At 45.0% G+C, this 144,179-nt stretch overlaps 1 protein-coding gene across 3 annotated transcripts; it reads left to right on the forward strand.

The window, feature by feature from the left end:
* Positions 1-21,616: 21,616 nt before the first annotated feature.
* On the forward strand, positions 21,617-96,568 carry PIGG (phosphatidylinositol glycan anchor biosynthesis class G). 3 transcript variants are annotated; one of them, XM_060237058.1, is made up of 13 exons: positions 21,617-21,864; positions 24,297-24,502; positions 35,597-35,806; positions 36,822-37,010; positions 40,403-40,547; positions 42,081-42,293; positions 44,268-44,485; positions 48,432-48,713; positions 63,053-63,510; positions 66,493-66,684; positions 76,131-76,440; positions 84,018-84,181; positions 94,983-96,568. In XM_060237058.1, the coding sequence occupies exons 1-13, from the start codon at positions 21,711-21,713 to the stop codon at positions 95,206-95,208; spliced, it is 2,967 nt and encodes a 988-aa protein (XP_060093041.1). In that variant the 5' UTR covers positions 21,617-21,710; the 3' UTR covers positions 95,209-96,568. The 3 variants fall into 3 exon arrangements, with proteins under 3 accessions (XP_060093041.1, XP_060093042.1, XP_060093043.1); XM_060237059.1 differs by having other exon boundaries at positions 40,406-40,547; XM_060237060.1 differs by lacking the exons at positions 21,617-21,864; positions 24,297-24,502; positions 35,597-35,806; positions 36,822-37,010; positions 40,403-40,547 and having other exon boundaries at positions 42,089-42,297.
* Positions 96,569-144,179: the final 47,611 nt, after the last annotated feature.

Consider the following 144,179-nt stretch of genomic DNA (forward strand, 5'->3'; position numbering starts at 1 on the left):
TATGTTGCCAAAGGTGCTTTGTTTTGTCTTTTCTGAACATACATTTGACCCCAGTTTCAGAGAAGAGGTGTGTTCACAAGTCCTGTGCTTTCCAGCTGCCCTGGGGCCCACGGTGGATCAGGACCAAAGGCCTTGACCCAGGCCATTTTCCTGACCTGATACTGCTCTGGGGGTGACACTATTTGCCTGTCGAAACACATTACTACATGTACAGCAAGTGGAGCTCCCCTGACAGTTTCAGGTCAGGAAGCTGGCATGAAGAAGAAGAAGGGATTGGATTTATACCCCACTCTTCACTCAGAGTGGCTTACAGTCTCCTTTCCCTTCTGCTCCCCACAATAGACACTCTGTGAGGTAGGTGGAGCTGAGAGAGCTCTTTCCAGAACTGCTCTTGAGAGAAACAGTTCTGAAAGAACTTGTGACTGATTCAAGATCACACCAGCAGGTGCATGTGAAGCAATGGGGAATCAAACCTGGTTCTCCCATATTAGAGTCTGCGCTCCTAATCACTACACCAAACTGGTTCCAAGCCCCTTCTGTCTATATATCATTGTCCTGATGCAAATCAGGCTTGCACGAACCTGGGAAGCACAGAAGTTCAGAATGTGACTCTCCAACTGACAGGATGTCCTTGGGGGCAGGGGCCATAACCTGTAGTTGCAACATAAAAGGGTGGGAGGAAATCCCACACCATTTCATAACTTGACAAACATCTACCATGTATGCCCCCCCCAATTAAATCTAGATATAGATTAAAATGCCCTCAAAGCTTCAGCATCTCCTCTCTGTAAATGTGCACCATCTAACCCCTTGATATTTTTTGTTCGGCCGTTTGCCTAGAGCTGAAAAAGAGGCCAGCCAACAATGACTCGCTCATGTACTATTACCCACGGCATGCTTTCTGGAATGTGTCAGTTCCAGGCTAATATTAAATAGTGTTTTGAACACAATGGAAAAACATGTTCTCTGTAATATTGACTGTATTTACACTATATTCAAGTGTCAAGGGAGGGAACTCCCTATTCCCAGCCCCTGGAATTCCAGCTAGACAATTCTAATTTTTCCAGTGACAGCTGCTTTCTGTTGGATGCCTGCTCTCCAAGGTATTTTTCGTACTTAACAATAGCTGGTCAGGGCTAACCCTGCCATTAGGCAAACTAGGCAATTGCCAAGGGCGCCAGCCTTCTGTGGGTGCAAAATTGGGCACCCCCCCCATGTAACTTGGTGACTTTATCAGTGCAGGGGTGTGTGTGCGCAAGACAGTCTAGGGCCAGCCCTAAACGGGACTATTTATCAAAAGATGGTTTTCTGGAATTAGTTTCCCTTGATGAACTGTCTGACCATGTAGCCATCAGCCTGACCAAAAAGATGGTCAGAATGTATACCACTGAGGAACTTAGCTCCCCTACAGAAGTAGTCATATTTACTAGTGAATAGAAAGCTTTCTCTACAAAGAAAGATTAAAGCACTTGGGGCTCTTTAGCTTGGAGAAATGTCATATGAGGGGGTGACATGATAGAGGTTTACAAGATCATGCATGGGATAGAGAAGGTAGAGAAAGAAGTACTTTTCTCCTTTTCTCACAATACAAGAACTCGTGGACACTCAATAAAATTATTGAGCAGACAGGTTAGAATAGATAAAAGGAAGTGCTTCTTCATCCAAAGGGTGATTAACACATGGAATTCACTGCCACAGGAGGTGGTGGCAGCTACATACATAGATGGCTTCAAGAGCATAGATGGAACTCTCTGACCAATTTCGCATTATGCTTGTTCCAGGGTGGAGAGCCTTTTTGCTACTGAGGCTTTGCTCCATTTTCTTGGCTTCATGGCTTCTCTTATGTTCTTAAAGCTGTTTTTTAACCTCACCTGACTCAGGGTGTCCCCATGCATTGCATTGTCCTTGCATCCCCTCTGGGTCTTCCATGAGGACTTTTGATCCAATGTAGTTTATGGGTTCCATGCTGGTAACTTTGTTACCAGCCCAGGCTCGTTTCAGATTGCGAGTATGGGGTTTGGAGGGCAATGGGGTGGGGTGGGGAGCTTCAGCCATCTATCCTCTGTGGTATTTTCCTGCTTCAGATGCCCCCAGGACCCACTATTGCCCCCACTGAAGAGACTTTTGTATAATTTTGTAGTTTTGTTTTGAAGAAGATGATGATATTGGATTTCTATCCCGCCCTCCACTCCGAAGAGTCTCAGAGCGGCTCACAATCTCCTTTACCTTCCTCCCCCACAACAGACACCCTGTGAGGTGGGTGGGGCTGGAGAGGGCTCTCACAGCAGCTGCCCTTTCAAGGACAACCTCTGCCAGAGCTATGGCTGACCCAAGGCCATTTCAGCAGGTGCAAGTGGAGGAGTGGGGAATCAAACCCGGTTCTCCCAGATAAGAGTCCGCACACTTAACCACTACACCAAACTGGCTCTCCAGTTTGTTCAATTGCATTGTATGTATTTTTGCATTCTCTAATTTCGCAATCCTATTTCAACGACTGTTGGACTGTCTTTATAACTTTCTGTTTTAATTGAGTAATTCACCTTGAGCCTAGACAAGAAAGACAGACTATAAATTAAAGCGAGTTTCCTCAGATTGACCAATACTTGCTCCTAAGGGACAATGACGCAGTTAACTAGATTGAATCCCTTCTTCTCTTCACGCATCACTGTCACAATCTGAATTCAGTCTGCATGCACCAGGACATTGAATTCCCAGCATGGAATCCACAAAGCACACTGGGTTAAAAGTTCTTGTGTCAGACCCAGGGAGGATGCAAGGGGAATGTTGTGTAGCAGAAGGTTTTCATCTGTCGCTGCTGCATATACCTTGATTGCAAGAAGAAAGAAGCCTGCAGGCTCTCTGTGTTCGATGCTAGATGTCATTTTTCATTTTTCTCAATGCTATTCTTGCACAGCCTGCAGGTTCTGTACATTGAGAGCACAGGCAGATTAAATGCTCAAGATTGCTCATTGAATCTCTAGATGCCGTCAAAAGAATTAAAGCAATTGGAGGAGTAGAGTGGATCAGTGCCATGTGTCTGCCGGGCTTTTTTACATCTCCTTGTCTTTTCATCTCCTCCTGGGTAGAGCCAGTCATGGACACACCACTGTCTAGTAAGTTGCTCCCTGAGCTGTTGTTTATCCTCTCTTAAGTGGACCTTAGTGCTAAATCTGCATGTCCAAAGTACAAATAGCTTTTCTTGAAGAGTTTTCATAAGGTTACCTTTAGGGTTTATTAGGTGTCCCATTTGGAGATTAGCAAACTAAAGCAAACACCAACTTTCAGATTGGTTTGCTTTTGTTTGCTGCAGTAGGAATTCATGGTGCTTGAAGAATTAAGGGCAGTCTTTAGTTTGCAAATGTATGTTGAGTTTTCTATAGCTTTAATTGGCTTTCTGCAAAAGAATCATGGCAGTTGTGATTGGATTAGGATGATGAGGATTGCTGTGGATGGATGCCAATGCTCCTAACAGCACTACAGTTCCCAGGGTGCTTTGCAAGGGAATCCCATAATAGCATTTCAGGTGTGGCTATTAAACCTCTTTGGCCTTAATCCTTCACATGGTACCCACCACTCCTACATGAACTAGTTCAGACTGCACTCAGGTATTCACATGGCCGAATGCTCTTCTGTATAGACAAACAAAAACCTTTGCACACAGATCTGGCCTCTCAAGGAGACCTTTTTCTACAACCTTTTTCTCTGGCTTCTTTCCCCGCCTCTGTGTAGGTTTAAAATTTAGGGTTGCCAACTCTGGATTAATGCCTGTTGATTTGGAGGCAGAGCCAAGGAAGGGAGTTCAGCAGGGCTGCAGTTCTGTAGATTCCCCCCTCTGAAACCTCCAGGGGAACTGATCTCTGCAGTCTGGAGATCAGTTGCATTCCTGGGAGAACTTCAGGCTTCCCCTGGAGGTTGGCTACCCTAATTTTAATCTATCATACAAACCAACACTTTCTAGTCTGAAGCAGCCTTGCAGCTAGAGGCCACAGGTGTTACTGCTGATGAAGTTTGGGGACTCTGTAATATATGAAGAGGGGAGAAGTTGGTGTGTAAGCTGGTGGTAGAACATGGTAACCTGACCTGGATGTTCTATCATTATTTCTGCGCAAGGTGAAAGCTTGTTGTGTGCTAATTTCAGAAAAATTGAGTAAAAATTCCTAAATAAATGCCTATAGCAGTAAGGACATAACACATCTTGCCGCTTTCATTCCTATACGTTAAGAGAACTGCAATCAATCTCTAATATTAACGTACCCCAACAACACGAGTGGTCTTGGTAGGGATACCACCCAATTTAAAAGGCACTTTAGTAGAATGGTCATGTGACTTTTGAGTTGATTACTCAGTTACATCAGTAGAAATTCATGTGGTACTTATTTTATTAAAGCACATCCCACCTTTCCTTGTGGTTCAAGGCAGTTTACAATAATAACCATGGCGCTGAAGAAAAAATGTAGCTTGTTTTGAGATTACAACTGTGGAGGTTGTTAGAGGCATTCTTGTGTGTAAGGGGTGGGAATGCTATCAAGACTGGTTTGGACGGAAGAGTAGTGTGGTGAGCTACCATCTCAACCTACAATCCCTCATCTTCCTATCAGGAAGTTTTACTGCCACAAATACCACTTCCTGTACACCCTTTTGCTTTGGGTATGTGACTGGTGGAAAAGAAGGCAGCGAGTATTCCTTTGGGGCCTGGATTTGCCCCCCACAACAACATGCGGTTATACAATCCTCCAGGAAATACAGAGGCAGTCAATTAAGGAAAAAATATTCCTGAAAATATTCCTCTTGGCACTCATCCCTGTTGAGTTGTGTTTATGGAATGTGAAAGGAGGGAACGTCGGTTAACCTGATTTCTTAATGTCCAACCTCATCTTTGCATTTGAGGGCTGAAGCTGATCTGAGCATCATTAAAATCTTGTGTACAGTAAACACAATTAGCTATGCTTTAGAAACTAATTCGGTTGGTGTCAAGTGTAATGTAAGTGCTCTGGTGGATAGATGATGAATGTAAGTGCCTTAATTTCAGCGTGATGTAAACGCTATCTCTGGGAGTTCTCAAGGGCACACAACTTCCCAGCAGGTTGAAGAGTGTATTGCGATCATCCATAATGGCCTTTGGTTGTGCTGCAAGAACAATACAGCGTTGAAAGAAAATGCCTTCACTGGAGCACTTTATATAACGACTGTCTTAAGCTGTGATCAGGCCTTGAATTCAGCAGGAGCTCACAGGAGCACAGCTCCTGAACTTTTCTGACACCCTCCTCCTCCCCGCCTATCTACCTTGTCCATTGAATAGTAGGTGCAGCTGCATAACAATCCCTGGATGAGCTCCACCACCTATTTTTCTACAAAACAACCCCTGGCTGTGATCATACATGCTAAACAATGCACTTTCAATCCACTTCCAGTGTACTTTCCAACTGGATTTTGCCAGTTCACACACAGTATAATCCAGTTGAAAAGTGCATTGAAAGTGCTTTATTTAGTGTGTGTGACCACAGCCTTGCATTGGTGTTGTGTATGTGAACTAATATTGATATCAGTGGTATTCCTGCCTGGCTCATTGGAGCCTGTAGGACTGAGCTTGGGGACTTGGGAACAATGGGCAGTAGGATCCAAATCCCTGCTGCCCTGCTCCAATCACGAGGCCCCTGCTGGTTTGAATGGTCCAATAACGTGCTTTTGTGGGAACCCAGAGTTGTTTATGGTTGGCCCCATGGGCCCAGTTCTTCAGTCTTTGTAGAGCAGCCACCTACCATGCTGTATCTAATAAAGAGCTGATGATCACTTCAGTGCACTGAACTCACTATATTATAACTGGGAAGGCAGAATCTGTTGGAAGTGAAGGAGCTGTCCCCTGTCTCAGCCTCCAGACGCGGCAACGAAGAGTAGGCAGCTAGATAGTCACTCTGACCTTTCCTTTCTGTGTTTACTCTTCTGCCACTACCCCCTTTGAAATTTAGACTGTGTTCTCAGGGAACAACTTCCTTCTGCTCAGCTTGTCACACCATGAAGCTCCCCCTTCTGCCTGCACACACCAAGAGGGATGACACGCTGTCCTCTCTTGGCACCATGAGGCAGATGGTCCTCTTGCCATCTGCTTCCATCCTTAACTAATAAGTTAGTACTCTACCCTGTCTCTACTCTTTCCTATCGAAAGTGTACTTCTCAAATAAAAAGAGAAGTATTTCTCTTTAAAACTTGCAACGTGGCTCAGTGTAACTCTGTAAGCTGGCAAAGTGATGCTCCTGCATTTTGTAGCTTTATTTAAGCACTCTGCTAACTAAGCAAGAACTGGACTAACTATACCGGTTAAGCCCAACAGAACCAACTAAGGAAGGTGGTGGTGGGCAAACAGAAGGATTGACGGCTTGGAAGTTCTTTCTTGCTGTAAAACAAAAGGTTCCAAACTGGAGCCAGTTGACACAACTGCTGGCTCAACGAATGAGTTTAAATCAGGATGGCGAACCCATGGGCACTATTAGGAGCGAACAAGGAGTGGACGGTACAAGAAAATGTCTGCCATGGATGCTGGTTCCAGCCACAGTTGCAGTCCACGTATCCTTCTCTGATGGAGACAGCTGTTTCTGAGGTGATGCCTCCTGGATTCTTCTGAAGCACTTGCACTCCAAGTTAAGTGACTCTTTCACGCATATTGTGTGGCTCTTGAAGCCCCCACCACCCCATCGACTAGCTTCAAGAATTCATTTAAATTAGTTGCTTTCTTCCAGCCTCTCCCTCCCTCCTCCCTACCCCATCTTCCTTCCTCCCTCCCTCCCTCTCAATCATCTGATTTTTATTCTATGCAGCTCTTACATTAAGCAAGTTTGGCCACCCCTGTTCTGGGCTATATATAGGGAAGACAGGATTTTAAAAAAAAAAAAATTGCTGTGTTTTGTTAGTTCAAATTCATTTAAATTGGATTGATATTTTTCTGTAAAGCACTTTGGGTTGACACTGGGGAGAAACGGTGAATAAGAAATATACTAAATAAAGTGACTGTCCAGCAATCACAGCCTTATTATAATTCTGAAAGGGCAGCAATGTTAATCGATTGCAGTGAAAACAGGAGTTGTGCAGCACCTTAAACACTTCCAAAATTTCATTCTAGCATAAACATTCGTAGAGTTCTGCTTCATCACATGCATGTATATGAGCTATGACGGAGGGAAAATAAACAGCAGGGTCAAAGGGCGGTGGAATGCAGAAAATAAAGGATGAGATATAATTATGTAAAACTGAAATGTAATCAAGAATAGCACAGAGACCATTCACTTTCGCAGTCCCTGGCAATTTCGCTAATTTGGCTAAAGTAGTTAACACTTGTAATGACTAAGAAGTCCCAAGCTCTTTGGTTGGGTGGAAGGTTAAAGATCAAGTGCCAGTCAAACTCCTTCACCAACATCTGCAATATGAATAGTATAATAGGGGCGGCAGGGGCTTTTTTTGTAGCAAGAACTCCTTTGCATATTAAGCTACACCCCCTTGATGTAGCCAATCCTCCTGGAGCTTACAGGAGGCCCTGTACTAAGAGCCCTGTAAGCTGTTGGAGGATTGGCTACATCGGGTGTGTGTGTGGCCTAATATGCAAAGGAGTTCCTGCTACAAAAAAAGCCCTGGGGGGTGGGATGGAGACAAATCAGAACATTGCCTTCACATGTGCATGTGTAGCACAGCCAAGATTCAACTCCTTTGTCGCTCCCTTCCTCCTGCCAGTAGGGGGACTGTGTGAAACCTTCTGGTTGGATTTAGCACAGGTGCAAGGGCTTCTACGTAGAGTGCAGCTTTCTCAGCTCCCTGCTCCAGCAGCAGACAGTCCTTAGCACTATGCTGGATCCAACCCTGAACTTAAAAATCAAATTTAATAATACATTTTATTTATATCCCGCCCTCCCCGCCGAAGCAGGCTCAGGGCGGCTTGCAACATGGATTCAATATACAATAAAATCATATAATTCAATGAATACTACATTATAAAACCAATAATAACACATTTTGTTTACATGGTTGTCTTCACTGAAAATTAGTTTGTTCCCCTCGAAGACGTGTATGCTGTTGGTTTTCAAACTAGAGGGAGCTTTGATGTCAAGACCAGACAAGATGAATGTGTGATTCCCTGTAATTCACCCAGCCCAGTTCTTTCCATCGACAGATTCCATGAGCTCTAAGCCACTCAGCATCATTTTGGTGATAGTTGTCAAGATATGCAGGGGCGATGCTCAGCTTTGCCACTCCCTTCTGTTGCTCAAAGGTGCCATTTGTTTCAGAAATTGGTAATCGTAGCATATCAGTGTTGCCATCTGTGGATGAATTGGTGAGGTGGGGCTTGTTCTACATGACATCAGATAATGCTGAAATCTGCAGTCAAATTGTTCCCACAATAATGGATTTCAACTGTGTCTGAATTCTCAATAGAAACTGGGAACAACAAAACGATATGGATTAGTGTGTGTGTGTTTTAAATGAATCTTGATTGAAACAGATGGGATTTTTTGCTTGTTTGTTTTCAAGGACAGAAAGAATCACCTGTTCAGAAGAAATGGTTGTGTTTTTTAATTACCCAAAGAATAAATCTACATATAGAGATTAACTAGTTTAATAGACATTATGGCCCCCTGAGAATGGTAGTTCTGTGAAGAAAGATGTGGCTCTCTAATAGAGAATTCTTTCCAAACTACAGTTTCCCAGAATTATTTGAGGGAAGCCATGTCACGTTGCATAAAATGAGCAGCACACCAAGAGTTACCTAGTTTCCTGCACATGAAATTGCCTTCTAAAGAAATAATCAGTGTTTTCAGTTTTAACATTTTAGAGGATCATTCTGGCTCCCCAGTTGCTTAACTAATGGATTTAAATAGTGACCATTTTCACACACAAATTACCACGCGGTCACGTTCCTGTTCTCTCTGCAGCATCTGTTGGATTTCCCACTATCTGCGCCAGAGTTACTGGAAGTGCTGCGGCTTTTGCGTACCAAATGTAAACCACTAAAACCCAGTTTACATTTGCTACGCAAAAGCCACGGCACTTCCTGAAACTCCGGCGCAGATAGTGGGAAATCCGACGGACGCTGCGGAGAGAACAGGAATGTGACCGCGTGGTAAGCTGTGTGCGAAAATGGTAAGTATTGTCTGCTCTGGCCTCGGAAATGCATGGAGTTTCAAGGGTTGCTGGGACTTTTTGCAACCTCCAACGCTTTTTGCAGATAAGGCATGGTGAATGTTTCACCATCTCTATGTCACTTGTGGTGAATACCCACAGCTGATGTCATCACATTGAAAGACACTCTAGGAGTCCCCCCAGTCTCTTTGGAAATACCACAGAGATGGTGGCATTGCTAGAGCATCATTTGGCATGGTGACATTGTTTGTACCTCCCCTCCCCCAGTTCCACTAAAGAAGTATGAGGGACATGAATTGTGGATGAGTATGTGCTACCAAAATCATGAAACTGTGATGGACCAATGGTCTGATCCAGTATAAGGCAGCTTTATGTATGTCTATTTGGGGAAACATTGAAGGAAGTCTAATATAATTTACACTGGTCAGAATGCAAGCACATCTTGAATGTTTTCTGGCTTGGTTTCAGTAGCTCAAAAATAGACCAAGAGTATCCATACTTTCCATACAGGCTTATTGATTATTACGTATTAACTGTTATCCTCATTTAGTTTTATTTAAGGCACAATTATGTGTCTGATCCAGCTTTAAGGACTCCTGTCTCTAGTTACCCGCCCCCCCCCCCCCGCCAAAGCTGTGGAAAACAAAGGCTTTTGATATACAGCAGTCTATTTGGTGCATTAAAAAAGTTGAGATTGTCCTTCAGGTTTCCATTAAGTTTTTAGTGATGCCAGCATTCCTCTTTGATCTTCCTGGTATCTGGTTTCTGCAATTTCATGCCCACAGATTAAGCTTCACCTGCCTTATATATACTACGCTAAAAAGTAAGGATTCACATCAGTTGGCTAATAGTGTGACAACAACCCAGTGGTAAAGAATCCTACTTTACTGATTTGAACCAGCGATTGAAGGCCCTCAAACACAATTTAAAGGAAAAAGTCTATGCTATTATCACAGTTCTGTGTTCTCAGCCTGTGCTCCAGGAGATCTTGTACTCCCAGGGTAATTGCTGCATTTCCATTCCAGAAGGAGAATTATTGCTCTCTCAGCGAGTGAGTGCTCCAGGTGTCACAAAATGGTGTTTATGTGAAAATGGTAAAATGACAGTACCCCGTGGCTTGTGAGGCTGGCAGGCAGAAGTTCTGACTCACTTGGTTGTCCTGAACTTCAAAAGCACCACCTGGAGTAATTTATTGACAGGAGAAAAGTCAAAGAATTAGGTAGATGTTTGTTTCTTTCTTGCAACTAGATGATTCCTTCCAGGCCTCATTTTGGGCAGGAGCTCACAGGAGCGGAGCTCTGGAACTTCAATGTTAATGTGCTTTTTCTTTCTTACCCTTCCCCCGCCACACCAATATTTGCTTCTGGGCTCCATTGTTCAAACCTCCTGTAAGAATTTTGCTAAATTCTAAGATCTGGCAAACGTTCTAACATTTTTCCCCACAAGAAATTGGGAAAATAATCAAAGCATATAAAGCAGATAGATGGAAATCATTATCATGCCACTGTGGCCACACAGGAGAAAGTAATTTAAAAAGTATGATGGAAGTAAGGTTTTGTGATGACAATTATAATTCAAGAAGCATTTTAAGTTAGATGCGGAGCTGATATAATTTAGTATACCTTCTGGTGATGTCAGGGGTGTGTGGCATATGCAAATGAGTTGTGCTAATGAGTTCCTGAACCTCTTTTTCTATTAAAGGACCTCTGATTCCTTCACTCTTTTTCCTTCACAGGGCTGCCTCACTCAATCTGTATGTTCTCCTCATTCTGAGGATGTGTGTTGTTCCCATTTCCAGTTTTCACACAAGAGGCAAATTTCAGCACAGGCCAGGAAAGAAGCATCTAAAGATCCAGGGTAAAGCTCTTGGATACATGCAAGGCTAACTTGTGATGAAACAGCTTATTTCAAAAGCATCTGGGGTGTTTATTTTCAAGGCCTCAATTAGGTTGCCAGCTCTGAGTAGGGAAATATCTGAATATTTGGGAAACGGAGAATTAGGGGTGGAGAGGGACCTCAGCAGGTATACCACCATAGAATTGATCCCCCAAAGCAGCCATCTAGGGTTGCCAGATAAAACTCAGGGAATAACTGGGAACTTTGGGAGTGGAGCCAGGAGACTTCGGGGTGGAGCTCAGAGCGAGGTTGTGACAAGGCATGATTGAACCCCGAAGGGAGTTCTGGCTATCACATTTAAAGGAACCGTGCTTAGGTTTGCCAGGTCCAGCTCAGGAAATATCTGGGGACTTTGGGGGTGGAGCTAGGAGCAAGGTTGTGAAAAGTATAATTGCACCCTAAAGGGAGTTCTGGTCATCACATTTAAAGGAAGTGCGCTCCGTTTAAACATCTTCTCTCAACTGGAAATACTGGGGATGGGACACTTTCTTTTGGGACACCAAGCCAGCTGGAACTGTGTTCCTGTGCATTCCTGGTTTAAAAAAAAGCTCTGGTCCCCCCCTAGGCTTGCCAATCTCCAAGTCCCAGTGGGGGTTCTTCCGCTTTCCCAGGCTGCTTCCCGCCCCCAGTCAGCTGGCCAGCGGGGGGAAGCCCAGCCCCCACAGGACCATGTGCTTTTCCACCTCCTGAGGCTTCAGCCTCCGACTGAAAGGCTTCCTCTTGGAATGGTGTGTCTGTGTTACTTTGAAGAAGTTGGCAGCAACTCTTGAGTAGAGAGGCCAATCCCTCACTTCAGAGTCGCCAGAAATGGGGGCGGGCGGGGGGAAGGGAAACGTCTGCTGAGCACTTCATTATGGAGATCAATTCTCATAGGGTATAATGGGGAATTGATCTGGAGGTTTCGGGGGCTCCGGGGGGCTGTTTTTTGAGGTAGAGGCACCAAATTTAAAGTATAGTATCTAGTGCCTCTCCCCAAAATACCTCCCAAGTTTCAAAACGATTGGACCAGGGGGTCCAATTCTATGAGCCCCAAAAGAAGATGCCCCTATCCTTCATTATTTCCTATGGAAGGAAGGCATTTAAAAAGGTGTGCTGTCCCTTTAAATGTGATGGCCAGAACTCCCTTGGAGTTCGATTATGCTTGTCACACCCTTGCTCTTGGCTCCGCCCCCAAAGTCTCCAGGCTCCACCGCCAAAGTCCCCAGATATTTCTTAAATTGGACTTGGCAACCCTATCCCCCCCCCCCCCCCCAAAAATCTCCTGCTGTTGCTGGGAGGGATCTGGCACTGGCACCCCTATGCCCGCAGGCTCAAAAAGGCTGGAGATCCTTGATTTAGTCTTTTGGCAATCACCCCTAGTCCATGGTTCTAATTCATTGTTTAAAGCAATATAGAACCAATGAGGCCTGGTCTATAAATGCAGTGGAAGGAGTGAGTGCTGAAATGGTAGAATGGTACCAGCCTGTAGAAGAGGGGCTACATTGTTCTGAGCTCCCCAATAGTTAGGGTTGCCAGATCCTAGCTGACAGGGGATCCTTGGTCCTCTCTGGGATCTTCTGCTGTGCATGCGAAGTGCACATGCTACGATGACATCATCCAGAAATGATGGCATAATGCTGCCAATGTTGTGTATGGTTGTTGGACAAAACTCTATGCTTCATAGCCAATTTTACCATAGACTTTTGCTCTGAAACGAGAGTGTGGCTGCACTTCTAGGTGACGTTATCATGTTGCCTTTTGGACCAGTTGGGGTCTGGAAACCTTGCCAAGGGTAATAAATTCCAAAAACAGGCAAGTAGCATTGATTGTGAAGGGCCTAGTGCAGGGGTAGGGAACAGTGGCTCTCCAGAAGTTTTTTTGCCTACAACTCCCATCAGCCCCAGCCAGCATGACCAATGGCTGGGGCTGATGGGAGTTGTAGGCAAAAAAACATCTGGAGAGCCACTGTTCCCTACCCCTGGCCCTAGTGTAAAGGTATTTTTTCCGTGCTAATTTTTAACCTGGAGGAGGAGGATTCTATTTTACACTCCGGTGTATTACAAATTTCTGCCATATATGTAGATCTGGACCCAAGACATGGTTTACTTGCTGGAGTTTACCATGTTTCTGGCTCATATCTGGCAAGAGCATTTTTTGTGCATACTGATTATTTAAGATGATGGAAATCATTGATTGGTGTGAGAGATTAAAAAGGTGGAGGGGTGAGCAGATGACTTGAGAAACTGGAGTCTACATTGAATCAGAGCTGCAGCGAAAGAGAAGAAAGAGACAGTCTTCCACCTAAGCCAGTTTCCTGATGTGAAGTCACCCTGCTGAGTTGCTACAGGTTCCCTAGGAGCAACATACAGGTACTGATACAGGCCTCACTTTTTAAAGTTTCCTTACGGAACCTTAAATACGAGCACATTTTTATTCTAGCCTAAACTTTTGTGGGCTTGCTTTAAAGTACCACTTTATTCTCCAAGGCAGGGCCCCCAGTCTTTCTGAGGCTGCAAGCACCATTTCTGATATAGTGTGGTGGGGGCAGTCACAAAATGACTGTTACAGGAGGGGGTGTGTTTGCTATTACAACTGATTTCCAGGTGACGGAGATCAGTTTACCTAGAGAAAAAGTCTACTTTGGAATCTGGACTGTGTGGCATTATACATCAGTGAAGTCCCTCCCCAAACCCTGCCCTTTTCAGGCTCTACTCCCAAAATCTCCAGGTATTTCCCAACCTGGAGCTGGCAACCCTGAAGGGGAGCCAGCCACACAATGGCTGCCGCAACTTAACTTGATTCACACAGTGAAGATCTATGAACTGTTGGGGCAGCTGCTGAACCAGAGTTTTTAGAAACCTTCACAGTCAATCAAATGTTGAATGGCCAGTCAAAAGTCCTGCTGGGCAAAGGCCCCCTTGGTGCCACCCACTTTCTAAAAATATGCGGTAGGTATGCCAGTGTTGGTGGGCATCATGTTGGAGGTCCTCGCTCCATAGGAAGGTGCAAAATCTCCTGAGCATCAAACCTAAATTGTCCAAAAGGCCAAAAAGCTATCTTTTAAGGAGGAGTGATGGTGCTTGGTGGTGTTTCCTAATGGTCAGAGGGTAAATCTTTTATGATATAACTTAATGAGAAAGGTATGAAAAAGAGAGAAATTAAGGAAAAGACAACAAAAGTTTTATTTATTTATTTTGCTACCACACAGTAATAGGACTGACTCTTTGCAAATTCTGGCTGTGTAGACAACAGCATGGAGCTGAGTGGAACGAAAGGAAGAGAGAAACCATGGACTGCTAGAGATAATGACCTTGTTAGGAAGCTGCATCCTGTAGCTTGTCATGGCTTATTTTGCCTTGCTCCAGTGTGGCTTGGCTTGGCTGATGGGTTTAGTAGGATCTTAGAAGCAAGAATTTCCCTCAAGTTGGTAGTAAATTTTGCAGGAAAGCCAGCAGAGTCAGAGATACTGCTTTTTACTGTTTTGTCTTCCCTGCACCCCTAGTGGCAGTAGACAGAACCAGATTTGGAAAGAAAATCCAGTGCAGTCCATAAATACATACAGCAGGACACTAGCTTCAGGGCCCCTTCAACTGACTTGGGCCCCCAGAATTTTATCCCCCCAAGTAGCCCTGCCTAGTGGGCCTTCTCCTCACCTCAAAGCCTCAACAAAAGCTTCACCTTCTTTAATGTCAGCACTGGCTATGTCTAATTGGGCTGTCTTTTGAGTATTGACTGCAATTTCATTATGGAGTCTTGTGCATATGACTTAAAAGCCACACTATATGTTGAAAACTAGTTTAATTTCTTTTTTGTACAAAGATTTTCTTCAGCCCCCCAGAGAATGACTGGAGTTGAAAGCTTTCCCCCCACTTTTTTTTGGCAGCAGCCATAAACTTTCCTACAAAGCTTCACAGTTTGGTGCATGTCCCAAGCTCAGACTTCAGAGAGAACAAATTTCCTCATATTCACCTTTTGAGTCAGCAGCTGAATTCTTAAAAAGAGACTGTGGGGAACCCAATAACTTCTCAGCACGCAGCCGAGAGCTTTAGTTGTGGCTTTTGTGTAAGATAACTGAATATAATCTGAAGTGAGATTTTCGTAGAAATTAAAGTGAACTTTGAAGTTTAGAAAAGCTCAAAAGCATTGTCAACCTTGTCACTTTGTAAATTAGCTGAAGAAAAGTGTGGCGGTGCGAATCAAATTTTGAAGGGGCCTTTGGCGGTGAGGAAAGGGAGGGCTATTGTAATGTTACTTACCTTTTAACTTGGAGAAAGAATACAAACAATCTTTCAGGTCAGAAGCTGGAGTCAAAGTCGTTGAAGGTGAAAGAACGTAGCTGATAAAAACATGGGGAAAAGACACCACTGATGTGGATTTCCCCAGTGACATTTAGTTGAAGACGCCTGTGACCTGAGGTCTTTATACTACTGTTTCCCTATCCCTTTGTTGGTGGCTGTTGGCAGAAACTGTTGTGGAAGTCACACAAGGAGGTCACACAGTTTATTTTCACCTCTGTAAGGCCTGTTCAAGGTAGTTTGTTAACCACAAGCAAGGGACACCGGTCACTGCTTGGGCTTGTGCTGCTACTAGCTGGGTGCAATATAACAGCTGCTTTCCATATATCAGTGTTGGCTAGTAGTCAGCTTAAGGGTGGGCCATAGCTCAGCGGCAGAGCATCTACTATGGACGTGGAAGATCCCAGGTTCAGTCTCGGGCTACTCCAGTTAAAAAGATCAAGGAGCAGATGATTAACAGTTGGATTTATACCCCAGCCTTCACTCAAAGTCTCAAAAGCAGATTACAATCTCCTTCCCTTCTTCTCCCCACAAAAGGCATCTTATGAGGTAGATGTGGCTGAGAGAGCTCTAAGAGAACTGTGACTGGCCCAAGATCAGCCAGCCAGCTGCCTATGGAGGAGTGGGGATTTGGGGAATCAGACCCAGTTCTCCCAGATCAGAGTCCACTGCTCTTAACCAAACTGACTCTCTATAAAGACTTCAGTCTGAGACCCCAAACAGCCACTGTCTGTCAGAACAGACAGTATTGACCTTGATAGACCAGTGGTCTGGCTCAGTAAAAGACAGCTTCATGTATACCAGGGGTGGTGAAACTGTAGCTCGGGAGCCGCAAGTGGCTCTTTCCCACGTATTGTGTGGCTTTTGAAGCCCCCACCACCCTGTCAGCTGGCCTGGAGAAGGCATTTGTCTCTTTAAATCACTTCTCCAAGCCAAACCAGCCAGCGGTTTGGAGAATGCATTTAAAGTTGCTTTCTTTCCACCTTTCTCCTCATCTATTTGTCTTCCTTCCTTCCTTTCTTGTGGCTGTCAAACACCTTACATTTATTCTATGTGGCTGTTACGTTTGGCCACGGCTGATGTATACAGTGCGTTGATGCTCTTTTTTTTTTTTATAATGCTACCCCGTGGAGTCTCTAAAACAGGGTTCTCCAATGTGGTTCCTGTCAACACCTTTCCTCCTGGTGGGGCTTTTGCCCAGCAGAGCTTCTGTTTTGGCACTGCAGATCTGATTAGCTATGTCGATTTTTTAAAAGTCACTTCTGGAGCAGGCACCCCCACAGAACAAAGATCTTTCCTTTAAACAAATAGCTTTAAACGAGTTCATTTTAAAAGGCATCTCGTTAAACAGAGCTTCTGCCTGAAATGCTGAAGAATTACAATTAGAGTTATGCATAACCTTATTGACAGTTTGAGGTTGGCTCCGCCTCCTGTGACAGCCATTTTGTTGGGGGACCCCCTGCTCTAGGCTAGAAAACCAGACTCTGGAAAATATGTATCCTGGGACAGTTGTAGGTATGCTCAAGATGGCATCTTTGGCACATTTGTGACATGTGGTTTCCAATCCAGCTACAAAGTACATGTATTTCCAGGATGCCTGTCATCCCTGCTGAATACTTAAGGGTGCTGAAAAACTGTCCTACTATGACTCCTTGCTGATGGCTTAAAAGCTCAATATTCTTAGCTGGAAAAGAACTTGGAAAAATGATGATAGATTCATAATGCAGCAGAGCATTATGGTATTGTTATGTATGTGGACTCAAGGGAAGACTTTGGATGTTTCCGCCTGGCTCATTGGAGCCATACAGACTGAGCTTGGGGACTTGGGAAAAAAGGGCTGCAGGATTCAAATCCCTGCAGCCCAGGACCAATCACAAGCCCCCACCGGTTTGAGGGACCCAATAACGTGCTTGCGTGGGAACCCAGAGATGTATATAAGTTTGGCCCGTGGGCCCCAACGCCAGTCTTGTAATGTGACCTTATACTATGTCACTCCTATTAAAAGAGCTTGTTATCACTGAGACTCTGCCATGCATAGAACCCACTATATTATAGGTATGGAGAAACTCATATTCCAAACCAAATAGCACTACTTCTGTCACTGCTTGCATGAAACAAATAATGCTAAGATAATGGGCAGGGGGAGGGGGGAAGAGATCTTTGTGAATGGGCTATTCTGGGGCCCAGACGTGGGCTACCACTTCATGTTTCTTTGACATTCCCCCAAGTGGCACTTCATAAAACTATAATGTTTGTGTTCTGTAATTCCCTCAAATAACTTAGAAAAACTTATGTGGTGGTTTTTTTCCAGTTTAACCTTACAATGTATCTACAGGAGAAGTCTAAATGTGAGTTGCTGACTTAGGGTCTCTCAGAGCCGGTTTGGTGTAGTGGTTAAGTGTGCGGACTCTTATCTGGGAGAACCAGGTTTGATTCCCCACTCCTCCACTTGCACCTGCTGGAATGGCCTTGGGTCAGCCATAGCTCTGGCAGAGGTTGTCCTTGAAAGGGCAGCTGCTGTGAGAGCCCTCTCCAGCCCCACCCACCTCACAGGGTGACTGTTGTGGGGGAGGAAGGTAAAGGAGATTGTGAGCCGCTCTGAGACTCTTCGGAGTGAAGGGCGGGATATAAATCCAATATCTTCATCTTCTTCTTCTTCTTCAGGAGTTTCATGACTGAGAAGAGCTCTTTCCCTCCTATCTACGTTAGATAGTACCATCATCCTGTTCTTTCAGCCAGGACATACAAGAAGTAGAGTGTTGCTGCTATTTTCCTTTGGAACAGTCTATCAAAGGATAAGTGGAAAAAGCTCCTTTTCTCATGGCATTCAGGAGGGCCTGCTAGGTAAGTCTCTTCAGAAGGGTCTTTCCTGAACATTGCTGCAACAATCAATAAAAATAGGCACAATAATTTTGAAAGTAAACTGGAGTTCCTTTCATCAGGGATAAGGCAAGCCTGAAAAACATATAGACATGATTTTATAGTATTGAAAACCAGTGTAGGATAGTAGATAATCTGGGGAACTTTCTCCTAGGAGATTCGGGTTCATACTTTAAAGATTTATAGATCATCTTTCCAAATTTCTGCTCAAGGCAGCTTACAAAACATGAATTACTAAAACCTAGTCAATTTTTTTAAAAGCTAATCTAATAAATATATACAGGAATAGCAGTATAGTATTGTACAGTCTCTGATGTTATGTGTTTGTTTAAATCTTGCTCTAAACCAGCAGTTACGGTGAATAAAAACAGAATTCTGTGTGTTATATGAACATTTTCACAAATATGGCAGGTAACTGTATGGATTTTCTGCCATTCTGTAGTTTGCTGGGAGGGAAGCCAAGTATACAAACAAAAGCACAAACTCAAAATAATATGTCACTCACTAAAATGAAAATTCTCTCAATATTATCTGAGTTGGGTTGCACAATTTCCCTTACTTTGTTAGGGCAGTGGGACTGTGGTTTATGGAAAGCCACATTTTGCAAACACTGTCAGCCAAAAAAGCCACATTTACATCCATCCCTGCCATAAGGCCTGCACCTTATGGAGGCTCCCAGCTGACCTGTTCTTTTGCCAATGGCTGTTTCACAGTGGGAACCACATGTCAACTGCAAGCCCCAGAGGGCAAGTGCTTGCCCACTTTCCTGAAATATGGGCAGGTGCTATTTTGGGGGACAGTGCTCAGAAGCAGTGCAGATGACATGTCAAAGAACAAACCAATGGCTCCTGGGCCACTGAGCGATTATCTCTGTGCTAGGGTTATTTCTATTGCAAGGATAGAATGATGATTACTGCAAAGTCATTTATTTTTAGTAACAGAATTCCAGCAACAAGATTATTCTTTGCTATTTTGTTTAAGGATCAGAATTAGAAGTGGAACATGGTTGATGTATTAATGTGAATATTCAACAGGGCTATTGCCTACTGGTTTTTAACTTATAAGGAATTTTCTCCAGTCTTCCAGCAGTAATAAAACCTTCACATGTATTTGATATTCCTTTAATGAAATTAAACTAATTCATACAAACAGTGTTCTCAGTATAATATATGTGTATATCTGTGTCAGGTTACACGTTTTCCAAGAAAGAAGCCAGGTTATTATTTTTGCAAAACAAAAAAAGATTTTTTTCTCATAACTTACAGAATAATTACCTCTTTAATATCCCACCTCTTTGAGATGTTATTAATTGAGCTATACTTCTTAACATAAGCCTGGCTGGATCAGACCAGTGGTCCATCTAGTCCAGTGGTCAACCAATCTCTCTGGAGGACCAACAAAAGGGCATATAGCCTTCTCCAGATGTTGCCTCCTGGCACTCGAATTCAGAGGCTGACTGCCTCTGAATGTGGAGGTTCCCTTTAGTCACCATGGCTAGTAGCCACTGATAGACCGACCCTCCAACATCAATCTGCGTAACCATCACTTCATCCTCCGGCAGCGATTCCCACATTTCAATCACTCTCTATATAAGGAATCAAATAGGCAGCCATGTTGGTCTGAAGTAGTAGAACAAAATAGGAGTCAATTGCACCTTTAAGACCAACTTAGTTTTATTCAGAACGTAAGCTTTCCTGTGCATGCACACTTCTTCAGATGAGGAATGAGGTACAGTAAGCAGAGACACATATAGCTGGTGGGGTTTGGAATGCCAAGTGGTACAAAGTTAAAAACCAATAGCAGAATAGTAAAATTAACAAATTCAGAAAACCTTTGATCTGGGTTGAATTAGCGTGGGAAACCATAAAACAGTAATATGTCAGAATGTGAGAATGCCTGTTAATTATTCTATTGCTAATAAGCCTGGGTCAAAAAGGAGGCATTTCTTTTCCAGAAGTTTTTCCTGTCCAACTAATTTACCTTTTAACATGTAACATAAATATATACATCATTCTAGAAATTGCTGAATTACAAATTATTATGAAACTAGGAGTAAATACCTCCCCATGACTGAACAGGGATATTGGTTTTTTATCTTGTTACAGATGCTAAACCCATTCTTAGAACTTCAAGAGCAGAATGGAAAGCGGAATTGCTGAATTACAAACTATTATGAAAATTGGAACAAACACCTTCCCAGGAGTGAACAGAGATGTTTTGTTTTTTATCTTATTACATATGCTAAACCCACTTTCATCAAGTAGGGTGATGTATCCACAGTATTCCAATGTATTTCGCTTTTAGGATAGTGCATCAGAATAATGCTTTTGTATTGACATACTCAAACTAGGGATATTGGCTGTTTATCTCACATATACGAAAGCCATCTTCTATTATATTTTAATGTATTTTTTCCTAATGGCAAACTAGAATGATGTATATATTTATGTTACACATTAAAGGGTAAATTAGTTGGACAGGAAAAACTTCTGGGAAAGAAATGCCTTCTTTTTGACCCAGGTTTATTAGCAATAGAATAATTAACAGGCATTCTCACATTCTGACATGTTAACTGTTTTATGGTTTCCCACGCTAATTCAACCGAGAACAAAGGTTTTCTGAATTTGTTAATTTTACTATTCTGCTATTGATTTTTAACTTTGTACCACTTGACATTCCAAACCCCACCAGCTATGTATGTGTCTCTGCTTACTGTACCTCATTCCTCGTCTGAAGAAGTGTGCATGCACAGGAAAGCTTACGTTCTGAATAAAACCAAGTTGGTCTTAAAGGTGCAATTGACTCCTATTTTGCTCTATATAAGGAAGTATTTCTTCTTGTTCATCCTGAAACTATTGTCCAACTGCTTCATTGGATGCCCTCAAGTTCTAATATTTTGCAAGGGTAAGAAAAAGTTCTCTGGCAAAGCTCTCCAACTTCCTGATCTCAACCTGCACTAGCTTTTATCCCACCCATCCAGCATCTCTGCTTAAAATGCTCCTGGTCCCTTAGCCTTTCATTGCCTTTTGGTTCCGCAGCTCTCAGATTTATTCTCCGTGTGCGTGTGAGGTGTGATCATGGTTTAAAATCTGCTCCCGAGCAGTTTTCCCTTGTTTCTGATTAACTTGAGTTTTTAGCGCCGGAAAGTTTTCACAGTAATAATTCCATTACCAATGTCCCCCCGCCGAAAGTCGGACTTCCGCACATAGAAAAAGTCCTGCCGCAAGGCTTTCTGGGATATGTAGTTGTTACCAAGATTCCCCCACCCCAGTTTTTCGCTCTCCCCTCGGATTGGTCCTTACTTCATCGAGGCTCTTGCTGCAGTTTGTTCCCTAGGCTCTTTACCTGCTATTGGTTGGTCGTCTAGCCAATTGGGTACAAGCTAGGCGCCTTGGCCTCCATTAATTGGCTGGCTTTCGCTAAGCTCCTCCCTTCTTGCGTTGGGCCGTCCGAGGCAACCAGGTGGGGCGGCGCAGGTGCGCCCGGTGTCTACCTGTCTGTTTTGCGGGCTTCACCTGTCCGCGCTGGAGGCGGAGAATGCGGCTACGCTCGGGGGTCTTCGCTTCCTGCTGCCTGCTAGTGCAGGCGTTGGGTGTCGGGCTTTTCCTGCGGGGCTTCTTCCCGTTGCCGGTGAGGTCCTTACCTCGGAATGAAGCAGTCTCCGGGCCGCCCCCCGAGCCGCCCCCGACAGGTAAACGGGCCCTTCTTCCCCTTGACTTTTCCTGGTGTGGATCCCAAGGAGTCTGGCCTGCTTTGAGAGGGGTCTTTCTTTCGTTCATGCCTTGTGATACTTGGGAAAAGAAATGGGGGTGTACTGTAGGGTTGCCAATCCGCCAGGTGGGGGCAGGGGATCCCCCGGTTTGGAGGCACTCCTCCGCTTCAGAGTCATCAGAAAACAGGGGAAGGGGAGGGAACTCTTCGCTGGGGACTCCATTATTCCCTAGGGAGACTGATTCCCATAGGGTATAATGGAGAATTGAACCACAGATATCTGAGGCTCTTGGGGGGGCTGTTTTTTTGAGGTAGGGGCACCAAATTTGTAGCATAGCATCTGATTCCTCCCCTCAAAACATCTTCCAAGTTTCAAAAGGATTGGACCAGGGGGTCCAATTCTATGAGCCCCAAAAGAAGGTGCTCCTATCCTTCATTATTTCCAATGCAGGGAAGGCATTTGAAAGGAGTGCGGTCCCTTTAAATGTGATGGCCAGAACTCCCTTTGGAGTTCAATGATGCTTGTTGCAACCTTGCTCCACTCTCAAAGTCTCCAGATATTTCTTGCATTGGACTTGGCAATCCTAGACTGCACCCGGTGTAGCCTACTCCTGTGGCTGTTTACCCGGGAAATCATTCATATTGGTTCACAGGTTCAAATGAGTGTCAGTGAAACTCTGCTCAGACTCAGTCCAATCCAAACCGACTGGATTTAGACTGAAGTAACTCTGGAATGGATTGCAGTGCAAATGTGGCTGTAACTTCAGTCTAAATTTATGTGTGCAGTATAGGTCCTCTGCATGTGTGGTGGTCTCCCATGCAGGAAGGTTACAAGGATGCATGCTCCTTCTCGTGCTGCAGAGGTCGTTTGCAGCTGGAAATGAAATGTCTTTCTTGTGTGGACAAGACAATCCTGTTGCAAATGAGGGCTGAGTTAATGTGAGCTAGCTCACAGCTTTTTAGCCTTCAGTTCACACATTTTTGTCTTAGCTCAGAGCAAAATGGCCCCAGAGCAAACTAATTTTATGCAGTAGCTCACAGCTTTAATGCCCTAGCTCATGAAGTAGAATATTTGTTCAAATGACTCCACAGTTTAGAGGGAGTATTGGCTGTAACCCAGTGATGGTGCAGCCAATCTGGTATAGTGGTTAGTGTGCTGGTCTAAGGTCTGAGAGATTCAGATTTGAAACCACACTCAGCCATAGAAATTCAGTGGGTGGTCTTGGAGCCGTTACTCTCTGCCTTAACACATTTAATAGAATTGTGGTTTTGTGGATAAAATGGCAGAGGGGAGAATGCTGTTTTAAGCTACTTTGGGTCTTCATTTGGGGTTAAATCTAAAAATAGAATATTCCAGTGAAGGGTGGATGGTGCCTAAAATGAATAAAAACAGCATCTCCTTGCTGTGAGGGACCAGCAGCAGAAATTTAATTTGTTGTTCAAGAGCTACATTGTAATTTGTCTGTTAAACAAACTAGTAGTCAGATTCCTCCACTCATCAGAAGGAAGCCCCACTGACACCAGTTGTGTAGGATGAGACTCCAAAATCTACTTCATTCTTGTCTCACTACCCCAGCGGTGTAGTTCATAGGCACATATCTCTGTGTTTCTGCAGAATATTTTTAGGAAAGCATGGTTCATCGTGATCTTGCACCACAACAGTATATCTAGTCCCATTTTCTCTCTTCCCATCCCCAACGTGCAGTCATATCCAGAAGTGTTGGCAGTGTGTGCTTTGGCAGCAATTTTCACCCAGTTTCTGAAAATTGCTGCCAAGTCTTATGCGGCTGCTTACTGTGTGCATTGGCCAGTTCAAATGTTCAGGGGTGGTGTGTGTAGGCCCCACTGCCCCACCATGCAAAGAGGAATTTTGGCTATTGGGTGCATCAACAGGTTTTTTTTAAGGCACCTTTCCTTTTGAATGTTGATTTTATTAGTTTGCTAACAATCATTATTCATAAACTCCTCTTTTTTGCTTAAGGGTATGCCGAAGGTTGGCTATGGAACACAGTGGCAGTCACTTATGTTAATCTGAGGAAATAACTGCAGTGTGGCTCCCCTCCCACAGAGTGCAGGAGAGATAATGTGGTTCCTACTTAGGCCCAAGTCCCAGAACCTCTCAATTTAGAGCTGAATTAGTGTCCCCTCTTTCCTTTCAACATTTTCTCTGTAAAATCCAGACCCGGTGGCAGCATGATTTATTTGCCCACTAGAGAAGACAGCAACAGTCTCTGTCCCAGTGAAACTCTGCTGTTTCTGGTCCCTGGAGATGGCATCCTAGTTCCACTTGCTTGGTTGCTCTTTAAGATTATGCTTGACTGCATTGGCTTCACAAGAGTCTGGGAAGTGCCAAAGAACTAAGGAACTGAAAGCCAATGGGATTTTTCCTCTTATGTTTCCTCTGCTTTTCAGGGCTGTCTTCCAACTGGACCAAGATTCCAAATCCTCTCTTCAAGAAAGCTGTCATCATGTTAATAGATGCCCTGAGGCACGACTTTGTGTTTGGTTTGAAAGGTAAACAGTTCATGCCCTACACAACACAGCTGATAGAAAGAGGGACGTCCCATAGTTTTATAGCTGAAGCAAAACCGCCTACTGTCACCATGCCTCGAATTAAAGTAAGTTTGGACATCTTGAATGTTTCAAGTGCTGAAGCTGGTGTTTGCCTAGTTTCTCCACCCAGTCATATGTAGCCTGTTTTAGCATGGGTGTGCTGTTTTAGTATGGGAGAGCCACTTTGGTGGAGTGGTTAAGTGTGTGGACTCTTATCTGGGAGAACTGGGTTTGATTCCCCACTCCTCCACTTGCAGCCACTGGAATGGCCTTTGGGTCAGCCATAGCTCTCACAGAGCTGTTCTGGTATTAAAGTTGTGAGCTACTGGCATTAAAGTTGTGGGCTACTGCATAAATTAGTGTGCTCTGGGGCAATCCTTCCTGAGCTAAGACAAAAATGTGTGAGCTGAAACCTGTGAGTTAGCTCATGCTAACTCAGCTTAGAGGGAACATTGCTCACAAGATGTCTGCTGTGGGAGAGGAAGGTAAAGGAGATTGTAAGCCACTCTGAGATTCAGAGTAAAGGGTGGAATATAAATCCAATATATTCTTCTTCTGTCCTACAGTGCATTGAACTGTACTGCAGTTGTAGGTTAGAACGTCTCAGGAAAAGTAGCTCTGTGTGCTAGATGGGAAATTTCCAGAAATGTTTAAAGCTGTAAGGGAAACGGTTTCCTGGAAACTCCCTAGGAAGGGAGGGAGTTTGGGTGGAGGCAGAACTATATGGAAAGAACAAAATATATCACATACTTTCAAACTGGAGCTAATGTTACTGCTTTAACTTCTAAAAGGTGTCATTTATCACTTACTGCAATTGTATATGCTGTTTGCCTAGTTTTGAAATGCAGATGTCTTAGGCTGTAGTCCTAAATAGAGTTGCCATGAACTTGGTAGCCCAGTCTCATCAGATCTCAGATGCTAAGCAGGGTCAGTTTGGATGGGAGATTTCCAAGGAATACCAAGGTTGTGATGTGCAGGCAGGCAATGACAAACCACCTCTGAACGTGTCTGGCCTTGAAAACCCTATAGGGTTGCCATAAATCATCTGTGGCTTGACAGCACTTTCCACCAGCAGACAGATTTACGCCATTCTGAATAGTTGAAGTCAGTGTCCTTAGAGGGGTGTAACTTTGCTCAGCATGGTGCTGTTAAGCAAAATCATAAATATACCTACAACTTAACAGAAATGTCAGCTGCTGTACCATATGCTACCTCACCACATATATCTTGTTGTCATTTGAGAAGTATGAAAGAAGTTGCAAATAAAAATTGTGTAGTAAATAAGAAGTATATTGTTTGGACAGAAACAAGTTTCATTCAGTTGCACTAGGACAGCATATCTGGATACAGATTTTAAAAATATGCTAAACTCTTTGACAGTTTATTCTCATATACATTATAGTATTAATTGCGGACAAAATTCATTGCCTTTTGAAACAATGAACGTATCCTTGGAAGTATGTTGTCTTTCTTCAATATACTCAGGAATTAGAGTTATCTAATATTGTTGTCTATCAGAAGTAAGTGTATAACACTTTGTCTTAAAAAGCATTTCATATTTCTTGGGGGGATGTCCCCTGGAGCCCCCTGCCCATTTCCATTTTTTTAATTGGAATGCTTTTAAGAATTATTGGGTGGGACAGGGTCAACGATGTTCCCATATTTTTCTAGCCCCCTCTGCCCCCTCTCCACATCTAATCTCTAGTTTGTGCGGGACCTGGCTTTGTTAGCTGTTTTCAACTGCTAAAGGAGGCAAGCTGTTTTTTATAGAATGGAGGTAGGACTGTTTGGCAGTAAAACTGGTGCAATGAAATCCACTGGTAATCACATCCCTTTTTTTGAATCCTGGCCATAAATTTCTAGTACCTGCTGACTGTATTGTAGGGGGTTGCCAAATCCAATTCAAGAAGTATCTGGGGACTTTGGGGGTGGATCCAGGAACAAGGGTGTGACAAGCATAATTGAACTACAAAGGGAGTTCTGGCCATCCCATTTAAAGGGACCGCACACCTTTTAAAATGCCTTCCTTCCATAGGAAATAATGAAGGATAGGGGCACCTTCTTTTGGGGCTCATAGAATTGAACCCCCTGGTCCAATCTTTTTAAAACAAGGGGGTATTTTGGGGAGAGGCACTGGATGCTGCACTGAAAATTTGGTGCATCTACCTCAAAATACAGCCCCCCCCCGAGCCCCAGATACCCACAGATCAATTCTTCATTATTTCCTATGGGAATGAGTCTCCATAGGGAATAATAGAATTCCTTGCAGACCTCCCCTCCCCCGGCTTTCTGATGACCCTGAAGTGGGGGAAGGGCCTCCAAACCAGGGGATCCCCTGCCCCCACCTGGGGATTGGCAACCCTATTGTAAGGAAGGCATTTGTGAGCTGCATGGTAGACCTCAGTGAAATTGGATTTCTAAAGGGAGATTTATCGTTATCAGAGCTGCTGATTATTTAAAGTGCAGGGCGTGGCCTGAAGCCAGATTTCATCTGCATTTTCATAAGGGAAAACTACACACAGCCTCACTGGCTTACTCCTAAGTATGTGTGCACAAGAATGCAGTTCAAATGTATTTAAACTATACATGTTACTTCTTTGGCAAAAAAGAGCTTTGTAGATAGAAGAAAAATCAAGTATGCAATGATATGACACTCCAGAACTCCTTGTCAAGTTTATGTGAATGCAATTTATATGAAATCTACACATTAAGCATACTTACTTTTTAAAAATTGCTTAATTTATTCTGGTTTCAGTAGCATTATTAAGAAAAAGAAGCAAAAGCCCAGACCTTTGATCCCTGGAGATTTGATTCAGAATCCTTCTGCTAATTCCCATCTCCTTAGATTCATATCTTTGCAGCCATGTGAGCTAGAAACTTACTTTTTCTTAAAAAAAAGAAGAAAGTTGAGGAATTTGGTACTTAGTGTCCCATTCTGCAGCTTTTTGGAACCCTCTTTGTCACTGGTAATGTGTATATGCTGGTCACTCTCATGAAGAGATGTGGGAATTTCAGAAGAACTGCAGGGAGGTGGATTCTCACTCCCTTCCCCTTTTCTCGACACTGCTGCTATTTTCTTCTCTCCTACTTACTAATGTGCGGCACCAACCTGGAATAAAAGGCTTCTTAAATTCACATTTCACTTAGTACATAGCATCAGGGAATTTTCCAGAAATTTTAGGGAGTGCTGAAAAAACAAGAAACAATTGAAAAAAAAAACCCTCCTGTGATTTTTTTAAAAAATGCAACATGCTATGATAGCATAGGGTGCAGAGGTTTACAATTCTTTCTTGCTTGACTATAGAATGTATTTGCATCTTGTAGAATGCAAAGGCAGTTGTCTTTTTCTAGATTCTGTTAATATGCCATCTTCCATCTGCATGATGGGAGAAGCAGATTGGGGAGAGCCAAGAAAGAGCTAGGTGGAGCTTGTGGAGGAGAGCTGAAGTACGCTTCGTATTTATTGGTCTGGTTTTTTTCCCCTTCCTTCTTCCTCCAAGAAACTTAGGTAGCCCAGGCAAATGCAGTCTTGTCAGATATTGGAAACTAATCAGGGCCAATTCTGGCAAGTACTTGGATGGGAGACCTTCTTGAAATACCAGCAGTCAGGAGGGCAGAGGCAGGCTTTATTTAGCCACCTCTCTGAATATCCTCCAGGCCCCTAATAGGGGTCAGTCATCAGAAGTTACCATGACTTCCAGGTGCAAACACACACACAAAGAAAAGAAAAGAAAAGAAATGAAAAAAAACAGACTCAGGATGCTTTACAGCATTCTTTCCTTCTCCATTGTATCATTACAGTGAGAGAGATTACATTGAGTGTGTTTGATCATCAAGCAAGCACTGTGATAGAGTGTGGCATTGGGACCTGGGTTGCATAGTTCCTAGTTCAACATTCTAACCACTATACCATATTGCTTGTTTTCAGTTTCTCTGTTTGGCTATTGTAACTGCATTTTTTGTGCTGCATTTTGGATAGCTGTAGCAGCCCAAAATATAACCCAAATTCCCACATTTTTAAAATAATATCTGTGCATGTGCCAGTTTCACTACTAACTTTTCAGGTGATTTTACTTGGCAATTTTATTGTATTTGTTTTCCAATCATACTCTTCAGTAGGCCTGTGAATTCCTCCAGGTTTAATGAACCCTACATTTTAGTCAGATTTTATTATCAGGGGCAGCCCTTAGTTATTAATAATAGCTATTTAATAAATTGCCTATGTAATAATTACTTCAGATGTGTGCTTATAGTTCGTAACATGAATGAGTTGCAGGAAAAATGATAGTGAATTTTGTTTTCACTCCGGAACTGATTGTACGTGAATAGAGTCATGACTCCATATAGTTGCCTATGCTTTATAACAAAGATGATCTGTATTCAGAATGTATTCCGAATGGTGATAGGTTTCAAAGTAGCTTAAGTGTTGAAATTTTGTTTTTGTGATGATCCCATTTGCTAAGGGTGCGCTTGCTGAGGGCTAATCGTGGCCACTGGGAGTAAGCCGAAGGGACTGAATCTGCAGTTCATGAGCAGATATCCACACAGAGCTAATTTTACTGTTTTGAGGCTTAAGGGATAGCGGCATCTAGAAGAAGCCATCAGTTGTATGCATTGAAGTAGTGACATCCAGTGCAGAAAAAAACAAAACATGGAAATCTGGCATCACATTATAAATGTACACCCCACCCTGCGGACAGTTTGGTGGTGTGATAAGTTGCTTTCAACATGCATAAGGAGATAACATTTTGTGCGTATATGTTTGATGCTGTGTTTGTTTGGAAAGTTGAGACACAAAATAAATGACAGTAATAAATTGCTTGAGCTATTTTGAAAATATGCTGACGCCAAACTGCTTTTGTGCAGCGCTGGGATCGCTGTGGGTGGGAGAACAACCAGGAGTGCCTCTTCTCTCGCACTCCCCATGAGATTGCACATAATCTCTTCAGTAATGTACACAATTTAAGAGCCTTGTGTGTCCTCAGATGAAGCTCGCTCTTCTTCCTCTTTTCCTGCCACCTCACTTGCATCAGAAGTGCACAGCTGTAGGTCTGGGATTGTTGAACCAGGCACATATGCAGAGAGTTTTGATCAGCTGTATAGGTGGGACATTTTCCTGAGTGTATACCAAAGATTGTTTTTATTATTTGATTATAAAAAAATTGTAGCCTGCCTTTCTGCCCTTACAAGGGCCACTAAGGTGGCTAATGTATTAAAACATACGTAATAAAACAATTTAACCCACACCCAAACCCATATGCACATCATAAAAACAAACTTGAAACAGAGCTAAAATATGTACAAAGACAAAAAACAACAATTAAAACATTGGTTGGGAAGGAAAGGTCACTTAAGGAATGTAGAGCCTCCCCCCCGCCCCGAAAAGAGTCTTCACCTGTTGTTGAAAGATGGCAACAGAAGGTGAGAGATCAATCTCTCTCTGAGTCTGCTTGCGGAGAGGGCGGGATATAAGTTGAATGTAATAAATAAATAAATCTCCCTCGAGAGAGAGTTCTAGATCCATGACCAAAAGGCTCTCTCCTGGGTTGCCACTCAAGTAATCTCAGAAGGCAGGGGTGGCCAAAGCAAGGTCTCCAAAGATGGCTGCAGTAGTTGGGCAGGTTCATAAGGGATTAGGTAGTCCTTCAGATGTGTTGGTCCCAAAGCATATAGGGCTTTGAAGGTCAAGACCAGCACCTTGAATTATGCCTGGAAACAAATTGGGAACCAGTGTAGTTGGACCAGGAGTTGAGTGGTATGGTCCTTATGACCAACTCCAGTCTACATTCTGGCTGCAGCATTCTGTATCAATTGCTGAACAATTTGGAAGGGCAGCCCCATGTAGAGCACAGTACAGTAATCTAATCTAGCTGTAACCAGGGCATGCAGCACTGTGGCTAGATCTTTTCTGTTAACCAGTTGAAAATGGTACAAGGCACATCTGGCCACAGCTGCCACCTTCTTATCCAGCAATAGGTTGAGATCCAAGAGCACCCCCAGGCTACGGACCTGTTTCTTCAACTTTATGCAGCTCCATCCAAAATGGTTAACACCTTAAATTCCAGGTCAGACCTTCCATTCACCAGTGGCACTTCCATCTTGTCAGTATTAAGCTTCTATATATTAGCCCACCTCCACTCCAAAACTGCTTCCAGATATCCGTTCAGCCTTTCTGCAGCTTCCTTGGGATCAGCTGGTAGTGTGGAGGTAAAGCTAAGTGTCATCTGCATTATTGGTGACAGCCAGCCCAAACCTTTGGGTCTTGCTGGGCCTTGGACTCACATATGGGTATATCAGTATTGTTTGATAGTTCTGAATGAGCTGGATCATGTAAGGTTTGGTACACACTTTGAGGCACGCTGATTATTTGAGGGGAGAGAAATCGTTTAAAAAGTATACACTTTAACCTTCTCTCCAAAATAGTGGATTTCAGTGTACCTTCTCAAATAGATTAACTGTTATGGAGTTCAAATTTTGCATGCATGTAGTCTGTGATGACCGGAAAAGTCTGAAAGGGGAACAACTCACATTTGTACACATCTCCTGAAAAAGAGGGGTTCAGTATGTACTCCCAACTGCTGAGGGTGATTTCAGGCCATGTGGAAAGATTCCATGAACTGTATACCTCATGACAAAAGTCGTCATCATCATCATCTTGTTACTGTTGTTACATAGTAATAAACTTTTATGCAGCTCTCCCCACAAAGCGGGCTCAGAGTGGTGTACGACATTTGCATCAAAGCATAAAACAATCCATTAAACTAAATACGAATAGAATACAACAATCTAAAAAACAACAGGTGGCATATACAAAACATATATAGAGAGCAAGCCAAGCTGAATTATAGATAATAAACGTATAGAGCAAGCCAAGCTAAATTTGGGATGGCATATTGGACTGAGGGGATTCAGTTGCATTTTTTCAGATGTACATATTTTGAAGTAAATCATTAGTGACCAGAAAGAAGCATAATTTATTCTTGTGAATAGATAGGAATGACTGACATGTAATCACAAACCACAGTTAGTCACTGTAAGAGCAAGATTGGTTTGTTCCCCACTGTGCATTGTTCCCTCATGAGTGGCTTAGAAAAGAAACACTTTTGTGTTCTGTGGTAAATAATGGTTACATCTATATCCTATAGCGTGGCTTGTTCTCTGCTCTTCAGATTGGTTGGAAATCTTGGTTTTGGAAAGAGAAGAAGAAGCTGTAGTGGGGGTATCAGATGGAACTAGATTGCACTGTTGCAGAGATGATGAATTGACCATGTGCAGAAGGAAGGGAGGAAGGGGGACTGATTGCATGAGCTGAGGGTATGTCTGGCTCTACGCACTTTGCTACCCTGAGTGGTAACCGTACTTCTTGTGGCATGACCCAGGTGGCAGTGCCTGCAGGCAGCAGCAGTGCCAGTGAGCAGACATGTGTGCTCCCTGCAGGCCTGTGCAAGCTGGAGCTTCTAAGGGTGGTAGAAGATCTTGGCATTCTGTTGAAATTGGACACGCTGGGAGGAACTGAGTGGGACAAGCCATGCCTGTTGCTCCCTTCACCACCACATCGCATCCTTGCCAATTCAGACAGTGAGCTATCCCTGGCTGTGGGATAAATGGGCTTGAACTATAATAGGGGTGGTCAGACTGTGGTTCAGGAACCATATATGGTTCTTTCACACATATTGTGTGGCTCTTGAAGGCCCCACTGCCCCAACAGCTGGCTTGGAGAAGACATTTCTCTCTTTAAATCACTTCTCCAAGCCAAGCCAGCTGGCAACTTGAAGAATGTGTTTAAAGTTAAAATAGCTTTCTTTCTACCTCCTTCCACCTTTCTTTCCTCCCCCCTCCCTATCTCCCTTCCTGTCTTCCTTCCTTCCTCTGATGTTCATGTCTTGTGACTCTCAAACATCTAATGTTTATTCTGTGTGGCTCTTACGTTTAACAACTTTGGCCACCCCTGCTCTACAATAACAAACAATGCAATCTGGTCACTTCTGCCAGTGAAGGGATTTTCCTCACCTTCTTCTCCTGTAGCCCCTAAAATGCTGCTCCAAGGAAACACAGGTCCCCCCCCCAGGGATAACATGGGGTTGGAAATGAACCAAAATCATCCTTTTCCATCCATACATGGAAATCCTCTATGGGATCCAGCCCATGGTTTCGCTATTACATGTGAACTGAGCAGTTTTACAGTTAGCAGACATTAGGGGTTAAATGGAAGGCTGATGCAGAGTAATGTAGGATGGCTTTACCTGATGGAAATGTGCTGGAGAAGACTAACAAATGTTTATCACCTATTCCTTCTTTGAGACTGAAGCTTATACTTACAGGTGTCTTTTTTGCTTTGATGTGTCTTTCTGAACTCGATGAAATCCGGGGAATGAACAGAAAACTGAATGTTTAAAACGTGATCCGTTCTAACAAAGAATCTGAGCGTGCCTTTTAGCGATGCATATGGAAGACAGCTGTTTTGTGTCTCAGGCCATTAATGCTGAATATTAATTCTTTAGTATTGTGAGTTTCTAATTAAATACCTCGACAACATTGAGAAGTGTCTCATTATAACTTAATGAGCTGATGCGGCTAATTTATCTCGATGCCCTTAAAAGTTACTGCAAAGTTCCCAAAATAAGCTGTTGCAGTCTTCATCTTGAAATAGATCCTGGTGCGGATGGATTTCTTTCCACTGCAGAAGCTGGTTGGCATCACAGTCTGCCCTCTAAATACTGGTTTCTGTTAGTGATTGGATTCTGTATATGATGCGAACAATACTAAGGCAGTTCATTGTCTGTTTGCATGTGTACTGAAGTAAAGTCTGTGCTTGTAAAAGTCTGTGCTTTTCTTTATAGAAAGTTTGCTTGTAGAACTGTTCTCTTTTATGGGGGCAGAAGGACCTGGTATGTACTGTGTAAAATTAAAAACAAAAGAGTGTGGACTTCGTAATTCAAGACAGCACTCAGATTTTTCTAACTATGGCAATCAAATGCATGCAGATATCATGCGTCTCCATGCCATATATTCTTTTCTCCCTCTGGTCTTTATGCATAGCAGCATGGAAAACTTCCACATCTGGGCAGCTTTGATTGAAATCCCAGTTTGCAGCACTGCTCACATGAAGGTATTCAAGCACGTTGGGCTTGGTTTCTTCCACACTGGCCTGAATTCTAACCCTGAGATTAATCTCAGTGTAAAATCCCAGTCTCTGTGGAGGTAATCGGTGCTGTTTTCCCTAGACACTTGCATAAGTACTTGCATTCAAAGGTCATCACGAACTGGAATGATTGAAGGGGTCCCAGTCAGGAAGCCTCTCAGAGGGAGGGAAGGAAGCATGTGAGCACAAGCACGAGATGTGTCCACGCCAGTCATAGACAAACAGACTTGTTGTCAATGTCTGAATATGAACCTCCCAACTTCTAAAGAGAGCTTTGAAGTAACTGGTTGCCTGCAGCAACCAGGGTAGGGAGCCCCTGCCCATCCTTCTAACCATAAAGAGATACTGGCCCTGTAAGGCTAAAGGATTGAGATCTGGCTGTTTCTTTTTCCCTGCAAAGGGAGGATAAATAGCCATAAATCATTCCTCCACATTGCAGCCTTATGTTAAATAGGGCTATCTATAGGCTGTGTGCTGAGAGTCACTCTTCGTGGCTTAGACCAGTCAGCTCAAGCTACAAAGGCAACTGCTCTGAAACGGCTTCTATTTCTTCTGCCTTGTAAGAGCCATTAGAAGACTAAGGATGTAAAGCTTCTGGAAATTTTTAAGCCGTCTAAAAAAACCTGTTGTCAGAAAATTTGATATTTTTTGAAAAAGAATTGAAGTTCATATAATACTTTTTAATCAGACCTAAATGTTTATTGTTTTAACCCAATAAAAAACATCATTTATAACTCAGAATAATTTTATGCAATATATCTATGTGGCATATTTTGAAGTGTGCATACTGTAGTTGTCTGGAAGAAAACTTGCATATATACTTAATACTAGACAGAAAGAGCAGCAGATTGTTGCTCTCTGTGCTGCCTTAGCACATGCATCTTAATTTGTGCCATCTGAGAGGCGAGGAAAAGTAGAAGTGGAAAATGGCAAACCCATTTTTTTTTAGTAAATAAAAGGAACTCCATTATTTGAAAAGGATGCGTCTCCTATAGTCAGAATAGAACTGCCAGTTTATTGGATATCCAATTAAGCATTATAACATTGAAAGCATTGAGCTGTTCAACAGTATAGTATGCATGTAGCATTGTCAACAGTGGACAAAATGAGTCACACTTAATCTTATGCAATTCCATAGGGCCTGTAAGGCAGAGATCTTCCACCAGACTTTTGAGTAAGGACTGGAATGGTTGCCGAATTGGCCCCTCATTTCCCCCACCCTTTCCACACCCTTGATATGACACCCAGCTGTTTGGAACAGAAGAAATTAATAGGGTGCCATTGAGGGGTGGGTGGGTTGTGTAGTATAAGATGTTTAGCTTGAATTGTTTTATGTATTGTAATGTTTATATTTTTATACTATTGATGTATTTTATCTGGAGCCCAGCATTAGCTGGGATAGGGCAATTAATAAATAAGTAGTAGTAATAAACCATACTTGAAAATTGTGCATGCTCACCATGTACATAGGAATGATTACTTTATAATGCAGACTGTATCATAAAGACTGTATCATAAAGATCATCATTCTGAATAAAGTTACACCTTGGTTTAAAATGCATTTCTCTCATAGTGTCAGATTGGAATCTGGGGGCCCTGGGTTCAAATCTCCACTTAGCCACTGAAGCTCAATCAGTGACCGTGGGCCAGTCGCTCAGTCTCAATCTAACCTACCTCACAAGGTGATTGATAGTGAGGATAAAATGGAAGAATGGTAAACGGCTTTGGCTCCCCATTGGGAGTATAAGAGTAAGGTATAAATATCTAAAAATAAATGAGGGATTCCATGTCTAGTCTATTGACAGTAGAGTTATCGAGCAATATTTAACCCTTGTCAAACGACAGATGGGTAATTAACAGTATTTTAGTGATCCATTGTCTGGCATCTAATTGTGCTCTTATTAACTGCTATTGGGTTGGATTTGGGGTGGTGGTAAAATTAAGGATAGGATCCTCCACTGTCACCACTTCAATAGTCATTCACTGCTGAAACATATTTGGGGGCACCTGTTTGCAGGCATTGACGACAGGCAGCATCCCGGGCTTCATTGATGTCATCATGAACCTCAATTCCCCAGCCTTGCTTGAAGACAACTTGATATGGCAGGCCAAAACCGCCAGGAAAAGGATCATCTTCTATGGGGATGACACCTGGGTTCGGCTCTTCCCAAAACATTTTGCGGAATACGATGGAACAACCTCTTTCTTTGTCTCCGATTACACAGAGGTACGAAGCTGCTAAGGTTCATCTGGTTCAATCGATGTGCAAGTAATTACTGGAGTGAAAATTTATTTTTCTGTGTTTCTTTTTTTTTTAAAAAAATCAATGTATTTGCTGCTGGGAGATAACTGAATTGATCTGCGGTATTAAGCAGCATCTTCATCGTTGTTTAATTTTCAGAGCAGTAGTTATGTTCTTGTTTTGGATGTCTAAATTGAGTCTCTGCCCCATTCCTTTGATATTTAAAGGTCATAAAATGAGCAGTAGCTTCTGCCCCTCGCCCTCCCTCCTCCTAGCCATGGCTAGGTTCTAAATCAGTGGTTCCCCATGTGGCAACCATGGGTGCTGTGGCACCTGATGACACCTTTCCTGTCACCTGCCAAGTGGGGTTAGAAAGCGGGCAGAGCCAGCTAGGGCTTTTACTGAGCGAAGCTTCTGATTGGCCATTATAGATCTGATAAAAGACAGGAGGGAGGATGTAAGCCAAGCTGCATCACCTTTGGTGGGGGGAGGCCAGGTAAAATTGAAATGAATAGGAATGTAGTCTCATTGGTCTCCCTTCCCAGTGTAATGATGAGCCACCAAATGCCATGTCTGAAAGCTTTAAAAATTAAAGTTAGGTTCTTATGTGACAAATTAAGTAGTTTTACTTGCCATCTGCAAAATCAAGTGTACAGCTTTTTCTGGACTGTTACTTTGGATTACAACTGAGATTGCGGACTGTTTTCAATATGTACATGAACTTATGAAGTTGCTGTATAGACCATTGTTCTATTAAAGTCAGTCTTATCTACTCAGACTGGCAGCAGCTCTCCAGTATCTCGGAAATATTTATCATGCAACTCTCTTCGCCCTGCCCCATGCACAGTTCTCGTCCCAAAAGGGTTCTACCCATTTTTGTGTGCACACTCTTCTTCCTTTAGAGTCAAAACATGCCACCCTCAAACATAAGAACTGAGGTTGGGTGGATGGCTAATATCACTGGAATTTGTCTTTCTTTATTATTGTTGTTCCCTTCAAGGTTGATCATAATGTCACCCGACATTTAGATAATGTTCTGAAGAGAGAAGACTGGGATCTACTCATTCTCCATTACTTGGGACTGGACCACATTGGTCACCTGAGTGGACCAAACAGCCCTTTAGTAGGGCCGAAACTGTCTGAGATGGATAACATCATCAAGAAGATCCACACTTCACTCCTCTCCAAGGTGAAAGTCAAGTGTCTTTAAATGGGTGGCAAGAGAGTGGGGTGTTCTTTGAGGGCCCAATTTTAAAAAAAACGTTTTAACTTGAAGTTCGTTGACCTTGCCTTTGGATTTCTGGAAGGTTTAGCTGGTGTCTTTGAGTGCACTGGACAAATATATCACAATATGATTAATGTATATGATGCCCTGACCTGAATGGCCCAGGCTAGCCCAGTCTCAGCAGAGCTTGGAAGCTAAGCAGGTTTGGTCCTAGTTAGTACTTGGATGGAAGATGTCCAGGGTTGTTATGTAGAAGCAGGCAATAGCAAACGATCTCTTGCCTTGAGACCCAAATGTTGGCTGTGACTTGATGGCAGACTCCATCAGTGTACATCAGAGGTGGCCAAACTTGCTTAATGCAAGAACCACAGAGAATAAATTTTAGATGTTTGAAAGACAAGGAAGGAAGGAAAATAGATTGGGGGAGGAAGAGATGGAAAGAAAGCAACTTTAAATGTGTTCTCCAAGCTTCTGGCTGGCTGGCTGGCTTGCTTGCAGAAGTGATTTAAAGGGACAAATGCCTTCTCCAAGTCATCTGATGGGTCAGTGGGTGCTTTGAGAGCCACACAATATGTGTGAAAGAGCCTCACATACTCCTAGCAAGGTTGTGGCTCCCGAGCTGCAGTTTGGCCACCTCTGATGTACATGATGTCATTAACAAGCACATAAGCTCACACATTCTGTTTCACAATGAACATCTGTTTATAAGTGGAAGTTTGAGTAAATCATGGTCTATTTGGGTATCCAGTTGCTGTCCACCCCTCTAACTCTGGTTAGTTGCAGGCTACAGACTGGGGCTGCAGTCCTAAGGATGTTTTCCTGGGAGTAAATTGCATTATGTAGGTCTCAGTAGACCTACTGAGTATACCTCCTTAGGGTTCTTAACCAGGGCTGCTTCAGTTTTCTTCAGTTTATGTGCCACCCTCCCTGCCCTCAGATTAGGGGATTTATGGTCATGCGCATATGTACCATTACCACTTGTTTCTGGCTAGCAATCCTGATTTGTAATAAGCCAGGATTCCTGAATTCAGACTTTACAACAAACCAGAATTAACTTCCAGCTTGTTAAGTAATGCCCCATCAGGGCAGAGTCTTAGCTGCAGAGCAGAAAACTAATTTCTCTTTCTCTGGCACAGAGTCAGAATATGCCCTCCACTTCTCCTGGCTCCCGCCTCCTTTCTCTTCCCATGCCCCTCAAGGAAAGGCTCAAGGTCTAGTTCAGGAGTGGCCAAGCTGCGGCTCAAGAGCCACGTGTGGCTCTTTCACGCGTATTGTGGCTCTCAAAGCTCCTACCACCCCTCGACTGGCTTGAAAAAGACATTTGTCTCTTTAAATCACTTCTCTGAGCCAAGCCAGCTGGCAGCTTGGAGAATGCACTTAAAGTTAAAGTTGCTTTCTTTCCATCTCTCCCTCCCCGTCGATTGGTCTGCCTGCCTTGCGTCTCTCAAACATCTGATGCTTATTCTGTGTGGCTCTTATGTTAAGCAAGTTTGGCCACCTCTGGTCTAGTTGTAGCCTATGCAGAGAAGGAAACAAGACAGCAGTGGGACTTGCAAACCTTTCTGACATATACTTTACAAATGGCTCTGGACAGCATAATGTCGCAGTAGACAGCCCTCTTGAATGCAGACAGCCCTTCCCTCAGCTCAACACCCTTTTAGTTGCCCCAGGAACAGGATCTATAGTCTTTTGGGGTTTGGGATGGTGGGAACTGATCGACAAGCTATGGGGCTGCAAGCCTGATGACCGTTCTGCCATACGTGCTCTTGACCGGAACTGCAGCTAATCGCAGCTGGGTAGCTTCTATGGTGCTCATTTATTGCATTCACACATGACGGTCTTTGGTGGAAATGTCATTTGTGAAGTGGCCGTTAGTGTCATTAGCAAAACAGGACAAGGCCAGTGCCCTGAGGAGCTTCCATTGTAAACTTTGATGGTAGGTGGTGGATTTGAAGGGAAGAAAGATAGGAGCAAAAAGCACTTTAACAGACATGTATATTTGGGCTCCTAGCAAGGTGGCTTTTTTGTGCCCAGGTTCTTAGCACTTTAGGCACTTAGGAAGCCATCAAGGCCAATTTTTACCTCTTTGTCAGGCCCCTTGAGAAATACTTGAGGTACTTAGCAACCTCTAATGCCACTTCATACCTGTTTTAGCTGCCTTGTATTCTGAAGGTCTTTTTTTTTTAGCCACCTGAACTAGAGTCAAAGTCATTAGGAGCTCTACCTGATCAATCTTGATGCGATTCAGGCCATTAGAGCTGCATCTTTGACAATAGCAACAGTTACAATGACTTCTAAAAAGCAACTGAGTGGATGCTTTTGTTGCTTCCCAGATCTGCACGCTTAAGGGATCTGAACTATAAAACTGCCCAGGTAGCTTAGCGGTGCAGCTTTGGACAAAGACGCTGGAAACCGCTGCTGAAAGTCCTGATTTTAAATGTTGCTGCCAGTGCTGTTGGCAACAAAATGGTTTTACGGGGGCAATGCTGAGCCATCTGGAGGAGGTGCAGCACCAATGTGCAGAGGCTAAGCGATCGAGGGTGCGGCATCCCTCGCAGATCTCATTGGTCCTCTGGCAGTGGGATATCCCAGGCCAGCCTGGTCTTGTCAGGTCTTGGAAGCTAAGCCGGGTCAGCCCTGGTCAGTATGTGGATGGGAGACCCCCAAGGAAGCCCAGGATCACAATGTAAAGGCAGGCAATGGAGAAGCACCTGTGAAGACCTTTTGCCATGAAAACCCTGCAGGGTTGCCATAAGTCGATAGCAAAACAACGACCACAAAGGGTGGGGCAGAAAACTAATGTATTGCTTAGTTACTGCTGCAAGATACATAAAGAGAATGTGGCACCCAGTGACTGCAGAGGAAAGGCTTAACAGTATTCTTTATTCTGGCATCCCAGTGGGAAAAGTGGCTGACACATAGTGTTTGCTTAATGGAGGGGTGGCCAAACTGTGGCTCAGGAGCCACATGTGACTCTTTCACACATATTGTGTGACTCTCAAAGTCCCCATCACCCTGTCGGCTAGCTTGGAGAAAGCACTTGTCTCTTTAAATCACTTTTCCAAGACAAGCCAGCCAGTGGCTTGAAGAATGCATTTTAAGTTAACCCAAATTAAGCCCAAATTTAAAGTTGACCCAAATTAAGACTGTTATATGCTCTCTGTAAGCAGTTGGGCTGCGTTGCTGCTCAGTGCCTTTGCCAAGCAGTTGGATTGGGCAAACCACAAGTCTGAAAAGCCTGGTTACAGCCAGCTGGGCTTTTAGGCCTTAAATCTGTGTTTCTTCCAAGGAAATGAAATGACTGTGAAGTCTGTAAACATAGCCTGCTAAGACCTCTGATTCTTCCTCTGGAACAGCAGGAGGGAGAGGTGGCTTTACCCAGCTTGCTTGTCGTGTGCGGTGATCATGGGATGTCGGAAACAGGAAGCCACGGTGGGTCTTCGGAGGGCGAGGTGCACACCCCCCTGCTTTTCGTCAGCTCTGCTTTTGACAGGAGAAACGGTAAGGCTGGGATTCCTCCTGCTGTACGATAAGCTCCATAAAGAGATTAAGCCTCTTAATTAAAACTGGCGCGAGAGACTTGAGTTGATGATTAATCCAGAAAAATAGCTGTTAGAGCTCTCAAGTAATTGTTTTTAAACTCTGCTTTTCTATCCAGTGCTGCTTTCAAAAACACCCTCCCCATCACAAAACAAAAATACGCTATACCACCATACAGTTTCAGTAAGCAAACAGGTGGAAAAAACCAAGCAGTGTAACACATCACATTCTGGGCTGCTGGCCTGGCTTACTTAGAGCCCCTAGCAAAGAGCTGAAAGGCCAAGAGCCCTTTGATTCCTGCCTCTTGGCCATGTTCAGGCTTATTTATCTGTGCTAGGAAGGTCAGCCTACATCTTATGCAGCAGGCGGAGATGATCCAAAGATTCCCCTCCCCTGCGCCAATCAGCGTTCCTTCTAAGCTGTGTTAGTGTGAGCTAGCTCACAACTTTTTTAACCTCCAGCTCACACATTCTTTTGTCTTAGCTCAGAGCAAACTCATTTATGCAGTAGCCAAAATGGCTTACTCAAAACTCTAATGCCAGCAGCTCACAAAGTAGAATTTTTGCTCGCAAGGCTTCAAGGCTTAGAGGGAACATTGGCACCAATGCGTGTGTCAGTATTCAAACTGTCATGGCTGCTTTCTCATCTTTCTATGTGCAGTAGCAGAAAGCCATGTCCGGGGCTCACAAATGCAGTTATGTTAGATTGCAATTGTGCTGCGTAAGTTAGCGTTGCAGGCAAACCTGAAGAAAAATGTCCGCAACAGTACTGCCGCTTGTTACATGGTTCCCTTCCTCCTATCTTCTTCCCCCTTCCCACACATGCAATTAATACTATGTAGATCTCAGTCAGACAGCCAGTTTGGTGAAGTGGTGTAGTGGGCTCTAATATGGAGAGTTGATTCCCTACTCCTCCACATGCAGCCAGCTGGGTGACCTTGAATCAGTCACAAGTTCTCTCAGAGTTGTTCTCTCAAGCACAGTCCTTGAAAGAGCTCTGTCAACCCCAACTATCTCACAGGGTGTCTGTTGTGGGGAGGGGAAGTGAAGGAGATTGTAAGCTGCTCTGAGACTCTTGAGTGAAGGGTGGGGCATAAATCCAATCTCCTCTTCCTCAGTTCTTAACTACTTAAAGGAAAAGTAGGATGGTAGAAATACTGATGGGAATACAAAGGGTTGTGCAATTGGGGGAAAGGGACAAGGGGATGCTCTTACCTGGCTGTTTCTCCAACATGAGTCCCCACACAGCCCTGATGCCATGGGGCAGTTGAAGAGAACAGTTTCTGGTATCAAATATTGAGGTGGTGGGTTGTCTTTCAGGAAAAGAGGTTTTTTTGGAGGGAACCCCACAGGCCTCACCCAAGTATATCTTCATGCCTCCTTTCTGCACCCTCATTAAAAAAATAATTTCCCTTGTGAACAAGTGCAACCCATTCCTTCCTTAAACAGTCTTTGAAACTCATGGTAGGCTTAACCTCCCTTTCCCTTCTCTTAGGCCCTCCGAAACCGGCAGAGCTTGTCCAACAGACCGACTTAGCAGTCACCCTGGCAATAGGCCTTGGCTTGCCCATTTCAAGGAACAGTGTTGGGAAACTCCTGCTGCCAGTGGTGCAGCAGAAGACTATGAGAGAACAGCTCCGGTACCTGCATTTGAATGGGTTCCAGCTTAGCAGACTCCTTCAAGAGAACACACCTGCCTATGAAAAAGGCAAGTAAGTTGATCGGTGCACTGTCAGCCTATTCATAAGGACAATAATGCTCGGCAAAACTTTTTTTTGTAGCAGAAACTCCTTTGCGTATTAGGCCCACACAGCCCTGATATAGTCAGTCCTCCAAGAGTTTACAGGGCTCTCAGTACAGGGCCTACTGTATGCTCTTGGAGGATTGGCTACATTGGGGGTGGGGTGTAGCCTAATATGCAAAGGAGTTCCTGCTGCAGAAAAAGCCCTGATGCTCGGTATTTATGTAGCACTTCTAAAGCATTCCTGTGTGCCATCTTTGCAATTTACATGACAGCCTTGAGATATCAATATTGTTATCCTCCTGTGGCAAAGGAGGGATGGAGGCTGAGAGTGACATGGATAAGGCTGCTTTTTATTGGCAATGATGAGATTCAAACTGGGGCAACTTCCTCATTTGTGGCTCATTCTCTGTGCTGCCATGCTATACCAGCTGTCAAATGTTCTCACACGGGGGAATAAAGCCATTAAAAATCCATTTCTGGACAATGGGAAAAAGTAGGTTTAAATATTTTTTTCTGCTTTTAAATGGCCTGCGGGCTGTAATAAAGATTGACTGGCTGACTACATTTAAATATTTTCCCCTTGCTTTTCTCCCACTCTGGGGAACTTAGAACAGCTCACGAAATGAAAAATAACAAAATGCAAGTGAAATAAAGACATAACAACCCTTCTGGATTCCAAGGCAATACATGGGGGAGGAGTCTTTAGTCCGGTGTGGATACACCATTGGCTTCCGTTTACCAATTGAGATCCAGTCTCCTTTTTCTTCCTCTGGAAGAAATTTCTCCGCCTTTCCCTTGTTTTCATTGACTGTCATTCAGAATTAACATCTGGGTAGGTGCTGATTATAGTTCCTTTGTGAACCAGAATTTGAAATGGGCTTGTAACCTGCAAAATTGCTGTCAGAACGCTTCATTTGTGGGAAGGGGCCGTGGCTCAGTAGCAGAACCTTTGCTTGGCATGCAGAAAGTCCCAATTTCAATCCCCAGCATTTCCAGTTGAATGAATGAATGAATTTATTTACAGTCAAAGACCATTATTTACAGCCCGCAAATCATTAACCCTAATACCTCCTTATTAGAAGCACCATAAATATTCCAAGTATATTTGGTCAGCATCTCCAGTTAAAAGATCTGTTAGTGGGTGTTGGGAGTCTTTCTTAGCCTGAGACCCTGGAGAAGTGCTACCAATAACTGTAGAACATACTGAGTTATGTGGAGCAATGCCATGCCTCTATATAAGGCAATAGGAGAAAAACAATGGATCACAGTTCAGAATGCAAACCAGAAGTGTAAGACACTGATTTAAAAAACAACAACACATTAGCAATTATTTACTGCACTGAAAATTGAAAAAGTAACCAACAGGTGGTAAATATCTACTGGGATTACAAAATGTGGCCAAATAGCAAATACCCAGAATATTGACAAAAATAACTCTAAAGGCTTATAGCAAAAAGTAACAAAAATGTTAACCATTCCATGCAGCTGTGTGGTAAGGAATAGAGACATGCATCTGATATGGGCGTCAACAAATTTGTGCTCCTGCCTGGTATCAAATCTTCATAAGTGGTTAGAGTGGCAGAGCTCCCTTCTTACATCTCGGGACTTTCCTCAGGAGCTAAGCTTTGGTTGGTGAAGATGTATGAAACGGGATTACTTCCAGAATCCTATTCCTACTACTGCAAACATTCTCATTAATGTTTTGACTGTTTGCTATTTGACCACGTTTTTGTAACTCTTGCAGATGTTTAACATCTGTTTGTTATTTGTTCAGTCTTCAGTGTAGCAAATAACTCGTTAACGTGGCCTTTTATTGCAGTATGTTTTATTTCTCACCTGTATAAGGCAGTGCCATAGAGGATGTTCATGCTATAGGATGACCTTTCAATGTTGCCCTTGGATAACTTTCTGATCTGCATTAATGTGTCTTGTTGCTAGATCATGGATTTGAGCAGTTTAAGATGGCCGAGAAATCCCACGCAAGCTGGATCAAGCTTTACTTGGAGGGGAATACTTCGGAAGTTCTCCTGAATCTTGGCAAAAAGGTCCTTAAGCAATATTTGGAGGCGATCAAGACTCTGAGCTCTTCCCTAAGCAAGCAAGTGGCACAGTATGATCTGTATTCGATGATAGTGGGAACCGTGATTGTTCTGGAGGTACGAATTGGCACATTACTCCAGTGTCCATTTGTAGATAATAAGGCAATATGTTGTTATTTTAAGTAAATATCTCAACTTCTTAGCTATGGCAAATGGCTTCCATACAAAAATATTTTCTTGTGCCCTAGCAGAAATGATAGTAGCTGTTCCTACAAAATATTAAGAGAAGCTGCACTAGCACTGTTCACTCTTAGCAACAATTTCATAGGAGTGTAGACAGAACCTAGAATATGATACTGAGCTCAGTGTTCTGCTTTCTATGACTCTCAGGTTTTTTTGTAAAAAGAAACAAGTTTCTAGTCCTTACAGTTGTGAAGATAAGGTTGACAGGTGGTCAGTACCTGCTAAAATCTCAGAAAGGGATGCTGAAATAGATTTCTGTGGGTGGAGGTTGAATTTTCTGCATAGCTCTGGGGTCTTCCTCCTGCCTAAAACTGCCTGAATAAATTATGCAAAAATGGTGAATAGTGACAGAATACATTTCTCCGTTGGTGACAAAGCAAAATTATTCAGGCTGCTGATGTGAAGCAAGAAATGTAACTTACAAGGAGATAACTACAATGTAAGCATCTCACCAGGGGAACACTGAACCAGGATAGTCATGAGGGAGGCTTGTTCCATATCAAAGTTCAGACTTGTGAGTTTGGAATGAGAGTTGCACTGGTGCATGCAACTCCACATGCACAAATGTGGAGCAGCAGAATCACTCAGTGGCTCAGGACCTCACTTATGGCTCTTTGGCATGGCCACCTCTGGTTCTTGTGAGCATTGTTATGAAATGTGGCACCCAAACCATGTCCCAGGAACGTGGGCTTGTGGTTGGCAGGTAACATTAGAAAGACTGGAGGGTGGGTGAGTTGTGAGCCTCCATGAGGTGGGAGCCACGTGCTAGGGGTGGAAGGTGAAGGTCCTGACTTTTCCAGCAACCCTTTCGTCCTTCTCTGCAACCTCCATGTTCTCATCCCAGGACTCCAGGAGGAGAGCAAGCTGGCTTAGAAGAGCAGAACCACCTCCAGGGCAGCCACTCAGGAAAAGAGCAAGCTGCCCACAGTGGTTTTACTCCCCTTTCTCACCAGCCAGTTTGCTCTCCTCTGGGCACTACGGCAGGCTCATTCTTATCTGAGCTGCTGTGCTTCATTGCTTAAGACAGAGTTGGGTGGCACACTAGGTGGCCAGTAAGAGAAGCCATGTTGGATCAGGCCAGTGTGTTACACAGTGGCCAAAAACACCAGGTGCAATCAGGAGATCCACCAGTGGGGCCAGGAAATTAGAAACCCTCCCACTGCTGCCCCTCCACCAAGCACCTTTCCTTTTATTTGTTAGCTTCTTTGATCAATGGCCTTAAGTTAAAGATAAAACAAGACAGTAAATAGAAGACAAATTACAAAGGACAATGCAATGCACAGGGATGCCCTGAGTCAGGTGAGGTTACATAAGAGAAGCCATGTTGGATCAGGCCAATGCCCCATCCAGTCCAACACTGTCACACAGTGGTCCAAAAAACCAGGTGCCATCAGAAGGTCCACTAATGGGGCCAGGTCACTAGAAGCCCTCCAACTGTTGCCCCCCCCCAAGCACCAAGAATACAGAGCATCACTTGCCCCAGACACAGTTCCATCTATACTCTGTGGCTAATAGCCACTGATGGACCTCTGCTCCATATGTTTATTGAATCCCCTATTGAAGCTATCTATGCTTGTAGCCGCCACCACCTACTGTGGGAATGAATTCCATGTGTTAATCACCCTTTGGGTGAAGGACTTCCTTTTATCTGTTCTAACTCAACTGCTCAGCAATTTCATTGAGTGTCCATGAGTTCTTGTGTGAGAAACGGGAAAAGGGAGAAAAGCAGTTATGTGACCTTTTTGTTTGAGGGTAATTGTGAATGTGGATCTCTGAGAGCAATGGAATGAGTACCACTGATGTGGGTGATTCTCCAAGGAGCTTTTTGCATGCAGGAAATGGGGACCCCATGCAGTTTTCATTTCCAGAATGGAGGAGTGTTGATAGCAGCCTTAAAAATGCTGGAAACAGTATGAGAAACCAGCTCCTGTGAGCATTCTGACCCCGGGGAGCTGCTGCCTTGTACACATTCTCACCTGCTGACAGCCTTGTATGATAGTCCTTGCAAGGAGCTGTCCAGAGTGCTGATCAGCAGGATCTGTGGAATAAACCTACAGAGCTGGAATCCTCTTACAGCCCATCTGTATCTGAGAAAGGGAGCTTTGACTCTTGAAAGCTTATACCTAGAAAACCTTGTTCATCTTTAAGGAAGTACTGCATGCAAATCTTTCTTTTGTACTGCAAAAACAACACAGCCACTTACCTATAGCCCGCTTACAGCCTGACACTTGTTTTCTTTCTCTGTGCTTTTATCGGTATATTTCCTCTTAGTAGGAAGAAAAGTGTGCATTTTGGCTGATTTCATGGAGTAAGCAACACTTCTGCCAGTACTCTGGAAGTACATTGACACAGCCACCCTGGTAGAAGTATTAGGCCCAATTAATATATGCAGGGATCAGGCAATATCCTGTCTCTGTATAGGTAATTCTTCTCTTTTAGCAGCAGACTCCTGTAAGAACATAAGAACATTTTATTTATTTTAGTAAATTTCTATTCCACCCATTCACCGTAGGGCTCAGGGTGGAGTACAAAACAATAAAATATAATAAAAACATTTTGAAACAGACAACTCAACAGCACTCAGATTACCATGACATCACATATTGCCCAGCCTAGTCATCTCACATCATGATATCTCATAGAGATGGCAGTTTTTATTCCAATTCCTAGCACAGATGACAATGCTGGCTGGGGAACCCAACCAGATCAAGAATAGATGCCCGCAGCTTCAGCTAAAAGCCGGGCGGAACAGCTCTGTTTTATAGGCCCTACGGAAGGCTAATAAGCCAGGTAGGGCCCGGATCTCAATAGGGGGCTGATTCTGCCGGGTTCAGGCCAGAACTGAAAAAGCCCTGGCCCTAGTTGAGGTGAGGCGGTTGAGAAGCCATGTTGGATCAGACCAATGGCCCATCCAGTCCAACACTTTGTCAAACGGTGGCCAAAAAACCCAAGTGCCATCAGGAGGTCCACCAGCGGAGCCAGGACACTAGAAGCCCTCCCACTGTCCCCCCTCTAGCACCAGGAATACAGAGCATCACTGCCCCAGACAGAGAGTTCCAACAGTACGCTGTGGCTAATACCCACTGTTGGATCTTTGTTCCATATGTTTATCCTCTTGAAGCTGTCTATGCTTGTAGCTGCCACCACCTCCTGTGGCAGTGAATTCCATATGTTAATCATCCTTTGGGTGAAGAAGTACTTCCTTTTATCAGTTCTAACCTGACTGCTCAGCAATTTCATTGAATGTCCACGAGTTCTCGTATTGTGAGAAAGGGAGAAAAGTACTTCTCTATCTTCTATCCCATGCATAATCTTGTAAACCTCTATCATGTCACCTCTAAGTTGGCGTTTTCTCCAAGCTAGAGCCTCAAGTGTTTTAACCTTTCTTTATAGGGAAAGTGTTCCAGCCTTTTAATCATTCTAGTTGTCCTTTTCTGCACTTTTTCCAATGCTATAATATCTGTTTTGAGGTCTGGTGACTCATCAAACCTTTTATTTCATATTAGATGTCATGTGACACAAAGAGAAGCCTGAAACTCCAATGGGCAAGTGGAACAACTTGTCCTTTGGGTTCTTGGGCTAGGCCTTAATTCATAGTGTAAGAGTCAGAAGAGGTCTTGGGTCAACCAGTCCAACCCCTGCTTAATGCTGGCATGTCCAGCTGCAGCATCCCCAACAATGGCCAACCAGTTTCTAAGGCCTTCCGTGAAGGAGAGTCCACCACCTCAAGGGGCAGTCTGCTTTTGGGATGTGCAAGATCATAACTTCTAAAAGGCCAATTCATAGCTTATGATAGGTTTGTCTCCTCCCTCCCTCACAGGTGCTGGTGCTGCTCCTGCTCAGCCTTCCCAAAGCGCTGAGTGCCCGGGCGGAGTTTGATGTGCCCCTTTCCCCTCCGCTGTGTTCTCTGCTCTTCTACTTGCTGTGCCTGCTGCTCTGTGCCGTGCACGTGGTCCTGTGCACCTCGACAGAAAGCCTGTGCTATTTCTGCAGCATTTCCTGGCTGTCGGCAGTTGGGGTGATCATGCTGGTGTCCGGCCTCCTCTGTGTCATCTTGTCTGCTCTGGAGAAGAGGTGCCTGAATCCAAAGCTACTCATCAAGGTAAGAGCCAGAAATACAATCTGAGCTTTCCTTTCATGTTGTTCCATTTTTTTTTCTTCAGGGTTTTTCCTTAAAGTAACTTTTATATGAATAAATATATATGCAGGAATAGTGTATCTGATGTACAGGTATGGGGAAGTGAGCAGTTAACAATGTACAGTGATGTGTAAAAGAAAAAAAATGAAGAAAAGGATATCAGAAAGATAAGGTTGCACTACTGATGTTGAACTGATGATAGATGTAAGTGGGTATATGTTAATAAATAAAGATGGTGCATGGAATTGCTAGTAAGAACATAAGAACATAAGAGAAGCCATGTTGGATCAGGCCAACGGCCCATCAAGTCCAACACTCTGTGTCACACAGTGGCAAAAAATGTTATATACACACATACACTGTGGCTAATAGCCACTGATGGACCTCTGCTCCATATTTTTATCTAAACCCCTCTTGAAGGTGGCTATACTTGTGGCCGCCACCACCTCCTGTGGCAGTGAATTCCACATGTTAATCACCCTTTGGGTGAAGAAGTACTTCCTTTTATCCTTTTATGCTAGTGTCTTAAAGGTAAAGGGAAGTCCCCTGTGCAAGCATCAGTCATTTCCAACTCTGGAGTTATGTCGCATCACTATGTTTTCACAGCAGACTTTTTACAGGGTGGTTTGCCATTGCCTTCCCCAGTCATTTACACTTCCCCCCCAGCAAGCTGGGTACTCATTTTACCGACCTCGGAAGGAGGGAAAGCTGAGTCAACCTCGAGCCGGCTAGCTGAACCCAGCTTTCAATGGGATCGAACTCAGAAGGCTATAGTAGAGAATAGCCTAATCTTGTCTGATCTCAGAAACTAAACAGGGTTGACTCTGGCTTGTATTTAGTGGAAGACCTCCAAGGAATACCAGGGTTGTGATGTGGAGGGAGGAAATGGGAAGCCACCTCTGAATGTCTCTTGCTTGAAAACCCTACAGAATTGCCATAACTCTTAACTTGACAGCAAGAGAAAACAAACAAAAAAACAGTAAACTGTGTGATCCTAAACAGAGTTAAGCACTTCTAAGCCCATTAACTTAATTCTAAGCCCATTAATTTAATTAACTTAAGGGCATAACTCTGCTTAGGGTGGCACTGTAAGTGACGAATATGGCTTCCTACTAGAAAAAATGTAATTCAGGTATGAAGCGTTGGATATTCCTTTGACGTATTCTTTTAAAGTCTCCTTTGATCTGTATGTTGCTATAAGTTTTTCAGCAATCTAAGATAAAAGTTACTTACCACACTAATGGTAGATCAGTAGAAGACGACGACTGCAGATTTATACCCCGCCTTACTCTCTGAATCAGAGACTCAGAGCGGCTTACACTCTCCTATATTTTCTCCCCCCCCCCACCCCACAACAGACGTCCTGTGAGGTGGGTGGTGCTGAGAGGGCTCTCACAGCAGCTGCCCTTTTTAAGGACAACTCCTGTGAAAGCTATGGCTAACCCAAGGCCATTCCAGCAGCTGCATGTGGAGGAGTGAGGAATCAAACCCAGTACTCCCAGATAAGAGTCCACACACTTAACCACTCCACCAAACTGGCTCTCCACTTTACCAATGTAGATCTGTCCAGTGAAGCATATTTTTAATTTGTTTATCACATCTGCATCTTGCTTTTCCTGCAAGGAACTCAGGCTGTTGTACCTTAAGGGCTACTGCCTTTTATCCGTACAGTCCACTTCTGTTATAGGTTAGACGAAGATGAACAGCACACTTCATGACTGATGGAATTTCGATCTCTCTCTGGTTCCACACTCTGTCTGGTAGGTGAGAGGAGGCCTCCTCTAGGCCTTAGTGGGAATCCTTGTGTTAAATAGCTGTTTGTTAGAGCTGGTGTGGTATAGTGGTTTGCTTGTGTTCCCTTGCATTCATTCCAGAAGACAGTTTGCAGTACTGGCTTGAGCAGAGTGGCTCTTCTGTTGTCTCTCTTTTTAGTGCGTTAAGAGCCAAGGTGGCACTAGACAAGCTGCCTTTCATGGGATTGCCACCAAAAGTCTTCTTTCACTGAAATGGGTTGGATCCAGTAAGCGTTTTCACTAACGGGTGGGTGGGTTGACAGTTTCCCGCTTTCACTGCTGACCTCTGACTTACCCCTCATGCAGTTCCTGGGGTTCCCTTGTCCTCCAGAGGGAGTCTTTTGGCCTGCAGAGGGTTAAGGATCTAAGAAGAGCCCTGTCGGATCAGACCAGTGGTCCATCTAGTCCACTAACCTGTCTCACACCTGTCTCACATAGTGGCAAATCTTGAAGTCCAGTTCCTCTCGAGGTTCCCCTGATGTTGCCTCCTAGTGTTGCTTCCTGGTGTTGCTGGATGTAAAGTTTTCCTTTAGCCACCATGGCTAGTAGCCACAGATAGCCCTATCATCCATGAATCTGTCTAAAAATGAGGTTGGGGGAGAGGCTAGGAAGTCCTGTTCTGCTGATGGAAATTGCTGTTGGATCCAACCCAGTGTACACCTAGGGCAAGCATGTGAATGTAGTGGTAAAGAAAGTGAGTGACATCAACAGGTGATGGATTTCTCTGTGTTTCGGTGTTGCTGGAGGAAGCGGCGGAAGCAGGAAATGCGTAACGGGAAACGGTATCACACATTTCCTTCGCTATGTATTATATTTTCAGGCAGTAACCTCCTGATGCCATCAACGCCTGGTTCTGATTTTAGTTGCAAATGAAGTGGTCAGGCCTTGAATTCAGCAGGAGCTCACAGGAGCACAGCTCCTGAACCTTTCTGAGGGTTCCCCCTCCTCCTCCTCTCCACCTACCTACCTTGTCCATTGAATAGTAGGTGCAGCTGCATAGCAATCCCTGGATGAGCTCCACCACCTATTTTTTAACAAAACGACCCCTGGAAGTGTTGGTAAGGTCCCAAGAATAGCTATGGTGAATCAGACCAATGGTCCATCTAGTCCAGCATCCTGTTTCACATGGTGGCTGGCCAGGAATAAGTTGGATCTGGGTGGTATCTTTGAACTGGATTTTGGCATAACACACCAGCTGCTTCTTACTTTAAAATCATGGGTTAAATGACTTCTGTGGAGAAACGCCATCTTAGTCAATGTTGGTGCTTCATTGGAAGGGAACATTAAACTACTAAAGTAGGCTTTGGCCTAGCCTCCCTCCATCCCCTCCTCCCTTCCAGAGTTAAACCAGCACCTCTAGGGGGAAAGCCTCCTAGAGGGGTAGGAAGTTCTTTTGTTCTTTTTATTTGAGCTAGGCGGGAAAAGGCCAGTTCTCAGCTGGCGCTCAAAGGAAGAGGTGGCCAGTGTGGGGGCTCCTGCCTGTGGGAGAGGCCTACTCAAGTGGAAGAGGACCCCAGGCAGTGAGACAGAGTAAGTCATCCACAAGGCAGGGCAAGTTTAGACCAGGGACAGTAGGATGCGTTTAAATCCACCTTTTATTTGTCATGCTGGTTGCTGTGCGGATGCTGTGCTGTGCTAAACTTTTACATGCAACTGTTTTGGTTTTGTTTTGTTTTGTTTTTCTTTTCTTTTTCTCTTTTAATTAAATATTTTTACTGTTTTGAATGCTGGCAGTCAAACTCTGTACCACATAGATCCCCAACCGCTTTAGACCACGCTGCTTTATGAAGGGGGCCCCGGGGAAGGGGGAAGGCATGCAGTTGGATAAGGTGCCAATCCTCCAGGGGTTCCCTGAAGAAGTGCTGTGGTTTCTGTGATACCCAAGTACAGGGTGGCAGAGGACCTTGAGGCCTGGCCTCAGAGCTGGAGAGGGGGATTGGGAGTCCTGTTCCTCTCAATCTGAACCCCTAGACTGAGCAGGTTGTGGCAGCGAGCCCAAGTGGCCGGAGGAGAAATAGCTCCCTCCAGGAGTTGGCGACTCAACAGGGAGTTGACGGGACTGGTTCTGAAGGCAGAATCGGGCCGGTTCCGTCACAACTTCAGTACAAAATCTCCTGTCAGGAGGTCTGGAAGCCAGACGCTCTTGGATATTATCTTAGTTGCCGAATTACGAACATCGATTTGTTATGGTGAGAAAGCATTGCTATCTACAGGTAAGAAGTGCTCAGTTGTAATGATTAAATTTTCAGAGTTTTAAGTGTGTAGCTGAGGAAGATTAGTGGCAAGGGGACTGCTGGCTAGATTGCTCGACAGAGCTTCAGCTGGGAATCTTTTTAGGCTTTGAAAATCTCTGTGTGAAAGCTGCTTCTGCTGGTAACTCGCTATATCTGATTTAGATCAGAACAGCAATAATCTTCGTTTTCAAGTTGCATTAATAGATCCAGCTGGGTAAGATTTAGCTGGGTAAAATGTGCTATCTTGACAAACAGCTTATTGCAGATGGCGTTGGATAATTTTTAAATGAAAGGTATATGCAAATTTTACATAATAAGTAGGCAATTAAAATGAAGATGGGAAGGAAATCAAAATTCTTCGCTAAAAACTTGTTTTGGCCAACTGTTGCCAGTTTTGTCTGTGAGTGAAGGGACAAATGGGGCTGCTGCTGTAGATGGATTAAGTCTTTAAATTGAAAACTAAGCTTTATTGAGACTTGGGAATTGAGGACAAACTTAATTTATTTAAAATATTTATTAGCTGCTTTTCTTCTTCCGGAGCTCAAGGCAGCTTACAATATTAATAAAATACATAAAACAGATTTCATTTTAAACCCCAACATTTTAAAATCACAATTTAGGACTGCTTTAATCAAATGCAGTCCTGAATAAAGCCATCTTCAGCTGCCTCCTGGAGATGGAAAGTGAGGGGGCCAGGCAAACCTCCTTGGGAGGTTGTTCCATAAGCATGGGGCTGCCCCTGAAAAGGCCCTCTCTTGTGCTCCCATGAAACAAGCTTCTTTGATTGATAGGACAGTCACGAGGGCCTCTTCCATTGATCTTAATTCCCATGCAGAAGCATATAGTAGGAGAAGGCAGTCCTTCAGATATCTATTCCAAGCCATGTAGGGCTTTAACGCTGAAAGCCATGGCCTTGAACTGGGCTCGGGGGTGGATCAGTAGCCAGTGTAACTGCTGTAAGTAAGCACTGAAAGGCCTCCCACTGTTCCAGACTGTCTCAGTGGCTGGGGCACCTCTCTTGGTACTGGGTCTCCCTGGCTGCCGTCCCTTGACTGTTATCCTGATGTTGTAGCATACCTGACTTCAGCCATGGACTTGTCTCACTTAGGGATGTAGAAGAAGACTGTAAGAAGAATGCTGTAGATTTATACCCTGCCCTTCTCTCTGAATCAGAGTGGTTTACAATCTCCTTTATCTTCTTCCCCCACAACAGACACCCTGTGAGGTGGGTGGGGCTGAGAGAGCTCTTCCAGAAGCTGCCCTTTCAAGGACAACTCCTATGAGAGCTATGGCCGACCCAAGGCCATTCCAGCAGCTGCAAGTGGAGCGAGTCCACACACTTAACCACTACACCAAACTGGCTCTCCTGGCTTATCTCTTGTCCAGTGTAGACACCTGGCCCCTGGCTTCTCCCCCCCAGAAGTGTCCCTGGTTGACCACTCATTGGCTGTTATCTAGTGAACTTGTGATATTGCCATAGGCTCCACCCTTTGGATGAGAGTGTTGAATAAGAGACTTAAGCACAATCAAAAATTTTATGTTGAAGTCTAGACAATGCAGACTCTTGAATCAATTTTAATCCGTTGATTGTTCCAAGGCAGATGGATGGCTAAAACCTGTCATTGCATTGCTCTGTTGAAAACCTAAATGCATGCTGTTATTCCTGGCTGACTTTGGATGACAGAATACACACGGAACCTGCCTTATAGTGAGTCAGACTATTCGTCTGTTGAGTATTGTCTACTATGACTGGCTGGGGATTTTAGGTAGAGGTTTTCACAGCACCCGCTATCTCACACTTTAAATGGAGTAATTAGGGGTTGAACCTGGGACCTTTGGCATGCAAAACAGATGCTCTGCCACTCAAGTCACAAACCCTCCCTGATAGAGCATGCATCTTCCCTGGCTTCTTTGCACAAGATCTGAATGCCGAATGTCAAGAGACTGGCTTACCTAGCAGACTCTCAGCTTTTCATAAACGTTGAGCCAACAAAATCATAGACACTATTCTCCCTCTGGGAACTCGAGGTCATGCTGACTACAGTTTCAGAGAGCAGGGTAAGGAGGGATGGCAGGTGCTCGTGGAGCCATGGAACCTAGAGTTTTCAAGGCTGAAAAACCAGGATGGAATTTTGCCCATATATTCCATCTTGTTAGTACAAGGGCCCTTGGCTGGGGGAAGGTGGCTTGCTTAACTGGGCCTGCGTACAGCTGCTGAGTATGTTGTCTCATGCTGGCAACCCCCCTGATGGGTTAAGACCTCTGTTAGCAACATACCTGATTGATTAAGGTTACCTGGCTAGCAACATGTTTGATTGGTCAGCTGGAAACATGCCAACCCAGATAGATCAGAATAAAGGAAGGTCCTTCATTCTAGTCTCTGCCCTTTGTCTAGATTGTATCTGCCTTTGGGCCATTTCTTGATTCTGGGTCAGGTGGGCCTTTCTGGCTGGAACATCTGCCTTGGACTTTGAAATTCTGTTTGACTCAGTTGGGTTAGGTAACATCTGTGCTAAAGAACCCATGCTTGTAGAAGTTGAGGTTTACAAGACTGTGCATGGGAGGGATCTAGGGGATATTCTGGGAGTGGGCAGGAATGTCCCCGATGTGATGATGTCACATAGAAGTGGTGTCATCGCATTGGTGATACTCTAGGTTTTAGACAAACTCTATGGTAAAGTTGGGCTCAAACCATAGAGTTTTGCAAACAGCAGAGTACCACCATGTGACATCACTAACTTGATGACTTCACTTCTGTCTGATGTCATCACATTAGGGATATGGCCATTTGGGGAAGGGAGAAGCCCTGAAAACTGGGGGTTCCCCCGCCAGGACCTGGGTACTGGCATCCCTACGCACAAGGAGTGTTATGAGGATAAAATGGAGGAGAGGAGAATGATGTAAGCTGCTTTGGATGCCCACTGAGGAGTAAGGGATAAAGAAAGTATGAGTAAAGATATATAATATGGAATAAAGATATATCATGTGAATTTACATCCCAGTTAAATCCTACGGTCTTGATCCCATGGAAACTGAGAAGCCATGGACTATGAGAGAAAGAAAACCGTAAGGAGAAATGAATTTCATTTTGGAATCTAAACATGACCTACTCCATTAAATCCCATTGGCTTTTTATTTCTATAGTAATACCTTCTACAACACTGTGAATGGGTTCCTGGAAACAGGGTGCTTTCTGAAACAGCTTTGTCGGAGATGGTCACAACAGTGTTCTAATGGAGATATGTTCACAGCATCATAATTTCTTGCATGTGAGGTAGCAGTCAGAGGAAGTGGCAAGAACCAGTTAACTGCCTCTGCAAGGCTTCTCTGTTGGAGCATCCCAGAAAGACTCTTCAGGTTACCTTTTGCATCAAGGCTGCTTCCTGGATGAGCTGTGGCCACTGCTTTCTTCTTTGGCCCTGAACTCTGACTGAGGCCCTCTTCCTCAGTGAGGTGGGCTTTTTATAGATGATGGATATGGTTGGAAAGTAGCTATCCCTCCTTTGGCAGCACCAGGTCACTTTTGACCTGGCTGATCATGCTGTGGAGTTGCTGTCTGGCATACTCCTTGATTTTGATAGAGAGGTAGATAGGCAGTCTTGTGGTATTTTGTTCTTGGCAGCCATCAGAAGTGTAGAATCTGTTGAAGACTCTGAGCTGAAAGCTGATACTGGCTAGTGTTCCTCGTCCTCTAACCATCAGGATGTCTGCTGTGGGATCTCACACTTTCTCTTCCATTTTGCAGAAGAATGATGCCTCTGTTTCTTCTTTAGAGTTAGTCTTGGTCAACATTACACGTCTACCTATGGCAACTGTAACCGTTAGCTTCAAATCAGAATTTGCATCCATAGTAAGCTTTGCAAACAGTGGTTAGACATTAACTTGGGTTACTATTAATAGAGCTAGAGATGCTGGCTGTGATTAACTCTGAAAAGATAAGCAATGACTTTATGCATGGGATAGGAGGTGGGGAAAGAGTTCATGAGTTTGCAGGGCCTCTCTAACTGTGAGGAGAATGACATCTAGATCAGGCCTTGGCAGGAATGGACTGGGAAGTGAAAATGGACCTGAGATAACCCCAGCTTCCCCTTCGAACCAGCACTTCCGGGGCCACTGGGCTCAGTGGCATCAAGTCTTTGTCGGCTCATCCTGTTTCTCATCTTACAAGATAGTAGCAGTGCAGAAGAAGATGATCGTTGAACTAACATGGATTACCAATGGAGGGTCTGAGCCAAGTGGTCCCTGAGGCACTGGCAGAGTTGCTGAGGTTTGGCCACCAGTGGCCCTCTAAGGAAGTAGCCCACTGAGAAATTTCCCTGTATGTTAAATGGCCATCCCATCCCAGGGCCTCAATCTGTTAGATCAGGGATCCCCAACCCCCAGGCCGTGGACCAGTCTGTGGCCTGTTGGCAACTGGGCCGCAGCCTCCTCCCCTGGCCCCGCCCCTCCTGCAGGTCTTTAAAGGCTGACAAACCCTGCCCCCCCCCACCAATCGACAGCGAAAACCTTCGTAGCAGCAGCGGACGACCTGCTGAAGAAGCGCCGCTGCCCATGTCTCCTCTCCACTTCCTTCCTGGGCGTGGTGGGGGGGAGGAGACAAGGGCGACGGTGCTTCTTCAATGGGTCACCCGCTGCTGCTACGAAGGTTTTTGCTGCTGATCAGTGTGTGTGGGGGGTTGTCGGGCTTTAAAGAGCTGGAGAAGGCAGCGCTTTGCCGCTTCCCTGGTCTTAAAATTGTAAAAATAGAGGGTGCTGGAGGCACCACAGGAGGGGTGGCGAGGCTCGGCGGGGGCGAGGCTGCACAGTGAGACGGCAAGGTGGCAGGAGGGGCGGCGAGGTGGGGGGGGGCCAAATTCAGTGCCCTCATCCTTCCGGTCTCCGGTGCCACAAAGGTTGGGGACCACTGTGTTATATCATGTGTATTGGTAAATATATATAAGAAACAGCAAGAACAAAGAGGAGTGCTCACAGACTGACACATGGAACAATATCACCTAAATTCATAAACAATGGTTATTGCCCATAAAGAATGAGTTGCATCTTTGTTGTTAATACACAGTTTATGTAGTTAAACGCAGTAAAACAAATCCTCTCATGAAAACTCAATCGACTAAGTTGCAAGGATAGCATCTGCACAGCAAAAAGACACCACAGAGAGCCAGAGAATCATAAAAGATCTGGAAATAACCATTCAGTGGTCCAGCTGTTAGAAATTGTCCAGCTGAATGAGATGCTGCTTGGTTGGTCCTTTTCACGCTTGAGCATAATCCATGCTTGAAAGGGTCCAGATGTATACATCGAAAACAGGAACTGATTTTCTTTGTTAGGTTGGTGCTCTTTGTGTCTGCAGACCCTTCAATAGTGCTTCCATCTCTGAAATTTCAAGAAATGGGAAATTATACTTGAGTCATTCCCAATGCTTCACCAACTGATGTGTTTTCCTGCTACCCATTTGCTCCTTCCCCAAAGCCACGAGTAGACTCTGGCTTGCCTCCACCTCATTGGAGCAGAAGGTACTTCAGAAGAACCCAGGAGGCATTGCTTTTGTGTTTACGAGCCAGCCAACAGGATGGTGGGGGCTTTGAAAGCCACACAATATATGTGAAAGAGCCACAGTTTGGCCACCCCTGATCCAGACACAGCTGCCCTCAGTGTAGAAGGTTGCTTGGTTTGCAACATCCTAACCTTTGATGATTGGCCCTAGTATCCCATAGCCTCCATTTTGTGATTGGCCCTGGCCTCTGTGACTGTCATTTTGCACTAGTATCCATTCCTTAGTGTCAAAATCCCCAAACTGTCCACAGGTTCAAGGAGATTGGGGGGAATCCCTGTTATGCCCATTAGCCAAAGTTGTCTTAACATCCTTATACCAATTTCTAAAAGGTGGATTTTTATGTACTGGTTAGGTTTGAAACATCCCCCCCCCCTTTTTTGCAATTTTTATGGCAGTTGTCTTGGCTGGTTGTAGCTTACCAATCTCGTGAACTGTTTTATACTGCTTTACTTAGTTCCTGGAGGTTTTATTGGACTCACATTATGGTGGTTGAATGTTGTAAAGCTGCCTCAAGTTACATTTTATTAAGAATGTGAAATATAAATATTTTAAATAAACATTAGGGCTAAATATCTAAACTGATGCTCGAAACCCACAGAGAACAAGATTTTCATATTTAAAAAGCTACATCTAAATGGGAATAATTTGTGCATTTGTTTTGCAAACCTCCCTTACCTAGTGGTGAGGCATTCATTATATTGCAGGAAAACAAATTCTTCTGGAGGTAAGGGATTTGGTTTAATTGGAGATGGTAACTGAGGGGAAAAACTGTTATGCTTAATTACAAGTTTTCAGTAAAAATGGATCCAATATTGTTAATTGGCAAATAAAGTAGTTCTTACTGGCTTTGAAGAGCTGTAGAATTCCAGTATTCCTAGCTGTTTTCTAGTAGGGAAGTTTTTTTCCATAATTATTGACTAACCAAAGTAGTTATTACCCTAACAGAAGCTGATGATCCAGTTCATACTAATACTTGGAGATCCTTGAGAAGAAAGGAATAGGACTCTGTTCTGTAGAATAGCAGAAGAACCAAGGCTGAAAAGTGTATTGGCAAAAACAGTTCGGCTCTCAGCTCTTAATTACTGGGGAATTACCCAAATATGGATCCCAGTGACTTTAAGATGGCATAACACTGTATTCAAGTCAAACCAGTTGTATTTATTAAAAAACAAACTAACAGACCAAAACCCTCAGTCCTTTAATTTATACATTTTTTTTATCCCATACTTGGGCTCTGGGTGGTGTATACTTCTCTCTTCCCCATTTTAAACCTTACAATAATCCCATGACTGTTGTATCAAGCATCTGAGTACAATTCAACTATCACAAAGGTTTATTGTAGATCTTACACAGGGGTAACTATATCACCTAGTAAATCAATGTAGGCCCAGCTTCCGTTCAGCTTCCTGTTTCCTGTCCGACCATACTGCATCTCCCAGCAGGCAGTGCTTCCAGCTGTATACTACTACATCTAAGAACACCACAGAGACTTTAGGTTAATGGAAAATAACTGGCCTATTGAGTTTCATGGATGAATGAGGATTTTAATCTAAGTCATTTAGATTCTGGTCTGCCACACTAACCATTGCACCCAGCAGATTCTCTATATCTGAGCTGAGGAAGCACAGCAAAAGGTTGCAGCAAAGGGAGATTTTTTGCTCTTCTTAATCTGTAAGCTGTTTCAGTATCCTACTTCTTAAGGCCCCTGTCGCTCTGCAGTAATCGTCATGTAAAATCTGCATTGTGGCTGCCACAAATGATCAGACTCCTTGAATTATATTTTTCTATTATCCACTGGATTGCAAATAGACTTAGTCCTAACATGGGTCCAGGAACTACAATGTTGGCGTGGAGTTGTGCCCTGGATTCCTGTTTCTTCGTTTGGTATCCCAGAATGTCTCAGGTGTATTCTTGTGCTTGTGTGTGTGGTGGGGGTCAGACTCGGAATTTGCCAGTGGTTAAGACAGTTTCCTGCTATCTCTTGTCAGGTAGGCAAAGTCTTGGACTTAGTTTATTTATTTATTTAGTTGGATTTTTATCCCGGCTTTCCCGTGAATGGGCTCAGCACTTGTGGAAGGTCACAGTTACCAGGAACAGCAACTTAGAGAAGAAGTCTGTGTCTTCTATTCTCAGTAGAAAAGAGCAGGAGTCCAGTAGCACCTTAAAGGCTAAAAAAAATTGTGACAGGGTATGAGCTTTTGTGAGTCACAGAAGTGAGCAGCGAGTGACTCACGGAAGCTCCTACTGTGCCACAAATTTTGTTAGTTTTTAAGGTGCAACTAGACCGTTGCTACAGATAAACATGGCTACTCATCTTGATCTGTCTTCTACTCTCAGTGTGTACATTGGGGCACTGCCAAATGCAGTTCAGGCTCTTGACTTGACTACGTCTTCATGAAATGAGCCAAAGTGGATGACCCCTCTTTGGACTCCTGGAACCAATGAGCTAAAGTTTGTGTAAAGGTTTGACACTCTCAGACTTGAGCTCAGTGGGGCCCTTGGCTGGTTGGCTCCCTATAAAAAGTAATGGCTGCTCCTAAAATGTTACATACAGTATTCAGATTTATCCTTCTTTTCCAGTTTATCAGCTATTACTCCAAGGAAATCATTAATTGTTTTGACTGGTCTCATGATTTGCAGTGTTACGTAACAGTAGCAAAAGATGATGCCAAAAATAAATTAGTTTTTAATAATAATAAGTTTATTTTTATATCCCGCCCTCCCCCGCCACAGGCAGGCTCAGAGCGGTGCCATGAAACTTTTAATATATTTACTTTGGAGGCATGGAACTGCCTGAGTACCCTAGCGTGGCCTGAGCTCATCAGAACTTGGAAGCTAAGCGAGGTTGACTGTGGACAGTACTTGGATGGGAGACCACCAAGGAACACTGGGGTTCTGTGCAGAGGAAAGCAATGGCAAACCACCTCCATTCCGTTCTTTCCTGAAACTCCACCATGGAATGGGGGGTCACCAAGTCCGAGGTCAGACGCACATAAACTGACGAGATGGGCATGGATGAAAGCCAGATGCATGTCGGATTTTATGCGGTTGTCCAAACATCAGCATCTGGCAATGGTCGTTGGCTCGTTCATGTCCCGAACTGCCACGACTGAGACGTGGACTTTTTTGATAGTACATTAAATCTGGAATAAGAATGCTTCTGACGACTCCCACGCGTACTTTCTATGTTTGAACTCTCCATTGTAGCCGACTCGTTGCAAGCGCACATCCGCTTCCCTGCGAGAGCCCACTCCAAATGATATCATTGCACCAGCAATTGTTGACTCAGCCTTCCAACCTTCCGAGGTCGGTAAAATATGTACCCAGCTTGCTGGGGGGGGGGGGGGAAGTATAGATGACTGGGGAAGGCAATGGCAAACCACCCCATAAAAGGTCTGCCATGAAAACTTTGTGAAAGCAGCGTCACCCCAGAGTCAAAAACGACTGGTGCTTGCACAGGGGACCTTTCCTAAATGGTGGGGGGGGGGGGAGGCAGATCGCCCACCTTCGCTGTCTCCCTGCCAGGGGAGGACCCACCTTTGCCATCTCCTCGCCAGGCGGAGAGACAGCAAAGAGAGTTGCCGTGCTCCCCCCCCATTTAAACACCACGGGGGGTGTTTAAATGGGGGGGGAGGAAGATCACCCACCTTAGCTGTCTCCCCACCAGGCAGAGAGACAGCAAAGATAGTTGCCGTGCCCCCCCCCCATTTAAACACCACGGTGGGGTGTTTAAATGGGGGGGGGAGGAAGATCACCCACCTTTGCTGTTTCCCCGCCAGGCGGAGAGACAGCAAAGAGAGCTCCTGGAATTCCCCTTCCTTTCTGGGTGTTTAAATGCGGGGGGGCAGATTGCCCACCTTTTCTGGCACCTTAAAAAAAAACAAAACCAAGCACAATATCCCACGTACTGCGCTTGTGCGAGTGTGGAATGCCATCTCAAAAAATGAGGTCCGGTTGAGACCTCTGATAAACCAGCGACGGGACCAACGCTGCTTAGAACTGAAGGCTGGAGGGATGTCTGATCAGGAAATTCGTTGTAAAAAAGCTGCGGGGTATAATAGCGACGAGTTAGGGATGGATTTAATGGTGAGTGTGACCGCGGCCCAAGATTCTGTTGTGACTTGGCCCATTCTTCTTCTCAGAGTTACACATAGAGCTTCTTATGAAATAAACTCATTGTTTTAGTTTGCGCATGGTAATACTGGAACATCAGCATTCTGCTTACAGTGGCTGTTAATCTTCACGAACGTAGATCTTTTGCTTCCTTTCACTGAAGCGACGGAGGCTTAAAGAGATGAGAAAAGCAGCTTCCCCGCATGCCTCCTCTTTGAATTTTCTGAATGCTAACAGATTTCTATTTTTAGTTCCCCACGAGCTGCTTCGATCTCTGTTGCAAGCTTAGAGATGGCTTGAACTTTAAAAATTTTTAGGCTGGTTATTCAAGGGGGAGAAAACTGTGTATGCAGCCTTTGCGAGAGAACGCGCCCATTCTTTCAGTGGCACAATTAGCAGAGTGTTGACAGTAACTCTGAATTACGCTGAAATTAACCTTGTTTCAGATAAGGAGCGTGGAGGAATTACGTGGAGTATAACAAAAATACAGTTGTCATTGAAGAAGCAACTGTAAGCAATTTCATACGCTGACTGGTCTAATGATATGTTGGATTCGACCAAATTACATCGCCAACACATTTTTCTTGTCCCCCCCCCCTCTCTTCACAGAATCCAGCTGCCTCGGCTTCCAGCTGGTCTGAATTAGATGTGCTCATCCTAGCAGGAACCATTGGCCACGTGACCAGCCTGGGTGCAAGCAGCTTTATCGAAGAGGAGCACCAGACGTGGTACTTCCTCATCAGCACCCTCTGCCTTGCACTTTGCCAGCACATCTGCAGGCACTATTTCCTGGTGAAGGAGCACGACCTTCAGCTTCCCTCTACAGCCAAACCGAGTCCCACAGAAGCCCGAGGAGCATCTTCCCGTCCCAAGAGCGACGTGGACTTCTTGCAGGATGACTTGAAAAGGGCCAAGGCCCCCCTGTCTGAAAACGTAAGAGGCTCGGAGAAGTGGATGGGGTTGGCGACCCCATGGGTCATCCTGATCTGTTGCCGGTTGCTCCGTTCCTTAAATCAGACTGGAGTCCAGTGGGCCCACAGGCCAGATTTTGGGCACTGGTTGACAAGGTACATCTTTGGATTTGTTCTGTAATTAATAGTCATCATTCCATGCTTCTAAACAGCCTCTCTTATCGTAAATGGTAGCAATTCCTCTAGGTCAGGGGGAGCCAACAGTAGCTCCAGATGTTTTTTGTCTACAACTCCCATCAGCCCCAGCCGTTGGCCATGCTGGCTGGGGCTGATGGGAGTTGTAGGCAGAAAACATCTGGAGAGCTACCGTTGGCCACCCCTGCTCTAGATCATCAGTAGGTGTTATTCCTTCGCTGTTTTGGAACATGGAGTAGCTATTGTTGGTGTATATGGGCAGGAAATTAATTTACAGGTCTTGTGATCTAGCAAGGCTTTTTTTGAGAAGGAACACACAGGAACGCAGTTCCGACTGGCTTGGTGTCAGAGGTTGTGGCCTAATATGCAAATGAATTCTGCTGTGCTTTTTCTACAAAAAAGCCCTGTGTGAAACAATGGTGCCATCAGGGGGTGTGGTCTAATATGCAAATGAGTCCCTGCTGGGCTTTTTCTACAAAAAACAGCCCTGTGGTCTAGTAACTTATGTGGACCTACAGGCCTGTAATTCTTGTTACTTATTTATTATTCGATTTTTAGCCCACGCTTCCCGTAGGACAGGCTCAGGGTGGGTTACATCATAAAAAGAAACAACAATAAAAACAATAAAAGACCAATTTAAATATATAACATCTAAAACTATAGAATGACAATAGACTAAAATGGCAGGTTCTGCCTCACAGACATGGCCTATTGTTCAGGTTCAGTAGATCTTATAGCACTGGGATGGAATGAAGGGGGGAGGCTGGTAACAAGTGATGGGGGAAAGGGAACCTTTGGGCAAGCTGGGTGGGGCAATGTGATATCAAGGTGATATTCCTAGTTTCTGGATGGTTTCCAGCAATAAGCCTGCTCAGCTGATGACATGGGTCTTACAGGACTGATCTGTGCAACTCGTGACTTAGCAAGCTGAACGCAGTATCCCAGTCACATATGGAAACCCACCAGAGACCTGATGTGCCTGTTGGCTTTATTGTCTTGTTAGGACTACAGAACTGACAATGTGAGGGGGAGATACCTTACCATAAAACCCAGAAGAAAGTTGAATGATAAACTGGTTAAATTAGGCATGCTTTCAAGAGGCTTCCCCTTTTGCATAATGCTGCAGTTGTTGCTCTTTGGCATCTCTTGCATCTGCCAGTTGTGAAGAGATCAAAAGGTTGAGGCTTCTCTTCCCCTCCAGGGAGAAGATCAGCAATGGCAGAGGAACTTTTCTGGAAAACAGCTAGTGCACCACTGCTGGTCTTCATTTGCAACACAATACACAAAGGCATTGTTGGGGATGTTCTTGGCTGTGCTTTCAGTTGGCAATGGGCAGTTAATGGGTCCAACACTATGCCCAGAACTTGCTCCAGATTCCACTACAACATGCTGTGGTTTTGTGACAGGGACTTCAGGTCCCCTTGGAGTCAGGGGCCATTTTGTAGAAAAAGAGATGCAAAACTCATTTGCATAACTCATTTGCATATACCACACTTCCCTGACATCACTGGAAGGGTGTCAGAAGGCTGAGGGTTGGGGGGAGACAGAAAGGCAGAAAGAAAAAAGAAAGACAGAGAGAGACTGAAAAACAATGAGAAAAAGAAAAGGAAGGGAAAGGTAGGAAAAAGATGGGGAGAGGAGTGAGAGAAAGAAAAATGGAAAGAAGGAATGAAACAAAAAGACAGAAAGAGAAAAAATGAGAGAATGAAAGGAAGGGAGACGGGGAGAAAAGGAGTAAAGAGAGAAAGAAAAATGGAAGGAAGGAAGGAAGAGAGGCAGACAGAAGAATGATAGGAAAGAAGGGAGACAGAGAAAGGAAGGAAATGAGAGAGAGAAAAGTTGTGGGGTGGAAAGACGTGGAAACGAAGCAGGGGAGGGAAGGAGGGAGGGGTGAACATCCACCCCTTCACCCCCCCCCAAAAAGACTACCCATCCAGGGAGTGACTGAGCTGCCACCAGAGTGCACACCAAGAACACTCCAACCCCGCCCCCCCACCCATGAGAAGACTCCCACCCAACCACCCAGTATCCCAGGAGCAGCTGAGATGCTGGGGAACACATGGTTGGTGGAGGCAGAAGCTTGACCCTGTGGCCATGTGCTCTCTGCGTGGCTCGGCCACTCCAACCACCTCCTCCCCCACCAAGGATGCTCCAATTCCCCCTCCCCTTGTAAGAATATCCCCCCCCCCCCGCCACCCGGGAGTCGGTGCGCCACCAGTGAACACATTGCTGGTGGAGACAGAAGCTTGCTCCCATGGCCATGTAGACACCACATGGCTTGGCCGCTCCAGCCACCCCTCCCCCCACTGAGGACGCTCCAACCCCACCCACCCAGGAGCCACAGAACTTACCTTTCTGGCTCCCGGCAGTGACAACAGTGAAATCCAAGTGTAGCCCCCAGCTTGTCCTGGCCGGATTGAGGATGTGGGCGACAGGTAGAAGAGCTTCTGGAGTGGCGCTCCAGCTCAAAATGAGGCCTGCCTGGAGTTGTGGAAGGTGCTACCTGGAAACAACATTTTGAAAAACTTCTGGGTCAGGAGAGATTTGATATGTCCAGGACAAAAATGGAGCAAATACATTTATGCTTAGAGTATCACTTGCAGCGATTTTGCTGCTTACTCCCTTTGTTTGTAAGCACACTAAAGTGGTAGCCAGGGCATATTGTTGGATGCTTTCCAGTGTACTGTGACAAAACATCTCACATGTTGTTTCAGTGGTGATCTTCCAAAAGCAACTCCAGTTGAACAGCTAATCTATGATGGGCTATGAGAGCTCTCTTTTCAAATTTGAGACTGAATTGCAAACTGTGGACTCTATCACCCATCCCAAACTACCTTTCTGAGATGCTCTGCCAGTTTGTAGTTGCAAAACCCATCAAATGTGAATTTGCAGCCTTTGAATGCTGTTGCACGTATTTAATCGAAGCAATTATTTCCTTTCCAGTTCTGAACACAAAGCTGAACTTTCCCTCCTGGCCTCTGTATCCTTGGTCCTGATCTTCATTCTCGTTCAACGGAAATGTTCTCTGGTTTCAAAAATAGCAATGGCGCTTGGACTCTTGGGGGTGTACAGTTACCGGGCGGCCATTGACAATGTGATATTTCCATGGCAACGTGACAGCAAAGATATTTCCAAGTAAGTTCATTAGCAGATATATGAATGTGCTTCTGGAAATGCTCCTAAACACTAGGGGATCTCAAAGAAACATGCTGTGAGGAACAAGTGACCCTTTGGCTGCGGTGTGTGCTTTTAAGCGAGCGGAAGGTATGCAGCACGGGAGGCTATTCAAAGATGATTAGGATCCAGTTCCTTGGGGCCTATTTGACACACCTCTTTTTCCCCCATCATGTTGTGCCTTCCCTCTTCTGTTGCTCCTCGGTACAGGAACTTCATCAAAAGGCATCTCGTGTTTAGTTTGGCCATGGAGGAATCTCCCTGTCCCTGGCAGGTTCTATATTCAGAGTTGGGGAGATCCAGGTGCAGTTGCTACCTTCCATCCATCGTGGGGCTGGACAGGGCTGGGGAAAGAGAGAGATGCATGAACCTGGCATGTCCCGATAGCAAGAGATGAAGGCAAAACCAATGGTGCAGTGGGAAGAAATTCTTTTCTCAAATCTCAGTAGAAGAAGAAGAATTGCAGATTTATACCCCGCCCTTCTTCCTGAATCAGAGACTCAGAGCAGCTTACAATCTCCTATATCTTCTCCCCCCACAACAGACACCCTGTGAGGTGGGTGGGGCTGAGAGGGCTCTCACAGCAGCTGCCTTTTCAAGGACAGCAACTGCAATAGCTATGGCTAACCCAAGGCCATTCCAGCAGGTGCAAATGGAGGAGTGGGGAATCAAACCCGGTTCTCCCAGGTAAGAGTCTGCACACTTAACCACTACACCAAACTGGCTCTCTATACCCTTATGTGTTCATGCCAGTTTCTTCAGGGGGTTCTGTAGAACACAAACTGATTTAATGGGAGCGCTGGCAAGCCCCAACTTCAGTCCCCAGTGTCATTAATTTAAAGGATCAGGTAACAAGCCATGGGACAAAACCTGAGATCTGGAAAACTGTTAGGAAGTGACTGAGGCTCAGGGGTGTAGAGCAGGGTTTCCCAAACTTTTCTTTTCCATGGCGCGGTTATGTTTTCACTTCTCCTTCGTGGCCCACCAAAATTCGGGGGTGGAGCCAGGAGACTTTGGGGGTGGAGCCGGGAGACAGGAATTATGTCATTTCCTGTAGTGTAACTTCCAGATCAAGGGCCAAGTGATGTCACTTCTGGGGCACACAACCAAAACTCCACCTTTTCCTGTGATGTCACTTCCAGGGTACTCCTCCAATCCTGCCTCTTCTTCTGAAAAATCTCTCTGAAACTCATGCTGAGCCAAAATGGGGGTGGAAAGTGCGCGGTCTGCAACTTTTTCATACATTCCCAGGGTCCTCTCTTTCCATCCTCACACCTGCATGCACGTATCTGTTTGTGTGTTCTTCTCCAGCTTGCAAGCACTCCTAATGCCCTTGTTCAATTGCCTGCACCACCTACACACTACTTCCTCAACAGCACTGGCCAGTGTATGCAGTTGGGAGTGCTGTTTCTATTGCCATCAGAAATGCCAGCATTGTGTACCACCCACACTGGGCCCTGGCAGCTGCTCTACCTCAAAATATGCTGACACATTTAATAGGCCCTTCCTTCAGCTGCTACTACTGGAACCCTGCCTGAAGCTTACAACCAAGCTTGCTTGGTTCCAAGAAAATCTTTTGACAGCTATCTTTCATACCTTGGCTGAAACACTGGGAAATTGCTGTGAAAGCAACACATCCCTTTGTGTCTTGATGAGGACACATGGGACTGTTCCTATCCACATGGGCCATGCTGGTGTTAGGGGGCGAATGTATTAGGAGGGGTTTGCCTTTCATGATCCCCAGTGCAATGTCTGCTTTTTCCTCTGGGGGAAGTGAGTTACTGCCTTTCACAAACGTGGATATAAAAGGGGGGCACACACTAAAATATCAAGGTACAGGCTCATGCTGCTGTCTGCCATTGAGAATGGGGTTTCCACCCCTTCTTGGTATTTGTTTATTGGTTCGCTTAGAACAAGGGTGTCCAAACTGCGGCTTGGGAGCTACATGTGGCTCTCTCACACATATTGTGTGGCTGTTGGACAGCTTGGAGAAGGCATTTCTCTCTTTAAATCATTTCTCCAAGCCAAGTCAGCTGGTAGCCTGGATAAAGCATGTAAAGTTGCTTTTTTCCTACCTCTGCCTCCTCTTTCCCCCATCTATTTTCCTCCCTCCCTCCCTCCCTCCCTCATCTGGCGTTCATGTCTTCTGGCTCTCAAATATCTGATGTTTACTCTGTAGCTCTTAAGCAAGTTTGGCCACCCCTGGTTTAGAATATAATAACATGTTAAGGATGGTATATATTTAGAGAGATGGAGGGGAACACCATGTTTTCTAGATACACACGCTTGCAGCGGTCCAGTTTTTTTTAGAATTCCATAACTGAAATAGGATACCTCTTTATCCCTGTCTTATAAGAGAACTATAATCTGAAGATGAGTGCCTGTTTCTCTGATGGTCTTGTCAGTTTCCATAGAGAGCTGTGCTGCTGCAGTCCACAGGTAATTGTGACACTGTGTAGCAATTTGCAAATACCTTTCTGAGGAAGGGGTGGCCTTTGGGTATACCATCCCCTGCTAAAAAAGTGCTCCTCCGGTATATCAGGCCTCTCTCAGAAGGATGCCTAGCATTCAGGGGTGCACTGCCTCTGTAGCACTACTCTGCTGAATACAAAGCCATAGCCACAACACACAGGGCGATTTCCCACACAGCTTACCGAGGAGCGAAGTCCCTCCTCACCGCGCAGCATCTGCTCGGATTTCCCACCAACTGCTCCGCGGAATCAGGAAGTGCCGGACCTTTTGCGTCGCTAACGTAAACTAGGGTTTTAGTGATTTCCATTTGAGACGCAAAAGGTCCGGCACTTCCTGATTCTGCGGAGCAGTTGGTGGGAAATCCGAGCAGATGCTGCGCGGTGAGGAGGGACTTCGCTCCTCGGTAAGCTGTGTGGGAAATCGCCCATAGCCTTGCTGTTTTGGACCAAAGTCCAGCACCCAGTGTTCTGGGAAGTTTTAAGCAGGGCATGACAGTGCCAGTAGTTCTCTTTCATTTGTTGATAGCAGGGCTTTTTTTGTAGCAGGAACTCTTTTGCATATTAGTCTGCATCCTCCTTTACATCCCATGCTCTTTGAGGATTGGCTACACCAGGGGTGTGTGGCCTAAGATGCAAAAGAGTTCCTGCTACAAAAAAGCCCTTGTTGCTAGTATCTAAGATGCTCTGCTTCGGAATATGGAGGTTCCATTTAGTTGGCCAGCCTAGAAGTGCAATGCTTTCTGCTCTGTACAGCCGAGGAGAGAAATGTGACTCGCCTCCAGCTGAAAATGCGCCTAGTCGCCGCGAGGCAATTGTGGCTCGTCACAGGTGACTAGCGGTGTGTTAAATTACAAGGTTGCTGTATAGTTAGGAAATCAGCTGGGGAACAAGGTTCCATAAATCTTTCAATTTCCTGGTTACAGTCAACTGCTTTATGACAAACGGTTATGGGGACTTCTAAGCCTCAAGCATAATCCACTGATTCCACCCTCCTCCCCAAACTGAAGTTGAGAGCGTGACTTTTTCTTCCTGTGTAGCTGCTGGCTTGGTATCATTGTGAACAATGTGAAGAGCAGCTCCATGGAAGCCTGCAAATTTGAGGCTTCAGACAGCGGTACTTCTGTAGTCAAATCAGAGCACTCATCATAAGTAGAATCTGAGAAGCGTGCGGCTGCAAGGCAAAGGGATGATTCAGTCGATCACTCAAATGCGTTCCTGTAATGCTTCAGGAGAAGGGGGGAGGAAACGGGTAGTTGCTTGATATGCCTGTCTGGTACATTTTGGATCCCGTTCTTCCACAGAGCAGGCAGGAAGTCTCGGGAACATCTCTGCTTGCGGAGTGAGTTCTGGACTTGAGCACCTCTTCTTTTCTCCATCGCAGCAATTTAAGCATGGGCAGGGCCAGAGGCTGAAGGGCAAGGGTCAAAACAGCCCTTGGATCTTAGCCCGCAGCTCCCAGGCTGCACCCGTGAGTGAGCCGGGCAAGAGGATACCAGCGCAGGATGTTGGTCATGTGGTGAATTTTCTGTTCACTTGTTTAAATGACGATAGACCCAGGTGGCTAGCCGTGTTGGTCTGAAGCAATAGAGCAAAGCAGCACCTTTAAAACCAACCAACTTTTATTCAGAAGGTCAGCTTTCATATGCATGCATACTTCATCAGACGAGGGGATGGGGTACAGTGAGCAGAATTACGTATAGCTGGTGGGCAGTGGTTAAGCATGCAAAATGGTACAAAGCTATAATCCAATAGCAAAACAGTGAAATTAATAAATCGAAAGGAATTGAAGGGTGGAGCGGCCTCCTGGGTTCCAGAAAAGGAGGGGATGTGTGGGGCTGGGGACTCCTTGCCATGTTTCCTGGTCCACAACACAAACTTGCAGGGCCCCTCCCCTTCCTGTGAAAGCCCCAATGAGCTCAAGGAAGCAGACATGACTTTCTTTGGTTTAGGCTCACAGAAGAAGAAGATGATATTGGATTTATATCCCGCCCTCCACTCCGAAGAGTCTCAGAGCAGCTCACAATCTCCTTTACCTTCCTCCCCCACAACAGATACCCTGTGAGGTGGGTGGGGCTGGAGAGGGCTCTCACAGCAGCTGCCCTTTCAAGGACAACCTCTGCCAGAGTTATGGCTGACCCAAGGCCATTCCAGCAGGTGCAAGTGGAGGAGTGGGGAATCAAACACGGTTCTCCCAGATAAGAGTCCGCACACTTAACCACTACACCAAACTGGCTCTCCTGGGAGCTAGGTTAGGATGAGAGAGAGAGAGAGAGCACGAGTGACCTAACGCCACCCAACTCCATGGCAGAGATGGGGATTTGAACTCGGGGCAAGGGGGTGCCTCAGATCTGATGCTCTGACCACTACACAACGGTGGCTGATCCCTTCTTGTCAGTGGCCCATGCTGCACTCTGGACAAGGAGTCTCATCCTCTTAGGGATTTGTGCTTGACTTGCTCCTTTCTGCACCATACGTTATTTCTCAGCCAGTGAAATAAACCATCCCTGTTTCTTTTTTCCTTCTCCTGCCGGGTACATAAAGCTCTCATGATTTTGTTTTAAGTAGCAAGATGTGACAGGGGGAAGCATAAAACATTAGCTAGGCAGGATACTGGTATGATGTAGCTGTTCAGCCTTCCCGAAATAATGCAACTGTTCCGCTTGTAACGGCCTTATTGATCAGCAGATCTGCTGCTAGCTGATTCATCAACAAATGGTTAATGAAAATATGGAGAAAGATTATTTTGGCTTGATTCTTCTGGCAGCGGCGCGCTCAGATCCTTTAAATATATTGTCAGTTTGTGCAGGAAGCCATGAACCAAATCAATGAGAAGCCTCCGGGTGACTAGTCGTTCTGACAGCTGCTGCAGCCAACCATGGAAAGCCCTCTTCCAGCTGTCTTTGCCAGTGTACACCTGCTCACTCTCTGGCATTGGCTGCCTGCTGCTTGTGGCTCGGAGGAGTGGGGGGGGGCACTGTAGGGGGCTGTAGTAGCTGTTGGCACAACCAGCTGCCGCAGTCACCCAGAGGCTTTTCACTGCACGCAAGTTTCTTCATTTGCTCCTTAGCAAACCGAACCGTACTGTTAGAATGATGTTTATTTTAATCTAGATGGCTTAGTTTCAACGGTGCGATGGTTCAATACAATATAAGGATGGAGTGACGGTATATACCAGATGCGGCCCAACTCGCTTAACATAAGAGCCACCTAGACTAAACATCAGATGTTAGAGAGCTGCAAGAAAGGAAGGCGCCAAATAGCTGAGGGTATGGAGGAGGAAAGGAGAAGTGGAAAGAAAGCAACTTGAAAGGCATTCTCCAAGCCACTGGCTGGCTTGGAGAAGTGATTTAAACAGAGAAATGCCTTCTCAAAGCTGACTGATGGGGCGGTAGGGGTTTTGAGAGCCACACAATATGTGTGAAAGAGCCACATGTTTGGCCACCCTTGGTATAGACAATACTAACAATAAATCACCAATCCGACACTAGGTGCAAACAAAACCAAAATAAACAAGGCTCCAAAATTCATGCAGAGGTTTCGTTAGCCCATGAAGTCCAAACAAAGACCCTGGGTAATTTTAATTCTCCATTTCAATTTTTAAAAATGACAACAGTGGCCTTCATTTGGACTTCATGGGCTAGCAGAACCTCTGCATGAATTTTGGAGCCTGATTTATTTTGGTTTCAAGGTTGTACACTTGCTTGCTTATCTGTGCTGATTTACTGAAGTAGTGTAGGTTGATCTTAGGATGTGTCTTAGGGTACCAAAGCTCTCTCCCGCCCCCTGCCCCTTCCCATCCTTTCAAGTGCACCAGAACATTCATTTCAATTGAGGGAGCTAAACATAGACCCATTGTAGTGGTAAAGTGAAGTCCTTGTCAATGCAAACCAGGTACGCAGAGCCGCTTTTGACAGCGCAAGTACAATCAGCATGTTAATTCCAATTAGTGTAGGCTAAAATATAAGGTCGTTAGGTACCATCCTCCTCTTCCTATTTTGAATATAGTGATTTGCTTAAATTGCTAGGCTCTGATTATGCAGAGCTTCTCAAGACCTCTTCTAAAACAGCAAGAGAAGGCTTTGTCATCGCCGGCAAGAGCTGATGGAGTCTTCAACGGCATCTCACAAGGTCCGGGGTTCATAACAGGCTGGTGCTTCTGAGAGCCCCTGAAAGTGTGCTGGTATTCTCACACATGAAGCTGCATTGGTGTGTCAGGGTCATTATTGTCTACTCGGACTGGGCGGGGGGGGGGAGGGGACGTGTCTCAGCTGGAGATCGTTCTCATCGCCTGCTTCTGGATTCTTTTAAAGGACTGACCCGAGGCTGCTGTGTCCCTGAGCCATGGCCTCCAGGCTTTTATGGGTCGTTCTGCCAGTATATCTCAGGTTCCTTATCTGTGTTCTCCTCCTTTTGGTTTTGAGTATATCTCAGACCACCTTCTTGGCCAACTCAGGCGATTGATTGGCTTTTTAAAAATGAGAAGATTTTTATCCCACTTTTGATCATCAACCAAGGCAGCTTTCAAATTTAAAACATACAGTCAAACTTTCAAATATCACCACTGGCGCTAATAGGACATATACTGTTGACGTTACGGGATCCACGCCTGCTTTCTGCAGGTAAAGCAATCTAGTGTTGTCTGCTGGGACCATGCCAGATGATTATCAGTTTCTTACAAACCTAGGTTTTTAAAACATTTTTTAATTTTTTTTAAAAAAAAATCAATACTTTTTTAAAAATTAAAAGATTGAAATACCAGATTCACCTGTGGTTATATTATTTATTGCAGTGATGTTAGATTTGCTTTGTTTGGGAATTAGGTGCCAGGCCCAAAAAAGGGCAGTCTGTTTGTTACCTTTTCTGACATTGTTTTTGATTAGGGGGAAGGGAGTCAAAGGAACCTAGGAAAAGGATCGGTTTTGCTGGGATGGACTTGGCTTGGAAAGGGGTTCCTGTGAGACAGGGAAGCTGGAGGAGGTTTCTAGAGGTCTGAGGAAGAGGAATCTAAGGGTTGCTAGGCCTTTAAAAATACAGATGGAGGGAATTCTGCCTGTTGTCACTGCAGAACTGTCACCTAGATATCCTTGGGGGGGAGTGGAGTGCAACAAGGGCCACGAAGGAATATGTAATGCCAATTTTTTTTCATGTTGATTTGAGCTAACCAGCCAACTTCTGGGCTCCAGGCATCTTGCAACACATCCAGATGTCAGTAAAATCCACCCCCTCTCCCCAATTTCCCATTTAATATAGCTCTTAATGAAGACTGGGCATCAGGAGTAATGTCTATGGAAATTGCTTTACGCACACTCTAGGGTAATGATGATACACACATGTATCACTGTAATTCCACATTTTATGCTCATGCCTTGGTTTTCAGATTTTGTTCTGGGGAGTCCTGAGGTTCTCAGAAGCATACCAGGGGTTTACTCAGGGAGGAGGACAGGAATGGCACAGACACGCATCTCTTAACGATGGCTTGCCTACCCAGACAGCTTGCCTGCTAACACTGTTGCCCTTTTGGTGTGCAGCTGCTGAAATTGTATTGGGCATGATGACAGACTAAGTTCAAGTAGAGCAACCATGAGGCTCACTGGGTATGACCACTGCTCTGCTTGTGGGCTTGTGTCTGTCACTCAAGCAGAGGTTCTTTGAGAGATGAGATGATGTGGGAAAGGGTTTCCTAAACACAGGAACCTTTAATGCCTTGTTATTGGACCTCCAGAGGAGCTGGTTAGCCTTTGCGTGAGACAGGATGCTGGACTAGATGGACCACTGGGATCTTCTTAGGTTCTTAATGCTGCTTTGGCTGCAGCCGTGGTTGAAACAAAAATATGATTTGTAAGCATCGCTGCTTTTAAAGTTCTAACCCCCCCCCCATCTTTGCATGCTGAAGTCTCAAAAGTCATTAGGCAGTACAATATGTAAATGATAGCTTGCAGAAAAATACCCTTGTACACAGGACTTTTTTTGAAGCAGGAACTCCTTTGCATATTAGGCCACACACCCCTAATGTAGCCAATCCTCCAAGAGCTTACAGGGCTCTCAGTACAGGGTCTACTGTAAGCTCCAGGAAGATTGACTATATCTGGGGTGTGTGGCCTAATATGCAAAGGAGTTCCTGCTACAGAAAAAGCCCTGCTTGTATGTGAAGTTTGGTTCTTGCTGGTTCTCAAAAAGCATCTTACTATCAGGAGTCAGTTCCATCCACACAGTTTCAATGCCACACTTCCTTTGAAGGGATTCTGGCAGCAGTCTTGATTACCTTTAAGCTCCTTGGCCTCTTTGAATGCCATTCTGCAGGGAGAGGGGAGACATTACAGGTTTGAGTCAGTTCTGAATCTCTTTTCACAAATGGGAAGTAGAAAGGAACATAACCTCAAATGAATTTGGGGGGGGGGGGGGTTTCGATCATCAAATGGGTTATTCCAAATTCTGAATCTGCATAAGAATTAAAGCAAGAGGTGATATGGATCATAGACTTCACAGTACTTTTTGTATAGCTTGCACTGTTGTCGTACAAACTCCAGAACCTTTGCAGATTTCATTTTTGTTAATAAGAAAAACTAAGTGCCCAGGCCTTGTGGAGAGAGATGTGGTGGTGAAAGGGCTTTTTTTGTAGCAGGAACTCTTTTGCATATTAGGCCACACACCCCTGATGTAGCCCATCCTCCAGGAGCGTACAGGGCCTACTGAAAGCTCTTGGAGGATTGACTACATCAGGGTATGTGGCCTAATATGCAAAAGAGTTCCTGCTACAGAAAAAAAGCCCAGGGTGGTGAACTGCACAAACGAGGGAACAGATAAGCCAAAATCTTACCATTGTAAGCAATCCTACTTCCCCCACCGGTCCTTCAGTAACATATTTCATAAAGAAGTGGGTGCTGAAGCCTGTCAAATGCTGAACTCATCCCACGCTTCCTTTTCCTTCCTTCTCAGGGGCATCATCGAAGCACGCTTCGTTTACATCTTTGTCCTTGGCATCGTTTTCACCGGCACCAAAGACTTGCTCAAATCTCAGGTTCTGTCCGTGGACTCCAAGGTCAAGTTTGTTGGCTTGTGGGAGATATACAGCGGGCTGGTGCTGCTTGCAGCGCTCCTGTTGAGGCCTCACAACTTGCCTGTTTTGGTCTTCTGCCTGCTTATCCAAGCCATGATGACCAAATATGTCTGGAAGCCCCTGGAATTTGATGCAGCTCAGGTCACTATAATGCACTACTGGTTTGGGCAAGCGTTCTTCTTTTTTCAGGTAAGTGAAGACTATTCTGACTTTGGAAGGCATGCTTTTTTTTTCCTGGTATGAGCTCAAAGGATGGACGATCGGCTATTTGTGCCTTAAGGCCCTAAACCTCCTAGCAACTATGTCTCAGAGGTCCAGATCGATGGGGCATGAGCCAAAGGCTGCATCTCCCCAAGTAGCCTGTGGTTACCACTCCCTTCTCATCTCTCTTGCCTTGAAATGGGGGGGGGGATTAGTGGGTTCCCAGCAGACATCATGCTTCAGGAGGCTGGGCTTGGCTAGGGCTGATTCCTATCCCTAAGTGCTTTTGGAACCAGGGTATTGTGAGGATTACTTTTTCCTGTTGGGGGGTTTTGTAGGCTCTGATACCCCCTTCCAAATCTCTTGATTTTATATTTGCTTTACAATAAAGAGAAGAAAGACCTCAGTTGTGGCACCCTTTTTGTGGAACTCTGCCCCCACCCCCAAAGACTCAGCTGAACAGTCGGGTTAGAATGGATAAAAGAACATAAGAACATAAGAGAAACCATGTTGGATCAGGCCAATGGCCCATCCAGTCCAACACTCTATGCCACTGTGGCTAATAGCCACTGATGGACCTCTGTTCCATATTTTTATCTAGCCCCCTCTTGAAGCTGGCTATGCTTGTAGCTGCCACCACCTCCTGTGGCAGTGAATTCCACATGTTAATCACCCTTTGGGTGAAGAAGTACTTCCTTTTATCTGTTCTAACCTGACTGCTCAGCAATTTCATCGAATGCCCACGAGTTCTTGTATTGTGAGAAAGGGAGAAAAGGACTTCTTTCTCTACTTTCTCCATCCCATGCATAATCTTGTAAACCTCTATCATGTCACCCCGCAGTCGACGTTTCTCCAAGCTAAAAGGAAGTACATCTTCATCCAAAGAGTGATTAACACAAGGAATTCACTGCCATAGGAGGTGGTGGCAGCTGCATGCATAGACAGCTTCAAGTGAGGATTGGATAAACATATGGAGGAGTCCATCAGTGGCTATTAGCCACAGGGTATAGATGGAACTCTCTGACTGGGGCAGTGATGCTCTGTATTCTTGGTGCAGGGAGGGCAATAGTGGGAGGGCTTCTAGTGTCCTGGTCTCACTGGTGGACCTCCTGATGGCACCTGGTTTTGTTTTGGTTGTTTTGGCCACTCTCTGACAGAGTGTTGGACTGGATGGGCCATTGACCTGATCCAACATGGCTTCTCTTATGTTCACATCTTCCCTCCCCTCACTTTTGGGCAGTTGGTTTAAGGCCTTGGTTTTTTGGTTTGATTTGGGTTTTGTTTTTGTTTTTTTGCAAAAGACATTTGGCTTGGTTCTGTGAAGAAACAAAGCGGATATGCTAAAAGCTTGGTTAATGTTCTCCTGCTGAGTTGTTCTGTTATTTATACTTTACATGCTAGTTACATTTGTCTGAATTGAAATTGTTTTTAGATTGGCATTTTGTATGCTGCCAGAGGTGATGGGGTGGTGCTGGAAACATTTCAGGGCGAAAAATCATCTCTGTCTTTAAAAAGAAAATTATTGTGTGCACTGTTGGGAATCTTGGTTTTTGTTTGCTTGCTTGCTTGCTTTCCCCCCCAGCAAGCTCTTCTTAAAGCATGTGGGAAAGTATTCCATCCAGGCATCTGAAAAACACTGGCTGAATTGTATCAATTTAATTTACCTGAGAAAAATCCGACTTGAGGCCTTTTCAGATGTTGATTGTAATGTTGCTAAAATACAGCTTCAGGTGTCGGGGAGAAAATGGCAGAAGGGATTTACTGTGGTGGTGGAATGAAAACATCTGCATGTGGAGAAGTGTAATTTCATTTTAAATACTGAAAAGTCTCCAAATATAGGGGAGAAAATTCCTTCTCTAGCGCAGAACAAGCCAGTGCCTGTGGTGTCCACAGCGAAGAAGCATCTAGCTAATTTCTTCCGTATAATTTCACCTCTTAGAGTCTTTATCTTTTAAAACTTTTATTAAGGCACTTGGAATGGCTTACAGTAAAAGAGGCATGTTTGGCCAGTTCAGGAATACTTCTAGCGGGATTTGCAACTCTTGAGGTGCGGCGTTCACCGCTTGTTCTGGGAAACTAGCTTTAGCTGCCATGAATGTGCTCCAGGGTATGCTCTCTCTTATTGGCTGATTCCGCAGTAACCTTGTTCTGCACCAGACTTCCGTTTCTCTCTGGAGCATGCTAGCAATTTTGCACCAGCTGCTCCGCGCCACCATTTTGCGTGGGGAAAACCCACGATTTGCCGTGCCGCAGTATAAACCTGTTTTTTCAGGTTTACATCGCAGCACGGCAAATTGCAGGTTTTCCCCGCGCAAAATGGCGGTGCGCAGCAGCTGGTGCGAAATTGCTAGCTTGCTCTGGAGAGAAACGGAAGCCTGGTGTGGAGCAAGGTTAGTGTGGAATCAGCCTCAGTGTGGCTTGCAGGGAAGGATTGTGGCTCAGTGACTGAGCAGACATTTTTCATTCAGGAGATCCCCGGTTCAGTACCTGAGAACTTTTTCCTTCTGAGACTCTAGAGCAGGGGTCCTCAAACTACGGCCCGCGGGCCAGATGCGGCCCGCTGAGGACGTTTATGCGGCCCGCCGGGTTATGGCAAAATCAGACCGGAAGTGACGTTCGACCTAAACTCGCGTTAGCAACGCACACTTCCGGCACTGGGCTGAGGCGGCGGAGACAGAGTGTGAGGTGATACTGAGGTGAGGTGAGTTCCCAGGCCAGGGTGTGTGGTGTGGGGAAGGGAGAGAGATGCAGAAGATGGAGAACTGACGGCCCGCGGCCTTGTACAGTAACGGCAGCCACCACAACAGTCTGGCCCTCCAACAGTCTGAGGGACAGTGAACTGGCCCCCTATTTAAAAAGTTTGAGGACCCCTGCTCTAGAGCATCACTGCTGATTGAAATTGACAGTGCTGGCCAAGGTGCACCAATGGTCTTACTTGGCGTAAGGCAACTTCATACACTGGCTTTTGATATGCATGCAAACTGCTGGGGAAGTACCCAGAATTGTTTTGTCTGATTGGGGGGGCGGTATTAAGGGCTTGAAAGATATAACAGGCATGTGTTCCTCAAATTGATTGGGTCTGTAGAAGAAGTATTTGTGGAACAATAACACTCTTCAATATTGTTAAGCCTTTACCTAGAAGTCCCAGGCTAGCCCAATCTCATTAGATCTTGGAAGAAAAGCGGGGTTGGCCCTGGTTAGTATTTGGATAGGAGATCACCCCGGAAGTCTAGGGTTGCTAAGCAGAGGTAGGCAATGGCAAACCACCTCTGAACGTCTCTTGCCTTGAAAGCCCTGTGGGATCATCACTGATCAGCTGCAATATGATGTCACTTTCCACCACCGATATTAAATTATCCTCCCCGTAGCAGTATTTGTTAATGCGTTCTTGTATGGAATCGTCAGGATTTGACTGATTGCTTGGGGCACATGAGAACTAAGGTGACCTAAGTGTGTGCCCCAGAACAACCTCGCCACTCACCCGTGGCTTCTCATTATGAGAGGAGATGATTAATACTTGGCAAGTGTGTTTTGAGGGAAGCTTGTTGGCCGTTGCTGTTGTTGAGAAACACAGTTTGAAAGTCATCGAGCAAGATGACATTTTTAGCTCCTACTGGGTCTTGCAATTTCAGTTTTTTTGTTTCCAGTGTCCTGTTTGTTGCGCTGCCGTTTATATCATTTGGCGCTTTAATGGTGCCACATTATTTCTGCTGCATGAACTTCCATAACAGGCTCAGACATTTAAATGCTGTGGTCCCATCTGATCCCCTGCCCAGCCGCGGCTACTTGAGAGTTCATGCGAGGGGACGTGCAGCATTAAAGCTCCTGCTGTCAAATGCCAAGTCAGTAAATAATAAACTGGTTTGTCTTGTGTTGACTGTGAACATTTAGGATGAAAAAAGGGAAAGTGGGTTTATCTGTGCTAAGTACAGTAATAGGTACTGTGCAAAGTAGTAGGTACCATAGTAGTACTGTGCTTAGTAGTAGTAGGTACTACTAGTAGGTACTACTACTACTAGTAGTTAGTAGTAGGTACTACTATGCTAAGTAGTAGGTACAGTAGTACCTTTGTACAGTAGTTGGCACACTCAGCAGATTAGGAGGGTGAACTTGCTTTGGTTTGTCGGGTTCCATCTTGAACAGATTGTCTGCACAAAGAGTATTGGATTTAGGTGTTCTTGGCACAGGGCACCTGAGACACCATTGGGGTTCTTGCCGTATGCCGTCTACTCTGTTTCCCAGTGGTCTTCCTGCCTGAGCTGTTCTTACTGCTTTGATAGTTGAATTGTCCAGACTGTTAGTCTAGAGAACTACAGTGACCTTGGTGGTTGACATGCCTCAGCATTTTATGGCCGCCATGAATCTGTTACAGTTGACACCACGCCTGACTTGTATGATGGGTCACACTCTGGATTGGGTTTTCCAGATAGGCTGGGATAGTGCAGATCTAAGGATGGGGCAGTTGCATGCACCTCCATTCTCATGAACTGTCTGCTCAGGTATGGGCTGAAGCTAGTATAGAATCCCTGCAAGGATAGGGGATCATCAGTTAGAATGATCCGCTTCTGGAGAAAAGATGGGTCCCTGTGCATTCCTGATGGTTCTGGGGGTGTTTTCTGTCTGGCGTGACTGGTTGGCCAGTCTCTGGAAGGCCTTGCAAGTAGTGGTCACAATTGCTTTTAAGCAGCATCTCCCATACACTCAGGATCATTGAGCACTCTGGTTTTCTTGTACTGTGATGCTGTTGGGATGACTCCTAGAGCAGGGGTAGCCAAACTGTGGCTTGGGCTCTTTCACACACATTGTGTGGTTCTTGAAACCCCCACTGCCCTGTTGAATGGCTTGGAGAGGGGAAAGCCTTCAAACTAGGTGTGGGGAGCATTCAAACTCTGGGGCCTCTCTGGTGTGGTAGCCGACCATAGGTGGCAGGTAGGATGCTATTAAAATGGACAGCAAATTATAAAGAAATCAGTTTACTGGTTTATATTTTATCTGATGCTTCAAGAAGCAAGAGCTATATCTGGTTCTATGTCATGAAAACTGTTCCTCGTCTGTCTTAAAAACCAGTTCACAAGAGGTCCCCACTTCTTACACGCAGTTAGATGCTTGAATGAGCTCTGACTCATGCTTATCCCCTGTGCACAGTAGAATATGCATTGCAACTCCCCACATGTGTGCTATTATAGAAATGCATGCCCTATCACCCATACTACATACCCATGGATCCATGTATAATGTACACTAGATTTTTTTCTTTGTACATTGGCAGTTTTATTCTTGCATAAAGCACATACAGGAGAACGTGAGATTTTAAACTGCGCATATATCCGGATACTAGTCCCAAGGTCTATATGTTCAGATACTAGTCCCAAACTGCTGGTCCATCAAGATCAGCACTGTCTACTCTGATTGGCAGCCGCTCTCCAGGTTCTTAATAGAGGTCTTTCATGTCATCTCCTACCCCAGTGGTTCCCAACCTTTTTGACACCAGGGACCGGTTTTGTGGACAACAGTTTTTCCACAGACCAGAGAGAGGGTGGTGGGATGGTTTGGGGCAATGCTGCCTCTAAGCTGTGGAGTCTTGTGAGCAAAAATTGTGAGCTACTGGCATTAAAGTTGTGAGCGACTACATAAATTAGTTTGCTCTGGGGCCATGTTTCCTAAGCTAAGGCGAAAACGTGCGAGCCAGAGGCTAAAAAACTGTGAGCTAGCCCACACAAACTCAGCTTAGATGGAACACTTGTTTCAGGATGATACAATTGTGCTCTTTATTTTTATTATTGTTACATTGTAATATATAATGAAACAATTATACAAATCATGGCCCGGTTGCTAACAGGCCACAGACCAGTATTGGTCCATGGCCTGGGGGTTGGGGACCACTGTCCTACCCGGTCCGTTGCCTGGAGGTGCTGGGGATTGAACCTGGGACTTCCTGCATGCCAAGCAGACGCTCTGCCTCTGCACTGTCGCCTTAGAAAGGCTTCAGACGTGTGTACCTTCCTTCATTAAAAATTAGTGTTCTGTTCATTCTGTTTTCTAATGCATGTTCAAAAATTTATTATGAACAAAAGAGAGCATTTGTCGACGCAGCTAGGCTTGCTGTTGTGGTAGACAGATATTGCACAGTTGCTGCTTCAGTAAAATGCCTTCCGTTCCAGTGGTCTGTCTTCTCTGAAGGCAAGATTTATTTAATTATTTTGCATACATTGAATTTAGTGAGCAGGGGTGTTGCGTGGTTCCCATCTTCTTGGAAACGGAATTTGCATGGCACAGCTTTAAATATTTAAAATGCAATATCTGCATGGGTACACTTCACCTCCCAGGTATTCGGTATTCTTAAGAGGAAGACAAAAATGAGCTCAAAAAGCAGCGGAGCCTCTTAAATCTCTCTATAAAAGAGTAGAAAGATTGTATGAAAGAGTGCTGCTGGGGTTTGTTGCTATTAGCTTGCTGGCCTGCCTTTCTAAAGAGAGGTATTGTAATATCGGCTTCCAGAATGATTGGCCCATGGCCATCCGGTAAGATTTTTCTGCAACAAGAAGGGATTTGAACCTGGGCCTTTCCAGTCTTTGGCCGGCGCTCTCATCCTTCCAGCACATGGGCTGCTTGTTGCTTCCACATGTGAGTCAAGGATGCAGTCAATGGGAGCGAGACCAAAGCCATTCTTGCTGGCTGCAGTGGGGGCTAGTAGTATTTAAAAGCCCTGTGCTAGTGGACAGTGGCTGAAGCGTATGGTAAATTATGCCCCCCCTCTCTCTGTAGCCCTTTTCAAACCTTACGCCTGTGTGTGTACATGCTCACTGACTCATACACAGGGTCCTACAATTGCCAACCTCCAGGTGGTGTCTGGAGATTTTCCAAATAATAGCTGATTTCTGGATTAAAGATATGTCCCCTTGGAGAAAATGACTGCTATGGACCCTATGGCATTATATCCTGCTGAGATCTCTCTCCAGGCTCCACCCTAAAACTCCAGGAATTGTTCAACCTGGAGTTGGCTATGTGGCATGGTCCCCATGTAGTCTGAACAGTAGTTGTACACATAGAGATCTACACAGGGGTCATTTTGTAGAAAAATAGGTGGTGGAGCTCGTTCAGGGATTGTTATGCAGCTGCACCTACTATTCAATGGACAAGGTAGGTGGGGGGGGAGGAGAAGGGGGAACCCTCAGAAAGGTTCAGGAGCTGTGCTTCTGTGAGCTCCTGCTGAATTCAAGGCCTGGATCTACGGCACATGAACTGACCTCTGGAATTCCCTTGGTTCTGGTTTATGCATGCAAAGACTCAAGGTGCCCCTGTTAAAACAGCAGGGCAACCATGTGTACAGGGAAGAGTATGCACATGATGTACACATGATACATGTGGCTGCCTGCCTCCTCCTGGTACACATGGACATAACCTCTGAAAAGGGCTTGTGTGAATTCAGGATTAGAGGCTGGACTGAGTCTGCAGGTTACTAGTTGACTGTCTAAAGTATACATAATCTTCCATGTACTTCCTAGTTGAGTACTTCATTGTGCAATCTGCATCTCACTGTTCAGCATCTCTGTGGGTTTTTTTAGGGCAATTCGAATGGCATTGCCTCCGTAGACGTTGCAGCTGGTTTTGTGGGACTGGACAACTATGTAGAAATCCCAGCTATTTTCCTTACTGGATTTGCAACATATTCGGGACCTTTGCTGTGGGCCGTTCACTTGTTGTGCTATCTGAGCTCTGAAGTTGACAGGTAAGCAGTTTTTTACTCTAGTTGTACCTTGCCAGATGGAGGTCCTCAACCTTGCTGAGCCTCTGGGCACATCTGGAATTTTGAGACGGGGTGCTGGGTTGGGGTGGGGCTCAGCATTTTTGTTCTTTGGAGGGTGCAGAAATATATTTATGTTTTGAGTTTACGTTCAAATGTGGATTTGCCTAATACCCCTCTCTCCCATAAGTAGTCTGAAAAATAAAGTTTTGGTTGCATCTGCAGGTTTTGTGTGATTGGGGGATCTGTTGGCAGCCCTTACTGTGCAGTCCCTAACCCTCAGGGTATGATGGATTGATTTAGGGTCTGTGTTTGGAGGGCTGAATTTCCCTGGCTCAGGCTGGCGGACTGCGCATTCTCCGTGTTTCTCTTTGCCAGCCAGTTTGGTGTAGTGGTTAAGTGTGTGGACTCTTATCTGGAAGAACCGGGTTTGACTCCCCACTCCTCCACTTGCAGCTGTTGGAATGGCCTTGGGTTAGCCATAGCTCTCATAGGAGTTGTCCTTGAAAGGGCAGCTGTTGTAAGCTCTCTCAGCCCCACCTACCTCACAGGGTGTCTGTTGTGTGTTTGTGGGGGAAGGTAACGGAGATTGTGACTGCTCTGAGACTCTGAGATTCAGAGTATAGGGTGGGATATAAATCCAATATCCTCCTCATCACCACCCTCCTCTTTTTCCTTCTGACTTAGCCTGGAGGACTAAATATTCACTCTATTCCTCTTTTTAGTATCTTTTCCTGGCTTTTCCTATAATAATTTTTCAGTTCTCATAATAACGATCCTTCACTTCTGCTGGTGGCAAAGAGGGTAGTGATAAATAGAAAGTCAATTCAGGCAGAGACCAAACCCCATCCCAGGGAAGGCAAAAACTCCTCCCATTACCTTCAGCATACCTTGACATTGATTGGAGGAATGGGGGCAGGGTAGGGAAAGACCGGCAGGGATACTTAAGACAGAGAGGTGTGGAAGGAGCAGTCTCTCCTCCCATTGGCTACCTTTGGCATACCTTGATGCCGATTGGAGGAGGAAGGCAGGATAGAGGAGAAGGACAGGGAGACTCTGGAGGGAGAAGCGTGGAAGGAACCAGTGACAAAGGAAAAAGGAGCACGAAGAAGATGAAGGAGGACATAGGGAAGAAGGGAAGTTGAAAAGGGATAAGGAAAACACAGCAGGGGCCAAAGAGCGGGGCAAAAGGGAAGTAAGCAGGTACAGGGAAACACATCACTGTGCATCATGGTCAATACTCCCTCTAAGCTGTGGAGTCTTGTGAGCAAAAATTTTTCTTTGTGAGCTACTGGCATTAAAGTTATGAAGCTGCTGCATAAATTAGTTTGCTCTAGGGCCATTGTTTCTGAGCCAAGACAAAAATGTGTGAGGCGGAGGCTTAAAAACTGTGAGCTAGCTCACCCTAACTCAGCTTAGAGGGAACACTGGTCATGGTCCCTGTCAACCCCACAGCAGGGATTGCCACAACAGACTTTAGTAGCTCCTAAGCTGGAGAGCCCCTTCACTGACTACTCATTTCCATGGGTAAGGGAGTGAGACTGAGCTATCAAGTACTGCAGATTACTGTTGCTCTGTTTTGTTTTGTTTTGGGTTTTTTTGCTTCAACCTGGTTAGGTAGCAAAGACAAGACGGGTTCTATATGAAAATCTATTTTTAGGTCTCCGGGATCATTTCCTCTGTTTGTCAACTCTCCCATTAAACCCAATCGTTCCTCTGTTCAGCGGAGCATCGTTCAGTTTAGCAGGCGCATTGGCGTTGCAGCCAGAGACCCATCCGGCACCAACTGTGTCGGAGAGAGATTGCCTGTGCACGCGGCATGCTGTTTTGCATTACAAAAACCCTGCGGCACCTCATTTGCCCCCTCCCCCCCAGTCCCATCCTTTTTATTAAACTTAAAAAGCTGTTTTTCTGTAGCGTGCGATTCCAGCCTAGGCTGCAGAAACACGTCCCTCCCAGGATGCAGAGGCTTGCGTTGTCGGCCTCCCAGAGCGGCAGCCGGAGAACGGCGAGAGCCTTACTCAACGCTGCGTTAATGCTCCTCACGCAGACGGGCGCATGGATGGCTTTGAGATGGCTTTGGTTCATCAGCAGGCTAGCAATGAGAGGGGGGAAAGAACACATAAAGCACAAACACCTCCGTTTAGTTACTGAATAGGTATTTTGTATCCCCTCCCCCCCCCACCCCTGCTGCCAAAAGTTAACTGAGGCACTTGGCAAGGAGGAAAGCCTGCCTGTCATTCATCTCATTAGGTGTAAAAGCAAAGCAGACTTCTGGTTTTTAATTCAGACTGCGATATAAAATGTTTAGGAAATGCTGGTCTGGTAAGTTTCCTAGCCACACTGCTTGAGGTCTTTTAACTGGATGTGCTGGAAACTGAACACGGGACTTTCTGCATGCAAAGCAGATGCGCTGCCGCTGAGTCTACAGCTCCTCCCCACCGAATTGGTTAAATACTCTTTGAAGCTCATCTTCTTCTGTCATGCACGCTTGTTTATCTTGAGTAGTTTGATTTAAAACAATTTTTTTTGGTAACATAAGGTAACAGATTAAATTATATTTCTTGCCTCATTAATAACTTCTTTTATCTATCCCATATATTACTTTCTACCTACCCCTCCCCCCGTTACTTGACCCCTGCTGGTGTTACTTAAAATACTAACATTTAAAGGTACCCTTAACTAATAAAAATAAAAATTAATATTCTCCTTTTATCTAAAACTTAATCATTATCAAAAATTGTCCAATGTCCTTTTATTTTCCACTCTTTTTCTACATATCTTCTGAACTTTTTCCACTCCATCTTAAAAACTTCTACATCATAGTCTCTTAAAATTCTTGTTAATTTGTCCATTTCACTCCATGTCATAACTTTTACAATCCAATCCCATTTCTCTGGTATTTTTTCTTGCTTCCACAACTGTGCATATAATGTCCTAGCAGCTGAAAGCAAGTACCAAATTACAGCTCTATCTTCTTTTAGAAATTTTTCCATTTGTAATCCCAACAGAAAAGTCTCTGCAACTTTCTTAAATTCATATCCCAAGATCTTAGAAATTTCTTGTTGAATCATCTGCCAGTACTTTTTTGCTCTTTCACAAGTCCACCACATATGGTAGAAAGAACCTTCATGCTTTTTACATTTCCAACATCTATCTGGCATCTTATTGTTCATCTATAAAAAATCACTCCCCTTTTCTTCTGTTCAGCCAATGAATAAAATTCTAGTCCCAATTGTTTATTCCATAAAAATTTATAATCCTTTTGTTTAATATGCACTTCTTGTAAACAAACTATATTACAATTTTGCTTTTTAATCCAATGAAACGTTGCCCTTCTTTTTTTTGGTGAATTTAGTCCATTTACATTCCAAGACAATAATTTGTAATCCATCATGGTGCAAATTCTTCATGTTCTTCATAAAAGCTACGCAGTTCCTGTGCATTTGTAATTGTGATTCTTTTCCCCTGAAGTTCAAAGCTCAATCCTTTAGGTATTATCCATCTATACCTCATTTGATTGTCCCGTAATTTTTCTGTCAGTTTTTTATATGTTCTTCTATCATTTATTACTTGCCTTGGCAACTCCTTCATAATTCTTACTCTGCTGCCTCCCACTATCAATGTCTTTTCAAAATTTTTGTTCATGATCTTTCCCACCATTTCTTTTTTCATATATTTTATGACAACATCTCTTGGTAAATTATTTTTTTTGGCATAGAGTGAGTTCACTCTATGCATATAATCATACATACTTTTAGTCTCTTCAGGATCTTCCTCTAAAAATTCTGCAATTATTTTTATTATATATTCTTTCAAGTCACCATCTTCCTTTTCAGGTACTCCTCTCAGACGTATCTGAGTCTCCATCAATTTGTTGTCATGAATTGCCACTTTTTCTTGTCTTTTCAACAAGGTGGAGTCATGTGCTTTCATTCCTTCTACCTCCTGCACTTTCTTAGATGTTGCCTCTGTCTCATTTCTGAGATATTCAATATCTTTTTAAATTTCTTCTATAATTTCTTTTTTAGATGCAGTTATCATCTCTTTCATACCTTTCATCATTCTAGCCACCATTGCCTCTAACTGATCCTGCATTTTCTCCAATGAAGTAGCCCTTGCACGGGTTTGCTTGTGTTCTGACATTTAAAAACACCTAAAATTTTGATCTCACCAATTTCAAATTTGACTATCAGATTCAAAAGAATAGAGCTTGCTTTTTACAACAAGCCTAATTTCGCCATTGTCAGAGCTTCCCAGACTGAGATATTAATTTTTAAAGTTTTTAAATCCTTCAAAATGGCGGTCACGACTTTTTGCTTTTCTCTAAAAAAATTTTTTTTCTCTTTTCTTTTAAAGGCTTCTAAGGTCCATTATAAACAATATGTCCAATAGTATTTATCTTCTTATCATCACCTCAATTATTTCCAACAATTTTTAATGTCCCGAACACTTAAAAAAATTATTTTAATTTTAACCTCCTTGCAATGGCTGCCGATGTTTCTCTGTAGTATTATAGTCCTAGAGTAGGCTTTTCATTTGCTACTTCCTACTTTACTTGCCACCAAATCTCGTTTTCACTGGTAAAGAGATCCCACGATACTTGACGTACTTCCTGTGTTGATTGTATATGCTGCAGGTCTGTGATGATGGTGCTCTTTTTTCAAAACCGCAAGTAGACCAAACAATAAATTCCTTCACACTTTTTAGCACTGTCCTTTAAATTTACAAATTCCAAATTTCACCTCTCCCTCCCTTCTTCTTCCAAACTTTCTAGATTTCCATTTCCCACCTTCTGAGTTTATTCTGTTTAACTGTAGCTTTAGATGTTTAGCAGTGTCCAAGAAGGTTAGGATTCTGTCGAGCTTATGTCAAATAAATGACTCTGAGAACTTCTGCAGATGATGAATATGCAACTCGTCTCCGGAGACCCCTCAAAGCCTCAAAGGAGCCCCCCCCCGGGACTCCCTTTTAGCCAAGGTAAATATCCTCAACGTTTTCTGTGCATATCTTGGACTAATCTCTAACTGAGAAAAGTAGTCAGTAGGCATTAATTTGCCTTCCACTACCCCGAACAGAAGTTCCAGCCTGCTCCCGTTATGAGAAGCAGCTCAGCTCGGCATTTTCCTCCCCTGGAAGTCCCCTATCTTGAGTAGTTTCTAGGCAGATGTCCTAATTAAGAACATAACATCATAAGAAGATCCCTGCTGAATCAGACCAGCTGTCCATCTAGTCCAGCAATCCTGTTTTTACACAGTGGGCAACTTCAGAGGGCCAGCAAACAGGGCACAGAGGCCGTGGCCTTGCCCTGATGCTTTCTCCTGTCACTGGCATTCAGAGTAGCTTAGCACATGGAGGTTCCCTACAGTCAGGGCTTTTTTTGTAGCAGGAACTTCTTTGCATATTAGGCCACACACCTCTGCTGGAGTTTACAGTAGGCCCTGTACTAAGAGCCCTGTAAGCTCTTGCAGGTTGGCTTCATCAGGGGTGTGTGGCCTAATATGCAAAGGAGTTCCTGCCACAAAAAAAGGCCCGCCTTTAGTCAGTGGCTAGTAGCCATTGATGCGTAATTCCCTTTTGAAGACATCTGTGTTGGTGGCTGTCCTTGCATCCTCCACCAGTGAATTCTGCAGTGGAATGCCTTGTTGCGTGAAGAAGTACTTTCTCAGAAGTACTGAATCTGTGAGTGTAATTAATGACACCTAAGGAGCTCGAGGATAGTCTCTGCTCATAACGGGTTGACAAAATCTGTGCACAGAATTGGTTTTTAAATGGATGAAGTGATTGTTGTTTTATACTTTTGAGGCCTTTCGGTGTGATCAGCCACTGTCCCATGGAGCATATGGCAAACGTTGTCCTACGTTCTCGCAAATCTCGAAGAGGAAATGGGCCAGGGGCCAACGGCTGACGGAGCCAACTGGCTCCAACTTTAATCGGCTTTCCGCCAGCTTACTGGCTGCACTCTTATCATTTAGGCTTTATTAATGAAGTAGAATTGATCCACTGCCCTTGGCAGGGAAGAATTCAGATTTTTGTTTCCCTTCTGCGAATTGTCATGAGCCATTGGCTCTTTTGCCAGAAATGGTACTCTGCCTCTTTGGATGCAGCCTTGAACGTCAGTCTTGTCCCGTGTGGGATCTCGTTGCCAATCGACGCGGAATGGTGCCCTCTCTTGCAATTTCAAAGCTCGAGCAGGGGAAGCCATCTGATGCCCTGGACTGTTGCAGTGTATTAAAAGTGGCAAACCAATTATGATTTTATTTTTTAAAAAACTTTTATTGTGAAGCCTTCAGCTAGTGGAGGCCTATTGCCATTTTCATCTTCATGCAGCGCAGCATAGCCGGTCCTCCTTGTGAAATAGGAATTTATGTACTCAGGAGGGCCGCATCAGGCCAAGTTCCCTCCTTTCAGTTTGGAGTATGTGCAGGGGTGGCCAACTGTGGCTCCTGCCCTTTCTATCCTTTTACTTTCTTCATCACCAGATTCTCACTTCCTGTCCCTCTTTGTGACAGTAAACGCGTTGGGGGAGTCATTTGGCCACTAGTAACTACACGGTAGAGTTTACGGTCACTTCGAGACTGGATTACTGCAACGCCCTCTACATGGGGCTGCCCTTGTGCCGAACTCGCTGAACTCGGCGAACTTGCCGAACTCGGCGAACTTGCCGAACTCGGCGGCTGCAGCTGGTGCAGAACGCGGCGGCTAGGCTATTGTTGGGGCTCCCACGGTGGGAGCACATACAGCCGGGGCTACGCGGACTGCACTGGCTGCCAGTGGTATACCGAGTTTGTTACAAAGTGCTGGTTATCACCTTTAAAGCCCTATATGGTCGAGGACCTGCCTACCTGAGGGACCGTCTCTCCCCATATGAGCCCCAGAGAGCGCTGCGGTCAGCTGGAAAAAACCAGCTGAATATCCCTGGGCCAAGGGAGGCCAGATTGAAGGCCACCCGGGATCGGGCCTTCTCTATTGCAGCTCCACTGCTGTGGAATCAACTCCCAGAAGAGGTACGGGCCCTACGATGCTTAGATCAATTCTGTAGGGCCTGTAAGACCCACCTCTTCAAAATAGCCTTTCAACTAACGACAAGTTTGGAAGTGCCGCTGAAAATGCTTTTAGTTACTGAATTCTATTGAAGATCTAATCTTTATAGCACCATATTGTTAATGTTAATTTTAATATAATCTGTAAATTGTTTTAACCATGATTTTATAAGTATAACTTGATGTATAATGTATTTTTATGCTGTGAGCCGCCCTGAGCCTGCCTTGGCGGGGAGGGCGGGATAGAAATATAATGTTATTATTATTATTATTATTATTATTATTATTGGTTTCTCAAAACCATCTGGTCATAGTTTGCCTAGGAAACGAAAAAGCCTTGGGCAAGCCCTGGGTGGGCCAAAGTAAATTTGGATGTGAGTCACCAAACATTTTGGGAACCACTGCTCTAAGGTACTAGTTCTTACAAGAGCCCATGGGACCCAGTGTTGTGTTTGGAAGACAAGGAGCAGGGGAGAGTGGCTTCAAATTCTCACTCAACCATCCAGTTCCCTGGACATCGCCCAACACTGTGTATTATCTGGACCACAGCATCGTGGAAATCCTTACTCTGTAGGGGCACTGCCAATAGGATCACTGTCTGCTGAGGAAACACCGCCCCCCTGCACAGTGTATTCTTTCTGCAACTCAGCCTGTGCTATCTCCCGGGGCCCCTGAGAGGATAATGAACATTTGCTCCAAGTTCCTTGAAGGAAGGATTGGGAAGAAACGTAATAAATTATCTGGTTTCTTTCATTGTGCATTTCAGTAACAGCGTACTGCTGTTTTGGTTCCACGCTTCTCAGCTAAATTCAAGGTAACAGAGGGAATTGATATCTTACATCCGGAACTAATTTCCCTTGATCAAGTAGTAACTTACAGCTGAGATGTCTTTATTTCCCCCCTGCTATGGTACCTTCCGCCCTAACAAAACATACACTGGAGGATGCCGCAGCTCACTTGGCGGTGTGTGGGCTGAAGGACCGCCTCAGCGAATGACCGGCCATTAAGGGAAACTGCCTCCTGTGTTCCAAATCCGTACAGCACTGTGCTTTGCCCAAGCCACAGTGGTGGTGGCGGCAGTCCTGTTGTGCACGGACATGCTGCTTAATGTTGCCAGCTTGTCTGTTATGGGGCACCTGCTGGTTTTGGAGGCTTCTGGGGGCATGTTCTCGGCTCATGCAGAAAGCTCGCAGAGTCCGCCAGCCCCTTGCAAACTGAGAGTCTGCCCAGGACTCACTGGCCAATGAATGCCAGCCGTGCCAGGCATCCCTGGTATGCTTTCCAGGAAGTCCCACTCTGGAGTATTATTACTGTTTGGCAGCAGCTTCCTTTGGACCCAATTACTCTTTAACAAGAGCTTTCCATGTCTCTGGTTGTCATTTCTTTTATTTCCCGACTCGTCCGGTCGCAGTGATAAAGCCGTCTTTTTATGGCAGAGGATTTTTGTGTTTCTGTGTGATGGTAGTTGAACCACTTTGCAGTAGGGTGGGTTTGTTTTTTGCGGGGGGGTTGGCACACCTTCTGTGAGTGTCGTACGGCATCTGCCAAGTGGTTTCTCCAATGGTTAAGTAGACATCTGGATTCCTGTCTGGCACTTTAGATGGTTCCAATCACTCTGTCAGTTTTAGGAGCAAATAGCAAACACATCCATCAGAAGCCTGTCTGAAGCAAAACGCTCTCAGAAGTGCCAAGTGCCTCCATATACTACATGAAACAAGGACAGATGTATTTTTCTCAGTGAGGGGTCACCACCTTTATTAAGCCTGCGGGCACTTCTAGAATTTTATGAGTGCAACTGTAGAATGCATGCTGCAGGAGGTGGGATCAGTCACAAAATGACTGCCAGGGGAGGGGGGGCACTTAAAAAGGCATCCTTCTGTGATGGGGCAGCTGGGAGGGGCTGTGGCTCAGTCAAAGACCCCCTGTTTTGCACGCAGAAGTTCCCAGTTTCAGTCCCTAACCTCTGTAGTGGGGGGGGGGGAACCCTGGGCAGTAGGTGAATGTGGAAATCATCTAACACCTCTCCCTGGTAGGAGATATGTTGTGGGTGGATGGATGGATGGATGGATGGATAGATGATTGATAGATAGATATAAATTTTGTACTTAATATGCTCCCAGTATTTTATATCTCTGTAAATGGCTTGATGCCGCAATAAATCTTGACTGACTGACTGAAAAATTAAAAGAAATTAAAACCTCTACTTGAGACCCTGGAGAGCCACTGTCAGTCCAAGTAGACAGTATTGACTTGGATGGACCAGTATTGACTTGGATGGACAGTATTGGATTGACAGTATTGACTTGGATGGTTGGGTTCAGTATAAGGCAGTTTCATGTGTGAACCAAAAAGATGCTTTCTGCACGTGCAAAAGTGATTGATTCCTCGGGTCTTCTGAAGCGCTTCTTGCTCCAGTGAAGTGGAGAAAACCAGGACTGATGTTGATAAAGAGAAGAGACACTTTTCAGAATTGGGCCATCAGCAAAAGCATCAGGATGGGCAGGGGCATAGCATTGGAGATCAGTGCAAACAATCAAATTACTACTCACAATAGGGTTGATGATGCATCAGGTACAAGGCAGAACCCCTCCGACCTCATCTCCAGACAACAGAGATCAGTTACCCATGAGAAAATGGATGCTTTGGAGGGTGGACTCTATGGCATTGTAACCTATATTTCCAGGGATTTCCCAACCTGGATCTGGCGACCGCACCCCTGCCCCATCTCCTGGGGGACTTGGCAACCCTAGCATACTGTAATATTCAAACTACCTTAACCACTAACCTGTACTAAACCTGCCATCTTAGGACCTTACCAGTTGTTTCTAACCAATTCTTGAGTTTAGATCAGGGGTCCTCAAACTACGGCCCGCGGGCCAGATGCGGCCCGCTGAGGACGTTTATGCGGCCCGCTGGGTTATGGCAAAATCAGACCGGAAGTGACGTTCGACCTAAACTCGCGTTAGCAATGCACACTTCCGGCACTGGGCTGAGGCGGCGGAGACAGAGTGTGAGGTGATACCGAGGTGAGGTGAGTTCCCAGGCCGGGGTGTGTGGTGTGGGGAAGGGAGAGAGATGCAGAAGACGGAGAACTGACGGCCCGCGGCCTTGTACAGTAACGGCAGTCCGGCCCTCCAACAATCTGAGGGACAGTGAACCTGCCCCCTATTTTAAAAGTTTGAGGACCCCTGGTTTAGATAGATCTAGGTGGGCAGCCATGTTGGCCTGAAGCGGTAGAACAAAGTTGTCCAGTAGCACCTTTAAGAACAACAGTTTTATTCAGAATTATGTGTGCGTGCACATCAAAGTTTACATTCTAAAACTTTGTTGGCTTTAAAGGTGCTACGGGACTCCGACTTTGTTCCCATTCTTGTGTTGTTGTTTCAATAAGTGCTTGGTACTCATGACCCTTTCCTACACACCCAGGGAAATGCTGTTCACTTCTTTGGGATCAAGCAGCAATTTTTCTCCAGGCAAGTTTGGCCAGCAATCCTGGAGAGTTTGTTTGTTTGCCATTTTCTGGGCATGGAGCAGATGTCACGGAGGGTGTGTGTGGGGTAGGTATTTGTGAGTTTCCTGCATTGTGCAAGGGGTTGGACTAGATAATCCTGGAGGTTCCCTTCCAACTCCGTGATTCTGTGATGCTAATATCAAAGCAAATCATTCCAAACATGTGAAGACTGGACACTAACAATGCACATTTAACTGATACTGTCTTTTAACATTGGGTTTTGTATTAACAGGAATCCCGCAGCAATGGCCCACGGCTGTTTCTGTTATGTGTTGCTCCGTTCCATCCCGGTGGTGGTGTACATTATCTTGGTGACAGGTCTGCGCTACCACCTCTTCATCTGGAGCGTCTTCTCGCCGAAACTGCTCTACGAGGGCGTGCATGTCCTCATCACTGCTGCTGTGTGCCTGTTCTTCACAGCCATGGATCAGAACCACTCGCGCAAAGACCCAGCTTGAAAGCTACTGTTAAACAGAATATAGATACAGTCAAGAAACCAACTGATTTTCCTGCAGTGAAACATGGATTCTTACCTTCAGATAGCTCAGTGAACTTCAAAGATGGATCTATTTTTGGCAAACTTTTTTTAATATATCAAAATACATTGCAAAAGGGTCCGTTTGTGGTGTGGGGGGAAGGGGATGGGAATCTTTCGGTCACAGTTGGAAAGTTGAAAGCAAATTGTGCCCCTCCCAGCGCTCTTTTATGTGGCCTTCCAAAACCAGATGAACATGACATTGGCAGGGGATGCTAGCCTCCAGGAGGCACCTGTGGATACCCCAGAATTACACCTCATCTTGAGGCTGCAGAGATCAGTTTCTCTGGAGAAAACTGATGCTTTGGAAGGTGGTCTCTGTGGCATTGCACCCCTCTGGAGGTCCCCATTCTCCCCAAGCCCCATTCCCAAATCTCCTGGAATTTCCTAACCTGGATCTGGTAACCCTTACCCCCCCCCCCCCAATCACCTTTCAGTGGCCAGCGGGGACCTGATGACCTACATTGGCCTGGCCATTATCTGCAGTGACGACTAACTAGTATTCTTAACCTGGTTTTCAAGCTGATGGGCAAACTGTGGTTTGGTGAGACCATGAGTCACCTTCACTAGGGTTGCCAGCTCTGGGCTGGGAAATTCCTGGAGATTTGAGGGGGCAGAGCTTGGGGAGGGTGTGGGGTTTAGTATCTCTGCAGAGTATAATACCGTAGAGTCCCCAGCTTCCAAAGCACCTGTTTTCTCCAGGTTGAATGGATCTCTGTCATCTGGAGATCAGTTGTAATTCCGGGAGATCTCTAGAGCTCACCTGGACGTTGGCAACCCTAGCTTTCCTTGTGGTCAAGATCTGTGCTGAGATAATGCTTAAACTATGGTTTAAAGTATGTAGCAGCAATTTATGGTGGGGAAAGAGTGTGGAGGAATCTAGCCTTCTTTCAATTGGGTGGGGGGGACATTTGAGTGAACTGCTCCTGTTGCTTCTGCTAAAAATAGTGTTATTTTTGAACATCTTCAGAGGAATAGCCCTAAGGAGTTCTTATTAGTTTTCATTCCTTTATATTGGAGTGGTTGTTTCATAAGTGGAGAGAAATCTGTGAAGGTTTAATATACCTGCAGGGGAAGGGTGGGTTGACTTTTATTTCTGTTTTAGCAGCAGGGTTCTTTGTTGAATTTTTATTTTACCATTGCTCCTTGTTTCTCCGTTCTCTCAAATGTTAATCATATCTTTTTTATTAACTTAAAATCTTTTTTTTTAATGTTCCCATCAAATTCCCCGATAAGCTGACTGTGAGATGTTGCTCAGCATAGTAAAATGTTAGTATCACTTCCCTCAGCTGACTTTGGTTGCTCTTTGCCTTTGGTGATGTGTGAGGGGAAGGCAGGTCAGAGATGAAACACTACCATTAGCTTAATGGCCCTGAAAATAATTGGCAAGTTCACAGAAGAGCATTTTTTTTTAAGTTAAGCCTTCCGAACTTGAGAAAAAGCAGCAGTTACATATAATGTCTGAAATTATTCATTCTCATATTTGTGTGCTAATAAAAGGCCTGTGACATTTTACAGTTAGGGGCAGGGCTTTTTTTGTAGCATGAACTCCTCTGCATATTGGGCCACACCCTCATGATGTAGCCAATCCTCCAAGAGCTTACAGTAGGCCCTGAACTATGAGCCCTGTAAGCTCTTGGAGGATTGGCTACATCAAGGGTGTGCGGCCCAATATGCAAAGGAGTTCCTGTTACAAAAAAAGCCCTGGTTAGGGGTGTCAGAATCACCTCACCCACTTCAGCACTCTGCCCAGTTCAGCACTTCAAACGCCCCCCCCTCAATATTCCCCTTGAAACCAAGGCACAATGTCAGCCCTAAATCCAGTATCTAGCTTCAGACAAGGAGTGTATTCACTCTCAGATTCAGGAACCGTGTTCAAGAGGAGAGACCGAAAGCACACTGCCGCCGCCTTCTCCATCCTGAACCCAGGTCATGTCTGGGGGAAAACACCTAGGAAATGCATCCAAAGGCTGGCCCAGGAACTGAGAGAGGTAACAAAATTTTTGTCTCCTTCCAAACCAGTTGTCCACCTTCAGTTGCTTTGGCATGGACTGACTATGGCAAGGTCTGTTCCATATTGGTACAGAAAATACAAAGAGTTGGACTTGTTCCATCTCCTCCGACGTAAGTCACCTTGCCTTGACTGAAGAGGCTCTAAATAGTCCAGGCAAGGCTTAATTTCCAGAGGAAGGTGCTGCCGTTAGTGTAACAGACCTGTGGGATCCAGTCTCGTACGCACACAGCAGTTCTCTGCTTATACTTCTTTCCTGGCAGTTTGCTTGGATTGTTTTCAGCAAACAAGGCCTCCTCCGCCTCCCCAATAAACGTAAGGTTGGCAGCTTCAGATTGGAAAATACCTGGAGATTTTGGGGATGGAGTCTGAGGGCAGGGTTTGGGGAGGGGAGGGACTTCACTTGGGGTATAATGCCATAGAGTCCACTTTCTAAAGCAGCCATTTTCTCCAGGGGAACTGATCTTTTATCACCTGGAGTTGTGATCTCCAGTCACCACCTGGAGGTTGGAAGACCCTAAGATTGGAATGCATGTTTAGGGATTAGGAAAGAATGTTGGCATATCTGTAAATAGGTATGCGGAATTCCTCAGGAAGATTAGTGGACCCCTTCTGTAGATAAAAGAGCCCCGTGGTGCAGAGTGTTAGGGCTGCAGTACTGCAGTCCTAAGCTCTGCTCACGACCTGAGTTCGATCCCAGCGGAAACTGGGTTTAGGTAGCCGGCTCCAGGTTGACTCAGCCTTCCGAGGTCGGTAAAATGAGTACCCAGCTTGCTGGGGGGGAAGTGTAGATGACTGGGTAAGGCAATGGCAAACCACCCCATAAAAAGTCTGCCGTGAAAATGTGAAAGCAACATCACCCCAGAGTTGAAAGCAACTGGTGCTTGCACAGGGGACCTTTCCTTTCCTTTCGTTTGTAGGTAAACTCAACAGATGTTGTTATTTTTGATAGATGGAACTTAGAGTGGCATGATGTAACTTGGGGTAGATCCAACCATCCTACAGAGAGCCTTTCTCCCAGTTAAGATGCTCTTCCTCCAATGGAAAGCCTCTTCCATAGAAGGATGTTTTCTTAGGCTGAAAGAGGGTTCAGACTTGGCACAGTGGAGTTATAGGACAGGATTTACCCCATTACTTACTTCTCAGTAGTACTTGTGCAACTAATGAGAAGCTTGGTGTAGAACAGTGATGGCCAAACTGTGGCTCAGGGGCCACTTGTAGCTCTTTCACATATATTTTTTGGCTTTCAAAGCCCCCACTACCCTGTTGGCCAGTTTGGAGAAGCCATTTGTTTCTTTAAATCAGGGGCATCAAAACATGCAGCCCAGGGGCCGAATCAGGCCCCCAGAGGGCTCCTATCAGACCCCTGAGCAACTGGCTATCATCTGCTTCTTTCTCCCTCTCTCTTGCTTGCTTCCTTCTGCATAACAGCTTGCTTTGCAAGGCTTGCTCAATTGCATAGGAGCTACAAAGCAAAACCTCTATTTTCTCCATTGGCTGAGGCCCTTCCCTTGGAAAGATGGAATAAAGCTACTGAGCCAAGACTCTCTTCCTTCTATTGGCTAAGGCTTTTCCCCCTCCTGGTTCCCTGGGAAAGGAAGGAAAGAGCCAGAGCTTCCTTTGCTCAGTTCCCCAGATCCCATGAGAGAAATACAAAGAAAGCATTTAAGACCAACAAGTGCTAATGTTTTAAGGGTTTTTTTTAATCTTTAATTGTGTTTTTCTGTGTCCTTTATAAAGTTTATATCTCTGCTACCTAATCTTAAAAAGGTACACACATGGCCCGGCCCAACAAGGTCTCATTTATATCAGATCAAGCCCTCATAACAAATAAGTTTGACACCCCTGCTTTAAATCATGTCTCCAAGTCAAGCCAACCAGTGGCTGGGAGAATGCATGTAAAGTTAAAGTTGCTTTTCCCCCACCTTTCCCTCCCTCCTCACTCCCCTATCTATGGCCCTTTTCACACTTACCAGTGGAAGCCGGAAGGGAGTCGGTATTGTGCCGCCTTGCAGTAATCTGAGACAGGGATGGGAGTTTTCAGACACATGTTTTTTTCCCCGGTAGGGTTCTGTGATTGAAGCAAGCCATTTCACACTGTTCCACTTTTATCTCGCTTCCACCAGCGCCAGCCGTTTTCACCTGCCAGCGCGTGATCTCCGGCTTTTTTGGGGGGGGGAACGTTGGCTAAGATCGCTATAGCGCTATAGCGTCGTATCACAACAGCACCACCATAGAGATGGCTAGGCTCCATTGAGATAAGTTACCAACTTTCAGCGGCGGCGATCTCTGGCATCTTAATGGAACCCAGGCATCCCTATGGTGATGCTGTTGTGATATGTCGCTATAGCGCTATAGCGATCTTAGCTGACGTTCCAAAAAAAAAAAAAAAAGCCAGAGATTGCGTGCCGGCGGGCGAAAAAGAGCGTGAAAACTGCTCCCGGGTTAGATACTGGACATTTCACACAGCACCCCATAGCGATTTCAACCTGGAAGGCGGGGTTGAAAAGTGGAAGAAGCTGCTCTTTGTTAGTAACGACTCAGGCATGCCTCACGACCGGGACAGCCGCGGGACTGTGTGAAAAGGTGAGAGTATTCCGGTAGCAGCCAGTTACTGAATCGGGTCTGTCTGAAATGCCAACAGAAACCCGTTACTGTTCAGTAACTGACCAGCTGCCATACTGGAATACTTAGGCTGTGTTTGCCTTCCTGCCTTTCTTCCTTCTCTCAAACATCTGGCATTCATGTCTTGTGGCTCTCAAATATCTGATATTTATACTATTTGGCTCTTACGTTAAGCAAGTTTGGCTACCCCTGGTGTAGAAGAAGAAATACAAATCTTTTTTCAAAATAATTTGAACATGCCAAGTGAGACCTCCTATACAGGGCTGCTGGCCTTATATGGGCCTGTTCAGATGGTACATTAGCTAGAGTACTGTCAATGTGGTCACAGGAAGCCAGTCTTGAGCCCCCTTCCTGTCTTCTTTAGTACCACACAAATACTGTTATGTTCCGATAGGGCTGTACTGTATTTATATCACTACTAGTACTAACCCTGCAACATATCGTTGAATTGGACGTAGGGATGGATTGTAAGGCTGGCGAAACCCACATACACCTGTATTTGGGCCACCTCTAAGGAATACCAGGGTTGTGACGCAGAGGCAGGCAGCGGTAAACCACCTCTGAAACATCTCTTGCCTTAAAAATGGCTCTAGCTCACCACCTAGTGGTGCATAATGCTAAAAGAGCTAGGATTTTTGGCTGCCAGACAATCTTAGGATCTCCTGGTTATTCTACACACAATGCCATACAATTATTATTATTATTTATTATTGTATTCTTGGTTAAGCAGGCATCTGCTGTATCATAGGTTTCTCCATCTTGCTGTGAAATGGCCTCATCTGAATGCTTTTCTAGGCTCCACTTTGTGCAATAGAAAGTGAATGTTGTTGAAGCGTGAGGAATGGTGACTTGCGGGGGCTGTCTCTTCCTTTTCTGTGCAGATACAAATAAGGAACACAAAAGGGGCTAACAACGAATTCTCTGTAGCATCTCTGCACTTTGCAGCTGTAGATCTTATTGTTTTGAGCTGTGCGATTCTGAAAGCATTTGATTATTTGCTGTATTATTGCAAACTGCTGTGATGTTAAGGAACAGTGCAGTAAGTAGCATTGCTCTTTTAAACCAAAGTGGCATGAACATTTTCCCTGCTTAAAAAAAAATCATCTAGGACAGCATTCTCCGGATTTTTAATAGGCGGGGTACACTTCCCCTCCCCTCTGAATTAAAACTGATGTCCTGTTTCGCTCTTAGACCCCAGAAGGTTTACTTTTAGAAAGTGCAAGAGTAAGAATTGCTTACCTGGAGAAGAGCCTGTGGCCCTGTTCCATGTATTTCTGTGAGTCCTTGTTATAGGTGCATCTTATCCAGGGCTGTATCTACAGTGGGAACATCATGGGGCTATGCCCCCTAACTCAACACCCATACCCCATGAATCCTGCTGCACACCACGTCTCCAGGTGTTCAGGAAGAATACCCAATGAGGCTGCACCCCTCTGACAGTCAGAGAGGCATGGGAGGGGAGGTCTTCTTCCTGCTGCAGCCAACTTCAGCTGCAGAAGCAGGAAGAAATCCCAGCGAGCCTGCACTCTCTGACAGTCGGAGAGGCGGGGCTGAGGTCTTCTCTCTCCCCCTGCCCCCGCCCCCCGGATTTTCCAATGTCCCATCGCCCCAAATTTTCTGGCTACACCCCTGATCTTATCAATGAAAGGATCTATGTCTGTTACAGCAACTATTTCAGAAACTGAGCATGCAGCCTCCTCTCAGGACAACTAATTTTGCAGTCTCTGCAACGTTCCTGGATCAAACTCAGGGGTGTAAAAGTATCTAAAAAACAAGGGAATCATACCCACTGCAGGGGGTGCGACAATTACCTTTTTTCTTACTGCAGTCCGACTAGGAGGAGGCTGAGCTGGGGAAACTGGATTTTCAAGGCGTAAAGGAGCATTTAATTTTATTTATGTATTTATGTGGCCTGTCAGTCAGTCTCAGCTCGCAGCGGGGGAGTTACTACTCAAGGCTAAATGACCATTGGCTTCTTTCTTCCTGATTAGTCTTAAGAAATGTTAATTATGATAAATGTTTTCCTCCAGATCATCATTTTCATCTGTATATATGTGAATGTTTTAAATAATGCAGGAGTTTTGCTGTGCTAAAGTGTTGTTTTTTTGCTTTTTGGCATGGGTTTTTAAAAAACACTTAAATTGGATTTTAAAGTTTGATGCATCTCTTAAACATCAGATGGCTTAAAATGAAATCTGAATTTGATTCAGATGTACACTCTTAATCTCTTACAGCTGCTTCCATGAACCGTTGCGAAACACAGTGAATTTTAGGCATCATGATAAAATCACTCACCGGACTTCAGTTTGCATAGGTGGTTGTACTGGGAGTATAGTGAGCTCGAGATTGCCCCCGGCTTGTTCACATAGTGCCAAACCATACTAACACACTGCGGCTTCAGAAAGCCTCTCGAAGTTTGTATGTGTATTCACTGTAAGACAGGTTAAAACGGATAAAAGGAAGTTCTTCTTCACCCAAAGGGTGATTAACATGTGGAATTCACTGCCACAGGAGGTGGTGGCGGCCACAAGTATAGCCACCTTCAAAAGGGGTTTAGATAAAAATATGGAGCACAGGTCCATCAGTGGCTATTAGCCACAGTGTGTGTGTATATACAAAATTTTTTGCCACTGTGTGACACAGAGTGTTGGACTGGATGGGCCGTTGGCCTGATCCAACATGGCTTCTCTTATGTTCTTAATTTGTGAATGGGGCTATCGAAATGCAATCTATGGATAGTACATGATTTTTTAAAATACACGCATTGAGTTATTCTCGTTACATTCAATGCATGTACAGCTGAACCTATGATACAAGCCTCACATTTAACCGGGTTCTGATTTCAGTCGCAAAGTGAATGTGCATTGGCTGTTCTTACAGGTATACACGCACTATGCAGGATGTACATGTTCACTCTAACATGAACAGGGCTAGTTTAAAAGAACTAGACAGTGCTAAAATGTGATTTCTGAAGTCTAGTTTCATCAACGAGATATGTTAGGACACTCATTGTACAAAATATGAATTTAGATATGGTCACACGTACGTTGGTTTTCCATCTCATGGAGAAACATCTGCTCTCTGTTTCTCCAAGTTCTTGGCACTTAAGTCTTCATTTAAGCATATGTGCATATGGTCTTGCAAAAACTATAATTTCATAATTGCTCCCATGTCTTTAAACATTATCTGAAAGGAAGACCCTGAATGCAGAACAACAACTCCAAAAAGTTATGTACAAAAAAAAATCTATTACCATACATGCCCGCAGTTTGCATGAAAACTTAAAATGGCTGCCAATTTTCCTTGCTGGTATTTTTTTTTTTGGGGGGGGAGGCTGCACATCTGTCCAATAAACTCTCAGATATGTGAACTCTCTAATGTAATGTATGTAATATATATGCGCCAGGGATGGGCAACCTCTGGCATGTAAGGCCATTTTGCTTGGCATGCAAATACCACCCAAGAACTAAAGCAAGCGTTTTTTTTTTCCAGAAAATGTGTACATTATCAAATAAGAGAAATGATTTAAATCAGTCTGCCATGATTTTCAAAATACTGGCCATTTGGGGGATGACAAGGATTTGTTCTAATAGTTTGATTGGGGAAGACTATCAAATAAAACAGGCTACTTCTGCTGTTGTTGGACTATGTTTTTTTTCCCTTGTATGTACTCTCTGTTAAACCAGAATGATGTGAACCTCAGAAGTGGGGAAAATTAGTGGACACATGGTATTCATATGAACATAAGGGGCCCCATTGGATCAGACTGGCAGTGGCAGAACATCTAGTCCAGCATCCTGTCTCACACAGTGGCCAACCAGTTCCTCTGGAAGTCCAACAACAAGCATGGAGGTTGAGGCCTTCCCTGATGTTTACCTCCTAGTGCTGGTGTTTAGAGGTTTCTGCCTCTGAATGTGGCATTTTCCCTCAGTCACCGTGGTCAGTAGCCACTGTTAGATCTATCCTCCATAAGTCTGTCTAATTCCCTCTGTTTCTGGAAGTTCTTGGTACTTAAGTCTTCAGATAAACATACAGGCATATCATCTTGCAAAAACCATAATTTGTGTCAACATAATTTCCTTTTCTCTGTCCTGAATCTACTTCCCATTAGCTTAACTGGATGCCTTCAAGTGCTAGTATTTTGGTAGACATTTTGTCAACTCTTTCCACGACGTGTAATTTTATAAACCCCTATTCCTTCATGTTTTTGTTTTCAAACACACAGGGTTTTTTTGTAACAAGAATTCCCTTGCATAGTAGGCCACACCCTGCTGATGTGGCCAATCCTCCAAGAGCTTAGTGGGCTCTTAGTACAGGGCCTACTGTAAGCTCTTGGAGGATTGGCTACATCGGGGCATGTGGCCTAATACGCAAAGAGCTCCTGCTGCAAAAAAAAAAAAAAAAAAGCCCTGCAAATATACATTTGGGGTCTCACCTTCACATATTGAGGTCTCTGTGTAAACTCAAATTATCAAGGAGACATGCTACAATTTTTCATGTTGCTTTATGACCTTTGAATGCACAGAAAGGTTATTTTTTGGATAGCAATGCACAGGTTGATACAAATAACTAGCCCAATGGAATTGCCTTGTAAGCTGAGAGGCTGGAGAGTTGTGAACCCTGTCTTAATCAAGATCTTGTCCAGATGTGATGCTCAACTTCTGATTAATGCAAGCTGCAGTTTTACATCCTGGTGTGAGGTCAATCCTTCATTGTGGTTAAGGAACTGAAGCATAATGTTTTCTCCAAAGAGATTAAGCTCCCAAAGAGAGCCAGTTTGGTGTAGTGGTTAAGTTAAGTGTGTGGACTAGGGTCTCCCGGGAAAGTCCGGGTTCTGGCCCCCAATTCCCGGCTCCCGGGCTGGCTATACCGGGACCATTAGAGGTCCCGGTTTAGCCAGCCAGAGAGCCGGCGGGCCGCGTGCGCGTGCGGGGAAGGCGGCGAGTGAGGGAGGGAGCGTCCCTGCGCATGCGCAGGGCCATTGTGGCGGGCTCTGCGCATGCGCGGGGACGCTCCCTCACTCGCCGCCTTCCCCGCCCGCGCGCAGGGCCCGGCAGCGGTGGCGGAGGCCGGGGAGGTGGCGGGAAGGCCGGTGCTGGTCGCTGGAGGCCCTCCAGCGACCAGCGCCAGCCTCCGCCACCGGGCCCCGCGCACGGGCCTTCATGGCAGGCGGAGGCCGGCGCTGGTCGCTGGAGGCCCTCCAGCGACCAGCGCTGGCCTCTCCGTCGCCTCCCCGGCCTCTGTCACTGTTGCAGGGCCCCGCGCGCGGGCCTCCACTGCAGGCGGAGGCCGGTGCTGGTCGCTGGAGGGCCTCCAGCGACCTTCGCTGGTCTCTCCGCTGCCTCCCCGGCCTCTCCGCCGCCGCCGCCGGGCCCCGCGCGGCCTCCACCCGCCCTGGAAGCAGGTAAGCAGGGCAGGCAGGGAGGGAGGGGGCCAAAAGCGGGGGGGGGGCGGCTGGCGGGAGGGGGCGGCCTTCCTTCCTTCTCTCCCTCCCTCCTTCCTTTCTTCCTTCTCTCCCTCCTTCCTTCCTTCCTCCCTCCCTTCTACCTTTCTTCCTTCCTTCCTCCCTCCCTTCTTCCTTTCTTCCTTCCTCTCTCCTTCCCTCCTTCCTTCCCTCCCTCCTTCCCTCCCTCCCTCCTCCCTTCCTTCCCTCCCTCCCTCCCTCCTTCCTCCCTCCTTCCTTCCTTCCTTCCTTCCTTCCTTCCCTCCCTCCTCCCTTCCCTCCCTCCTCCCTTCCCTCCCTCCTCCCCTCCTCCCCTCCCTCCCTCCTTCCTTCCTTCCTTCCTTCCTTCCTTCCTTCCTTCCGTGGCTCTCAAATATCCAGTGTTCATGTCTTGCGGCTCTCAAACATCTGACCTTTATTCTGTGTTGCTCTTTTGTTAAGCAACTCTGGCCACCCCTGGAGTAGACGATACTGACTTTGGTGGATCCAAGCACTGATTCAGTGTAAGGGAGCTTTGTGTTTGTGACTGGAGTAGACAATACTGACTTTGGTGGACCCAAGCACTGATTCAGTGTAAGGGATCTTTGTGTTTGTGACTGGACTAGACAATACTGACTTTGGTGGATCCAAGCACTGATTCAGTGTAAGGGAGCTTTGTGTTTGTGACTGGACTAGACAATACTGACTTTGGTGGACCCAAGCACTGATTCAGTGTAAGGGAGCTTTGTGTTTGTGACTGGACTAGACAATACTGACTTTGGTGGACCCAAGCACTGATTCAGTGTAAGGGAGCTTTGTGTTTGTGTCTTCTGGTGCAATTTTGTTCTCATATCCTGTATTTACTTCATCAGTATATGGGATAAGGCACTTTCTCAACTGTGCTGCATAATGCAGCCTATTTATTTTGTCCTGTTTGCTCTGTTGGCTCTATCTGCGCCACCTTCATCATTTTCGGGGTGTGGATCCCCCAGTGGGGTGGTCTCCCGACTCCCTCCGCCGCTGTTTCTGATAGCCCTGCGCCCCCTCTTTCATTTGATATGTGTCCCGTGCGGGTGCCACCCTCCCGCCGGGAGATGCCGCAAAATGAGCCCCCTTGAGGCTTATGGCGGCAGGGCTCGGGGGAAGCGAGCTAGACTGCTGTTCTTTTGAGGGGTTATAGAGTGTTTCGAGCCCGTCCCTGTGGCATCGGTCCCATCGTTGTGGGGCCCAGGGGGCCGGCGCAGCGGCACGCTGAAGCAGCCTGTCGGTCACTTCCGGGTTCCTGTCCTGCATCTCGACCTGTGTTATTAGTGACAGGCTGCTTCGGCGTGCCGCTGCGCCGGCCCTCTGGGTCCCACAACGATGGGACCGATGCCACAGGGACGGGCTCGAAACACTCTATAACCCCTCAAAAGAACAGCAGTCTAGCTCGCTTCCCCCGAGCCCTGCCGCCATAAGCCTCAAGGGGGCTCATTTTGCGGCATCTCCCGGCGGAAGGGTGGCACCCGCACGGGACACATATCAAATGAAAGAGGGGGCGCAGGGCTATCAGAAACAGCCGGCGGAGGGAGTCGCGAGACCACCCCACTGGGGGATCCACACCCCGAAAGTGATGAAGGTGGCGCAGATAGAGCCAACAGAGCAAACAGGACAAAATAAATAGGCTGCATTATGCAGCACAGTCTCACTGGAATCTCACTGGAATCTGACTGGCTTCTCAGCGTGGAACCCGTTCTCTCTAGTCTTCTCACTTTGAAAAAAGTAAAAAAAGAGTTTTATTTAACTTTATTTCCCCCTTTCCCTCTCTATAAATAATCTTGGTGTTTCTGGCGGTGATATTTGGGGGATTTTTGGGGACGTCACAGGAAGTGCTGTGAAGTCACTTCCTGTTTCCGGCAGGTGGCGCGGGGAAATGATGTCACAGGAAGTGATGTCACTTCCTCTTTCCAGTGGCGCGCGCGCACCCCTACCTTCCCCCGCAAAAGGTGTCCCTGGCTGGCCTTCAGACATTATGGCCACCCTAGGTGGACTCTTATCTGGGAGAACCAGGTTTGATTCCCCACTCTTCCACTTGAAGCTGCTGGAATGGCCTTGGGTCAGCCGTAGCTTTCACAGGAGTTGTCCTTGAAAGGGCAGCTTCTGGGAGAGCCCTCTTAGCCCCACCTACCTCACAGGGTGTCTGTTGTGGGGGAAGAAGATATAGGAGATTGCAAGCCACTCTGTATCTCTGATTCAGAGAGAAGGGCGGGGTATAAATCTGCAGCCGTCTTCTTCCATAGTTAGGCCAATTCTGATTTTTAAAAAGAGAACATCTCATAGAATTGTAACCCATGATTTGCTTTATTGTTGGCTGAAACATGTATTTGCAGGGCTTTTTTTTTTTGGTGTGTGAAAGATGTACCTTCCATCCTGTTTTGCATGCTGCTTTTGGAATCTTAAAATAGAGTTTTGTTGTTGAAAACGTCATTCTGCGTATGTCTCAAGCGTCAGGGGCCTTGCTTCAGTTAGAATTGAGGAAGGAGCAGCTTCCCCCCCTAACATTTTGAAGTGCTGTTTAACTTTCTGTGTGCTCATGAGACCAGCTGCCATTCAAAGAGATTATGCTCCCAAAGAGGCTTGTAAAGTGACTGCCAGGCTTTGGGTCGAACAAGAGAAAGGCCTCTGGAGAGCAAACAACAGCAAAGTTGCCTCTTTTGACTTGACAGAGAAAAACAGACAGTAATGTACAGTTGTTCTAGTCGTAGGAAGCTTGAACTGTGTCCTGGAAACAAGATTCCACCTTCCCCTTTGCTTTTGACATTCAGGCACCTTGCTAAGTCCTGCACTCTCAAGATTCCAGTTCAAGACCATTCTAGAGATTAATTTTTCAAAGTTCAAGACCATTCTAGAGATTAATTTTTCGAGAGCAGGAGCCCCCAACATTTTTGGGCCTGTGGGCACACTTAGAATTCTGAGACAGTGGTGGGCCCAGCACAAAATGATTGTTACAGGAAGTGGAGCCAGTCGTAAAATGGCTGCTGCAGTCACAGTGACAATTCTTGTGCTGTGGTAGCAATGTTTTTAAAAATCTGCACAGCCAATCAGAAGCAAAGGTTCAAGGATCCATCATAAGACCTCAAGACAAAAATCAATACTACAATCCTAAATTCATTTATCTGAGAGTAAATCCCAATGAATGTAACAGGACATTTCTGAGCATAGCCCAGGCTCCTCAGATCTTGTCAGATTTCAGAAGCTAAGCAAGATCAAGTCTTGGCTAGTATTTGGATGGGAGACCTCCAAGGAATATCAGGGTCATGCCATGGAGGAAGGCAATGACAAACCACCTCTGAATGTCTCTTGCTTTGAAAACACGGGGTCGCCATAAGCCAGCTGGGACTTGATGCTACTTTCCACCACCAAATAGGTGCATAGGTCTGGGCTGTAACAGATGTACCCACCACAGGTATGAACCAACTACAGTACTGGATCCATTAAAGGATGTTTAGAAGGATGCAGAGATTGTAGTATCAATGCAATAGACATCTGATCTCTTGCATCAGAGGTAATGATGTGTCCATGCTGGCTTTCAACTTAGATGAAACATTGGAAGGGCAGGTCAAGGAACTGCAAAATGCACTCTGACCTCGATAGCCCAGGCAAGCCTGATTGCATTGGATCTCAGAAGCTAAGCAGGGTTGACTCTGGCAAGTACTTGGATGTGAGACCTCCTTGAAAAAACCAGGAGTCTGGAGGTGGGGGCAAGTCTCCAGTAGGGATCAGACACCAGAGGTCACCAGGATTTCCAGGTGCACGCACACGCACACATGCTCATATAAATACAAAAAAGGAGGAAGGAAAAAAGAAATGGCAAAATGCCAGAGATAAATCAAGTTTGATGACTATTCAAAATTATTACACACCTTTTCTGACTTCTCTTTTTTATCAGATTTATCTGTTCCATAAGGAAGAAGCTCAAGGAGCAAAGAAGGATTCCTCTCCTCACAGTGCATCATTTCCTTTATCATCTACAATTTATAGTACCTGTAAGACTCTATGAAGTATTTTCAAATCAGTCTCTTGGCTGGAACAAAGCTGAATTGCCCTGGGCGCCAGGAAACACAAATCATCCATTAAAGCAAGAACTTTTATAGAAATTATGGGGTTCTAATGGTTTTAGGGAACAGCTGATCAAAATCTCCAGTTCACTGTGTTACATCCAATGAATTATGGAGCCCAGGTGCAACACACACAAGAGCCCACTTTGTTTTAATGAGCTAACAATTTATTTTATTTTAAAAATTCAACCCCACACTATATAAAATTTACTGCTGAGCTGGCTTACAGAATTTACATGCACAGCAGTGCATTTTTTCAAAAAGATTAAAAAGATTGTCGTCCTGCCAATCTAGAGTCTGCCTGCCTAACCTCTCTTCTTACCGTTCAAATATTAGGACGCGAATACCCGATTGCTAAGAGAGGATCTAGGAGGGTCCAAAGAAAATATCTCTTCACATAACACAGTTCATGGAATTAACTGGAACACAATGTAGTGATGTTCCCTTCCTTAGATTGATGTAAAACAGAATCAGACAATGAGCATCTTATAGTTTCACTGTCTTTTTTGCTTCCACTGTGCCCTCTCTTTGCTTCTTAGTTCTTTTTCTGTACCCAAATGGTGGAAACCCCCCCCACACACACACACACACATTTTTGGCATGTTTTCCCACTTTGTTTGGAATGCTTTGCCTGTAGAGATCAGATCCATACAATCCCTTCCATTTCTTATCTTAAATATGAACTAGTTTCAGTTATTACAAACTTGGTTTCACCATCAGTTTTCTACCTTGTGTTCTTTTCATGTTGAATTATTATTTAGATTGTAAGCTTTCAAGCAGGGCAGTTAAAGGTGGGGGGAAACTAATGTTGTACAATACCTAATTCTCATATGATAATAATCCCACTACAGTTGGAATTCCATCAATTGGATAACATCCTTTTTAGCAGTTCACTGGAAGCAGCCATGTTGTTCTGCCAGCTCACCCTGCCCCCCCATTCAGCCTGGCTCCTACAGATTTAAAGGCACACACAACTTCTAAAAAGCTATAAGTTTCCAAGCTTCTTCTAGCCTGCAGGCCAGCTGACTGGGGGTGAGAAGGAGCCTGCAAAACCAATGGAAGCCCACTGGTATCCAAGAAGTTTGTTATTTAAAAAATGTGTCCTTCACAAACCAGGATGTTATTTTACAGTCTCTTTGGTCTCCTAGTAACCTTTGGGTGCTAGTCTTCAGTATTTGTACCATAGTGGCACTGTCAACTGGGGAGAAGGCCTCAAAGAAGAGATTCCCATCATCCAGTAGATTTGGTGTTGGGTCTGTCTTGTCTCCTTTAATTCATTGTGCCTTGATCCCAGCCTCTTGAAATTGACCAATGACTATTAGCATGTTTACTTCTCAAAAGGTGTAATGCTTTTAAGAGACAAACTTGAAAAGAAACTGGTGTCTGCCAAAGAGCCTGAACTCACTCTTGAGCACTGTATAAACTTCACACTGGTTATTTTTGGCTATCTTCAGGACATACCACTTCTATCTAAGCTGAGACTCATGTGGCCAAATAGCAAAGGTGTAACTGAAAAGGACTGCTTGGAGCAAACCAGTTTGGTGTAGTGGTTAAGTGTGCGAACTCTTATCTGGGAGAACCAGGTTTGATTCCCCACTTCTCCACTTGCACCTGCTGGAATGGCCTTGGGTCAGCTATAGCTATCACAGGAGTTGTCTTCAGTGATGTAACCTGCCCTGAGCCTGTTCTATGGGAAGGGCAGGCTAAAAATCAAATCAAATAAATATACTTTGCCAGCCTGGCATTAGCCCACTGGTTGAACACTGTGGTGAAGCAAGAAATTCAATACGCATGCGTCTACCTTGACCAAATAAATCCAGTTTGGGCTATAAAAGCCCCCTTCTCTATTGTTACTTAGAAAAACAGTAGAAATGCAGAAATGCAGTAAGACATAGTTTAAAGTTAGATGAGACTGGCATGTTGGTACTCTTCTGTCTTTTTTCCTTCTTCTTTGTCAGGCCTAGCTGTGTGTTAACCCTTGCCAATGTTACTCAAGCATGCTTGTGGTCTTCCCAACTAAAGCTGTGTCCCATAAACTCTCAATCCTGTTTCTATAGTCCTAAGGACTAGAAACTTGCTTGTTTTAATATGAATTGAGATTCATGGCAACATGAATGATGAATATTTTGCACTTATTTTTCTGTATTTGCAGAAAAATCATGCACAAGCCCCTGATTCCTCTCCCTTTAATGGAGAAGGAGATTTGACCCAGATGTACCTTCTTTCCTAAGACTTCTTCTATCTTTTCCTAATGCCACAGTGGACCTCCGGACCAGCATGTTAATTTTAGGATGCTAATAACAACTCCCGCGCCTAGCACCTTGCTGATGGTGATTGTTAAAGTGAGGCTGAATCATTAGGGTCTCTTGAGCTTTTTTGGAAAAGGCATGTTTTACAGTCTTAATGAATGCCATGAACTGATATGGAAATTGCCAAATTGCTCTTAATGAAACCTCCTCTAACTTCACACTGTAATGTAATTGCTTTTAATTACTAATTTTCTTCAGTGAGTTGTGCAATCAGGAAGCTTTTGTGTGCGTGTGTTTTCGTTGCCCTTCCCTTGCCTGCTGTAAAAGGGAGGAAAATAAAACAGAATTAGACCCACTTGTTTTGAAGCATTAAGAGTGCAAAGACCTGAGCTTTTAAACCCACATTTAAATTCTCCTGCCTTCGAAAGAGCAGTGTGTGAACACATTTTGTTCTAGAGGTGGTTCAAAGAGATCTAATTGTGTGGGGTGGGGGTGGGGAAGTGCTTTGGCCTTATCTACAAGAATGTGATGCGTAGATTTTTCAGTGCCTGCAGCATATATATCAGTTCTGCACTTATTAGTAACTGATTTGATAGCACTCTCCAAGCATCAGTTAAGCGGTTAGAAAAAAATTGGTATATATTTTAAACCAGATATTAATTCAACTCCTCCTTCTCCTAGGACTTCACTCTGTGTGGGCTCAGGTCTTAATCCTAAAATCAGTTTGGGACTCCAAATTGGTTGTTTTCATCTCTGAGGGCTTAGAAACAGTGAGCTGGAAGGAGCTCAAGGGTCATCTAGCCCAACTGGGGGAAGCTCTGCCCCAGCAGCCACAATGTGCCTTTAAACCTCCACAGGCTTAAAAGAAGCTTGCAAATTGCTTGTGTTTTGGACTATGTGTGTACCTTTACCTCTCAGCAGGAGGAAAGCTGCATGAGTGGGGTGGGCAAGGAGAGCCAAGTGGCTCTTCTTGGTGAGTGTGCGAAACATATGAGAAAAGAGAAGCCAGTACAGACCCTCTGTTTGTTTTGCATTGTTTCAGAAGTCATATGTATAGTAAAATGGAGTTAACTAGAACTTGATTATAGGATGGAGGGAAACTCCACTCCCTAAGCTGCTCTCCTTTCATTTTCCTGTTAGTCTGAAGTTGGTTGAAATACAGCAGATGGTGACATTCAGCAACTCTCATGAGTAAATTGCCCCAGTGAGATCACAAAAGTGTGTGATTGCAAACTGTTTATTTTGGCTGCTTTGTATGTATGTTCACTTTCATTTAGTGGAAGTGCAGCTGCTGGGGAATGTGGAAATGAAGACTGTATTCAGGGAAACTGCACTGCTGTATTTTTATTTATTTTAGGGAATGGGAAAGTCTCCTGGCTCCACCCCCAAAGTCCCAAGAAATTTCTGAGTTGAACCTGGTAATTATAGTGGGAGGGGGCTTACCAGGAGCCGGGAGTCTCACCCAGTGTTTCAGCAACATGCCCACGTGACTTCCAACATGACTTGGAAGTGACATAAGCATGCTGGAGCAATGCTCTGGATTTTGCACAAAAACTGTATGGTAGAATTGGCTTCTACCATAGAGTTTTTGTCCAAAAACCTGAGCATTAGGGTTGCCAAGGCCTACCTTGGCTGCAGTGGAGGAGTCTGTCAGAGTGGGCCACCAGGGGGATCTCTGCCCCCAAAGAGCTCCATCATTGCATGATGTCCCTGGTGCAGTGACATCACCCGGAAGAGATGTTATCACACCCGGCACATCGCATCAGGGACACTCTAGGATTTGCATTAAAATTCTATGGTACCATAGAGTTTTTAAACCCAAATGCTAACCATCCCCACATGGCATGCCTGGCATGATGATGTCACTTCTGGGTGATGTCATCACACCAGGCAGATTGCGTGATGATAGAGCTCTTTGGGGGTGGAGATCCCCCCAGCAGCCAGTGGGCTGGAGGCCCCCAAACCGGGGAAAACCCCGTCTCCAGCAGGCAGCCCTACTGAGCATTGCTCTAACATCCCCAACAAGTCTACATCACTTCTGGGTCACATTGAAGTCACATAATCGCTACAAAATTAGGTGTTCTTTTTTGCAGGAAGCCCCCCCTGCTGGCCTGCTGATTGGCAGGGTGGAGGTGGATCCTGGGAGCAAGGGACCCCTTCCCCCACTTAAGCACTTAAGATAACGAGACACCCTGCATTTATTGCATCTAGTTTTCAGAAGTATATTCTGCAAAGGGTTTCAGCATTGTTCAGAAACCACATCACTAATTCATTCTTTAGTAGAACACGGTTCTCTCTGGTTCCGAACCTCACTGTGTTCGTCCCTCTTGGTTTGCACAGCCTCCAGATTGTGCCTGGATGCCTCCCACTATTACAATCGATCCCCAGATTACCAAAATCAGTTCACCTAGAGCAAATGGCTGCTCTGGAGAATGGCTTCTCTGTGGCATTATGTTCCATTCTATGTTCCATTCCCAGGCTTCACTCTCCAAATCTCCCAAGTATTTCTCACCCCAGAGCTGGCAGTCCTACCTAGTGTTGTCACAGGCTGGCTTTCTCCTCTGCTTTCTTCCCTTCGCCAAGAGAGAGAATAAAAGTACAGAGAGATCAAAGCATGTTAATTCAGAGCCATGGTCTCCCTGATGCTCTGTGGCAGATCTTGTTTATCTAGCCTTCATATTACAAGCCTGGTTCTGATATTACTTCCCAAACATCTCTGCAGATTTTCTCAAGCAAGAATGAGTGGCAGACTTCAGTGAAATGAGTCATGTAGGCAGGGGCTGTAAACACCGCCAACGGCATAAATGCCTGTCAAAAATCCAGTCCCTGAATTCCATCACATGCTAGTGCATGGACTTCAGCTTTTCCAGGCCAGGAACACATGACTTGTCACATGACAGTCAGCACTATGATATCACCTTTGTTGAGGCCAGGACGATGGGTAATCCATGAGGGCTGAAGGACAGGAAACAGACTGAACATTAGGAAGCATACCATCACAAGGAGCAAGCCACCAAGGCTTAGAGCCAAGAAGGAATCTTTTCCTCATCTCACCATGCTGCTGTTTCTCTTGGTATGCAGCCAAAGTCAAGTCATGGTAGATGGCACCTTTGCTTGCTAACAGCAGGTCCTTCCAAAAGGCAACACAAATGGCAGTTCCAGAAGGTTTTTCAGCCTAGGATGGAAGGTACCATGATCCACCTGAAAGTCATAGCCTGCATGTGGAAGACCACTTCTCCAGTGTGGCCAATAAGAAGTACCCAGATCAGGGCAGGCTATGCAGGAGATGGTGCTCTCAGTGTTTCTCACCAAGCTGTATAGAACAAATAGAGTTGCAGCTCTACGTTGGAAAATACATGGAGATTTGGGGGTGGAGTCTGATGTGGGGTTTGGAGAGAGGAAGAAGATATTGGTATTATACCCAACCCTTCACTCTAAATCTCAGAGTGGCTTGCAATCTTTACCTTCCTCCCCCACAACAGACACCCTGTGAGGTAGGTAGGGCTGAGAGAGCTCTCACAGAAGCTGCCCTTTCAAGGACAACCTCTGCCAGAGCTATGGCTGACCCAAGGCCATTCCAGCAGCTGCAAGTGGTGGAGTGGGGAATCAGACCCAGTTCTCCCAGATAAGAGCCCACACACTAAACCACTACACTGAACTGGCTTTTTGGAGAGTAGATTCAAAGGCTGAAAAGGAGCCAATGTCAGTCAAATGGCTGCTCTTCTGTAGGATGAAAGTGAAGTATTGCCACTGGGGAACAACAGTGTGGTGAGGACAAAGTGTGATTACTACTCCTGGCTTGCCCTCAGGAACCCTACAATTACAAGAGTCAGAAAGATATACAGGCAAACTGTGGGTTTCCTTCCTGTTTACTCTTCTGCCTCTGTTCCTTCAATGTGTAGACTGATACTTTCAGGGAGTTGTTTCCTTTCTTTCATTTACACTTCTCCACCCCGCCCCCCCCACATACATACACACAAAGAAGGAGCATTTTTGCTCTCCGTCTTTGGCACCATGGATGCAGCCTCCATCTGCATCCATACAGGTAATTCATAGATTCTATTCCTATCTCTCATCTATGCTATCTAGAATGGAGTTCACTAAATAAAAAAAACCCTTTATTAGCTTTGAAACTGACAAGTGTAACTCTGTGTAAACCAGTAACTTTGCGAACACATATAGAACAAAGAAGCTCTGCTGTGTGTAGCCAGTTCGTGCACTCTGCTAAATCGATACAGGTTCCTGCCTTTACCATACCATTGAATCAAATAATAAACACAATTTCCGCCTCCCTCAATTATGAGGATGGCCACTTGGCCAGGAGGACATTGAGAGCTCTTGTAGCAGGAAGGAACTATTACATATTTGGACCCTGGGGTGCATGTAATTCATGCGCTGTTCCAGGACTGACTGAGAAAAAAAAAATGGAATGGGAGTTCAATGAAGTTTGCCAGTGCCAAAGTTTGGCATGCTATGGAACGATAATTTGCTGTGAATAGGATGGGAGAAGAAAAGTCTGGGCATACTAGGATGAGAATAAAGAGGGGGAATGAATAGGGAGTTGAATGAAGCAGGAAGGGAAGGAGATCAGCGCGAGAGGCGCTGATTGAAAGAGAGCTCCCATCCTACTGCAGCCTGCACGATTCCGTTCATCCTGCCAATTGCTTCCTCTGAGTCAGCGCTTAGTCACTCCTCGTTAGGGAGCCCTTGCTGGGACGTCGCTTTCTTTATGTGCTTTCTTATCAGCAACTGCCCTGTTGACCAGCCCTTGCTGTAAGCATGATGAGACCAAGGTGGGGTGGGAAGAATAGTTAATGATGCTGGTCCTTTTCAGTAAAACCTGGACAGGTTCATTGAAGTGAGAGACGACTTGAATGGCAGCGCTTGCATCTACCTTCTGAATTTAATTTAGATATTCATATTCTGCTTAAAAAAAAAAAAAAAGATGGAGAGCCGAAGTGGCTGACAACAATCCTCTCCCCAATTTCCATTTTATTTCCACAACAATTCCGTGAGGTAGACTAGGTAGTGAGAGAGCCTGGCCCAAGGTGAGCCAGTGAGTTTCACTGAAAGAAGAAGAAGAGAAGATTGGATTTATATCCCGTCCTTCACTAGCCAAAGGCATCTCAGAGTGGCTGACCAATCTCCTTCCACTCCCCACAGCAGACACCCTGTGAGGTAGGTGGGGCTGAGAGAGCTCTCCTAGAACTGCTCTTGAGCAGAACAGCCTTGAGAGAACTTGTGGCTGACCCAAGGTCACATCAGCAGGTGTATGTGGAGGAGTGGGGAGGGAATCAAACCTGGTTCTCCCAATTAGAGTTCATACATTTAACCACTACACCAAACTGGCACTCAGAGTGGAGATTTGAAGGTGGGCCTTCCTGTTAACCCTACACCACACTTGCTGAAGAAACTCAGAAGTCTTATTCAGTTGAACCAGATGAAAAATGAAGCAATAGGACATACTATTATGGCAGTATAAGATTGATTCATACTTACATGGTATGGAGGCCCTCCCCCATGGTGCAATCCCATGGTGCTTGGAGTAATTATAATTGTAATAATTATCGCATGGCAGTATGTGCCGCACATCTCTTGCTATTTGCAACTTACAATGTGGTTAAAAACTGTAAAGGCCTTTGGAAAAGAAACTTTGCTTTGTGCTGCAGGCTGGGTCCACATAGCATCAGTTTCTCTCTATTCGTGTTGGGGTAAGCCAGTAAATGCATCTAAAAAAATTTGTGCCTCATGGTCTGTTATGGTATTGTTAAATGGAAGGCTTATTGTTAATGAAGTCAAAGTTAAACTATTTAACTTAATATTATGACTGTTGTTATTACTGTTGTTATTACTGTTGCTTTACAATAGTTCTGTTGAAAATTGCTTTGGAACTAACAAGAGGAAGCTAGCTGATGAAGTCCATCCATGAAACCGTTCTAATCCGGAGGACAAGTTTTGCTTGGCTTCATTTGAGGGTCCACCTATTCTGTGAATGTCTTTGCTACTCTGAATCCTTTGTTACATGTTAGTTGGCAGTTGAGGAATATTCAGGGTTGTGGAACAGTTTGTTGCATCTTTCTCTCTCGTTTTTTTTGGGGGGGGGATGGTGAATGTTAGCAACTGCATGCTTAGAAGACTATTCAGAGGCTTTATCAAATATTATACATTATGGATCGAAAGTTGCTTGCACCATTTATATTGTGAGTTGCATGTATGTGCTTCTACATTAAGCTGGACCAGAGATTTTTTTTTGAAGTAGAGTGACTTTTGAGTTTAAAAAGACACAATACAAAGCTGCGAATGTATATATTCAAATTGAATATATCTAAAATTGGTTCATTAGTTTAGACTTGTCTTTAAGGCAAGAGGCATTTCAGAGGTGATTTGCCATTGCCTGTTTCTTCATCGCAGCCCGAGTATTCCTTGGTGGTCACCCATCCAAATACTAACCAGGACTGACTCTACTTAGCTTCTGAGATCCAATAGGCTTGGGCTAGCCAAGTCAGGGTGGTGCTTGGGATATGTGCATAAAGAAGGAAGCACATGGGTGGGGTTGATGATGCGGCTCCTCCCTTTGGCTAGCATGCATGTGCTTCTGGTAAGGTTGCCAATCTCCAGGTGGTTCCTAGAGTTCTCCTGGAATTACAGCAGACCTTCAAACAACAAAGATCAGTCCCCATGAACAAAATGGTGGCTTTGGAGGATGGACTCTATTGCATTATATCCCTGCTGAGCTTCTTTTCCTCCCCAAACTCCACCTGCCTGCAGCTGTGCCCCCAAATCTCCAGGAATTTCTTGTGCTTCTGGAATGGTATGGGACTGCACCATTGGGTAGGGTTGCCAATCCCCAGGTGGAGGCAGGGGATCCTCTGGTCTGGAGACCTTCCCCCCTGTGCTTCAGGGTCATCAGAAAGCAGGGGGGGGGAATGTTGCTGGGCACTCCATTATTCCCTATGGAGACTGACTCCTATAGGGTATAATGGATAATTGATCCATGGGTATCTGCCGCTCGGGGGGGCTGTTTTTTCAAGGCAGAGTCACCAAATTTTCAGCATATCATCTGGTGCCTCTCCTTAAAACACCCTCCAAGTTTCAAAAAGATTGGACCAGGGGGTCCAATTCTATGAGCCCCCCAAAGAAGATGCCCCTATCCTTCATTATTCCAAACAGAGGGAAGGCATTTAAAGGTGTGCGTTCTTTTTAAATGTTATGGCCAGAGCTCCCTTCGGAGTTCAGTTGTGCTGGGAACCTTGTTCCCAGTTCCACCCCCAAAGTCCCCAGATATTTCTTGAGTTGGACCTGGCAGCCCTACCACTGGGTAACAGTTCTCACACTGCTACAGGCGATTGATCCATATTGATCCATATCAGTACGATCAATTGATCCATATTAGTGGGAAGAGCAGCCAGCCATTCTTTCTGTGAGACTACTGCTTAGAATATAAGGAAAGGGATTGTGAGCACAGTCCTATCAGCAGGGATTTTTTTTGAGCAGGAACACAGTTCTGGCTGGCTTGGCATCAGGGTGTGTGGCCTAATATGCAAATGAGTTCCTGCTGAGCTTTTTGTACACAAAATTCCCTGCCTATCAGTTTTGGGATGACTGAATGGGAAATACTGTATTTTATGGACTGTGATTGCCTGGATATGCTTTCATTACTTAGCCAATTAATCTGTTTTTTTGTTTTGTTTTTTTGTTTTAGCCTGGAGATGCATTTTTAGTTAATGAAGCACAGCATCTGAAAGGCTCTGCCTTAGACGTTGAGTTACAATGTACTTTTGCATAGCTTCCCACTCCCGCTTTTAAAAATGAACGTGATAGTCAACTGTAAAATGGAAAATTGCTTTGTAAATGTTTCACTGTGAGCTCTGTGCGTTAAAGAGATTATCAGGGACTGGGTGTAGTTTAAGGTTTAGAGTGTCGGCCTAGGAGACTCAGGGTTCCAACCTCCATGCTGCCATGGAAACTCCCTGGGCGACTTTGGACTAGTCTCCCTCATATATATGTGCTGTTGTGTTACAACCAACTTACGACAACCCCAGCAACTGGCTTTCAAGGCAAGTGAGAAGCTAAGGTGCTTTGCCATTGCTTTCCTCTGCCAGAGCCGTCCTTCATCATGGTTTCCAATCAGAGCACCAACTTTGCTTGGTTTCTCAGATCTGCGGAGATTGGGGGTATACCTAGAGTGGCCAGCTCTGGGTTGGAAAATATCTGGAGATTTTGGGGGTGGATCCAGGAACCCAGGAGTCATTTTGTAGAAAAATAGGTGCTGGAGCTCATTAGTATAACTCATTAGCATATGCCACCACCCCTAGCCAAAAGCAACCTGATGCAAGAAAGGAGAGCTCTGGGCAAGTAAGGCCTGCTTGGGCTGGCTAGAGATCCACCCAGCCCAAGCAGGCCTCACTTGTCTGGGGCTCTTCTGAAGAAGAAGAAGAAGATATTGGATTTATATCCCGCCCTCCACTCTGAATCTCAGAGTCTCAGAGCGGCTCACAATCTCCTTTACCTTCCTCCCCCACAACAGACACCCTGTGAGGTGGGTGGGGCTGGAGAGGGCTCTCACAGCAGCTGCCCTTTCAAGGACAACCTCTGCCAGAACTATGACTGACCCAAGATCATGCTAGCAGGTGAAAGTGGAGGAGTGGGGAATCAAACCCGGTTCTCCCAGATAAGAGTCCGCACACTTAACCACTACACCAAACTGGCTCTCCTGGGTCTCCCCCCCCCAGTCAAAAGGCCAGCAAGCCACCCACCACCCAAAATCACACAAGAAGTGGAGAAAGGGTGGCGTGGGCTTCTCCAGGGGTTAATGAAGGCTGCTGGGTGTGTGGCAAAGCTCCTGATGGCTGGCTGGCTGCCTGCTCTCCTAACCCAGGGATTGTTTTGCAGCTGCACCTACTATTCAATGGACAAGGTAGGTGGGGAGGAAGAGGGGGAGCCCTCAGAGAGGTTCAGGAGCTGTGCTCCTGTGAGCTCCTGCTGAATCTGAGGCCTGCAGAAACCGATCCTGCTCAGCTTCTGGGACCTGCTGATGAGATCAAGCTAGTCTGGGTCATCCAGATCAGGGCAAAAACCCCACAACCTTCCTAATCTGTAAATGTGTGTAAAGTTCTGAAGAAGAAAAAGAATGCACTCCTTTTATTTGTAGGCAATGCCTACACATGCAACAATGGAAAGCGCCCTACACAAGGCACTGCCTCCTTTGGGAAAGGGAAGGAAGTGTGTATATTCTAAGGCAGCACTTGCTACCTACAATCTCCATAAGCAACTATGATAAAAACAATATAATTTTTTAAAAGCTGCTGTTTAAGAACTCAGGACAAGTTTCTTTATAAAAAAAATTAAATATAAAACTTGCTATGTAGCAACATCTCACATTGAGAGCCTATATGGTGTAGTGGTTAGAGAGCCAGACTACAAGCTGGGAGACCCAGGTTTGAATCCCCACTCTGCCATGATATCTCTAAAGGCAACCTTGGCCCAGTCAGTTTCTCAGCCTTATCTACTTCACAGGATAGTGGTTGTTGGATAAAATGGGGAGGGGGATAACCATGTTGTAAACAGTATTCCCTCTAAGCTGAGTTAGTGTGAGCTAACTCCGTTTTTTAGCCTCTGGCTCACACATTTTTGTCTTAGCTCAGGAATAATGGCCCCAGAGCAAACTAATTGATGCAGTAGCTTACAACTTTAATGCCACTATCTCACGAAGTAGAGTTTTTGCTCACAAGACTCCACAGCTTAGAGGGAGTATTGGTTGTAAGCTGCTTTGATTCCAGTATGGTGGTGTGCGTAAGAGTCTTGAGCTAGTACCTGGAAGATCCAGGTTCAAATTTCCATTTGTGCCATGGAAGCTTGCAAGGTGATCTGGAACAACTGCACACTCTCAACCTAACTTACCTCACAAGATTGTTGTGAGGAAAAAATGAAGGAGAAGAGAAAGATGTAAGATGTTTTGAGTCCCCAGTGGGGAGGAAGGCAGAGAGCCTGTTCGGTGTAGTGGTTAAGTGTGCAGACTCTTATCTGGGAGAACCAGGTTTGATTTCCCACTCCTCCACATGCACCTGCTGATGTGACCTTGGGTCAGCCACAAGTTTTCTCAAAGCTGTTCTGCTCAACAGCCGTTCTGGGAGAGCTCTCTCAGCGCCACCTAACTCACAGGGTGTCTGTTGTGAAGAGGGGAGGAGAAAGGAGATTGTAAACCACTCTGAGACTCCTTTGGGTAGTGAACAGCAGGGTATAAATCCAATCTCCTCTTCATCTTCTGTAAATGAATTAATTTAAATATTTAATTCAAATTTAATTCCTCATTAAAGAGGAAATGGGGTATACATATCTAAAGAAAGAAAGAAGGTGTGAAGAAAACTTGGTATTCTTACCGGAGAGTAGAAGAGGAGGGAGAAGTTCAGCAGGGGGCTGGTTTGGTTGTGAAGATGTAAACTACAGAAAGCAGTTTAACCAACACAGAGCACAAATATATGGAAATAGCTCAAGGAGGTACCTAGAGTACTTTTTTTTTTTCCAAGCCAGGATCGATTTGAAGAGGCAGAGAGGAACAATATTAAAGTCATAAAGCAGACAGGTCAGGTCAGGGCTCCTAAATTCTATCTTTGACTTCTGCTACCGGGGAAGCATAGAAGGGAACCATTAGTGGGGGGTTTTTTTCCAAGTTGTTGAAAATTGGTTGGGAAGGCAAGACCGTCTATTTTTCTCTCAAGACACTTAATATAACTGGTCTGATAGAAACTAGAGTGTGTAGAAGAAAGTTGATGGCCCCTCACCAGGCCAATCCAACTGTGATTGTTGGGAGTGATAATATTTCTAGGGGCACCAATATAGGATTGTCAGCACCCACCCCGCCACTCCCGCTGGCCATTAGCAGGGGATGGGGTGGTAGGGTTGCCAGAACCAGTTTGGAAAACTTTTAGAGATTAGGGGATGGGACCTGGGGGAGGAGAGGGGCTACAATTAGAGTCCACCCTCCAAAGTATCCATTTTCTCCAGGGGAACTGATCTCTGTAGACTGGAGATGAGTGGTAATGCTGGGGAATCTCCAGGTCCCACCTGGAGGCTGGCATCCTTACCAATACAACAGTTTGTAGCTCTTCATGTATAGCCCTGTCCACCCCAAGAAGCACAGGATGCTGGAAGACCCCCATTTCAGGGCTGGGAACAGCAGCTGAAGCAATTCAAGCACGGAACTCCACCATCTCTTGCAGGAGTACATGGACCGGAACAGCAGCAAAATGTTTCAGGTTGGCTCCAAGTACATCCCCTGAATAGCCTTGAGTTTGCACTCATAAACATCTATGCTTGAGTGGAGTGATGAAGTATAAACTAGATTAGTTCTCCATTGACCAGATTTGAACAACTCACTTGATGATGTAAATCAGGGGTCCCCAACCCCTGGACCGTGGACCAGTACCGGTACGTGGCCTGTTAGCAACCAGGCAGTGGAGTGAGGCAGAGACCTTCATCTCCTCATTTAAAGACCCCCATTGGGGGGCAGGGATGGGGTGTGGGAGCAGTCTGGGACAGCAAAAACCCCAGCACCCCCACCCCCACCGGTACGTGGAAAAACTGTCTTCCACAAAACCGGTCCCTGGTGCCAAAAAGGTTGGGGGCCACTGATGTAAACTACCTTGCATAGTATAACTCAGGAGTCTTTTGTAAGAAAATGTGAGGAAAAGAAACTTGCGTCAAACTTGACATTATATTGTGGCCAGTTCAAATGGACCACCAGGGCCTTGATTGTTGGTGACCAGAGATACTCAGGATGGTAGGGTTGCCAACCTCGAGGCTGAACCTGATCTCCAGATGACAGATCTATTCCTCTGGAGCCTAATTTACCTCCAGGTTCTACCCCCAAATCTCCAGACATTTCTTGACAACCCTAGCCTTTCCCTCCCTGTTGTATGATTCCCATGGCTTTTTTGGTAGCAGGAACTCCTTTGCATATTAGGCTACACACCCCTGATGTAGCCAATCTGCCAAGAGCTTAAGGCAGGGGTGGGGAACCTCTGTCCCGAGGGCCGTATGTGCCCCTCGAGGTCACTTGGTGTGGCCCTCGGGGATTGCTGGGCCGAACCGAGCCTCTCTAGGGCCTGGCTGGCCAGCGAAGATCATAGGGCAGAGCTGCACGGGGCAGCCTCCCCAGGGCCAGGCAGGGATCACAGGGCCCAGATGTACAGTGCGGCAGCCTCCCTGGGGCCTGGCTGGCTGACCAGAATTGCTGCAAGTCCTGGAAAAGTTACTGCCACAGTTCAGTTTGCACTTGCCTAATATGCTAATGAGTGTGTGACCTAATATGCTAATATTAGGGGGTGTGGTTTAATATGCTACTGAGTTCTTGTTGGCCGGGTGTCTCTCTGTGTGTGTGCGCCAGATTAGGCTCTCCCCACATGACTTCAAATAGAAAAACAATGATTTTTATTAATTTTGCCGGCCTAAATTGTTCTCCCTTGGCGGAGCACTGTTTTTTTAAGTTGATAATTTTTTATGGTCTGCGAATGATGTTCTAAATATCCATATGGCCCTTGGCAGAAAAAAGGTTCCCCACCCCTGGCTTCAGGGCTCTTCTTACAGAGCCTACTGTAAGCTCCAGGAGGACTGACTACATAAGGGGGTTGTGGCCTAAAATGCAAAGGAGTTCCTGCTACAAAAAAGAGCCCTGCCATTAACAGGCTCAGACACCAATGCAGAGAGGGAGGAGGAATGAGAAATAAAGAGCTAAGAGCCCTGCTGATGATTTGAACCATGGAGACATTTGGGTTTGAAGTCTACATGCCCTCCCAAAAGAATGAATTTGGTGTTCAGAAATGAAACAAATAAACAGCACAGTTGACTCTAGGAATCTTTTCATCAGATGAACTTGATAGACAATGAAGGTGAATTTTGTTCAGGCTGTAATCTAACAGGGCTGATATCACACTGAAGCAACAAGAAGCAGTTGCTCATGGAGAAATGATTAGGTGTCGTTTCCCAGTCTTCACTGCTGAATGACATTGATAAAATGCTTTCAGTCCAGAGAAAGAAAAAGAACATAACTTTGAGTTTTTAAGCGCAAGAATGTGTAGTGCTGGCAATATAAATGTCCTGTGGCCTTGCTTCCTCCTATAAAAAAGAAAGTTTGGGGAAATTTTGAAAATGCATTCCCCACAGAAGTCAGTGAGAACTAAAAAGAATAAAGTCTTCCCCACATTTTGTGTTCATTTCAAAACAGTTGCACATTGCAAATATTTTGCCAGCCCTACCAAAACTATAAAGTACATTTTTATGCTGCCGCTCTTCCAAGACTCCAAGGGCAGCTAACATGGCTCCTCCTCCTACATTTTATCCTCACAACAACCCTGTGAGGTAGGTTAGGCTGAGAGAGAGTCTAGCTCAAAATAGCCCTATCAGCTTTGTGGCAGAGTTGGGAATTGGGGTTTCCAACTCTGGATTGGGAAATACTTGGAGATTTGGATGGGGGCTGAAGAGGGGAGGAAAGGGACCTCAGAAACGTATAATGGTCATTAAGTCCACCCTCCAAAGAAGTCTAGTGGAGTACATTGAAGATTCTTCCACGCTAACTCTGACAACGGGAGTCTTTTGTTTTTCAAGCAGCAGAAGAAAGCACTGTAGGAAGTTATCTATAATTTAGGCTTCTGGAGCTCCTCAAAAGCCTTGCAAAGGTCAGTCCAATTACCAGCTGGTCAACTGTATAGCAAGACTTCTAACCTCCTGGTAAATTTGAAATTCAGGGCTGCTTTCTCCTTCAGTAAGCCTTTCCTAATTGCGTTTGTGTGCAAGATTGGTTACACATATCTTAGTCAAACTGGCCAATCCAAAAGCAGGCCAGAACTGGGCTGTAAATCAATTTAATCCCTTGTTGCCCACACCAAACTGGATTATAATTGAGGCCTGGTAACAGGCATCTCCTGGTTCTAAGTGTCATAAAGGTTAGGCCTCTGAGAGCACTGGAGTGTTGGATACAGTAACTCTGAATGCAAAAGGATCTGGGAGGGAAAGGGTTAAGAGAATTCTCTCTCTCTCTCTCTCTCTCTCTCTCTCTCTCTCTCTCTCTGGTACACTTAGCAGTTGGCTCCACCCTTTCATGGGTTAGATTTTTAGCCTCTTTGGCCCTTGCTCGCCTTCTGTTTTATCTTATTTAGGACCTCTCTTCTATCTAGGGTTGCCAGGTCCAATTCATGAAATATCTGGGGACTATGAGGGTGGAGCCAGGAGCAAGACTGTGACTAACATGACTGAACTCTAAAGGGAGTTCTGGCCATCACATTTAAAGGGACCACACACCTTTTAAATGCCTTCCCTCTATTAGAAATAAATAAGGATAGGGGCGCCTTCTTTTGGGGCTCATAGAATTGGACCTCCTCGTACAAACTTTTTGAAACTTGGAGAATGTTTTGAGGAGAGGCACTGGATGCTATGCTGAAAATTTGGTGCCTCTGCCTCAAAAAACAGCCCCCCAGAGCTCAGATCAATTATCCATTATACCCTATGGGAATCGGTCTCCATAGGGAATAATGGAGTGCCCAGCAGATATTTCCTTCCCTCTCCCCACTTTCTGATGATCCTGAAGTGGGGTGAGGGGCTCCAATCTGGGGATCTCCTGTCCCCAACTGGGGATTGGCAACCCTATTTCTATCCCTTACCTGGGCTTGGAGCTATAGCAAGTTAACGTTTTTGAAGTTAATCTGCTCACAATAAGTTAAATGTCAGATAAGATGTGCTTCTATTGTAAATAAAATTTCTTTCTCTTGTTAGCATTGGAGTCAGGTCATCTTTGTACTTTGTTTGAACAGCATTTCCCCCTTAACTGGGAAATGTGGAGAATGGGGGCCACTGTGAAAAAATTTCTGTGCTTTCAAGGAAAATGAGGTTGCCTCCATCTGAAAACCAGCTTTATGGATTTTGGACTCGAACAGAAAGATAAGCCAGTGCTACAGCTCCTGAGGTCAAAAGGCTTAGCAGGAAAGGTAGGCTGTAGATCCAATCATGGGATAGATGTGGAAGGCAACTTGTGAGTAGGGTTGCTAGGTCTGTGTTGGAAAATACCCAGAGACTTTGGGGGTGGATTCAGAAGATGGCGGGGTTTCGGGAGGGGCCTCAGCATGTTTCATGCCTTAGATCTACCCTTCAAAGCAATCATTTCTCCAGGGGAGCTGACCTCTGCCAGCTGGAGATCAATTGTAAAAGTGGGAGATCTCCAGGCCCCACCTGGAGGCTGGCAACCCTACAGGTATGAACAATATGTAAGGCAGGCTGGAAGGAATCAGGCAAGAAATGCATCTGGAAGGACAGAAGAACAGCTTTGCTGTGGTTTCTCTCCACAACAGGTTGCCCAGGCTGAGGAAATTCACTGAATTAGGAATCTGGAATCACCTGATTCCCATGATCAAGGGGATCTTAGTCTGTGAAATCTAGCCTGGCGACAGAACTGCCTAAAGTTCACTTCTCCATCCAGCAGACCCACAGAGGTTTCCAAACTTAGGTCCTCTGGCAGGTAAATACTTTACTCCTAGTTCTTCTTGAGCAGGGTTGCAACTAATGAGGGTTGCCAGCCTCCAGGGGGGTCCTGGAGATCGCTCATTTTTGCAACTGATCTCCAGCTGGCAGAGATCAGCTTCCCTGGAGGAAATGGCTGCTTTGAAGGGTGGACTCTATGGCATTATACCATGGAGGGCCCCCCTCCCCAAATTTTGCCTTCTCCTGGATTCACCCCAGAGTCTCCAGGTTTTTTCCAACACAGACCTGGCCATCCTAGCAACGATGGGTTGGGAAATTTCTGAAGATTTGAGATTGGACCCAGGAGAGGGCAAGATTTGTTGGTAAGCTTGAAGGAGAAAAGAGCAATATTCAATGTTTTATTTTTAACTTTCTGGCTGAGTGTTGAATATCATCCCCTGACCATTTCCCTGGGTAGCATTCAGGTGTGGCCAACGGTAGCTCTCCAGATGTTTTTTTGCCTACAACTCCCATCATCCCCAGCCATTGGCCATGCTGGCTGGGGCTGATGGGAGTTGTAGGCAAAAAAAACGTCTGGAGAGCTACTGTTGGCCACCCCTGAACTATATTATAGACCCTAACCACAAGTGATAATTTCATTTTTTAAAAGTTCCTAGGCAGTTGTCTGGAGAACAGCATGACCCTCACAAATATACTATTGCCACTACATCGTTTTCTACATTTGTAATTCCATTTTCTGCATTGTCTGGTATTGTATTTTTTTTTTTGCATAGTCTCTTATTGGCATTTCTTATTTGCATTGTTTCTTATTGGTATTCCTTTGTTGCATTGTTTATTTATAATCCTAGTCCTATTGCATTGCTTATTAGATGTTTTATACTACTGGATTGCTTTGTTTTAGACTGTCTAATCCACCTTGTGTCTAAGGAAGAAAGCAACTAAACTATTTGAGCTCTCATCTAAAATGGAAACTGTCATTTCCCAGTACCATTTTGCACTAGATGGAGCAAACCCTACCTCTTATCCTAAACACAGTTAAATCATTCTAAGCTAACTGAAGTCATTGTGCTGAGAAGAGTGTAACTCTGTTTAGGATTGCCGTGTAAATGGCTTCCCTGTTTTCCCAGTGATTCATGTGCCCATGAAATCTACATACAATTGCTCTTTCAAAGATCAGGCCCCTTTTTTATTCAAAACATGATTGCTGGCTCTTAATAGCCAATTTGTTGTGGTGGATTTGGAAGACCCCATTTCAAATCTCTACCATGGAAGCTTTCTGGGTGACCATAGGTTAGACTGAGAGTGTATGATGAGCCCAGGCCTCATTTTGGACAGGAGGTCACAGGAATGGAGCTCTGGAACCTCTAAATTTTATTGTGCTCTTTCTGTCTTACCCCACCCCCCGCCCCCAATTGCTTCTGGGTTCCATTGTTCAAACCTCCTGTGTGGATTTTGCTGAACTCTAAGATTTGACAAACTTTCTAATATTTTTCCCCTCACAAAAAATGGGAAAATAATCAAAACATATAAAGCAGACAGACAGATGGAAATCTTCATCATGCCACTGTGGCCACATAAGAGAAAGTAATTTTAAAAGTATGATGGGACGAGTAAGGTTTTGTTATGACAATTATAGCTCAAGAAGCATTTTAAGGTAGATGCAGAGCTGATCTAATTTAGCACACCTTCTGGTATGTCAGGGGTGTGTGGCATATGCAAATGAATTATGCTAATGAGCTCCGGCACCTCTTTTTTATGGAATGACCCCTGGATGGGCCCATCTCATGGGCTTGTTGTGAGGATAAAGTGCAGACGAGGAGAATGATATAAGGCACTTTGGGTCCCAACTAGGGAGAAGCACACAGTATAGATCAAAATGACTATATAGCATTTATTATTTATGCATCTGCTTATAACCACAGTATTTTGCATGTGGGAAGCTACATTCCCATGTAATAGCAAAGATTCATGGGTTTTTTTTAACAATCCTTTTTAAAATTATTATTTTGGAGCCATTTTGTAGTTGAAGAAACCCAGGACTTTTTGGTTAGAAAAAGCTCAGCAGGAACTTATTTGCATATTAGGCCATACTCCTGACATCACCATTGTTACACATCGGGCTTTTTGCAGAAAAGGGCCAGCAGGAACTCATTTGCAGATCAGGCCACACCTCTTAAAACCAAGCCAGCCGGAGCTACGTTCCTGCTCAAAAAAAGCCCTGAAGAAACCTCTCTACCCTGAATCATGCTGTGATTGTTGCTGAGAGATCTTTGCAGTGTTACCTTTTGCCCCATGGGAGTTTCTGCAGCACGGGCCTTTCCTCCAGCACTAAGTAACATTTTTAGATCTCCCCTCAGATGGGCACTCACAAACATATTAGTAGCATGGGAACCCATAATGGTATGTATTTTTTAGCCACTAGCAACCTGGATCATTGAGCATTAATTGTTGAACCCTGGCTGAAACTTCTTGCTTTTAGTAAGATACCAGTCCTTTAAACTTTAAAGAACCCAGAAAGCCTTTCTGTAACAGAAAAACAAAACTTGAAATATTTCATTTTTAAAAGAAATCCAAGAAGCATCGAAGTGTAGCTCGTCCTTCAATGAGAATTCTACAATCATCTCTTCTGCTAAAGAGGCTCCCTGCTTGGAAATAAGAGTTTAAGAGAAGGCTGTTCTCTTTCATTGCCTGCTGATATTGAGGCGCATACCCTGAATGTAGTGGAAGTGTCAAGGCTGTTTTGCTGTTTGTCATGTTTATGAGAAATGGCAAAAAAGAAAGACTTCAAAAGCCTTGATATTTTATTGAAATGGGGTGTCAAGAAGATGGGTGAACACAACAAATGGCTTGTCTTATATTGTCAGAAATATTCTCTTTGGGGTGGGCAAAATTACCTGCTCTCAAGGTTTTTCCTCAGGCCCTGGTTTTGGTGGCCTTCAGGCTTCTAGCTACTAGACATGTTTCACCTGCTTGGATGAGGGGGGAAGCAAACCGTTTTGCCATCTGAATGATATGAATCGGAGTGCTAGTCCAAATTTCTTCCCTGCATACATTTCTAGCCATGTCTAAAGGATATATTCTAGACCAGGCAGGACTCAATGTTTTTCTTTTCAGTCTCCCTGCTAGCAGTCTGCAGGCATGCAGGACCTACTAAGAATTTTAGTGTTGCCAGCTCTGGGTTGGGAAATATCTGGAGATTTTGTGGGGGGCGGATCTAAGGTGGGCGAGATTTGGGTATAATGCCATATAATACGACTTCTAAAGCAGGCATTTTCTTCAGGTGAACTGATTTCTGTCACCTGGACATCAGTTGTAGTCCCAGATCTCCAGCCACCACCAGGAAGTTGGCAACTCTGAAGAATCTGCACAACCTAAAGCTTCGGAAACAGCTTAGTAAAGTACTGTTATTCCTTATTCTGATAGCCAAGTGACCTGATAGGGTTGCCAGGTCTAACTCAGAGAATATCTGGGGACTTTGGAGGTGGAGCCAGCAGACTTTCCTATTCCCTAAAAATAAATAAAAACAGAGTAGGGCAGTTCCCCTGAATACAATCTTCATTTCCTCATCCCTCAGCAACTAAACTTCCAGTAAATGAAAGTGAACACACACACACTCTCTCACAAAGCAGCCAAAATAAACCCAGTATGCACACACTTTTGTTATCTCACTGGGACAATTTACTCACCTTGCTGAATGTAACCATCTGCTGTATATTCAACCAAGTTCTTCAGGCTAACAGAGAGAAACCAAAGGTTCTAGTTTAATCTTTACTCTCTATTTTACTGTGCAAGCAACTTCTGAAAGGAATATAAAACAAACTGAGGGACACTGCTGATTTCCTTTCCTTTCTCACAGCTCACTGTGAACGTCCACATTGTTCTGCTGGCTCACTCTGCCCCCATTCAGCCTGCCTCCTACATTTTAAAGGCACACACACCTTCCAAAAAGCAAGCAGTTTCAAAGCTTCTTCTAGCCTTCTGAGGTGGAAAGGCTCATGGTGACTCTTGGGGCAGGGCTTTCCCCCACCAGCTAGCTGGCTGGTGGTGGGGAGGAGCCTGCAGAACCAGGGGATCCCCCACTGGGACCTGGGGATTGGCAAGTTACTGTCAATAAAGAAGCATTCAGGCAAAGGGACTGGCGTTCGTTGTTTGCTCCATTATACAAAAAGCTCCCTCATTAGATATCTCTTGAAAGACCAAACTCTCATTGGTCTCTAAGGTACAACTGTACTCAAATGTAACTGTTCTGCTGCAGACCAGCATGGCCAACCCACTGAAGCTATCTTCATGAAGTTAAGCTGCAGCAGCCATGTTGTGGCTGGCTCTGCCTTCTGTAGCAGCCATTTGGTGGCTCTGCCCACTATACTGTGTCAGAATCCAAAGGCATTCACAGGCTCAAAATGTTTGGGGACTCCCGTTATAGACAAAATTGTAATAAAACAAAATTCAGTCCTGCCTTGATGTCACCACTGTGCTGGGCTTTTTTTTTTTTGGTAGAAAAAAACCCAGCAGGAACTCCTTTGCATATTAGGCCACATTCCCTGACACCAAGCCCGCTGAAACTGCATTCCTGTGTGTTTCTGTTTTTTTTTTAAAAAAGCCCTGCCACTCTGTATGTTAGTGTCCTGGCTTTCGTTCCCTTCTGGAGTGGTCTTTGTGGTATGGAAGTCAGAAAAGTGGTGGGGTATCAGACATGTGGCCTATGGCCATATCTGGCTTCTACAGAGTTTCTATCCGTCCCGCAAGGAACTGCCTGCTATCTGCTTCCTTCTCCCTCTCTCATGCTTCTTTCATCGCCCTGGAGTTCTAGTATTTTGGTAGAGGATGAAAAAAAATTTATCTTTGTCAACTCTTTTCACCCTGTGCAAAATTTTACAAACCTCTATCATGTCCACACACAGCCCTTAGTCTTTTTAAACTTATCCTGCTGAGGATTGCACTCTAGATGGCCAATAAGTGCTACGGTTCTTCAACGGTGCAGTCAAGTCCAGACTTATGAAGCATCTATTACCATGTAATTGGAAGGCCTTATAAGGCTAAAATTGCACAAGTATAATACTTCTGTAATTCAACGCCTACTGTGTTGAGAGTGGTATAAAAATATCAATATTATATGCAAGCTACCTGCACTCTGAACAGTGCAGGTAGCTTGCATATAATGGAGTGTGGTGGTCTCTGAGCTGTTAATGCTGTTGGTCTGACAGGCTTATGTGCCCTGATACATTTAAGGTAGCACAGAAAACAATCATGTTCAAGAGGTTCCCTATTTTTCCTTCCAGTCCTTGGAGAATTTAGAAACTTAATCTCATCTGTGTTCCCTTTTCTTTTTCCCCAAGCTTTACCTGCTGACCCCTGTATTCTCTGTGGATCCTGTTGCTTTTTCTGATGGTTCTTTTTGTGTGGACACATCCCTGGAAAGCATGTAATGAGGCATCCATCAAGGGACAAACAAAGTGACTTCTCAGTGCTGGCTTTTATTGATTCTGTAGGCACCATACCCCCCCCCCCCCCCAAAAGGCTCTCTGCCTTTGCAGCAAGTTCTCACCTCCGGGAAAGTGTTTGAATGTTGCCGTAGCTGAATCACAAGTAGTTGGCTGCTTCTGAGACCGTATGGTGATCTTAAATCAATAAGTCTGCAGTTCTGATTCCCCTCCTTGTTCTTTCGAAGCATGTTTTTATATCCTTTCCTTCCGTCTTTCAAATTTTTTATGTTAGGATGAGAATCTGTGCGTTGTGTTACATTACACATTTCCTGAAGGCTGAGTTTTTAGTATCTAGACTCCTTCATTTGCAGCTGCTGGAATGGCCTTGGGTCAGCCATAGCTCTCGCAGAGCTGTCCTTGAAAGGGCAGCTTCTGTGAGAGCTCCCTCAGCCCCACTTACCTCACAGGGTGTCTGTTGTGGGGGAGGAAGATAAAGGAGATTGTAAGCCACTCTGAGACTCTGAGATTCAGAGTGAAAGGTGGGCTATAAATCCAGTATCATCATCATCTTCTAGACTAAACATTCAGTACAGGAGAGTGCCTTTGTCATACAAATAGTGCTGCAGTTCTCCGGTTATGATTTTGATTGTGTCTTGAGGGACTGAGCATGTGGGTCCCTCAGAAGCTTCTTGAGGGCTGATCACTGGGTCAATCCATTCCTTGCCAAGCCTAAATTTTCTTCTGCAGGTCAGAGTTTCAAGAGTGTTGAGGGTGTTTTAGAGCACAGATGCAGTTCACTTAACGAAACGGTGAGGCCTGCTGCTCTCATAGTGCAACTGAGCGTGTGCCCTAGAACATGCCCCAGAATCCTGTGGGAGATCCCACAATGTTCTTTGGCAGATGGGTCAATGTAGAAAGGATTAAAATTCCCTCAAGACAGAAAATCTGGAATCCAATGTTCTGATGCTAAAAAAAAAAAAGAATAGCGGCATCACTTACCTAAGCAAGTGTTTACTCTGCAAGTAATATACCACATTACTGTTGGGTTATGTTATCAAAATTGCCTTGGAAGTACAGAAGCTTTATGCCAGGGGAGTCAAACACAGCCTGGGGGACAGAACTGGCCTGTCCAGAGCTCTGATTTGGCCGACAAGCAACTGGTGAGAGGGAGAGAAAGCAGGAGACTGCTGGGGTTGGGGAGTGAATGAGCAGGTGCACACAGTGAAGTGTGTGTGGTCGAAGCTGATGAGGAATAGAAAAGAAATTGCTAGGGGGCAGGACTAGGAGGCTGAAGTAAAACAATGTGAAGGGAATGATTGTGAAGGTGGAAAATGCACAGGCACAATGTTTTCCCCCTCCTACCTCTTTTGACTGCAGCTCAGCAGGGACTGGTGAAGCTACTACATGGTATGTGTGTGTGGAGCAGAGCAGCTGGTGCAGCTACTGCTGCACAAAATGGTAACCGTGAGAGGGGCTGGTGAGAACGGGCTTGCAGATTGGCAGTTTACCAATGAAGGGATGGGGCCAGCAGGGAAGAGAGGATGAAGAGGGCTGGCATGTGAATTGGGAGGCAACTGAGCTGACTTGTGAGTGCCACTCTAAGTGGAAAGATGTTCTGGCCTTGGAAATGAGTAGAGGAGCAAAGGGGGGAAGGGGCACTGTTGTCACTGATGCACATCTGAATAGCTGTGGAGCCAGGTGGCGAAGTAGGTGTCAGGGATGATGGGGGACAGAGACCTCCCTTCTCCCCCACATCTTTTCTCAGCTCGTGAAGGGAAAGGGGTCATGGGAGGACAAAAAGCAGCTGGTGGAGGTTTCAGAAACAGCCTCTCCATCAGGCCTCCCCCCTCTGCCCTGCTGCTTCTGTGGGAAATTTGAGAGGGATGAGAATTGGCATTGGGGGGATCTGGGAGAGCCAGGTTCAGGCCCTTCCTCTAGGGCTGCCAAGCTCCCACTGGGGCCGGGGGATCCCCCAGTTTGGGGGGCCCAACCTGCTGGCTCAGAGCAGGCCGCTGAGGGGATCCGCACACCCCCAAAGAAGCCCCATCACTGTGCAACCATAGAGTTTTACTGCAAATCTAGAGTCCATGGCATGGTGTGCCCAGCACGATGACATCACTTCCGGGTGATGTCATCGTGCAGCGTGCACTTTGCACATGTGAGAAAAGAGTCCCCCACCATAGCGGTGGAGGGACTTGGCAATCCTCCTTCCCTCTTTGTCGTCTGGGTCACGCAAGGCTGGTCACTCAGTCTGGACCACCTCACAGGAGTTGTTGGGAATGGTATGATGGAGGGAAAAGTCCAGTGTGCCTCCTCAAGATCCTTAGTGGTAAGAAGGGGGAAGAGAGGAAACAAAGAGCTAGAGATGGATCATACTTGGCTGATGAGGCTGGGTGTATGGGAGGTGGTGCTGAAAAACTTACTTCAAGGAGATGATGTTTCCTAAAAGTAAATTACAAAAAGTAATTTATATTGAAATGTAAGATAACCTCCCTTTCATGGTTTCCCGTGGGAAAAAACTAGTCTTGCATATGGTTAAATACATTTATTGGGTCTTTTGTGGATTCCCCAGTAAATCAATTGCTTTTGTTTGTATTTTGAGTAAAAAATAATACCATCAACTGAGTTTGCCTGTGTCAAACGCAGTTTCCCCGATCCTCCTTGTTTCCTGGGTAAGGGGAAAATGCTGTTCAAACAAATTACAAAGATGATCTGACTCCATTGGTAACAGGAGAAAGGAATTTTATTTACAAAAGTAGAAGCACATCTTACACTACATATTCATGTAGGTATACTTAACTTATTGTGAATGGATTAATTTCAAAAGGTTAACCTGCTACAGCTCCAAGCCTGGGTAAAAGAGAGAAGAGATGTCCTATATAAGATGAAATACAGAAGGCAAGCAAGAGCCAAAGAGGCTCAACATCTAACCAATGAGAGGGTGGGGCTGCCAGGTGTACCTGAATGAGAGAATTCTCTTAACCCCTTCCTTCCCAGATCCTTATGGGAATTATGGTTTTACATGATCTACCAGGCCAAATGTAACCTTCCAGCTATGTTTGCTGGCTACGGTTGCTAAGCCCTACCTGGTAGCTGGTGTGTGTGTGGGGGGGGTGGCAATGACATCACCCAGAAGTTATGTCATCACATTGGCAGCATCAGGGAGTAACACTCTAGTTTTTGGGCTAAATTCTATGGCTCGTAGCCAATTTACCATAGAGATCTGCTCCCCAAATGAGATTGTCATTGTGCTATATCGGTGGCTTGATGATGTCACTTCAGGTTACATCCTCATGTCACCTTTTGCGCCAGTTGGGGGTGAGATTTCCAGCTGAGTGGCAGTGCAGAAGCACCCCACAAAACAGGGTTCCCCCACTCCTGCAGGGGCCTGGCAACTCTATCGCTGGCCCATCATTGGTCTTCTGTTTCCTGCTTTCTAACGGGGTTTCTAAAATCTAGAAGGTTGTCAACACCTCATTGATTATAACATCACTTGGGGACAGTGTTCAGTTTCATGTGCCACAAGCTGTGCAACCCAGCAGGAGATGGAGGGTATGGGGACACAGGAATGATGTACCATAGAGTTTTTGGGAAATCCTGAAGCGTCACGAAGACACCGTGACAGTTATTTGCTGGCCTGGAAATATAACCACACTGTCAATGTAACTCTTAAATTCCATGCCAAATGTTGAGTGGAGTGTGTGTGTTCCAGTGTAGCAGGACATCTGGAGTCCCTATCTTTGGATCATGAAGCTGTTTTTGTTGAGTATTTTCATACTTTTTCCTCCTCCATCTAGTAACTACTTCAGAGCCTGTTTTCTGCCCACCTTAGCACAGCTATCTTCAAAGACAGCTTTGAAGGCCGCCACCTTCCCTCTGATCACTGATGACCTCTGGCAACTTGCAGGATAATGTTCATTTCTGCCTGGTGTAGACGGCCAGCTTCTTCAGCACGCAAAGCATATGAGCCCTTCAACATGCACCAACCTAAAATTTCAATACTTGAAGTGGTCCAGACTTTTCTATTTACTACGACTGAATGCTGAGTCCCACAGTTCTGTTGTGCTAATGGTGGTGACTTCTTCCATCCTTGCGCTGGGGGAAAGGTGCCGTTGTGCTGGAGAAAAGCACAATTAGCAGAACAGAACTATGGGAAGCCAAAGCTCTCAAAAATATAGTCTATAAAAAGAGGAAGGGATTGTAACCATACGCTATTATAGTGATCATCCTTCTTTGTATGTACATGGGGGAGAAGTTGAATAAAATGAACAAACACTGAGGTAAAATGTGGCATTGATCTCCTTCCAGTAATTCATTTCTCACAGTACATCCATTAAAAGCATTTATGGCAGTATGTTTCTTATAAAAATATAAATGAAAGAGACACGCAGGAGCATTATCTAGGCTATGTTACAGCAGCACTAGGCTTACGGGTTGTAATATTAGTTTTTGAGGAGAGAGTGGGTATAAACAGCCAGATCATGTTGTTTTCAATATGCTCATGTTTTGAGGTACTTTTGGGTTGGGCGGGGGGATATACAAGAGCAAGTGGTATAGCTACTTGGGTAGTGAGGAATGGGGAACATCCGTTCACTGAGGTAAATAATCACATGTGGATTGCTGTTCTCAGGCAACAGGCCTTGGAATAAGGATTCTCTACCCACCCTTCCCTTCTGATGCCAGCAAATTGGAGTATTTAAATGTTTATGAGCCTTAATTGCCAGTATTGATTTTATGATAGTGGCACAGCTACAAAGAGAAATTGCCTAATAGTTTTTTGCAGAGAATATTTAGCTTCAAACAGCTATGGAAAAATAAAAGTCAGATGAGCACAACCAGTTCCAGAGGATCCTAAAGTTGTTTCTTTGCTTACTCTCCTAGAGTGGAAAAAGGCCTACTCCTCTGGTTCTCCTATATTCCTACATTATGTGGGGCACTATGAAGGTCAGGGCAGTCCCCATTCTGTCACATTTAATGGTATCTGGTATACTGGGTTTATTAATTGTTTAAATTAGATTTTTCAGTCGCCATTTACCTAAAAGTCCTCGTGGTGACTTACAACATTATAATCAATAAAGTAAAAACAACATAAGAGCTCCATCGCTGTGCAACATGCCAGGCGTGAGGACGTTACTTGATAGTGATGTCAGCATGCTGGGTAAAGCTGTGCCAGGGACACTCTAGCATTCGTGTTAAACTATAGTACCACTATGGTACCACAGTTTTTACCCCGAATACTAGAGCGTCCCCAGCGTGATGACATTGCTTCTGGGTGATGTCATTGTGCTGTGCATGCTTTGTACCTGTGAGACTGATCCCCTGCCAGAGCCAAGGTAAAACTTGGCAACCCTAGTTGCATGCCCTGCAGAAACTAAACAGCAGAGCATGGGTGTCCTCCAAGAGTACATTCCACAGGTTAGGGGCCACAACTGAGAAGGCTCTTCCCCTTATGACTGCTAGCCAAGTCATCCTGGGGCCAAGCACCCACAAGAGGCCCCTGGACGATGATCAAAGGAACATAGGGAGTTGTAATGTGAGAGGCAGTCCCATAGGCATGAGGGTCCCAGACCATTAAGAGCTTTAAAGGTAACCACCAACACCTTAAATTGGGTCCAGAGATTAATTGGTAGCCAGTGCAGCTGGCACAGAATTGTAGTAATATGAGTTGACCATGATGTTCCAGCCAGCAACCTGGCAGCTGCATTCTGGACCTCCTGCAGTTTTCAAGGTTAGCCCCATGTAGAGCAAACTGCAGTAGTCCAGTCTGGAGGTGACCATTGCATGGATCGATGTGGCAAGGTCTAACCTAGACAAATAGAGAGCCAGATGACAGGCCAGGTGTAGGTGAAGAAACACTGACAGTACTACCATGGACACATGTTTACCCAATGCTAGTGCAGAATCCAACCACACCTCAAGGCTCTTTACACAGTCTACAGTTGTCAACTGGACTCCATTGAGTTTTGGGAGTGATTCTCCAGCTGGAATCTGTCTTTCCCAGCCACATGACCTCTCTCCTGGATGGATTCAACTTCAACCAGTTCCCCCATAACCACTGGACTACTGTATCCAGGCACTGGGATACTGCCAAGAGTCCTGCTGCCAGCTGTTTATCTAGCAGGAGGAAGAGCTGAGTGTCATCAGCATATTGATGGCATCCAGCTCCAAACCTCCTGTTGATCTCGGCAAGACGGTATGTATTTATGTTAAATAACATTGGAGAGAGGATCAAACCCTGTGGGACCCCACAATTCAGGTCTCATTGGGAAGACTTCCCCTTCCCTATAGCAGCTCTCTGAGAGCACCCTTGGAGGAACAATGAGAACCAATTATGAGCAGTTCCCCTTACCCCCAGGGAGGCTAGGCAGTTGATTAGGACCTTGGTTAAGTGTATCAGAGGTCGCTGATAGATCCAGAAGGATCCAGAAAAGGTAGATTAGATACTGGGCAGTAATTGGCCAACTCCTTTTTATATAAGGAGGGTTTCTTTAGCAAAGGTTGGGAAACAGCCAGTGTTCCCTCTAAGCTGCAGAGTCTTGTAAGCAAAAATTCTACTTTGCGAGCTACTGGCATTAAAGTTGTGAGCTACTGCATAAATTATTGTGCTCTGGGGCCATTTTTCCTGAGCTAAGACAAAAAGGTGTGAGCTGGAGGTTAAAAATCTGTGAGCTAGCTCATGCGAACTCTGCTTAGAGGGAACACTGGAAACAGCCCTGTGAAAGAGATAAATTAATAATCTGTCTCAGAGGGCCCCTTGCCATTTTTGGGATGATTTTACCAGCCATGGAGGACAAGGATCCAAGGAGCAGGTAGTTGACTTTACAGCTGTCAGGATCCTGTCAACATCCACAAGAGTGAGCAGGCCAAAAGAGTCCAAAAAAGAATCGGACGGTGCAAGAGAAGCCCCTATCCCACTAATGTTATCAAATTCAGCAACCAACAAATCTCAAAGCTAGTGCTACAGGTAGCAAATATGTTTAGAAATCTGTTGAGTTCAATAGAGGGGATAGGGGAAGGTAGAGGAGGGTGGGTCCAGATTGAGAGCCAATTTGGTGGAGTTGTTAAGAGTGTGGATTCTAATCTGGGAGAATTGGCTTTGATCCCCCCACATGCAGCTGCTGGTGTGACCATAGGTCAGTCACCAGTTCTCTCAGAGCTGTTCTCTCAAGAGTAGTTCTCAGAAGAGCTCTTTCAGCCCCACCCACAGGGTGTCTGTTGAGGGGAGAGAAAGAGAAAGGAGAATGTCAGCTGCTCAGAGACTCAGAGTGAAGGGTGGAGTATAAATCCTTCAACAAAAGGCAGACTACTATGGCTGTTAACACAGGTTTGGGAAATACCTAGAGATCTGGGACCAAATCTTGAAGAGGGCAGAATCTAGGGAGGGAGCTCAGCAGAGATGTGAGTGATGCCATAGAGCAGGGGTGTCAAACATGCAGCTCAGGGGCCAAATCAGCCCCCCAGGGGACTCTTGCTGTCATCTGCTTCTTTCTCCCCTTCTCTTCCTTCCTTCTACATAACACCTTGCTACAGAGCAAAACCTCTGTTTTCTCCATGGGGAGGAAGTGGGGGAGGCAGAGCTTGCTTTGCCAGGCTCTCTCAATCACACAGCAGAGCTACTGAGCCCAGCCTCTCTTCCCCTGGGGAAGGAAGGAACGAGGCAGAGCTTCCTTTGCCTAGTTCCCTGGGTCCCATGGGAGAAATACAAAGAAAGCACCTTTAAGACCAATGAGTGCTAATGCTTTAAGCATGTTTTATTTTTAAGTTTGTCTGTGTACTTTATAAAGTTTGTATCTCTACCTAATCTTAAGTAGGTACACACATGGCCCGGCCCAACACAGCTCGGCCCGACAAGGTCTCATTTATGTCAGATCCGGCCCTCATAACAAATGAGTTCAACACCCCGGCCCTGCCATGGAGTCCACCCTCTGAATCTGCCCACTTCTCCAGTCTATAGACTGGAGATCAGTTGCAATTCTAGGAGAAGACCAGGTCCCCACTGGAAGTTGTTAACCTTATACATTAGGCCTTGTTCTCTCTCAGGTGACAAACCTGTATGCCTTCAGACTGCAGGGCTCTCGTAACTGGATGTTCCCCCATGCAACATTTCTCATATACAGAAAAGCAGATGCCAAGGAGAAGGGTTTCGCTTCTCCCTATATAAGTCCTCTATCTGATGAGATCACCTGGTTGGTTGTGTGTTCCTCCAATATAAGACAATTGGAACAAGGAGCTAGGCCCATAGAGAATTGTATAGTACAATTTTCCAAAAAAGAAAAAAAACTCTTGACAGCTGACGTCTCTCCTTTGTCAACCAATAAAAATGAAGAAATCAGCTGCTGTGAGAGAATAACTGGGAACTATAGGAGATACTTGAAAAGCTTAACAGTGCCTTCCTAAACAGAATTACACTTTTCTAAACACCTTGACTTCAATAGACTTAGCAGGGTGCATAACTGTGTTTGGGATTGCACTGTAAAACTTGCTGATCTCTGTGAGATCATGGAATGAAAGTGTGTGTGTGTGTGGTGCCATCAAGTTGCTTCCAACTTATGGTGAACCTATAAATTAATGACCTCCAAAGCATCCTATTGTTAATAGCCTTGCTCAGGTCTTGCAAAGTGAGGGTTGTGGCTTCCATGATTGAGTCAAATCATCTCATGTTGAGTCTTACTCTTTTCCTGCTGCCTTCAGCTTTTCCTAGCATTATTGTCTTTTCCAATGACTCCTCATAACGTAGGGTTACCAGCTCCCAAGTCCCCCAGTGGAGTTTTTCCTGCTCTGGGAGGCCTTGATCTGCCATCGGCCAGATGGCCAGTGGGGGAAATCCCACCCCCAAACAAGGACATTGCTGCACAGCTTCTGGATGATGTCATCGTGCTGGGCAGGGGTAGAATTCTATCAGGAGCTCTTTTACATATTAGGCTACACACCCGATGTAGCCAATCCTCCAAGAGCTTGCAAAAAAGAGCCTTGTAAGCTCTTGTTTGAGTGCAAACTCTATGGTTTTGAAGGCAAAAAAATTCAGCTTTGCCCCCAGACCAGAGCATCATGTGTGATATCACCAATGTGATGATGTCATTTCCGTATGACATCATTACATAGGGGACATCATACATGACATCCCCCCACTCCTGGAATGCCCCCCAAATCCTCCCATTGCAACAGCAAGGGGACCTAGCAAGCAACCCTATTATAATGTAATCTAAGTATGACATCCTCAGTTTAGTCATTTTTAGCTTCTAGGGAGCGTGCAGGGCGTGAAACAGAGAGAGATAGACCTAAAAGCAAAAGAGAGATGTGGGAGGTACAGAATTGATTTTATTTTAGAACACAAATGATTCCGAACTGTAGGCATCTCCCAGCTCCTACATCTCAGTGATTTTCAAGGGAAGAAATTTCACTACATGCTTAACTCCCTTGCTGAAATCAATATGGCTTTAAAGGGCTTCATGTTGCCTGATTCGTGCCTGCCGTTTCCCCTGAGCTGCTGAAACTCTCATAACTTAATGCATTCTGCAATCATGAGCCCAGCTGGCAACCTTGCGAAAATATAAAAATATAATGGTATTCCCTGTTGTGCAAAGATGTAACGTAAAGTTGTATGTGCATGAAATCTGTTTTAGAAACTGTGCATGTAGAATGGGGGTGGGGGGTGGGAGAGAATCTGCTTTGCATATTATTGGGTGGGAAGCATCGAGCACTAGTTTTGGGATAGTTAATTGGGATGAAATTATCTCAATCTGACATTTCTAGACTAATTTAAATGTCCTGCTATCTCATTGTGTGATGTTTTAGTAGTCTGTTCTCTTATCAGACAATGTAACATCTGCCTTGCAAATGAAGGACTGAAAGGAGAAATAACAATGCCGGCTCTTGTGTGAAAACTGGCAAATATGCTCAGCAGTGTTCAGAAAATCTAGACATGTCCCTAAATGCACAGCACCAGTTTAAGAAGATTTTTTAAAACCAAATTGCTTTTTTTATTTCCTGTGGCATTTGAACCCAAGTGCATTTCTTGTTTAGTTGAGGGACATTTTCCCCTGGCCAGTGTCAAGGCAATGGTGTAGATGAACCTGATATCAAATAGGAGTCAGGAAAACAAAGTATTTATTCTTTTCCTTTTGATTGGTTCTTTTTTCCTCCCTTCTCAAATTAAGTTTTATTTGGTAACACTGGCATAGACAGCAATAGGAATGGTAATGAGAGCCAGTTTGGTGTAGTGGTTAAGTGCACAGACTGTTAACTGGGAGAACTGGGTTTGATTCCCCACTCCTCCACTTGCAGCTGCTGAAATGGTCTTGGGTCAGCCATAGCTCTTGCAGAGCTGTCCTTGAAAGGGCAGCTTCTGTGAGAGCTCTCTCAGCCTCGCCTACCTAACAGCGTGTGTGTTGTGGGGGAGGAAGGGAAAGGAGATTGTGAGCTGCTCTGAGATGCTGAGATTCAGAGTGGAGGGTGGGATATAAATCCAATACCTCCTTCTTTTCCCAATATTAGCATAGACAGAAATAGGAATGAGCTGCTATAATACATTTGTACATGACACAGAGGCACACTCAGGTTTGACAATGAGTGTACACTCAATGGGAAGCCTCAGCTAATTGTTCCTGCCTGGACAGCGTACACCCTATGATACACCTTTATAAACGTGTGCATATACAAGTAACTTAGCTAATGATTGTTGAGCAGCCTGTTTTGACTGCCCTTTTATAATAAGCTGGTGTTTTCGTAGAAGTATTCCCAAGACTTTTGATTCTGGTGTGCTTATTGGCCTTTTGCAGGGATGTGTGGAAGCAGCTCTTGAATTGGTGTTTCCCAAGGATAACTGAAGCACCATTTCCCCCCTGAAATAAAATTGGAGGCACATTTCACATACATGCCCTACTCCAGTTTTATTTTTGGAAGGTGTTAAGAATGAGAATCACCTGCTTTGAGAGAAGAGGAGCTCGGTCTCTGTGGAAGGCACATCTAAGCATGCCTTATTAAAAGGAAGCAAGCCCAGGGCAGTTACTCCTGTGCAGGCCTCATTTTGGGCAGGAGCTCACAGGAACCTCTAAATTTTATTGTGCTACTTCTTTCTTACCCCCACCCCTTCTGGGCTCCATTGTTCAAACCCCCTGTGAGAATTTTGTTGACAAACTTTTTAATATTTTTCCCCACAAAAAAATGAAAAAAATAACCAAAACATATAAAGCAGACAGATGGAGATCTTCATCATGCCACTGTGGTCACATAGGAGAAAGTAATTTTAAAAGTATGATGGGAGTAAGGTTATAATCCAAGAAGGTAGATGCTGAGCTGATAGAATTTAGTGCACCTTCCGGTGATGTCAGGGGTGTGTGGCATATGCAAATGAGTTGTGCTAATGATCTCTGGCACCTCTTAGATAAATCCAAGTTCTGTGGCGTCTCACTCTCCTGTGGTAGCCATAGGGGCTGTATCTGGGGAGCGACTGCATCTTTCTACTTGTGCTAGAAATGGGGAAAGTCATCTGTAAGGAGTCCCTGATCCTTGACCAATCAAAGGGATGGTGTTCTCATCACCAGCAGTAAAGTTAAAGGGAAAAGACAAAGGGCATTGGATGCTCATCCATACCTCGGCA

This window comes from Heteronotia binoei, chromosome 4 (assembly GCF_032191835.1).
Source record: "Heteronotia binoei isolate CCM8104 ecotype False Entrance Well chromosome 4, APGP_CSIRO_Hbin_v1, whole genome shotgun sequence".
NCBI lineage: Eukaryota > Metazoa > Chordata > Lepidosauria > Squamata > Gekkonidae > Heteronotia > Heteronotia binoei.

Bases quoted from the DNA above. Each gene is read 5' to 3' on its own strand.
- PIGG (XM_060237058.1), top strand. From the start codon at position 21,711: ATGCGGCTACGCTCGGGGGTCTTCGCTTCCTGCTGCCTGCTAGTGCAG. The intron at 42,294-44,267 runs GCAAGTAAGTTG...TCTTGTTGCTAG, and splicing joins CACACCTGCCTATGAAAAAG to ATCATGGATTTGAGCAGTTT. The intron at 48,714-63,052 runs GTAAGAGCCAGA...CTCTCTTCACAG, and splicing joins ATCCAAAGCTACTCATCAAG to AATCCAGCTGCCTCGGCTTC.